The sequence below is a fragment of the Bombus vosnesenskii genome, unplaced genomic scaffold (assembly GCF_011952255.1).
Source record: "Bombus vosnesenskii isolate JDL3184/JDL3185 unplaced genomic scaffold, Bvos_JDL3184-5_v1.1 scf7180000013273, whole genome shotgun sequence".
NCBI classification, from domain to species: Eukaryota; Metazoa; Arthropoda; class Insecta; order Hymenoptera; family Apidae; genus Bombus; species Bombus vosnesenskii.
In genome coordinates this window covers 1,865,365-2,009,543 of record NW_022882931.1, presented here as the reverse complement: position 1 = coordinate 2,009,543, position 144,179 = coordinate 1,865,365, and the positions used below count along the sequence as shown (strand labels likewise).

Sequence of the window (144,179 nt, the reverse complement as noted above, 5' to 3'; positions counted from 1 at the left end):
TACATATTTTGAAAGGGGGTTTCTCCTTTCTCATCTCGAGCCGTGATATACCTTCGCCTCTTGACGTCTGCAACACGAGAACCTTGCAAGCATTGATTTTACGAGATCCACCTGAGTGATTTTGAGAAAAATTACAGAATACAAGATACGTATCGCCAAACCGATAACATTGAAATGGTTACTTGTGAAAGGAAAAACATGTATAACCAATAAACGTGAGTGAAACAGTTGTGAATCTTATAAATAAAGTATTTGCAGTTAGACTGACGACGACATGTACGCACGTTGCAGGATTTTGTATTTTCTTTTACATTATTCCACGCCTAAGATAGGGTTTTTAGTGGTTACTCGACCGGATCGATATCTACAACATGGTAACTTTTGATTTTGGTTGACGTGGGAGGATAATATTGTTATTAGGTTGATGAATAGAACATTAGAAAAACAGATCGATACGAGTTTCGTTGTGGCAACTTGTACATTCTAATTAAGCCGTGAGTGAAATCGACGAAGGAAAATTAGCGATGAAATTTTCATACGTTCCACTTCCACTTACTAACCGTCTATCTCTATGGCGTTACGTGTTTTAATTGTGATCTCGAACACCTGTTAGAGAACCATAGCTGTTCCATGAATACCGCTATTGAACCTCTTGCCAACGTCGTTTCGAAATTGAGCAACGGATTCCCCACATAATAACGACGTTAATTCGTGTATAGTGAGTGAGTCAAGTCACTGATGCAAATTAGTAAATACATACGCCATCCTTGGAATAGCATACTAAAGCGAAACCGCAAATATGCGTATAATTATTTCATTTGTGTTCATCGAGCAGCCTGCCAGGCATGCGCCGAATTTCGATACAAATGGAAACTTTCAACTATTAATAACTGCAAGTTGGTCGAATTGCTTTCACTGTAGGATTCATGAATTAATAAATTCGTGGCATTATAATTAATAAAAGGTCAAAGTAGCATCAGAAAAAGTATGAACTCCAGGGCGAAATCAATAGAGTGATAACCGGAGGCGTTACACAAATCCGATGCAAATAAATTTTGCTAATGAACTGCATGATAAAATTGGAACGTGTACGAAAACTTTCGTTTGCATAACTTCACATTAAATATAAACGGGACTTGAAAAACTTGTTATTTCCGCCCCATTACGTAATTCCACGTAAAATGTTTTATAATTCATAGCCTGTTAGTGCAGGCTGGGAATAACGAGAAAACGAAGCACGTTCGTGTTCAATTTTAAATTTCAGATTCAATAAGTACACGGGATGAGAGCCAACATGTAGACCGAAGAGGGACGCGAGAAAATAACAAAACATGGTGGACAAAGAAGAAATGACGAAGACACCCTCGCCCCTGAATATCAACGAGGCGATCGAAGGGGAAGTGTTGAACCAAAAGACTGCTAGGAGTAAGTATCACAGAAAGGAGAATGCGATATCTTCAAGAAATTTTATTGTTCTCCCTAGTATTAACTCTTCATCCGATCTAAACTTGAAAGCAATAAATTCTCGTCTTTTTTATGTCATCGGTTTGAGTAAACGAACAAATTTCGAGAGATTACGATACAGCGTCTTTCATTGCTCTCGAGTCTGATATGAGAAGTATTTTTTTTAAAAGACAAGATTTTTAGAAATCTCTTTGAAAGAAAGTTTTGGGATGTTCGAAAAGTTCGTAGCATGTTTATTATAATTTTTTATTAAATAATGAAATGTTCAAACGAATACTGCACTTTATTGAATACTAAAAAAGATTAAGGAAAAACCAAAGGCCAAAATTCAAATCAATCAATAAATTCAATAAAACCAATAAATCAATAAATCAATAAAACAGATACGTAAACAAAATATTAAATATTCTATGTAGAAACATGTAAAAGCTGTTGGAAGGAATTCTTTATCGAAGATGATGAAAAATATTTCAAGAGAAGATTCAAAAAGTTATAGATGGCAAAACATCTAATTCTAATGAAATCTTTTTTAATCTTTCGCTATAAATCTTCTGAACAATCTAATACAAAATAAAATGTACATAGAGGGTTTATTGTATCGTGCAAAAAAGATAAAAGGTTAGAAAGGTGAAAGTAGAATATTTAGTAGCGCAGGTTTCTAACTAACATTGTTTTTAATATTTATAATGAAAGAAGCTCATTGAAAATTTCTGTTTACCAGTACTTAAAAACGATCTCCTATTATACGAGGCTGTGATAAAAAATGAAGCGGACACCGTTCGCAAAGTGCTCAAAGAGCCCGTGGACGTCGATTCCAGGAACAATGTAAGTGGGAAAAAACAAGCTACATGATAAATCCAACAAATCTCAAACGGGAGAATATGAAAGCATTGAAAGAAATCCGCTACAATCGAATCACAGTTTACGTCGAATCAACTTCCTACACAAAAATCGAATTTCCCGGAATGGAGTCGAAAAATAGTACGGTTGCAAATAGAATTTTTCGTTTTGCGCTACTTCGTTAACACTAATGCTGTGCAAAACTCACTGCGCTGTCGAAAGCAGATAACATGATACGTTCGTGGTAATGGCGGAGATGTAAGTCGATGTAAGGACGCGCGTCTGACTACATACGAGGCATTACTACTAGAGGCTCCATTAGCGAAGCATTAAGGATTCAATTAAGGAAATTTATCGTTTCCCCAATTTCGTCGTTGCTTTCGAACTATTTCAATCTTCTTGCATTTAATATTAATGCAATGAAATTTGAATTCGAATCAACCGTCTGACTGAGTACGAAATATTTCGCTTTAACGTGTTTACATATTTCTTCCTCGAGAGTTTACGTTGGTATTTGAACAGCACGCGACGAAGGAACGAACATCGCGTTCCCTACATGAAAATTAATTATATTTATCTTATATCGTATTCAACGGAACTATTCGCATGAAAAGTGATCGGAAACGAAAATATTAGATTGTTCCAAAAGTTTCTTTCCTTTTACAAAATGTCGTGCATCTATTATTTTCTTATAAAATGAAATAAACTTTTGTGTCAATCTAATACAAGACGAGTCTCTAGTGACTAATAGCGGTAATTTAATATCGATTGAAACGCTAGAAACACGCACGATACGCGTATGTTTGCACTGGAAAATGATTGTTTAGTATGGTCGGGCGCCAATTCATTGGGCAGCATCCAGGGGGAACACGGAGATCATAGAGATGTTGATACAAGCGAAATGCGACATCGAGGCCAGAGACAAGGTAATATCGCAATGAAAATATTATCATTCAGATATTTGCTTCAAATAAAATTGAACTAAACCAGAATAATTGTCAGAACAAATGAATATATGACGATTCGAACGTTATTACGAATGTTTCTCGTCGTTTCGTTCAAATGTTAATTATTTTACATACATTTCTATATTTGAAGAGAATTTTATCGAATGTCAGAAAACCAGTGACTGGAATCTGAACAAATTTTATATAAAATTGACATAACGTAATTAAATTCCATTTGCCATGTTTCAAGTTCGGCATGCGTCCGTTACACATGGCTGCGCGATATGGACACAGGGACGCTGTTAAAATGTTAATCAACGCCGGAGCGAATGTGTCAGCGGTAAACAAGGTATATCGATAATTATACCGATAAATTGATACTAAATAAAAACATCGGAATCGAATCAATTTGAATCTTTCGAACCGACTGCAACTTCGTAAAAAAAGAAAATTTAAGTTGATATAAGTGTACGTCTACGGTTTCATGCATCGTTCTCGTATAGGATCATAAATCGAGTCACGAACCTTTCTCGTAGAGTATTTCTTACGATAGAAGTTTTGAACGTGACCTTATCTTTTAAAGAAAACCCTTCACTGTTCTCGGAAATTCTTAAAGAAACCGTTCAAGATTATTTCTAAAGGAGCTTTTCTTTTGGAACATGTTTCAGTTCGTTTGGTTCAATAACAATACGATCCGATAAAAGATTTATATGTTGGCGCTGCAACGAGGCCAACATTACGATGACGTTCATTTAGTAAAGTAGTATGCGTAACTACTACTCTGTTACAGAAGCAATATACTCTCTTAATGTGTGCTGCTCGGGGCAACAACGTTCGCGTCGTCGACTACCTTGCTGAAGCAGTGGAATCGTTGAACGGAGATGCAACCGACTGTACCGGTGCGACAGCTCTTCACCATGCAGCCTGTGCCGGTCACCCAAGTATGATAACCGCGCTTACCAATGTGCCAAGAATCGAGCTGAATGCTGTGGATAAAGTAAGAGCTATCGTATTTCGTTATTTTCTTTTGTAACCGAGAAAAATGTGAGTTGAGCTGGAAGAGAAGTCGATGATGCAGGTAATAGGAACTGTGATCTTTCAATAAAGTAATAGATTTAATAGTTAAAAATTTCAAGCGCGTGAAAATTTGAAATTAGAAGATTGCTTCTCGTTACTTCGTGTTCTTTTCATTTTTGTTCTTTCTTGTTTCGTAACTGTACACAGTTACGAAACAAGAGTTCAGCTTGAAAAGAAACCATTGGATTAAGGTGTATTTTTTAATACGCAAACTTTTAAATAAAAAAGTTTAGATTTAAAGTTCCAAATATTTGTAAATGTAAAATCTAAAGTTTCCGTTGCTTTTCGTAACTTTCCGTTATTCTCATTTTGTTACCTTGCATTACTTTAAATTTCATGAGCAAAATGTACTTGCAACTTCTTTCTCAACTTCGTCCCCAGAATGACAGGTTATATACCCAGTTCCTCGAAAGCAGCTTATTCAATGTGTCGTAAGATATTAATCCACCCTAAATTGATAGGAGAATGTAAATATTTGCAGACGAACGGATGCAGAGGAGGCAAGAAACTTCAATTTATACGGAGACTAGTGCCCGTTTTCTCTCTTTACCTCTGTGTCTCTCGATTTAGATACTGCGAAACTAGGTCTCCGACATTAGCTATATTGCCTTCTTATCGCGAAGACAAGTGAAATCCCCGAAGGACAGAGTGCAACGTACAGCAGCATGAATCTAACTACAGTCCTTTGAGGGAATTTTATAGAACTTGCATCGTTTTGCTGGTGCTTCCGGCTTTCCACTTCCAGCTATCGTACATTTGATCATAACGACTCATCCGTGACCTTTCCCTCTATATGTATCTTCTTCTTTGAATGAAAACGTTTGATCTTTTCAGTATTCCGGAAAAATTGGAAAATTTGGACAGAAAACTGCGGGAATATTCAAACTTAAATAAACTCAATAATAATGATAACATTTTTCACAAAATATCATTTAATTCTTTCACAGCTGAATCTTTTCTTATTTGTAGAAAATATGTTTTTCCAGCTATTTGTACTAAAAATAAACTGCCCTCTGAGATGCACTAATTTTTATCCAGAACTAAATCACATAAGAAACTGGAAACTCTTCAAAACATAACAATGCGTGACGAAGTTAACAATTTCGCGTTGATTTACAGAAAGGCCAGACGCCTATACATTGTGCCTGCGCGGAAGAACATCTAGAAGCCGTGGAAGTTTTAATAGGACTGGGAGCTAAGGTGGATGCTCAGGACAATGAAGGCAACACGTGCCTGCATGTGGCCACGAGAACGAGGCACACGGCTATAGCTCAATTGCTATTGAGAGCCGGGGCGAACACTGAATTAACCGACGAAGTAAATAACGTTTTAACTTCGTTATCATCTTACTAATCAACGAACGTACTCGATTGTTCCTTTTATAGATGGGCTTTACTCCGCTTCACGTGGCTGCCAGTCAGGGTTGCAAAGGGATATTAGATTCGATGATTCACCATGGGGCAGCACTCAACAAACAATCCAAGGTATACTTAAGATACGTGTGATCGATATTTAATAATCATCCATCACCGGGAATCGGTTTGCAGCATGGAAACACGCCTTTGCATTTGGCCTGTCAAAACAACGAAGTAGAAACGGTCGAGATACTGATCAATAAAGGCGTCGATCTAAATTGCTTAAATTCGGTGCGTACGACAGTGTTCGTGGATGAAACGCATTTTTACACATTCGCTCGTGACACGATTCGATTCTATCTGTTCCAGAGATTACAATCGCCGATTCACATCGCCGCAGAAATGGGACACACGGATATTTGCGAACTACTGCTAGCAGCAGGTGCGAATATCGAACAAAGGGAACAGGTAAATACCGATACTATTCGCTTTTGGTAGTTTCGTTCTTTATTTGCTTTTCCAAAATGATATAAATAGGTTCATGAAAAGATTCGAAAACTCGTAGATATTTTTTATGAATACATCATGTATGTAGTAGGAAACATTTCAAAATTTTGTTAACGCTGTAATGAGACGCGACTGTCGTGACTATATTGGCATAGTTTAAATCCGATCTAAAAATGTACATTCAGTGTGTTACGACCGTTCGCGGAGAGACGCGGTCGCGAGGAAAACGCCTCAGCGAGAGGCGTAAATTCTCGCTACGATTCGGTTAATCGACGCCACGAAGTAGTCGTTCCCCTGTTTCGGTTAAGATAACAGAGGTGGTTGAATGAATATGACACAGTATAGTAAGTTATATTTCACCGTTTATTCCAACAACTTATAACGAAGGCAGTTACGCTGGTGCGTATGTACGAGATGAATGAGTGACTGATCTGCGGGTGTGTATACCCGGTCGAAGGATGTTGACCGTTCGAAGGATGTAAAATCAGTGCCGTCCGGAGACGATGCTGTGGCGGAGGAAAGCTAAGGATGGGTGTGTCTAGCGCACGGGACCATCGGATTTGTTGGTGCCGATTTTAGTTAAGAGAGTGAGGGAAATAGGCTTCGTTGTTAATTGGTTAAACGAAGGGTCTTAACCGCCCTCGAGAGAAAGTGGTTAGTGGGAGGAAAGTTGCATCGTACGTGACAAAAAGTAACTTTCCCTTGTTAAGCCGTGGTAGACAATAGTCTCTAGAAATTCCTCCGGACCAGATGTTTGTTTCGTTTGAAGGACCTTTTCTAGGAAATCTATGTGATTTATGGAAGGTCCTTTTTTTTTTTTTTTTATTTATTTGTTGAAATTACAATCAATTCTCGCGTTGAGAATTTTCAGTAATTTTTCTGGCGTGGCGCAGTGACATGGCTATTTATTTACAATAAGTTAATACTATTATAGCTAGGTATAATTTATAAGTATTATAAGTAAGTGCATATGCTTAGTTTGGATAATTAAATGAATCTGACGTTTAGATCTAGCGGGTAGTGCCTCTTCAGCCTGCGAGTCTGGTCCGTCGTATCGAGTAGTCCAGTGATTAGGGGGTTTCGGTGTTTGTTGATTCTTTTGCTGTATCTGTTGCTATATTTTGCTATTTCCTCTTTGACGGTGGGTATCTTGAGGTCGCGGTGTATTGTTTCATTGGTTACATACCAAGGTGCGTCAATTAGGGATCTTAGCGTTTTCGATTGAAAGCGTTGGAGTATTTCAATGTTGGAGTTACTTGCTGTTCCCCATAGTTGGATTCCGTAGGTCCAGACAGGTTTTATTACGGTCTTGTAGAGGGTAATTTTATTCTGTATATTTAGTTTGGAGCGTCGGCCCGTGAGCCAATAGAGTTTTTTAGTTTGTCCTTTAGTTGCTTCCTTTTATCTGAGATGTGTGTCTTCCACGTTAGTCTCCTGTCCAGGGTCATGCCCAGGTATCGGACTGTGTCCCTGCTAGGAACTGTTGCATTGTTGATGGTGACCTGGGGGCAGGTTTGTTTTCGGAGCGTGAAGGTTACGTGTGAGGATTTCTTTTCGTTGACTTTGAAGCCCCATTTGTGAAACCACTTTTCCATGGAGTCGAGACTTCGCTGGAGAGTGGATGAGGCTATTACCGGGTCAGCGTGGGAAGCTAATAGCGCTGTGTCGTCTGCAAATGTCGCTATTGTTATATCATTTGATATAGGTAGGTCGGCAGTGTAGATGGAGTACAGTAGGGGTCCGAGGACACTACCTTGGGGTATGCCGGCTTCTATTGGGAATGTTGCGGAAGTGGCGTCTAGGTATTTAACCATGAATTGCCTATTGGTTAGGTAAGATTTTAGGATGGAGTAGTAGGGGTGGGGTAGGATCTTTTTAAGTTTGTATAGTAGCCCTTCATGCCATACTTTATCGAATGCCTGTTGGATGTCTAGGAAGACCGCTGAGCAATATTTTTTCTTTTCGAGTGTTTGGCTGATCGTATGAGTTAGGCGGTGGATTTGCTCTACTGTAGAATGATGTTTTCGGAAGCCGAATTGGTGATTTGGGAGTGTTTTCAAGTTCTCTAGGATTGGAAGGAGTCGGTTCGTGAGCATCTTCTCGAATAGTTTGGACAGGGTAGGTAAAACCTGATAGGAGCAGGTTTCGTATATCGGTTTACCGGGTTTAGGGATGAGGGTAATCAATGAGATTTTCCAAGCCTTAGGATAGTGTTCCAGGCGAAGGATAACATTAAAAATCGATGTGATGAGTGCTATCCCTTTTGTGGGAAGTTCCTTGATTGCTCTATTGCCTATTGGGTCGTGGGTACGCAGTGAGTATCCGACGACATCTGGTTGCCATCTTGCCAGCGGTGTGTGGCCTGGGCTAGATAGAGTGTTACGCGACGTAACACAGTGGAAATATATATTTCCTAGAGAGCACAAAAGTATTTAAACGGACAATTAACCATTCTATTAACAATCTTCAACATTCAGTTACTCCATTTTTTACATGTATTACATGTTTAAGACGTTTGTTTATGGTATGCTAGTTTTTTGCTAAATACATGATTGCAGCGAATATTTCCTCTTTTCTATCTACGTTTTCAGATTTGTTTTAAATTGTACGAATATAACCATAACAGTCGTATCACGTTACAGAGCTGACAAAGTTTCAAAACGTTTTCTATAAACCATGTAATATTACATAAAAGCTTTCCACGGTAACTGTTGAAATATTCGTATATCTGACGTGAAATTACCGAAATAGCTGAAACTGGTACAACTGGCAAAATCAACGTTACGGTGGAAACTTAGTTGCACAAGTGTATCGCGGTTTTACTACCTGCAACCGCGAACGTAGTCCCGGACGTGTCGTAATGTACTCGACGTCCATTTCCATTTCCAAGCATTAAACTTCGTTTGTAAAATAATACCGGGGTTATTCCATCGGGAAAATTTCTCGCAGCGGTGTGGCATGTCGACCCAACACAATCAATGTAGGCGTCTCTTTGTACCGAGTATGTTAACCCCGGTTTAACACGAATGTGACGAGCTAACATAGTCAACAAGGCTACCTTCCTTGAACAAAGTTTACACAGGCAGGGCAGCGTGCATGATATGCTTCAATTCGAGAGTACTCCAACTTGACATCGACACCGCTGTGGCATTTGTGAACTTAATAAAGTTAATAAAGTTAAAACGAAGTTGTCGGATGTTCACAGAGCGGCAGGACACCGCTTTACATCGCAGCAAGAGGCAGTTTCACGGCAATCGTCGACATGATAATTAAAACCGCGAGATTGGACTATCCCACACCGGTAGGTGGCTTAAACGTTCCATTAAGGTGACGTGAAATTTGCAGAATATTATGTTCCCTTGGTTTACAATTATTATTCAGTCGACGACCCGAGACTTTTGTGTTAACTCATTAAGAAGCGGTGTATTAACGTAGCACTTCCTTTGCATATATTTTTCCAATTAATTTGCATCGTTGAATCTCGCTTCCTAATATCAACGAAAAGAGGAAACATTCCGACGATTCGTTTGGTATTTTCTTGCAACAAATTTTTCATTCGAATCTCACGATATTATGAAATTCAAAATGCGAAGTATTTCTATTCTTTTTTAAAATCATGGAAATTCTTATGTGTGATTCTTACAAACAATTCCAAGGATTCATTTAATACTTTTATCGTCGCTATCTCTTCTTCCATCTAGATCTTAGAATTTTATAAAGCTTCAGTCTAAAGTCTTGAAATGTCTCTATACTACTGTAATCTAGAAATTCTTCTTGTGTGTCTGATGTGTATAATAAAACATCTAAAGTATCTACCTTGATAAAACAATGCTACATTTTATCAACGTTCGTCAATAATGTTACGTTTACGTAATTTTTACACTTCAATTTGGTTCATAAAGAATAAACAACCTGTAGAAGGATCAAAGTTTACACGTACAGCAGACAAAGGTGACAGACAGCAATCTTTTTAGGAGGATTCAACATCCGACAAAGAAATTCGTGATCTAACGCCAGCTAGAAGAAGATGGCGAGAAGGATCGAGGGGTGGAAGCATTTCCAGTAACAATGGCGCCTTTTCGGAGCATATTCGATCGATTTTATGGAAGTTGGCATACAAACAATTAGGTCCCGAGGATTGGAAAAAATTGGCGTTGCATTGGGCGTTCACAAACGATCAGATTCGAGCAATCGAGCATCAATACACTGGTAAAATAATTATTTTATACATATTTTATAAGAGAAAATTTCAAATCGAAAACGCGAAGATTGCAAAGAGTCATCGAGGTATAAAGTTCATTTCTTAAAATAAGTAGTTCTCGAATGATAAAGACGATTAGATGATTTAACGATAAATTGTAATTTACAAAAATATTTTGATCCTCGATGTTGCCTCCGTAAACCGAGAACAGCCTTACGAAAAGGACGATAAAGCTCCTCTTATAGGTCCTTCGAGTTACAAGGAACACGGTTTCCGAATGTTGATGATCTGGGCGTCGGGATTGAATCCTGAAATCTCCATAGGGAAAGAGCTTTGCGACGCTTTGTTTGCAGTAGACAAAAAGTCTGTCGCTGGTAAGAGATTTATTACAAAATTACTAATATATTTATTTTGCAATGAAAAAAAAAACTATCGTGAAAATAATTATAGAATCCGTTCGTAAGCACATGGATCAAGAGAAAGACGGGAAAGAGAAAATGAACAAACAGCGATGTCATAAATGCTCGATCACTTAAAGATAATTGATGATCCTGCTTGAATGAGAAGAAAGTTACGAAGGACAGAAATTAGGAGAATTTGAAGGATCTTCGGTAGAAAATTTTAGCGATACTCACTATGTGGCATATCTGTAGAGACGCTGATCTTACCTTTTTTACAGTATGTTTCAATATAGAGGCGTGTATCATAGTGAAATTGTCGTTTAGCATTCGAAGATCAACGAAACGAAAATAAGTTCTGCGAATCAACGAAAGCTTTCGATATATCGCGAAATCTGATTTGAATCTTTCAAATGAAATGGAACAAATTCATATCATCGCGCAAATGTACAAATTTTCGAGTCTAGATATTTTAATGTTGATACTTTATATATATTTTTAGAAAATTCGAACAATTCAGCAGTGTTGTAACTTTCATTTTCATTTGTTAGTTAAAGAAATGATCGACGTCCGAAGCCGTCCTATTTCATTTTATCTTTTATTCGATATATTCATCCAGTTGTTCGAAAATCCTATTCCAAATTTCTACTGTAAATACGTCAGCGTAATACGTAAATACTTCTAGAATAAGTGCGAAAAAACAGAGAAATTATACAGGGCTTTCGATGTGATAAAAGAAATGCATAGAGAGTAGACGAAAGAAACTATCACGAAACTTTCAATCATTGTATAATTCGAGGAAGACAATCTACATATCTGAGTATTACGTACAATTAAATAAATGCCTGATTAATAGTCTATAGTAAACTATTTTTAAACCACTATACCCCGTCCAATTATGAAACAATATTTAGCAGAATTATCCATTAGAAAGGAAGAAAATCTGATTTATATTTCTCAACATTTCTAATATTGAAAACTAGAATTTCAATAATAACTTTAGAATTATAATTGAAATTCTAATTTTAGAAATAATAACTTTAAAAATACAATTTCTTAATAATTTACGAAAGAAACTAAAATCCGTAATTTTATGCGATAGTTTCAGGCATCAATATCTCGGTATAATAAAATTCCGTGAAAATATACTGACAAAATTTCAATATTCCATAAATCTCCAAATAAAATATGTATAAAAATTAAAATATCTTACCTTAAATCGATCCTAATCCTTGAATTGTTGATCTTGAAAATGATAACTTGCAGCGGGGGATGATAAGGATGTTAGGCAGTGTAAGGTGGTTATCAGGAAAATTGGCAGGATACTTATCAGGACAATGGTGTATCTGGAGTAGCCTAAACAGAGTATTCTATTAAAATGTGAATGTTTATTAATCCATACGGAATATTCATTTGTTTCTATACTATAAAAGAATGCATTTCTTGCTGTTTCCATCCTCGCAATATATAACAAAATATTATGAACGATATATCTATCATCATCATCATCATCATCATCATCATCACCATCATCATCATCATCATCATCATCATCATCATCATCATCACCACCATCACCATCACCATCACCACCACCAACATCATCATCATCATCATTATCATCACCATCATCATCATCATCATCATTATCATCATCATCATCATATTATTATTATTATTATTTCATTACTAATTTATAATAGCTATCAGCGGTGATGGTATAAACAAGGCTCGAGTGCCACCAATGGCAATTAATTATCATAATCGTATATCGTACCCAGAATTGTACAAATCGTACATTAAATAGGCATATAAATTCACGCCAGGCTTCCTAACTCTTAACATTACATTTAAGTGTTATCAATAATTAATTATTATTAATACAATGAGAATCACTATAGCTCCGTGGTTCTGTCGATTTTCACTCCTCCGTAGAATGTCAGCCTTTCTGATAACTAATTATTCTTTCTGTTCGAACGCTTACATACGAAAAAAGTGATGATGTATGTCTCATACCATTGCGAAAAAGTACGTGCGTGCCGGTGACCGAGAAGCACAATGGTGTTTAGCATCTTTATTTTCATTCTTTGTCTTTTATTTCTTCCGTCTGGGAAAAGAACACTGACATATCGAGGGAAACGTTCACACGTGTTTCTACGCTTTTTTAACGTCCTTTATCGTAACAACTTCCCGGATGTACGAAAATATACGTTATACTTAGTCTCATAGGCATATACAATTAATAAATACAAATATCCACTGTTAACTGCACTTACGTAAATAATGAGGTCTACTTAGTTTAATATTTTTAAATTACACATTATTCTAAATATGGACGAAGCTATTGGCTCGCACAAAACGCAGATACGTGACACATCTACGCATTTTTTAAATCGTTTCCACTCTTCTGCCGCTTTCGTGCATACTTTCGTTCTCTATATTCTTATTCTCGAACCATGAAAAATATATACTCTTCCTTTACCTCCATTCTCTTTTCATCGTAACGCACGAAACCTTTCTAATCCCAATACATACGAATAATTACCGAGGAATTCGCGAGGATTGGAGTTGCTGCTCTTATTACGATGTACATGAATAATTCGTGTTTCGTTCGTTCGATATATAATAATATATATGCATATTTATATAAGTCTCCGATTCTCGAAGCGGAAGAAAGAAGTGGGTACCAAATTAATACGCAAACAACTATACAACAGACACAACAAGTGGAAGAGTACAAACGTAAAACACAAGAAATAAAAGGAAACATAAAATATATAGGAGATGGAAGATTGAATTTAGGACAAAGGACCAGTTTGATTGTTTAAATTAATATGCAAAACATCCCTTTTAATTCTCGCGGCCCGTTAAGCCCGACCGCGGCTAAACGCGTGTTTCCGGTTCTTTTACCTCAAGTCCACAAGCCTCGCGTCATCCAGTCAGTAAAATGAACAGGACGTCTAGGAAATAAACTTCCTACGGCAGAAATTGAAAAAAACAAAGGATTAGGTTTCTTGTCGAGTTTTGAAACGAATTTATTTTTTGTTTGTTTTAATCGCCGGTCGGAATTATTAAATTTAAAAAATGAACAAAATTGGTATCAGCTTATTCTGTACATGTCTTTTCTCATAAAATGTTCCGTCGCGAGATAATTCAAAGAGATATTATCTACTTTTTGATTTGATCACAGATTCGAGGTAATTTCCTATTTTAACGTCTCTTACAAATTAACCAAATAAAGGGGTGGATATGAAAAAAAGAGAAAGGCAATCAGACAAACTGATAAGTCACGTTTCTAAAGTACTTAATCGCTTCTTGTAGCTAATTCTAGGACGAAGATTTCAATGGATCGATACGTTGAAAATGCTTACATCTAAATCTTACAATACCTATAACCGTTTTGGATGAACCAGTCAACATTAATGCTTCTTAATAAGATTCCAGTTTCCTTACCACATCTTTCTTTGTATTCGCGAAACAAAAATTCTCGACTGATCTGTACGAATTTTCCCATAGAAAATAAGAAGTAAATGATTAATTCGACAGCTTGATCTACACAGCCTGGCCGAAAGTAATTTTATCTCTTTAAAAGCGATCGTAAATAGTTTATAGTACAATGCTGGGAAAAACTTCTTCGCTTTGAGTTCGGAACTGGTGTTTCCTGATCGTGTATAATAATTGGTCCTTGATGCTCTTCCAGAACTGGCAACTCGCCTTTTTCTAATGATCTCTCGTCACATCTTCAGAGGACTTCTATCCTGCAGTCCACGAATACTCTCCAAATGTACAATTTTTCGATGATAGTCCTTGAGATCTTTTTTCGCTCCTCTTCTGACTCAAGTCGTAATGAGAACAGCAAAAGAACGACCATTCTGCGTTCCATTCTTATAAAAAGCGTAACCATCGTTCTTTCATTGCTCTGAAACCGTTATTCGAGAAATGCCTCTCTCGTTGACTTAAAAAAGCTATACAAAAATTATCTTCGTCTCTTTTGCTCTATTATGATTCTCGTTGCCATGCATGCTCACTCATACACGCACACACAAACGAAGATTTACACGTGTGATATGCAAGTGTCGTGTAAGCGCGACATGTATGATGCGGCAGTCGATCGTTGATTAATATGAAAAAAAGAAGCGAAACATCGCGTAATACGGCGAAAAACCGATTTGTTTTTCAGTCCATCTCTAGCGACGATAGGGATGGTAATTGTTGGAGCTGGATGAGGATCCTGTGTGACCCCTTTTGGGTCCACCGCCGCCGTTGTTGCCGTTGGTGGTTCCTGGGGCAGGAGAAACGCTTCCTAGTCTCGGAGGTCCGTATTCGGTGCCTGTTAGAATCGTATAAATGAACGTACGTGTGCCAGGACGCGATCCAGGATTGTAATCAAGGAAAGATCGGTAGAGACAGAGAGCAGTAGCGCGTGTAGTCACGAACGAAAGATGGGACGATTCGAGGACGATCGAAGAGATTGACTATGGATCAAATAAAAAATTTCTCGAATCATCGAGCCCAAAATAAAATAGCATTGATCGAAGCATTGTCAATCTCTTTGATAATCTCGTCGGGCACAGTGGCGGGTTTGAAGGCCACGTCGCGATAAAGAATTTTAGGTCACAGGGAAGAAATGGTGGATTAAAAAAGAGATTGACAGCGTTAATGGAAAGGATCGCCCCCGGAATTACGAATTAATTGAATTGGCTCGAGCAACGCGACGCGCGCGTGAACGTAAAAGTAAATTAAATAGTAATAGCGATTGAAGGATGTTAGGTGGTCGATTCGTGGGCGAGAATCTTCAAGATCTTCTAGAACGTGCTCTGTCAACAAAGCTCCGAGAATACACTTTACATAAGATTTATAAGAAGAAAAAAAATGGTGTATTAATATCGATATATTAGAATTAATTAATAATCTATATGATTAACGTATAATAGAAAAAAGAAGCAGAAAACGATCAGGTCGTGCAACAAAGAAATAAATTCTATCAAAAATGTTTCGTAACGTGCAAGTACGAAAAGCTTATTATATTACGTCCTTGATCATCTTAATCGTATAGTGCTTATCGACTAAACACCGCCGACTTAAATATACGAGGATTAAAACAATGAAGTTATAATATGCTCCTTACTTTTCATCCAATTCTCGCTCTCTCCCTTTCTCTCCCACTCTTTCTCTCTTACAATTTTCAGTACAAAATTTATATTTCTTCCATATCTCTCGCGGCCTTAATAATTAGTATAAAAGGACTTAGTACTATGTATCACGAGCGCCGAGCAACTTCGAAGCAAATAGAGTTTACGATCAAGTTTAATTTGAATCTCCGCTGAGAGCTTCATCTTCCTACACACGAATTTCAACGCGTTTTCCCGATTCGAACAGGACGTTGACGCAAAGGACGCAATTTAGTAGAATTTAGTCGAACTTCGACTTTGCACAGTAAATGAATTAAAATGATCCGATCTTGAAACAAGTTGCTATACTTTCAAGTTCAAGTACAACAAAGGACCCTGCCCTAAATTTCGACTTATATTTCGCAGCCTCTTAAATAAATATACAGACAATCATTAATACCATGATTCCATTTTCTACATTAGATCTATGCGTATAAATTAAAAAAAAGGGAGGGGGGGAAAGAATAGCATAGATATGTCACAAATCTAAAAAGCTCCCGTATGGTAAAATTTAATTAATATACGTAACTTAATAACAGATCTAAATGGTAGGCCTTAAGTAATCTTAATTTTTAAAAGGACGCGTCACTTGCACGTAGCTTATATAAATCCTTAATAGATAAATCATCTTACGGGCTATTTACGAATCATCGTTCGGTACGAAACGATCAAAAAGTGACAACTATAAAAGGAATTTTCCTTAATAATGTATCAAAACGTGGACATGAATTCAGGCATAGGGAAACAAAGAGGATGATGGCCACGTTTGGAAACGTTCTCATCGAAATCTACCACCTTACACCATTTCTTTCTTTTTTTTTTTTTTTTTTCATTCCTCCATTACAGCGCCGCCAACCTCCCTCTTTTCCATTTTCCTAAATTTTGCTGTTTTTTTTCCTTTTTTATATTAAGAACCTAAAGGCTTGATTTGTCTTTGGTAGGCTGTTTTTGCTATTTCTTAGCGCCTATAAGGGTGATAATTCGTGTGCTGGGTCAAGGAAAACCGTTGGGGACCTGGGGCTGCGTCTCCGTTCGGAATGAAGGTCGGACTTCCACTTTCAGTATTTTTGAACTTTGGGATCGGGGTGTTGTCTGCGGGAAATAAAGGAGGAAATTAGGTAGTGCGGGCCGTCCCGAACACGCCCTTCGCTAGGCGTAAAAGTGTAAATTTAAAATGACGTGTCTGCGCGGCGACACCAATGCAAATTTCCATGATTTACACTATGATAGTGAAAAGTACCTCTGTTTTCATATGCTTAGAAAACATGGAATTTAACTTAACTTAAAAGAAACTTATATACTGATACGGATGAGAGATACTAAAGGGGCAAGTTACTTAATTATGAATGAAAAATATTACATAGATATAAAAGTAAAGTAATTCATCGTTAGAGATTGTCAACTAAAATCTGATGAGAAAATAAATAATTGGCCCCTAAAGTATCGACAAAGACAGGATATACCTCGAACCTGAGTATCTTTAAATATCCTGGTTTTGCAGTAAAATATAAGAGAGTATACTTGATATATTTTTAATCTAGTGAATACATTTATTAAGCTCAGTTTCGAGATGTAATGAACTGATACGTTGGGACGCGCATAAAACACTGCACCAATGAAAAGCTCGTCTCCATCGTTTCTTTACTTATGTCAATGATATATAAAAAAAAAAGAAAAGGAATTTAAAAAATATTCTTTAAAATAGTGGACCACCTCTGTAATTCCGTCCTATACAACAAAATCATTTACGTTTGCGTTCGAATCGTACCGGATAAAAAGAAAATTTTAGTTTGTACAAAAAAAAAAAAGTTGAATTAGGACCGAAGAGGAACCAGCAACCGAAATTCGCGTGGAACTTTCACAAACGAAATGATTTCGGAAAACGGAAGTTGTTGCTAAGAGCTAATTGCAAAACAGAAGCGACAAAAAGAAAGTAGAAGGAACTAGTTTAGAATGACAATTCTATTTTAACAACTGTTTGAGCGAATGACGGAAAGGCGTGGCTACCGAAACAATTAGGCGAAAAAGGAACTTTCACGTGCACTCGCATGCTCGCTTTCATTCGCGCGCTCATTCATTCGCAAAATATTTTCTAATTTTATTTATAGTTGCATACATTCCTCTTACGTAATTAATTCACGGTTATTAAAAAACGGGAATAGATAATGTAATGATAACAATATCAAACTGTGCAGTGTTTTAAGTCTCTCAACCTTTTGGATAAAATAAAAGTTCTAAGATTAACCACTTAATAATACGAAAAACAGATGACTTTAAAACGAAGGGAGAGATTGTTTGGATTCGATTGACAAAATTCATTTGTTTTTTTTTCATCAATATCATTTTCTATTTAATCATCCTCATAATCTATACCAGTATGTACTTTACGAATAATGATCCACTCTTTTTCTTCTATATTATTATCATAATAATTATCAGCATATCAACTTATCATCAGTATATCATATATATATATTCATATATTTTTATATATAATTATATATATCATCATTATAATCGTTATATTAATATTATTAATATAATATCTTAAGTATCAATAATCAATTAATCCACTAGAAACACCGTTAAGTATATTAATATATATATAATATATATATATTTATTTATTTATATTTATATATATATGTGTATGTGTGTATTTAATGAATAATAATAATAGTAGTAATAATGACAATAATCAATAATAATTAATAATAATCATAATAATAGTAGTAGTTACAATATAGTAATAGTAGTAGCAGTAGTAGTAATAGTAATAGTACGGTAGCAATAGTAGTGGTACTGTTTTTATGTGTCATTTTGGGAGTGAGGAGAGCAGGTAGAAGTGAAACGTTACACAATTATAAAAGGATATATTCATTGAGTGAAAATAAAGCAGAAATCGGCAATTCACAAATAGAGATTGTGCCCTCCCCAATTGGACCTGCCTGACAACACTTTTGATATCGTAATTTAAACCTTTCTTAATGAATCTCCTTCTATGGTTGACCGTTTCTCGTCTTATTTTGACAGCACACGGAAAATATTAAACACCAAACTCGGAGAATTTTCTTTCTTTCTTCCCTCTTGAATGAAAATATTCATGCACACATGATCATGCATACTTTTCGATGCTCTGATGATTTTCCGCTCTATGTCATTATCAACCATGTTCGTGTTACCTTTTCTATCGTTCGTCTTTCCTCGTTTTATCCGTTCCCTCACTCCACCCCAATCCTATCGGACAAATAGCAAGATTTACGCAGCTGATTTTTTACTTCCTCTCTCATATCGTTGCCAAATCACACACGTGACAAGGGATGTTGTGTTATATATGTGTGTGTTTCTTTGTTTCAGCTTCACGTGTGTGAGATTTGTTCCATCAACATTGTGTGTAACTATCAAATCTATGTACCTCCATCGATCCAAGGACCTACACGCAACATTCGTGCCCTATTCTTTGCCAATCACTCCCTCATTCTTATCAGATTAACTAATGTCGCTAAAATTAGATAACGATCGTTAATCCGCTATTAAGCTACTCTTCGAAATTTTCGTTAGTCTCTGTCCCTTTCTCCTTTCCCTTGGTCACCGTGTGTCGCGTATTTTACATACACTATCATAGAACGAAATTTAGAATTCACGACCAAATCAAGTGACAAACAACCGTACCCTAATAAGAAACGATCCTGATGGGATGAGGAGGAAAACAATCACCTCTGTGTTCAGCTCGTCTTCGATTTATCTGGAAAGTTTCGTAATGCTGGATCTAATTATTGGAAAAAGTTTCTGATGAAAATTTCAGGTGGTTAGGGAGGTTTTTCTTCTCTTGATACGATTTGGAAATATTGCGTCGGCACTTTCATCACATCGTCGCGTTTTAAGCACTAACGGTTTAGCTATGATTCTTTTAATGCGAGTACTTCCTATGCACTATATACGTAATGCAGCTTAATAAACTTTTACATTGTCTCGCGTGTTTTTATCTTTTTATTTTAATGTTTTTTTTTCTTTACTTATCAAAGATTTGGCAAACCTTAAACCTGGTTCGGCACCAAACGGTGCCACTTGTACATCGCGTACAAACTATGTTCTTTGTATTACTAGAAATCTTGGCGGCACTGTGTGTCTCTGTCGTTTGAACGTCGAAAATTTATCTCTACACGCTCTCCTCTCGCCACTTCCACGCTGATCCCATTCGCACCTCTTTGCCTTTCTCTCCCTCTCGTGTCCATGAAACTTTCCAACAATCGTTTCTTCTATGTCACTAGATTCTCTCTTCTGCAGTCACCAGCGATTCATGCTCGTTTTATGATTTTCTTTCTCGTAAACTTAATTTCGTCGGCTCTCGATTCATTCCTCGTACTATATACCGTAATATCCATCCGTCTCTCATTCGTCAACATTCGTCACTCTCTGTTCTTGTAATCATTTTTATTATCTCCCCTCCTCATCCAATTAACCAATTAACCAGCAACTTAACAACGCTCTCAGTCTCTCTCTCCCTGACCTTTCGTACACCCGTTTATTACAATTTGCTTTCTAACAAAAGAATTAAAATTACAACGACTAATTAACGACTTAGATACGCGATTTTTCCTTTTCACTTAAGAGTTACGGAACAATTATGATTCTCACGAGAACACAATGGTTGGCATTTGTTTGTTTCATTAAAAATATCTTCGTTTCGCTCTCTATTTTAATACTTCCCTAAGCAACGGTTTTCTCTTATGTCAAGTTTATACGCTTTAATTAATTAATTAGATAATTAATGGATACCTTAAGTATTGATCCTACGCTTTGCCTCATCCCCATAAAAGCACGGCCTGGAAAAGTATTCGCGACCTCAGCCAAAAAGGCCCAACCGTATAAAAACGGGGGAGGTTTGGGAGAAAATTCTACGTAATATTGTGTGTATGTATGTGTGTTTAAGTCAAAGGTGAGCTTCGTTTTTCTCTCTCGTTTTCTCTCATCTTTCTGCGTTTAAGGTACTCTGAGGATAATCATTAATTTATAATACATTTGTACACAACTTATCCCTTAATCAATAATTATATCGATTTACCTACAACGTTGTCCGGATTCCCTCATGCACTCTCACGTCTATACATATACGCTCGATTCACACAATTCTCACTTTCTCCGCCGAGTGTCGACCTTTCTTCCTTCTCTTTTTCTTTTTTTTTCTTTTATTTTTTACGATTACTAGAATCGTACGACTAACGTACGTTTTTAAGACACGTTCTAAGAGCCTGCCGTTTTATCGAAACGCTACGTAAACGTTCGAAAGCAGCATCAAAGTATAACAAAGCAACAGCAAGATAGCGACAGGATACAAACGTGGCAAACGAAAAATTCTACGACTGAAAAGTGAAGGAAAAGAAAAAAAGAATTAAGGAGAGGAATCGGTAAATGTTCTTGTCCAACGACGGTAAAACGGAAAGATAAAACAAACGTTATCTGTTCTTCTCCCTTAGGACTATAACACGATTCCCTATCGCTCGAATATACCGGTTCCCACTTCCCCTGGTAGCACTTTTGGTGTACTTTCGAGTATTTATTGATCAACCCCCCTCCCCGTAAAATTCTATTTCATTATTTACTTATCTTATTTTCGATTCGCTCTTAACCAGCTACAACTTTTTGTCTTATCGTCATTTTATTTTTCCTTATTTTCTCGTTAAATCGATTCGTACAATCTATCCTTAGGCAGAGGTAAAGTTTTCATGTAATCATTTATCGTGTAAACTAGACCGTTAAACGTTAGATAGCCTTTAACTATTATTTAATATAATAAACATGATAGTCGATAATAACCTTAAAAACGGCGTCCACTTTTAATTAATACTTCGAGGATTTTGTGTCCGCGGGGCCTGATCGTCAGCACCTCGTGCGTTAAATATAATAATTCTCTGTTTAAATTCACTTACTACCCTTATTTATCTAACTACCCGTTTACGTTAGCTGCAGCCTGTTTTCATACTCATCTTATTTTTCACTTTTTCTTTTACATCTTTCTTCCTTTGTCCACACTTTTCCACTTTCTTAAAATGATTCGTTCCCGTTCGTTCATTCACATTCTTTCGCAACACACCAATCAAATTGCGTCTCATTCTCGCTTTAACTCGTTCACCCTGCATCTCGCGATATCTCGTTCTCCACCATTTTTACTCTCCATGCCATACAATCTCACTGTCGAATGATTTAATCAACCGCTCATTCCCTCGTTTTCTCCTCTTCTGATATAAACTTAAGCTACGCTGAAACGCACTCGAGAAGCTGTAGATATAGGCATTTATTCAAGAAAATAGTAAAGCCATTGTAATTTGTGATAATTAATTAATTACAATAGAAAATAATAACAACAACAGTATGGTTCCTTGTTTATGTGTTACTAGTCGTAAATAGTAAATAGTTTCATAAATCGTAGCAGTACTTTGACACTTCTTTTACCTTTAATAGTTTCATCGACGTCCCTCCCCCTTTTGTTTCACGTTTAATAATCCTAAGCCTAAAGTGACACGGCAATATTTCCAAATCGACGTATCGTTCGCAGGAGAAAAAGCAGAGGCGCTTCCTTTCAGTTCGAATAATTAACACTGATTTACAATTTTTTTTTTCATCTTTTCGTTCTTCGTTCTTCCCCTTCTTCCTCTTATCATCTTTTTTCTTTATACGAACCCTCGCCTCCTTTTTCGATATTCATCTCTGAGAATCTCAGATTGAAGAATTTTTCGTTAACCTACGCGAAAAAAGGGTCCTCTCTTTGCTTAAGCTGTTGTCCTTTTAAAGGGCAGTGGTCGTTGGACGTATTTTGCTCAGCGAAAAAGTACCGTAATGATTAAATAAGCAAAGAGTATGGTCTTTTAAACGCGAAAATTAAGACTTACCATAGGAATCGTTTTTTACGATACAACATATCTTTACTTTTACTTTTTACAATTTGTTTCATCTAAGATATTCTTTTATTTATTTTGTTTTTGTTATTTTTTTGTTATTTTTCGTTTTGTCCGAGAGCGTCAGTCTTATTAGGACCGTTTCAGAGGACTCGACATTCTTGGAATGAGCAAAGTCAATTTCATTCGTTTCAGCCTTGCTTATGTTCGAAGCTAGTTGTACTCGGATACTTTTCAGTCGGGACTCAAACGTAATTAGCAACTATCATCGAATAACTAATTTCCATCGTTAAAATCAACATCTTAGCAAATAAAATTATGGAATCTTAAACACGTGCTACGATAGACAGAGTTATCGAAAATTCGTTCCAACCACCAGCCGGCCCTGATTTATTCTCTCGTTAATATTTGTTTGTTTTCCTTAAGTTATAATTATACACGGAAACTTCTATTTATCTTCGCGATTTCTCTTTTTCTACGTACGTACGTACACACGTATATTGATAGATACACATCGAAATATTAAATATTACTCGTTAAAGTACAAACAGTTAATTCTATGGTAAAATGATTAGTGCATGCGCATACAAGACTCGTAAAAACTTCGTGTTTTTCGTGTCGTAAAAACACATTGTGTTTATCGAATCTCGTTTTATACCGTCGTTTATGTCGATTTTATAGTCGAACGGTATACAGGTATATGCATACTTGTCTCTAATAAGGGTAACGTGGTCTTCTAATTAAGTTCAAGCAAAGTACGCTTGTGTGTACAAATTCTTCAACATCCTATTATATTCTGTATCTTTTTCGTGATTTGTTCAAGTTCAGTGAACTATGCCTACGCTTAAAAAACGGAAAAATGTCCTCCGTTGTCGTCACATTTACTGTTTCGAGCACATCGAATATCATAGAAATTCTGGTCGCATGACGGTCACGTTTGTCGCGGCGGCACTCGTCATTACGAATGCTAAATGCAAGGGTGAACTTATTCCGACACGAATTCAGCTGATAGAAAGATACGTATCTGCGTATCCAACTAGAGAACGGTTGCTTGTTTAATTCGACAATAAACCATTACGTTAAATCCCTTAATTAATTAATCAATTAATCGATTAATATCAGTAATAACAATCTAACAAGTTTTGTATCTTTCTGATCTGGACGTACCGTCTAAGTATATTAACCAGTAGATTTCTATACGAAGAGTAAAAGTACCGTTTTTTTTTTTGTTTATCTGCATTTTAAGGCTTCGTTCATGATTCTTTCTTATCGAAAAATTCTACTCTCCACCCCTTCCCCCTAGTCATACATAATCCCCGCATTCTACACCCAACTTTTTAATCCATTCGATTCATTCGTTTTTTTACGTTGTACTTCTGCCCGATCACGATATCCCTAGGAATTAATTACGTATTATAATTAACTAGTACTTAATCGAAAAACGTTTCTTTCGGGTCCCGAATTGCTTAGAGGCTGACTTACTTAAAATTGAACGGTCTAATCGTGAGCTACCATAGCATCTCTCTTCGCCGGTTCTGCAAATAATGCGTGAAAATCAAGGCGAGAGTAATAACTATTCTTAACCGCTTAGAGAGTTTCAGTCTGAAACGTCGAGATTTCTTCTTTTTTTAACCCGTAACATCGATCTCTCGGACTTGGCTGTTATTTTGAGAAAATATAAAGAGAAAATGGGAAAGAAAACTAACCTATCGTTACGATTATATACGCGATCTGAGAGACTGACGTTAAGCGTTAATTTATGGACTGAACAAACGTTCGACTGTACAAAATTTCTACAGGCTACTCGATTATTTCTTTTGATTTATCTAGTAACTCACGATCGCGGAAGTATCATAGAAAGAGGCGTTGAATGAATGCGGACGTGCCTGTCTCTGTGTGTCTGCGTGAATATGCTTAACTATAGTGTGAAAAATCTTGTAACACGTTAAATCCTTAGCGGTTAGTAATTTACATCTTTAGTGGAATAATACCATTTAATTGTATGTAACACGTAACGTAATGGTCGACGAAAATCGACGGCCTGGCTGCCTGCGATATCAGCTAACGAGCGAAGGACTTATTACGAAAGGACCGACACGTTTAGGAACTCCAGGAATAAAAAAGAAGCAGCTGACGCCTCGTTGAAAATCACGGTTCATTAGTTACAATGAGGTATATGTTATTCGACAAATCCTTAAGAACGATTAAAAAACATCTGAGTATCCCTCTTGCGTTCCATTCTCGTTTGTTTCTTTTTTCATTATCTCTAAAAGTATTCTAAAAAGATGATGCCTGCGAGTAAATTGTATCCAAACGGTAGTTAAATTACAGAAATTGCTAGCAGCTTTTATTCTGATACCAAAAAATCTCATTCTCTCACTCTTTCTCTCCCTCTCTCTCTCTCTCTCTCTCCCTTTCTCTCGGTTTGTCCTCTTTTTATCATTTTATTTTCACAAAAAAAAAAAAAAAAAAGAGAAATTTACGGATCATTCCACTGTCTGCTAACAATTCGACCTATTAACATGATTTATAACTACTCTTATCTTTCAACTTATCACGTCGTTTCGGAAAGTAAATGGTACACGTTCAGACGAACGTGACGATCATACGAATCGAACGAGAATGTAAATGTGACGACCAACAAGATGCATATCTGATCTTTATATTTTTATATAGTCGACCTTATGAACTTTTGTTGCTAGATACGACCATTAGTTATTGATATTGTATTGTAGTTTTAACACATAAAATCATGTAACCCTGACGAAAAAGGACAATAGAGCAAGAAAACTAGGAAACAGTTAGATTAAAATATGAAAAGAGGAAAAGCAATATTTGCAAAAGTGAATAGCGATAATCTTAGTTGTGAGGAAAGTAGAAGAGTAATAATAGCATTAGCAACAACTACTACTTAAGTAAATAACTACTATGGAGTGACAGTAATGACAATAATAAAAGTAGCAGCAATTGAAAAATAGCGAATCGTAATAACAAACCCACACACCTCTCTATATATTTATGTAGTATTTACCCAATTTTCTTTGTCGACTTCTGTGCTAAGCATGCGAAATTAATGACTCCCACATGTTTCATAGACAATGTTGCGCATGTATACATACACATATATACGATGTTTTCAAGCACTATACATTTGAATGTGAATTGCTATCGTGTCTCGTTTGCACAACAAAAACAAATCGAATAATACGACTCGGCTGAATAACTCACCACCCAACTTGACATTATCGATCGAACCATGCGTACACCACCGTTAAATATCGTTTAGGAAGATAAAGACTACGTTCAGTCTCCAAGAAATAGTTGAGTTATCGAATTAATTAAAGCTAAAACTATCGTTAACGCGGCAATGCGTAAATCGATTAAATGTATCTGTACAGAAAAAAAAGAAAGATAAGAATATTTGTTTTTATCGAGACGTAATACATGCGTCGAAAAAAATGTGTACGTTTTGAATGCAATTTACTACCCTTTCCTTCCTACTTAATTAAAGACTAATTGATTTACCCTCTGTCTCTCTCTCTCACACACAATCTTACACTTTTCTCACTCTCTCCCTACCGAACACGTTTCTTCTCTTCTTCTCATTCTCTCTCTCTCTCTCTCTCTCTCTCTCTCTCTCCGTCCATTACCTTCCCCTTTCGTTTTCTTTATTCACTACTAATTAAGACTAATAAGGTATTTGCTTATCTCATCCGTTCTTTTTTCGTTCCGTATTGCAATGTCTGAATATCAACCGTTAAATTTCCCTTTTTTTTCAATGAATTTTCCCACCCTCCCTCCATTTCTTTCTTTCTTTTTATACGGCCATTTTCCCTCGAGAGTAGAATCAAAACAAAAAAAGAAAAATAAAGCAGATCGAAGAAGATTGTAGTGTGTACAGAAGTGTATATATGTGGTATACATAGATGTTAATATGTCGACATTACGCGTGCACGAATGGCCGTGCATGCAAAATGTACATAACATTTTTAAAAAAGAAATACGTACGCCCCTATATCGATATATTTTGTCCTGCTTTTTTTAAAGATATACATTTACACGAGCAGACATACGAGTGCGTGTACATACATATATGTTGTAATGAATAATATATATATATATATCATATATATGTATATATACATATATATTTGGAATATATATACATATATATAAAAAATTGTATATATACGTGTATATATACAGAATAGCACGTAAACATGTGTTCTCTCTCAACATCTCCGCTCTCTGTATTATGTGTAATAATAGTAATTAATAATAATAATCAATCATCGTTCATTAAATCGTTATTATCAGTAAACGCGCATAATATTATAATGTTCACCGCGACAAAAAATCTCTCTCTCTCTCGCTCTCTCTCTCTCAATCTGTAATATTTTTACTCCTCCTACATAATTATTCCTTTCCTTCCTCTCTCTCTTTATCCTGTCCTGTTTTCCTTTTTTTTTTTTTTACTTCTTTCGTCTCTCTTTCTTGATTCTACAACTCTAATTTCTTAGACTCTTCCTTAAGAGAATTCTTAAAGGTAGAGACAATGCGCTTTGGCCTGGTGTGTGTATATATATATATATATATGTATGTATATATATATTTTTTTTACTGCTACTGTGCTGATAATGGAGTGTTCGACTTCGTCTGGATTATGAATACACATATCCCGAAAAAAGAAATTCACGTGCAATTTTTTCTAGCTAAGGAAACTTTTATTTAAAATTCTTGACAACGTGTTATTTGTTTAACACGATTGAAAAGTCGGACACTCCATTCGGTACAGAGAGTTTTCTAGCCTAGGTCACTGGGAATGAGATGGACAGAAAGCGTGCGAGCGTAAAGATCCTTAAATGTATCCTTAAATCTGAGGTAAAACATGATGAACATGGATACGTATTACTTTTTCGCCGTTTCATAGTCACATCGGCTAGGCCGTTTACTTTTCTCGACTGGCAGCCGATGCGACCGTAATCTTAATAACATATATCATTTTCATTTAATCATATTTCCTTATTTTTCTTCGTCGTCGTTTCACATTTATCTATCGTTCCACTATAAATATTCTAATCGTTTGTCTCGTACAGGGGGGCACGATCTTACCAATATAATGCTAAAAGTTACAAGTATACAGGTCATGTTATTACAGTTAACAATTTCATTTATTATCGTTACAATCGTCATCGTCGACTTTATTTCATTTCTTTACGTTTATTTTATCTTATACTTCACACTAAAATATGATAAAAGTAGATCGATCGATTCTCGTTCGTTCAATGCGAGACAAAGCATTCCAAACTGTAGGAATTCCATTCATTAAAGCGGATAATCGTTTGTTTCATTTTTCTCCAGCGAAATAAAGATATATCAATTTCATTTTTCTCCCGTTTTCTTTATTGTTTAATTGTGTGTCTGCTTTTGTTTGTTGCTTTTTCTACTTTTCGTTTATGCTGAATTTTTCTTTTGCGGTTAGTGGCTCTCGAGTAACATTTCAGGAAGAAACAAGCCTTATTATTATTTAGTCGTTCCTATTCGATCGTTTCTCCAATCCGCTAATGCACTCACGGTTTCGTTAAGAATCTTTAGAAATGTTTTCCTCCCCCTTTTTCTTTCTTTTTCAAATTCTCTCCCTCCCAAAGCCCTTAGTCTCAGAATGTGAAGCATTTTAATGTAGTAGTGTGGAGTGGTGTGTGAACATGTGTGTCGATGAGTGTGTGTACACGTGTCGATTTTTCTTGCGCACACAACGTGTCGTTAAACGGTTCGCCTATACACCATCTATACGTCGATATAAAGTTTCTTTCTTTCACGCTTATAGCAGGGTACTTAACATAAACGTAGTACATTTAGAATTTTTCTCTCTATCTGTCTCTCTCTTATTGTAAAACTTGAAGTGTTCTCAATTTTTTTGTTTTTCCTTTAATTTTCTATGTTTTCCCTTCGCTACTATACAGGTTTCTCTTTTTTATTATTATTATTATTATTATTAATTAGTTTCTTTTTTCGACAACAATTACGTCGTCCTAACAGGCGCGCAGAAAATCACTTTGCAGAATTAGAATTTAATACCTTAACTGCATCTACTGTAAACGTAATTTAGAATATTCACGGTGTGTACCAGTGTACTCGCGTGTCTCTAACAGTGTATGTACGTCTATATATGCATATACATATATGACACACATTCCGTTCCTTATTATTTAATTTTGTTCTATTTCGTGTTTTCCTTCCTCTCTGAAATCGCGTGTATTCTGCCTACGTTTTCGTGTAATACCGAAATCATTGCACTACCTGAACGCTACATCAATGACAACTTCCCCATTCTTCCCTTTCCTAGCTTTCTCTTATCGTTTCATTCGAACGCGATCAACTGAGTGTTAAACAAGTTTCAACTTTAATCGACGTTTCATTTGTTCTGTTCTCTGTTGCTTTTCTTTGTGCCTCACAATGATTAAGATACAATTGGCAACAGCTCGAAAAGTTACAAAATTCTGGGGCCGTTAACTGATCATGCAACGAAACCGATGATAGACAAGGAACAAGCTCAGGCAGTGGTTAACTTTCTTTTTGGTTATTACCTATCATCGATGGAATTTGTGCTTTGAATGATAGTTAAAAATGATTTCAACGTGAAAGTTAAAAATACATCGTCGTACGACCAACAGATCTTTCCCGAACGTTATTCCTTACAACTTGGAAAAATGCCCACGTAGTTTCGTGCCGTTTTGATTCGTGGCAAATATATGTACTCTATTATCGAATTTCGACGTTGTTCTTTCTCGCCTACTAAGCCAACAAACAAGAGGGGGAAAAATGCGAATGTGTTAGAAGAATCAATTGAAATACAATAATAAGCGTGTAGAAATGCAATAGCCAATACGTCGTTGTGATACCAACTAATTACATTAATATCCATTAAAAGTACAAGATAAACTCATCGATAAAAACTGTTTCTTGTATAAATTACAATATGAATAGTAAGTTATTTAAGTATAACATTTAATTATAATGACCAGTCTTCAGTGAGCGGGACGTCAAGTATGTGTTAACGTTAAAAACAGACATGTAACGCCCCCGGAATTACAATATATTTATCGTATCTCATCTTTAAATATTGAATGCTTAACTCTTTTTCTTTTTTATTATTTAATTACCTTGCAAACTAAGTTCGTTACATTAAAAATATTGAATGCGTGCACTATCTAATTAAATTAAGGCAAACGGTGAATTAACTAAATATATTATATATCTTTAAGAAATTCCTCGCAAAAACAAAACAAGAAAAAAAATACATAGAAGAGACAATGATTAAACGAATTTATGAAATGCATGAACAAATGAATAAACATTATTTTATTATTTCAATACGCGAAAAAGACAGCAAGATTATTTAAATAGTAAATGATTCGGTAAAGTAGAGGGAAAATACTAAAACATGCAAAAGTGTAAAAATTGTAAAAATTACACATCTAACATTGTTTATAAAGTTGAATTGTTTGTTTCTTTTACTCTCTCTGTTGGTAATGTCTTAAAAGTAACGAAGAATTAAATCTAGCTGTATGTGATCTTCTCCCCCCTCCCATTACTTAAACCTTAATGTACAATTATTACTTCTCTATATGAAATAAAAAGTGTTTCAGTCCTACGAATCAACAATAAATATTTTACAGCAAAAACCATGCTTTTCCGCATGACACCGCTCATAAAATGATTTAAAAAAAAAACATTTGAGAATGCTTCCTTCAAATACTGAGTTCAGTGCCTATTTATTTAACAAAAAAAGAATTAACAAAAAAAAAGAAAAAAAGGAAAGAACAAGAAGAGAAATGAGATACCAACCTAAAAAATATAAATACAATCATTTTCAAAGATTCTAATAGGAAGTGAAATCTTAGACAGGGAGAATATAAAAAAAAGTGATTGAAAAAGGTAGAAAATTAAAAGATAAAAGAGGAAAAAAGACAGTAACAACCCTGAGAGCAAGTCGTAATTCGTAAAAACGACGAAATTACGACAGATAGTAACAACAGCTAGAATCAAAGTATTTTTCCCTATTTGCTACCTATTACATTAATTAGATGCATTATTTCTGTATTGAAAAATACTAATAATATCGCGTTAAATATAAATATATTATCTGTTATAATTATTAATTGTCAATTATTCGAATAGTCCCGCTTTCTCGTCATCATTTTGTGTGTATTTTTTCAAATCCATTGCTACCACTTTCGCTTATTATCTCGATATTATACTTTTCCAGCGTACCCTAAAATATATGTATATACAAGTGCGGCAAGGCAGCCATTTAACTTTGTGTCATTATTTACTTTTTTTTCTCCCTCACATTTCCCATCCCTTCGTACTAGAGTAATTTAATCATCCCTCTGAGACTCGTTAATTATAATATAAATTAATTTACCTGGCTTACCGATTCCAGCAAACACATTAATTATATCCTTAATACATCTATAAATCAAATGTTATTATGATCACTTTCTCCTAACGCTTTGCATACACTTAAAAATCCTTTAAATTTATACGCTTTAACTTTATTTTAAAAATCGATAATAGTAAGAAATACAATAGTTAGTAGTAATAATTATAATCATAATCGATATACTAGTGGCTTTTTCATTTACGTTTCTTTATTATATTACTTTATAAAATAAGTTCTGAAAAAACAGCCGTAAAGATAAAAGCTTTCTCTCTCTCTCTCTCTCGCTATTTAAATTTGCTGCTCTCACAGTCTCTCTCTCATCTTTCTCTCCCTCTCTCGCTCTCTGCCTCTCAAGTAGGTATTAAATAACGTATTATTTAGTACAACCACAAAGTCATCGCCCTTTCAATTTAACTTCTTTTTCATTATCTACTTTTAGCATCTTATTAATTTACTATTATTTGGATGTTCAATAACTTGTGGCCTCTGTTTAATTAGTTTACTTCTTTATGCGCGTAGAAGTGTACGTGTTACATGTGTATCTGTTGAGAGTACGGTTATGTTTTACGTGTTTCGTGTAATTACCATAATAATTAGTGTAAAAGGTGGTTTTCCTTTGATTGAGCTCCCTACTCGTCTTTTCTTGTCTTTAGTTTAGTCAGTAAATGTGTTATTGCGTTGATCCCAGAAGTTTCCACGAGTCGCGTTTGTTAATGCTTTCTCATCATCCCATCGACTTTTACATATCTGTTACTACGATGCTACGCGATACTGTTAATTAAACGTATCGAATCCGAAAATGGTAACGAGCACTTTAAATAGACAATGCGGAGGATAAGTACAGGAGTTAATTGATTTGAAAGTCGATCAATGACATACACAAAAAAAAAAATTCGCACCGCTTATTACGAATTTGTGTATTACGAGAAATATGGCAAGGAGAAATAATAAAGAAAACAATGTAGAAACGAAGAAAAAGTGGTTAAAGTTACAACAATTTGACGAGAGAAAGAACAGATGCCATAAAGGGAAAGAAAAAGCTAAATCGTATTGAGATCAATAGTGAGGAAGCTTACGCAAATTGTTGATCCGTTATTAATTGTAACCTACTGATTATAGTGTGACCTCGTAAAAAATTTAAAATTACATTAGCGCAATACTTGCAATTCTTATTGACAAAGTAAGACACAACGCGACTCGCTCAGTAATAAACATGAGCATTTGAGAGCATTCTTCCGAAATATTCCTTGTTTAGAACTATGGTAAATCCTACAGAGTAAATACAATTAAGTCATATATTTAATCAGGTAGACTTTTCAGATCGACGCCCCCCGCCGAGTACACCGCACATATTACAAATACCCCTCCCTCCATCCAGTAGATATCATGATCTCTTTCATATCTAATCATCTAAAATTTAAACACTTATAAGCATCATCGTACAATATTTGTTAATTATCATAGACAGTAATAATAGCGTGTATAGTAGTGCAATCATAATGGTTGCAGTAAGAGCAGTCGCAACAGTAAATAGTGATAAATAGCTGTAAATAGTTCATAATGATAATAGTAGTATAATAGTAATAATTATCATAGAAGTAATAATAATAGTAACAATAATTGTAGTCTTAAAGGTGCCTAATAATTAACTATTATAAATCCGAGATAAAAAATAAACTAGTTTCCATGTTTGATGCAATATGACAGTACAGAAACGTGTCTAACGATTCAAAAGTTCTTATTATACAAATTTTCTTTTTTTTTAATCTTCATTAAAAAATTCGATATCTTTTTTTTTCGTTTCCTTTCTCGTCCTCTTCCCTCCAAAAACAATCAACTTTTTTCAGATACATGGAAACGGAAAAGGACCAGATTTAGATTAAGAAAAGTCATAAGTGAAGAAGAATAAAAGAAAAAGGAACTAAACATCAATATGCCTAAGAGATACAATATGAAAATAACAAAACACACAAAAAAAAAAAAAAAGGAAAAGAGAAAAAACATGCTTAAGGAAACTGCAGCCTGCTGTCAATAAAGTTATAGATATACATACATCATATTAAAAGGATCTATTTATTTTACACTATCTCTGTAGTTTAGATTATAAGTCAGCCTGTGTGAACACCTTACTTAATTATTTCATTAATTACTCCTTACGTTTTCGTTTTCCTTCATTCCAGCATATCTGTTTTAATAAATACGAGATCGTGGAGGGACGGGTGTCTCAAATGTGTCAGTCATTCGATGACCTTGCACTGGAGACCGTAATATAGTATTTCTTTTATTTAATTATTCTTATTTTCAAATTACCGAAGTGTTCACTAAAAGTATCAAAAAGGTGAACGAGCATCGAAATTTGTGCCATCCACTGAGAAGAAATTTCTCAAAACGAAATTTCATCCATCCCCCGCTCAAATGCTGGTAAGTAATTAATGTTCAGCATTCCCTTATTCTTTACACTCGCTTTCGTTTTATTTGCTTTATTTTACTTATTCCATTCAATCTAACTCTTATAATACTTCTATGTTCCGCTTCCTACCCTCTATCCCAGTGCCATACAAAAATTTACTTGCACCATGGGTGTCCATTTACTCTTTGTCCTGGCATTTTGTTCGTCTTGCTTTTTTTGCTACTTATTCCTCTCTGTTTATCTGTTTTAAGTATGTGGTTTCAATTGTTTCCACAGTACCTTTGAAACCCAATAAGATCATGGGCCGTTGTCGCGAGCGATCAATGAAATCAATATTTCTAGAACCTAATACCCTCTTTTCCTTGGCGGTTCCATTTTATTAAGTCGGGCAGATGTATTCTCCACTTTCCTTTATACGAATACCAGAAAAAGATATGTCAGAAAATTACTATCTTCCATCAAAATTATCGAGGGGACTGGAAAATACGACCGCTCGCGAACGACATACTGGCTTGATCGAGACATTCTTTGAATTAAACGATTTCTCGTAAATTCTCGAAAGAGTTTAAACAAGCGATAAATAAAACATTTCGCGTACGATATTTCGATAGAAAACATGATCGTGTAATTCGCAATAAATTCTAGAAAAAATAGTATAAAAGTCTCGAAAACTTTTTAAAATAATCCAACACCGTGACGCTCAAAATAAAATCTGTTGTTCGTATACCCATGAAATATAAATAGATCCAAAGAATGTCCCAAAATTCGAGCACAGATTCTCACGATCAATGCGCAATATTGTATGTTTTCGTGTTTCTCTAAAAATGTAATATGAAATAACCCACGAGCAAGGCCAAGCCATTCAGCGCATCTCTCCATCACGGATCAATTAAAATGGTCATGAGGTGGGCCACTCTTTGAAATCAAAGCCTTGCTGGGGTTTAGGAGCGCTGGCGGCATACCCACCTTGGTTGCTTTCTCCTCCTTGGTACGAACGCTGAGGATAACTGGTGTCAGCGTAATTACCATATGCAGAGTACCCAGTATAATCCGGAGTTTTAGCTGAACTGCTACTGGACCCAGGTGCACCTGAACCAGTGGTCTGTCGCGAATACATGTCACCTGGAACATTGATTTTCACCGTATTATCCAACTTCCCCACTTACCTCGTTTCGTTTATTCATAAGCTGTGAGACAGTTTTCCCCACGACAAAGATACATTTTGGATACTTCCCATGGAATAACCGAGGCACCGATACATAATTCGATTACTTTACGACAGAGAATTTATTATGAGAGTGTTCGTGAATTACAAACGATCGGATGAAAGTATCGAAAATATATCTCTCTCATTTCATTTCGCTTTCTTTTATGAACAATTTTAAATAAAAAAGCAAATTTAACATAAAGGGATTATTATTGTATTAAATAAATTAAGATCAGTACGTGTAGAGAATAGACATAAATACGTGCAATTAAAAAGCATCGTGGACAATTACGAATAAATGTAAATGCATTTGGACGTGTTGACTTTGTAAAAGACTGATTATGCAAAACAAGCAGAGAATTGTACTGATCTCGACAGATTAAAAAACGAATCGATGTCTATTACTATCGGAAACGTAAATTGTTATTATGTTATAAAATTCTAGAAATTCTATGCAATGTAAATTTTAATAGGAAATAAAATCGAAGACAAATTCGACACAAATTCTACTAAACTCTAGAGGAACTGGAAGGAGCGAGAATAGGATTGCACTATACTACATTACAGCAAGATATTTTTTTTTTATAAAATTCCACATTTTTATATTCCTTTTTACAATGACAATTACAATAGCTCAGAAAAAACAACGTGAATACACTTAAAAAATTATTTCCAGATACCTAATCTACTCTAAAAATACCAATACTAAAAGAGCACTGACCAATTACTAGTCGTGGGAGGTATTAAAAAACAACCAATGAAAATAGAAAGAAAATACTTGTATTGAATTACATAGGACAAAGAATAACCCATTTGGGAAATAAAAATACACAATTAAGAGTGATGTAGTGAATGAGTAAGTGCGAGATGCCGATGATTACATTACTACGATTATCCAGCGGACCTTGTCTAACGATTATAAGCATAACAAATATTCTAAGCATAGCTCTCTCTACCTTTAAGTATACACACTAATAAAATAGACATATATAAAATAACGATTTACAATTTTCGTAATCCTAAGTCGATCTGTATAAAAACTACGCATATTTATAGTTTGTACAAACGAAAGTACATGCTCTCGAACAATTCTGGACGCAAAAAAGGGAAACAAGCGCTGATACTAGAATTTCCGGATAATTAGGCAAACTAACGAAATGTGCAATTACATGGGAATCGGGGATCTGTAGAGGATCTTACAAATAGGAGAAAAATTTTATTCAATAAAAATAAACTTCTTCACTTTCGTTTTACAACATAATTAAATTCTTCGGTTTCTCGTTCCTCCAACCCCAATGCATGAAAAGCTCATCTCTTGTCGAACTCCGAAAGCCAATTTACAATTAATGAATTGTAGGTTAACAGACAAAAGACATTATAACAAAACGGGTGTTACATTCTTGGATGATCCAAGGGGACACTTAACTATAGAATAAATTTTCGCAGTAAAAAAAATGCTGTTAATAAGCGAAACGTGATATCTCTCTCGATACCACGCTAAATTACAATCATGCGGTATCTCTCTTCGCCGCGTGCTTATTCGTTATTAGAACATCATTCTGGATACAAACACACCCGGATATGATCAATAATAAAGATTTTCTAATGAGCTATTTATTAAAAAAAGAAAAATAATGTGTTTTTAGTTGAAATAGTAAGAAAGGCAGACAGGGACACAGAGAAAGACAATGAAGGATAAAAGAAATACGAAATAATAGATAACTTATAGCCAGGCTCGACTATGTGAAAATGGAACTGTATGCGAAAGGGTGGTAAGAGGACAGAGTTTGTTTGACTGAGCTTGAAGACTCACCCTGCGGGCCAGAGGGGTTCGAGTTGGAGTTGGGCTGCGAGGAGTTAGGCTGAGGGGGCTGAGGTGGTGGCTGGGTCCCAGGAGGAGGACCGTTTTGTGCCATGTTCCAGGAGTTCCAAGAACCCCCGGGCCCGCCCCCCGCAGCCCCGCCAGTACCCGCCGTGGGCCCATAGCCCCCTGAAGCGGCGGCCGCCGGCCCACCTGCGATTATCAATCACACAAAACACGTCACTGACCACCGTTCTCTCTAAAGCGTTTTCTTATTAATTTCATCGATCACTTTAGTGCCAAGTACTAATAAATGTACTAATAAACGACGTTTAAATCCTTACCAAATTAATATTACCACCATTAACGGTTTTTAAAAATATTCGAAGATTATTACTAAAAAAACTGAGCACCAAATGTACTTGGTTTATTATTGAAAGGGTTACTATTACTTGGAAGAGTAATGAACACTCCGTATCAACCATCAATCGAGAAGTTTTGCAATTGTTCTTGGTATAGTAAGAGTTGAAAAGGATAAGAGTCCTGCTTACAAATCTTGTTGCGCAAAAGCAGGTAAATTACTTTATTGTAACAAATAAGAAAGTATGTAATTTAGAGACAGGTTGTATTCGCTGTTCTTAACTGGTCTTGGCACTCAAATGTTCGGTTTTATATATGGAATGTCTTTTAGTGTCCTTAACATTCAATGTTACCTGACCTAAAAATGTCCATGCTTGATTTTCTCGGTAGATAATCCTGCGATAAGAATGTATTTAAAATATATAAGCATAGTAAATGTTTCATCTCTTTTGCTTGACTATCGTAAACTTCGGTTTCTCCGGATCTGAATTATTTTATAAGAAATGCAAGCACAGACATAGTAGATAACACATCATGAGGTTCAATATCTCGGAAGTGTTCATTATCGAGAAAATGTATTGATTCAGACTCGACAAAGAAAACATTGTATGTTTTAATTCCAAATTACTCTGCAAAAATAAAATGTAATTACTGGTCTCACGATATGGTCAAACAGAAATTTGTAGCAACACTGATAAACATATGATATTAAGTATGTTAAAGAATAAGTAAGAAATGAGTCTGAATTGACATAATTTCGATATACACTTAATATTTATGATGTCCTATTGTATTCTCTTTCCATAATAACCTCCAAAGAGTATCAAAGAAATGATAATTAATTGTATATTAAAAATATTTGCTTTCTCATCTTTATTTTTTCCTAACATCTCCAAAAAGGATGGAAGGGGTAAGGATAGGATCAAAGTTACTGTTAACCTTTATAACTATGACCTTATAGTATACTATCCTTCCGAAAAATATATAAATAAAATTATCAGATGGTTTTTAAATTACGAACTGAATTTTAAGAAAAAACTTTCCAATTATCATTTATAATGAATTACAATTAAAACTGTTTCAAAACAATTATACAGAACGTGACGAGAAATGAAATCATATTGGTACATTTTTAATGTACTTATAACCAAACTTATCAAATATTTTGTTATTTTTAAGAACAAATTGAATAGTCAATTTAGTAGAACTTACCATAGCTTCCATATCCTTGAGTAGCCGCCGCAGGCTGGACATTATAACTATTTCCCCACTGATGATGGGGAGGCGGCGGTATTTGTTGTTGTTGTGGAGGACCAGGAGGTGCACCCCAACCTTGCGAATTATATTGAGTAGTGTATCCAGCAGCATATCCTCCAGTCTGAGGACTGGTACCCCAACCTTGATACTGCTGCATCATGTTTCCTGGTGGGCCCATTGGACCCCCCATCATAGGTCCACCCATCTGACCATTTGGACCGCCCATAGGTCCCATATTCCCAGCCATACCCATTGGAGGCCCACCTTGTTGAGGTGGTCCCCATTGACCTTGATGGCTATCATTCATTTTGCTAGAAGAATCTCGTGGTTCTGCACGTTTGATTTCAACCTGTAATCAAAAAATCGGGACGATATGTATGAAACACAACACTCTTATTATCCATCCTCTATGATTGAAATTAATTTGAGATAAATAGGATTTCAACCTCGATTGAATATAAATAATCCTATTTATATCTTAATTTTTATTTTTCTTACTTTTTTGTGAGAATATGATTAAACCTTTGGAACTCGCCGAGTCTTACATCGATTCTAAAGTATATTCTAATTTTTGACTTGCCATATAACGCATATATATACGATATTCTAGACCTTTCACTCTTTTAAATTGATACTTATATATTAAGGACTAAACATACAATAGTTAAGAGTAACATAGTATGAGAAAATTGTGTAAAATAAAATAAGTACTATAACTAACATGATTATGTAAAACTATGCGGTACATAACAGTAAATTATCGTTAACACATACATTCGTACTTATTATTATTTTACATTACAATAATCTAATGATATATAATATATACTAGTGTGTAGGTATGCTATACCTGTTTTCCATTTAAGTTGACGAAATGCTCCGCTACGCATCGGTCCACTGCGTCTTCATCCTCAAAACTGAGAAAGCCAAATCCTATCGTCCAAACGTGAGAGTATATCAAAAGGTGCCCCATACATTTATACAACAAATACATTTCCTTTATATATAATCCCAACCTTCTGAATTTTTGTCATCATACCATTAGCATTACATTTTATTCTTTTCTGCATATTTTATTTGTACAAATTGATCGTTACATCAATTATCCTTTATGATATTAATGATAATGATTACGAGTATGACTTGGAAAAACATATTTTTATAGTATTTTACATGTAATTTTTTGGTATCAATTGGAACATGCATCTTTCAAAATTTTGTAAATATTTATTGTACAGAACAAGTTCATATAGTATTTATTTTGAATAGTCATAAACTTAAAATACTTAATCTAGTAAATTTATGATGGCTGATTTAAAGAAGCTTCTTAGATTCCTATTTAATGCTACAAAAAATATTCACATATTTTGAATGATTATAACGATGCTAATTTTCTTTTTCATTATTAGGAAAAAATTTTGCTTACAGAATAAGCTGTCACCACATAAGATTATCTACTAATCTAGTTAAATAAACGCATATCATCTCAATTGTAAAGGAATATATCTTGTTAGAAAGATATTATGCATAAAAAAAGGTTTATTTGTTGTCCTCGCTAAATTTATTAACTTCTTGAATGCAGCCACCAAAAATGAATATATAAAGAATAAAGAAGTAATATACCTATATCTGAGTATTGAACAGTTAATACATATTAAAATATAAAGATATCAGTATTAAGATAAAAAATTTCAAGTAAAAAGACTACTGAAATAAATAATATTCTACTTTATGTAAATATATAATTGTTATAAACTGTAAGCTATACGTAATTTTTTATACACATATGATATTAAGAATAAATATAACTAACTCATTTATTATTTAATGAAGAACAAGTGGGTAATAGTAATAAAAAATCAAATTACAGCGTATCTTACTAGTAGCTTAACTTGACGTAAGTTATGTACATTTTAGCTTATGTACTTAATAATCTGATAGTCTTAAGCTATCCTTAATAGAACTTAGCCAAAATCACAATATATATTTAATGTAATTTAATATAACATAAAGTATCTTAACGTTTTTTAAGGTAAGACAAGGCGAATTATTAAGAGTAGCAAAGTAGGATAAGAATACTATGTAAATAACTATGCATAATGCATTGAGTTTTATATATAAGTACTTAAAATATTTTATAAATATGTATTGAAAACAAATAATATTAATTAAAAAGACTGTGAGTCAGGATGTATTAATCATAATTATTAAAGGAAGCAAGAGCAGGGTCTTTAAAAAAGGGTAATCAAGCAGAGGAAGTTTAATGACCACAAATTATTAACTGACTTTAGGCACAAAATCATATTACTCAAATTTATATTAATTAATTATTCTTTAAAGTTTACGCTTATTTTCTTTCGTCTTTTTATATGTTAAAACTAGATAAAACTTTAATGTTGTACTTTAAGTAATGGGTGTGCTGCATTCAAGTCAGAATTTTTGATTCCTTATAAAATATACTCATATGCACATATTTATTTTGTTATGTTACTATAATGTGTATATCAAATTACATCAAAAATATGTTAGTGAAAAAAACTTATTTCAAGAATTCTGACTGTACTTTCGGACACATAATAAACAAGATGATGATATCCAAATATTTATAAAGCACATTGTTGACCATGGTTCCCATTATATTAAAAAAGGAAATACTCTTATAAATGCAAAACATCATTGGATAAAGTGATATCTTGGATATCATTAATGTAATAAATGGAAACCATTTCAAACAATGCCAATTTAGATATATACATATAATTATCACATCGTACTCACCTCTTGACTTCTTCTTTTCTTGATCATACATTATGACAACCTCCATAACTTTACCAAAACGGGTAAAGAATGACCTCAAATCTGTTTCAGTCACGTTACTTGGTAAGCCACCAAGGAAAACTTTTGGAAAGCCTCCACTGCGTTTCGGCTTTTGCTGAGTGCGTGGATTACAAGGCTTCGGGTCAATCTGTAATAGACACATAAACAATATGCATAAATAAATTTGTTATATTAAATTATATCAACTCTAGAAACATTTATATTATTTTTATTTTATTAAATAAACTAATACTAACTGTGCGCCCATCAAGTTGATGCGGTCCATTCTGAAGAACTAATGGAACATTAGCGGGATCACTAAATGTTACAAATCCAAAACCACGACTGCGTCCAGATTCACTGTTTTTCATAACAACACAATCAATTACTTCGCCATAACGGCCAAAGTAACGTTGCAGGTTTTCTTGTGTTGTCTCCCATGACAAACCACCAACAAACAGCTTTCTGTAGCAAAAAATTAAAAAAGAGTTATTAATATAACCATATAATTAATACAATCTAAAAAAAGTGTTTTCAAGACAAATTACAATTAACAAGAATAAACAAATATTTCGAATAAAATAACTACTGGAATACAATTTTTATAACAGGTTATATAACGAAAAAAATTTCGAGGGAGATATTGTACGAAATATATCTAGGTTATTTAATATAATAAATAATGAAAAACAAAAAATGATATCTGCATTTCATACATATTCATTTCATATTTTATATTTATATATATAAATAATAATATATATATATTATAATATATATATAAAAGTACATAATATGTATTACAAAACCATTTGTCAATAACTTATTCATTCCGATAATAATTCATAACATTAACGTATCCCACGATACAATTTTTCTCAATAATAAAAATTCTCGGAAAAATCGGTATATAATACACGGATTAGCACGTATCTAACAATAATCGTAATTAGTGAAGCATGCACGAAGAAAGTCATGTAGCGAGGGAGTATTGAAATACTTCGATCTTTCAGGATATAGAGCATAAAAATAGAGAATCTAGAGCTAAAGGATGTAATGAGCGACGATGCAGTAGCATACTTTCACACCGAAATAATATATAGAAAATATACGATATCCCTTAGCTATCATACTCATGATCAACGATATCTCCAAAACGGTACTATCTAAATGACTAAGAATGCCGGGTCGTGCACGAGAAGAACACTAGACAAGACCGGCATCGGCGAATTATTCCTCTCTCACGAAATGCTACATATCCCAGTCGCTTATTGCTATGGGGAAAAAGGTTGGTCTCGCGTATCGTAGAAATCATATACAAGTAGCAAAAGCTAATGACGTTTTACGTTGTGCGGATAAGAAATTGAGCTCGAGATCAAGAAAAGATTGTAAGGAAATATGAAATACGAAGTAACTGCAATACGCAAATGGAGATCCCACGCAATAAACCCGACAGCCCGTGAACGCGTCGATCGAAAATTCTCGCATAAAAAATAGCTTCAAACGGCTGCTAATACACAATTCAAACTTACCCCTTTTCGTCGTCGTCCATTTCGGTTTTCACTCTCATAATATTTCACTTAAAACTACGAGAATGTTGTTAGTATTAGGGCGCGAATGGGAATATGGCACGATGCTTAACGCGGACGAGGCTAATGGCTCCCTACGATGAACGCGACGTCGAGAACAGAATGTAAACGTAACGAAGCGACTCGCGTCACTTCCGTTAATGAACTAGTCAAATCAGCAATCGTATTCATTGGCGCCTCAGGGGTGTGCGCAGTAGAGCAATACTCCCTCTACAATACAAGTCTTACAGCTACATTTTATGTTCGTTAAATAATTCACGTTTTGACTAACAGTATCTTTTTCCTAAATAAATGACACGCATTTATGAAAATTAATGGATATTTCTCTTATTAAGGAAATAAATTATAGTTGCAAGTTTGTACCGATTAAAGTCTCATTGCAAGGATTTGGTTATTACAATCCTGAAGAAAATATTATACAAGTTCAATGAATTCAATATGCAAGTAAACAATTAATGGAATGATCAATAAAATTTTTTTTTATATTGGTATTAGATAAATAAGAAATATGTCGGAATAAATATACCAGTTGAATGCAGTAGTGCTTCTGGGTTCAACGATCTGTCGTCACATAGCTCCCGCCATTTTGTCCTCCAACTGGCGGGAAATTTTAAATCGGCTGCAATTTATCAGCGCATTGAAGATACGCTTCGTATACAGAGAAAATTGAACCCTCTTTCTTTAATCGTGAGAACGTGTCCTCCCGCATGAAAAAAATGTATCTACATCACAAACTATCGTATATCTATCGCAAATTCACAGTTTTATCAGATAAAATATACTAATTTCCTTCCTACATAAAATGCAATCTTCTAGTTATTGCATAATGTATAAGAAACCGTGCATTGTGCAACGCATTAGTGTCTATACTAATATTAATTTCATGAAGAACTCAGGCAAAACGATGGTTTTATTAAAATCTGTGTAATCTCCTGCGTTAGTACGTGAAATCTAATTAAACACATTTTGCTTGAATTTAAAGTCAAACATCATGTTCGAGATGCATACCAGAAACAACAAATTAAATATATAAATCACACCTACATATGATGCAATGCAAAAATAATTTTATGCATTTTTTCCTTTTTTCCCGGACGAATTATTTGCATTGCATCATGTCGAATCTCTTATCTGATAAACTGCGATAATGTAAAACAAGCAGAACCGAACGATCATCAAAGCAATCGTTAGCCTCTGGATATTTTTAAAAATGTATATCTCAACTTTGAATTTTTGTTTAAGTATTTAGTGTTACGTCACTACGAAAAAAGAACACGTGTTCATTCGAAAGGAGCTGATCAAATAAATTTCACTAGAGGATAGAAGTAACAGATTCTAAACATCCGAGACATGAACAGTTAAAGACTTATGCCGATACTGTTACTTTTTCAAATGTGTGCCTAGATACGTTTTCACCCTCTTTTCCGTCCTACACGTCGTTAAAGATCACGCATTTCTCCAAACGCAATAAAGCATATTCGTCGACCAAAAACCATAACGAAGATGGCCTAAACTAGAGGTTATCACATGTGTAGAATTCGAGGGATTGGTTCCTCTTTCTCCACTGCTTTCCGGCCCGGAGGATATCCACGAAGCGGCTAAAAATAAAATTATTTAACCCGTCTCGTCACGAGCAAACTTTCCTCTTTCGACTGATTCATCCGGTCTAGACTTCACTGTAATCATTTGAATCATCATAGAACTAGCGTTATCCAATCGCTTCATAGTTCGTCTTGATCAACGATCGTGAAATAAGCAGCTATCAAAATTAAACGAATAGAAGTACATATTAAAATACCATATCAAGATATGGATAACCAAATGTCGCTGTAAATAATCGCGTGTCGCTAGTCGATCTTTTTGAAATTCTCATAGTACACCTACGTCTACGGTTTGCGTCTTAATCCGATCGTTCCGCTCGAGCAAAGCTCGAGCATGGCGAATGGAAGATAATATAAAATTCACGAAGCGTAAAGGTAGTTCAATTCGCTTCTATTTCGACGGAAGTTCCTGCTTTACGGACACGATGCTATAGTGTGTCAGCTTCGACTGTTCTTACTAGTCGGCGCTTAGTACTGTTCGTTGTGTGCTACTTTCTAGCACGCGACGACCGCGTAGGCGTTGGCTACATACATAATTTATTTTACGCATCTAGTTACACAATACGTTAACCAGATATACTCATATACACATGTCCTCTCTTGGCGCTCATCGAGAGTAAACAAACGTCCCGTTTGCCGACAATCGAAGGCGCGTGGTACAGAATGTATCGTATTTACATGGCAATAGATACACGAGCAATCGGTTTTAATTTCGTATTTAGAATCACTCTGACGATACCAAGAACGATAAGACTACTTTATCTTTGATAAAGTTATTCCTATATGTTTGCTATAGTGTACGCTATAGACAGCGATATAGACAGTACGCTCTATATGAAAAAAGATGCAAGTTGACAGTGTATCTCTTAGCTGTCACGATTCCTGTGAAAAATTTTGTTCATTTTTCTTCTAAAGATGTCACCGTCTCAAGGTGTATAACGTGCTACAGATAAGAGTACTTTTAGAGGGTCACGAGTTCTAAATTTAGACCCTGTATGTGTTCGACCGTACCGTTTGCTCCAAAATTTAATTAATCACGTCTATATCGACAACCGACCATCCATTAAAAATAGAAGCTACCTCGACGAGATTAAACAATTCAATGTCTGTTCTATATAGAAATAAAACAATTTTACAGTTCACTTCTTGTCACGGAACCCGCGCACGAACCTCGCCACGAATACTTTGGCAACATAATATCTCGCAAGTTTCTGGTCGTATTAAAAAATATTTAGCAGGAAACTCGTTTAAGCAATGCCTACCACAGGTTCTTACATAATTTTTCACATCCCCACTTTAAGAGTCGCGCACATGCCTCTAAAAATGTTAAAGAATTCAGCTAGCATCGATGATCATACGCGTCATAGTCAGAAAAGGAGAAGCAAAAGAATCCTCCGAATCGGAAGCTGTCGAAAGTAGCCGAGGTCAGGAGCAGAGAGTGAAGCCTGCGTATCGACTCATTTCCATCGTATCTGAACGAAAAGTTTCTGCCTCGTCGCTTGAAAAGCTTTAGTATACCCCGGCAAGCCGATCAGGCTGGTTCTAGCTTGACTGCTTGTTGCCCGACAACTGCTTGCCCGACTGTCTGACTGCTACTAGCCAGCTCGTCTCGTTCAGTCGCTGCTCCGACATCCTGCTCGCAACACGACCGCGGTCGGTGCCAGTGCGGTGTATTCCGTGGGCCTTTCCACGTTTCTGTCGTCATCTTACGGGTTACGGTTTCTGTCATGCCGTGGCGGATGCTGCGAGGCCGTAACATGGCTTTTTTCGGCGTCAGATAGACCCACGTGTACACGCTCAACGTGAATCCCATCAGCCGGGTAGACGACCAGCACGAAGAAGAGTAAGTTGCCTCGGGAGACAAGATACATGTATCCGCGAGCGATGATCAGTGATTTGCTTGTTACTTCTCTTAATAGCAATACGCGAACACCATTGGTAAATTGAATGGTGAAATGTCGAAGAAGATATAGTGTAGAACAATCCAAGTTTTTTCGGTGAAATAGTGATCGTGAGAAAGTCTCGTCGGCGGACGAAAAAAAATATTTAACCGAAGGTGAAATTTTAATTCCCGGATGAAATTTGAAATTTCATTTGCCGGCTGACTTACGTAAGTGCTTCCGCGTTTAACAAATTACGATGCCAGGAGGACAAAGGATATTTGTTTAGAAGATCGAGTTGTCGTTTAACGAGATTGTTCAGCCGTGAACTAGAATCGTTCCTTTCGTTATTATCGTGCTCTCGGACTCGAAAAGTCGATGACTCTTGGAGACTTCCACCGGTTGATCGGACAGGCTCAGATTGTCTTCGATTCGAGTCACGATCACGTTGAACCTAGTCGTCTAACGTGTCTTTGTTGCTCCGGTGATTCTGTGTCTTGAACGCGGCTCGATGTCTGTGGGAACAATTAGCGGAGGTCTCGTTCCAGTAACAGCTTTTAATGGATGGGTCAGGTCAGTCTTTCGAAAATACCATCGTCCCGAAGTTCATGAACGTCGGCGGTCACGAGAATCTTTGATCGCAACGTGTTTTTACTCAGCCGACCACTTTGTTCTGACTCACTAAGAAATGTATGCAAATCTATCATGCAGAGGCGATTAAAATTAACATGGGGATTTCCTCGTTCTTTAACGAACGTTCGATAAACGGAATAGAATTTCATGACAATTTTTCATTCGGTAATCTTTGAATTGTTCATCCTGCATCGTCTAATAAAAATAATCGTATTCTGCTGCATCAACTTCAAATTAGATTTTCTTCGCGTCAAAGATAAAGGAGATGAAAGTGCATTGACATTTTCTTTTATGGTATTGATGACTGTGGAGATTCTTGTTCCAAGCGACTCATCCGCGCTAGTTCATCCTTATCTCCCCTATATAGAACTAGAAGTCGTATTCTACCGTAGGAACTAGAGGAGATCTGGAGCTGACTTTCGGCTTAAACCGGTTCTCCCGCCTTTCGTTCGTCCTCGTTCGTGCACGTCACTTCGAATCGCATCCTTTAACGGGATGAACACCGGGATTTCGTGGATTCACCGATTCGACCGTGTAATCACGATTGTCAACACCTTTCACGACCCTCGCGTATCGTTTCTCGGAAACTTCTAACGGTATCAAGCTGAATTTTTCTAGAAATTTTCGTTTCCCCGTTTCTCCGTGAAATTATAGATTCGTAGAAAAAAAATGTAACAAATGTAATCGCAACGATTTTTTCGCACCGATACTTCAAAATTATCTTCAAACTGTTATTATTCCGAACAATCTTTCCTTGAAAGCGATAAGATTAAAATATCACGAACGGATATTGAATTTATGTGTCACTTGCTATCGGATATTTTTGTACAAATCGAGACAATTTACATTAATCACGGATTTTAACGGGAATTTGTTTCTTCTTAGTTCCTGGTGAGAATAAACGCGAGAAGATTGTGAGAACGGAAACACGGGTGTGCGAATAACCATTGGGAACAATCGACGATGACCATCAGCGACCTTTCATTTAACGAATAATTAATTTACAGTTAACGCGAAAGTACTTTCTTCTTGATTAAATCCCACTATCCTATGAGTATCTCGTGAACATTTAGATTCGTCTCTTACAATCGAATTAGTCTGTCGAAAGACAAACTAATTAATTCCACTGTTCGTGTAGTTTTCAATTTATGAACCAGGTGCAGAACTAATATTCAATGCCTTAAAAAAACGGGGGACTTTTTTAAATGAATCTACTTATTACAAGGAGATGACATAAATAATTAGAAATTTCAAGATGATTTTTAGGAAATAGTATCTCTGGTTCTTACCTCTCTCTCTCTCTCTCTCTCTCTCTCTATTTCAATCTGTGGAGTTGATCAGCGTGATCGAAAGATTCGGAATCAAAATTCTGTTTTATTATCGCGTACGGACTTTGGAAAGGCGATTCAATCATTGGTGGTAATATATTATTTACGATTATGAAGAACGAAATAGTCGCACATTAATTTATTCGCAAATGTATAATTAAAACATATCTTGACCCAAATAATTAAGTTTCGAATCGGCGATGTACTACATACGTTTTGTCTCGTTAGCTCCGCGCGAACAAAAGGACGTCATGCATCGAAATTCAATGACTGCCCGCATTCAGATATGCAGGATCGTGCCTGGAACCGGTTTCCTCAAGGGACGATTCTTTGTCTACGCCGATTTAGGGAATAAATCTCCACTAACCATTTAGGAGACGACTCAACAAACGTGGTCGTTTCTCGCATTATCCATTACTGAGATGAACATCGCGACACGCTTAAGTAGGATGCTTACGATCTCCACGTATGTAATTTGAAACACGCGGAAAAAATATTTAACGGTACTTCTAAAGAAATTAAAAAATATATGTGAAGAATTCGAGTCACAGACTAACTTGACGATGTAGGAAATTCTTCCATATTTGCTAAAACAGTGACTGAACTAGCGGGTTAATTGATCGACGATTTCTTCTAACGGCGCCAGGTTCTCATTTCTAGACGCTATTATATTCTGTATCCTGCGGCTGTTCGGACTCACACAGTGCCAGGTCTGTTCATTTTCTTATCACCGTTCTTACGACGTTGCAGGAAATTGTACGAAAACGGAATCGTTAAACTCCTGACCCCTATTCGAGAAATAATCTTCAAGTACAACAGATGTCTGATCATCTTTATCGAAAGGTTACGATCGAGTTTATTACAATGAATATTATCAAGGGACATCTTGATCGGCCGTCGTCGACTATAAATTGTCTCAGACCATAGGCGTTCGAACGACGAATGAATACGAATTATCGTATCAATCTATCGGAATTTACGACCGGACAATTACGAAATATTTAATGTGTCAAAGAGTAACCGCGATGAAAGAAGATCAGTCATTAATTGCCGACTCGAAGGTTCCAGTCCAAGTATTATTTAGCACGTGTGCGACCTCGATTGGCCGTATTAATATATTGACCGTATTAATCTTTATTTTATCCGCGTATTGTTTGCTCTGTATCTAGCAACAGTGTTTTGCGTATCTTTCAGATTAACATGAACGACCGATTCGCGTTGAAAACTGCTGCACCATGGAATTCGGAGAAATGCAGTGGAAGGAATCGAGGTGGTAGAACATGTTGAACGTAAGTAGTCGTGGTTTACTTGTGGTAACTGTGAACGGAGAGACCAGTTGATTACGTCATATTTAAAGATACCATATCGTTGACAAAGATTATAGATTTCGGTGGACTCATCAGCCGCGAGGTTAACGTAAAAATAAATGGCTAGTTAAACAACGAACGCTTTTGTAGTCTCGCCGGGTGCGGTGAAAAATACACAGGCAAAGTTTGTTCTTTAAATGGCAAACAAACGTGAGCCAAAGTCCAGTGAATGCCTTTTAACGAACCGAATTGCCAATTCAGAGGGGTGTCTTCGTTTCTCTTTCGACTTCTGTTTTTTCTGACGATTACAAAGCGATATTTGTTCACTGGATTTTAAATGCCAAACCGTCGTGGATCAGATTCTAAAGAAGAATTATGAACGGTTGTTCAACAGGTCTGAGCAGAACTCGCGCTCAGTGTCGAGAAAGAGGAGCAATGGGATCGTACGAGGAATTCCCAGCAATTACGCTAATTAGCACATTGAAATCATTAAAGAAGAGGATCGCGACGGTTAGAAAGATGACGATGAACCTAGCCGGAGGTCCAGGCACCCCGGAAGAGTATCAATGGAAGAGGTGACGTTTCACCCAGTGATGCGTAAACGGCGTGGATTGGCCAGTGCCATTCTAGGCCTGATACTGGGCCTTGTCCTAGGTTTTCTCATTCAAAGCTACAAGATACTCTCGTCGAGCCATCACCAGCGATTAAATGTTTACTCGTCTTCGATGCCTGGACCACGAATGTTGATCAGATCGTCGGCACGAAACGTTCCCAAATTGGACGACGATGAACAGATAAACAGTTCGTCGACCAGCTTGGTCTTCGTGGGCGTAATGACTGCTGGCAAATATCTAGACTCGAGAGCTAAAGCGGTTTACGAGACTTGGGGTAAAGAGCTTCCAGGCAAAATTGCCTTCTTTTCGTCCGAAAACTCCGTCGTCCCAGGTAATTGTCCAGACCTACCTTTGGTACCTTTGCCACGGGTCGACGACACTTATCCACCGCAGAAGAAGTCATTTATGATGCTACAATACATGTGGAACAATTATGGGGATCGTTTCGAGTGGTTCCTCAGAGCCGACGACGACGTCTACGTGAGAACGGATCGTCTGGAGAAATTGCTACGATCCGTCAACTCCAAGAGGGCCATGTACATTGGCCAAGCAGGCAGAGGCAACTCCGAGGAATTCGGTCTGCTATCGTTGGAGTACGACGAGAACTTTTGTATGGGTGGGCCAGGTGTTATTCTGTCCAGGGAGACCTTAAGGAGGATCGTGCCGCACATCAAGTATTGTCTGAGACATTTGTACACTACGCATGAAGACGTCGAATTGGGAAGGTGCGTGCAGAAGTACGCCGGTATACCTTGTACCTGGAGTTACGAGGTAATTTTCTTTCTTTCCAAACTTTTGCTCGCTCGCGACAAGTTGTTGGCGTTCTTTCTTTTTCTTTTTCCTTCTATCGCTTAATTGTCGTGTAAGTTCCGCGCAGAATGATTGTCGTAAAGTTTATTTTCGTAGTTCTTCTATGTAATGTTCCTCCGCTTCGTTCGACCACTTTATGAATCTCATCGTCGGTCATATAACTATTAAATCTATTTTCGGTCGTTCAGTTTACTACTCTCTCCTGATACAACATAGTTACTGGGGACGTACGTATCACGTGTAATTTGTTGATCGACACAGGCTCACGGTTCATTAAAACAACGTGCTATCCCACAGAACGTAATACGTACTTAGATATACCTTGATAATAGGCTGGACGTTAATGGAATCTTGCTTGAGGTAACGGTCATTTCCCCAAGAATTCGCAATTTCTTTGAAACCCTTGAAAAAATTCATGTCCTGTGTCGTTGATAATTGATTATTTCTAGAAGCAGTTTAATAACTGTTGTTTAGTAGGATGTAATAGAATTTTCGCACGGTCTAAACAGGGCCCACACGATACGTATTATCGGTTTAAATACATAAGCTACGCATCTGCATCATATACAGGGTACGCTATCATTGAGTTAACTCGGAAGGTACAATGTACAGATGAGGATGTTAGTCGTTAAGTACAAGCGAATAGTACCCTGGTAACCCAGTGGCCAGATCGAGTCATTCTCCTCCATCTTGACACTCAACATTAGGTCGAGGTGCTTAAGTAACAATTTGCAGCACTCAGCGCTTGAATCTCTTATCGCACTCCTTGCAATAATTTAATCGAACTGCACGGTTACGTTCATGGTTGCACGATGTTGCAATGCGAATTATTATGTCACGCTGCATCTGCTGACGACCACATCGACAGAATCATGGTTCGATAAAATAATTCTTTTTCTACCGTTTTATATCGTGTTAGGAAAAGCGGTCACGCTAGATCGAGGAACTTCCAATATGAAAGAAAGAAGAGAAAAGATAGATCCTTCTTTATTTTCCCTTCTTTGTCTCTTCTTGTTTAAATACAAAATTTGAATAGGTAAAAAAAGAAAAGAAAAAGAAATATACATGTTAGACATTTTTATCGGGGAACACATTTAACTCCTAAATCCAACATTCTCTTCTTGGAAAATGTAAATGCCTGGAAATATTGACTTATGGGGAGACGTGGATTGAAATAATGGAATAACTCATTCGGGACGCAAAATACAGAGATGAGGATGTTAGTCGTTAGATTCGAACAAATCGTAGCCTGCTAACCTACTGTATGTTCCCGTCTTGACGTTCGTCGTAAGGTCGAAACACTTAATAGCTATTCATACTACATGCAATAAGTACGAAGTGTTTGTTTTAACGTTTTTCCCCTGTCAATCGATTGATTGCTCCACGTATTAAGCTTGCAGTAACAGCACTACGATTTAAATATCAAGTAATAAGATAACAAATGACATCTTTTTTGACATTTCAATCACCAGATTGGTCCATATGAAATGTATTTGCAGATGAAGCTCAAATTTCATTTCTTCTTCGAAACATCCTAAGATGATTAGCAAATTCATATTTTCAATAACATAATTTGTAAATTGCTCAAAGGAACACTGAAAACAGACAATACTAGAACATGGACGAGTTAACTTGAGCGATGTAATACTAGAATAATACCCTGTAATAAGACACCACCACACCCAGTCTCGCAGCTTGATTAACACTTGTTCTGCAGTCTCGGTAAGATGCAGTTTCATGTTGCTGATAATATTTATCATCAGACATTAAATCAGTAAAAATTGTATACGTCAAGCCTGCTTTTACTTCGAATTATAAAAATTCGTCTCAATAATATTTACCAAGGAATCTCCAAATCTTTATTGTCTAAAAATCAATAAATTTCATCGACAGAAAAATGATCAAATAGATAGTAATTTCAATTTTGAAATATCGTTTGCAATATAAAAATAATTATCGCGATACTAAATTATAGACTATGTAACAAAATAAACGACGACGGTTGTCATTTATTTCTGTCCCTTTAATGGCAATTGCAGCTAACGATACTCGATGCTTTCGTTGTTACAGATGCAGTCCATTCTATATCACAACAGTAGTGGAGCACAGGCGTTCACCGGAAACTTGAAGAAAAAAGAAGTTCACCGTGCTATTACTTTGCATCCTGTTAAAAGTCCACCTCACATGTACAGGTTGCACAATTACATGAGGGTTGGTATCGACTGGCGTAATATTACTTGCTAGTTTCCTCTGCAAGTTGCAAAACCTTCTCTATTTCCGTTTTAGGGGCTACAGATTCAAGATTTGCAACAGGAGAGACTCAATCTTCACAGGGATATTTACACGATGGCGAAACAGTTAGGAATTAGCGTGGAAAATCTCAAGAATTTCGAAATAGCCGATGGTGTTCCACTATTTCCAGTTAATCGCTACTCGAAAGAATATCCCGATGACACAGAAATATTAGGTAAATGAATATTTCCCAGGAATTCCGAGGTCGTAAAATTTCCACGAGGAACGTGGGCGGTTAAGCGACGTCGTTAAGATAAATTCGATGTCGCAAGAAGGTTTCCGTGCTCGGAAATATTTTACGGGTTTCGAATCGTTCATTTGAAGAACAATCGCGTTTCCCTGGATGTGCGTTATTAATAGAACCATTTAGGCCGATTAGCCCGTGCGAATTGATCGTCGGACAGACGTGGCGTTGCAGAAACGAGCTACGACACGATTCGTTTGAGCCCATCAGACGAAACGATCAGCACTTCGATCATTTTCAATGATTCTATTCATTTCCATTTTCTGCACTTACAGACGTATTCACGTCTAATACGCGAGCAAGCACTCACCAACTGCTCCTGCTTTACATCCGCGTTCGTATCATGCTAATAAAATTTTCAATACGCTAATGGAACCAGAGAGTCATACTTTTCCATCGTATACATAATTATCGTATCTTGTACGAATCAGTTCTATGCATCTATGTAAGTCTTTCATGACCAAATATTCTTCGGGCTGTGTGAAAAAATAATTTCCTGTCAGCTATCGACGATGTTGATAATAAAAATAAAATACATTTCTTTCGATCTTCTTGTAAGGAAAACTTAATGCATTAAAATTGGGAGCAGTTTCACTGAAAACAAATACATTTATCGTTTAATTGATTAACAAAATTTTCTAATACAGTGTTGTTCAAACGAGAGGGATAGTAGTAACATGCTGTATCTGTTCATATAAAGTCCATGGATATCTTTTGTCATTAATAAAATTTAAGTATTTAATGTAAATTACAGACCTTAAGTCGCATCAATTTTATAATAAAATTAAAAATATGTTAATACTTCGTACTTTCGTTGTTATATAAAATATCAAGCTAAGTAATCTCTTAATAAATACGTAACATTTCCTAGTTTTCAAGGAAATATAATGTACTCGAATTTTCAAGCGGAGGTGTAAATTTCTCACAAGATAAGAATGTGTTAATAAAAATCCTCTTTTTTCTGTTTTAACCAGGTGTTCCAGCAGGACTTCGTTCGTTTAAACCGACAAGTAGCGACGAAGTAATTCCTTGGGATTTTTTGTCAAGATCCGAGTACAGTTTAGGCGATTCCAATCCCAGGAGAAGAATTCACAGTGACATAAAGGAAGGTCTGGAGGACATCACGAGGGAAGTAATGGCCTCTATAAATGCCTGTTCACGGCAGCGTGGCCGAGTCGTCGAGGAAAGGTCAACTCTATACGGATACAGGCGAGTGGATTCTTACGGCGCTGACACTATATTGGATCTTCTTTTGGTGTACCGAAAGTACAGAGGCAGAAAGGTTACGTTGCCCGTTAGGAGGCACGTGTACCTTCACCAACACTTCACAGGTATCCTTCATATCTCATCTGACAGATTTTCCACCGTTTCGTAAAAAGCGACGTAGTAAAATGCGAGACGAATAGGAAACGGCGATTCGAAAGATGCGTTGGTTTTTTGCTCACAGGCCTAGAAATACGAGAGACCGTGAACGGTGAGGAAGTCGACGAGACGCGAAGAAGTCAGCAAAACGACAAATCTCTGCAAAACATATTCCGTGGTGGATTTCTAAACCTGAATTTCAACTTCGAGGAAGAGGATCCAGTCAAGAGCAAGATTATTCACTTCATCCTACCTTTATCCGGAAGGTACGAGGTTTTCCGAAGGTTCCTACAAAACTACGAAGAGATCTGTTTGACGAGCGGAGAAAAAACGGCACTTTTAGTTATTCTGTATCGTCGCGAAACAGAAGATTCGTTCAATCGAACGATAGACTTGATAGAACAATTAAAATACAAGTATCGTAGCGTCAGCATCGATATAATTCCTGTCTCTGGTACATTTTCTCGAGCCAAAGCTCTGAATTTCGGTGTGTCAAGATTGAAGGACGACGATTTGATGTTCTTCGTTGACGTCGATATCGTATTTACCGAGTCGGCTCTCTACAGAATTCGCGCAAACAGCCTTCTAGGTAGACAAATATATTTCCCGGTGGTGTTCAGTCAGTATGATCCAAAGGTCGTTTACAAAGGTAACAGAAAACAAGATACGTTCGCCATAAACGAAATATCGGGATATTGGAGGCAGTTTGGATTCGGTATCGTCTCCTTGTACAAACAGGATTACAAAAGCGTGGGTGGTTTCAATTTGTCTATCCAAGGATGGGGCAAAGAGGACGTGGATTTCTACGAGAAAGTGGTGAAATCCAATATTAAGATATTTAGGGCGGCTGACAAGGATTTGATTCACATTTATCATGACGTTGAGTGCAGCAAGGATCTTTCAGAGACACAGTGGTCCATGTGCATGGGAACCAAGACTGACACAATCGCTGGGATAGAGACTCTGGCTAAAATGATCTACGAAAATCCGGAGATACTGCAATTTGCCAAAGCCAGAAGAGAGAACTTGACGCGTGCAGCGGGTTGAACGACTTTCTAAAGGCTGAAGATATCTACTGTATCTCGGTTGTTAAGGTAGAAATTATGTTTGCAACCATGATGGTGCCAGAATGTTTCGTAGATAGGACATTTTGTAAATACGGGGTGTGACAACGAATCTTACATCGAAGTTCGCACCGAATGATAATTAATAATTGTTCGCGAATTCACCAAAGTCTTTGTCCTAATTGGACTACCATAATGGTCACGTTTGCAACTGTGACTTGCTCGCTGCATCGATAAAACAGATTCTAAACTTCAAATTTAATTTAATGAAAATAATTTAATGGAAATATTTATGTAATGAAAAGGTATTAAATGTTCTATTCGTATGTGTAGGTTGATTATCATATTTTCGTATACGTTACATATAGAAATCGCCATTGATATGCAGAGTATTAAGAAATATCAAAGAGCAAAACTTTACGATAATCGATATTAATACATATTTTGCATATTAGCTATTAATTAATACAAATTTCCATGTTGTTTGCGTTACGAACGTGATATATCGCTTTCGGTTGCTATTAGTGTGTAACGCGTACCGAATACTATTCATTTCGACCATAAGAGTAAATTAATACCACATCGTATTATAACAAATTTGTTTCTTTTATGATATAAAAAGGATGAAGAATTTATTATAGAAATCTCCGCTAGTTTCGTATAAACAGAAATAATTTTGTGAATAAGTAACTTAAGACGATTTAAGATGCCAATACTCTTTAAGAATACAGTGTAACATTACCCTTGAACGAATGTTGTAAGTACATGTGATATTATTGTGCCTTCTGTATAGATTTTTATTCATGAACAATTTAAATACTGCCTATTTTATTTTATTTTTACCTTAATCACGATCGGCTATAAAAGAATGTCTAGCAATACAAGTTTTGCAACTTGCATAATCATTTATGCAAGTGGTTAAGATACTGGACTTGCTTCATCGGATTGCAAATAAAATTTATCTATTAAATAATCGTGTTGCGTTAATCGTTGTACCTCGATAAAAAAATTTCCTATCGCTCTTCAATTACATCTTGAAGATACTAGATTTTTTTTCTCCTGTCAATTCGATTTTATATTTATATCCATCGAGGCAATCGTTTCCGATATTATCTATATTTTTCTCCATTAGAAAGTGTCTACAGCTTATAAGGCTTCACTCAAGGTCCCTTTAAAGAACGAAACCTTCCAATTAACCGATATCCCGTGAATCTTTCCTCAACATCTCCCGTTTCTGATCATTCTAACTATACACCCATTTTAGGTAGTTCCTCAGCAATCCTTCCAATAGATTCACTTCAAATCCCTAAAAGATATACGATGTACGTACGTTATATGCAGTTGAATTCTACAAATATTTAAGCAGTATGGGAAATATCAAAATAGAGGATATTTAATGAGAGGAGTTCATTATATTAATAATTCATAATATTTCTAATATCAAATAAAATTATATATGTGTGAAGAATCCATCTATTTAATCGCGTTCGTAGAAACACATATTTGCATGAACATCCACATAAACAGCTGCAAGTAATAAAGTATTTAAAGAATACCACACACAACATTGCGATCTTAAAGTTGTTTATTTGTTGGCAAAGCGTGTACATATTCTTATCAATTCTGCGTAATATCAATTAAGAACTTCGTACGATATAAATCAATTAAAAAGGGAGATACGATTATCATTAAGAAATAAAATAAAATGAAAGAAACGTGTACGGAAAAGAACATCGAATCAATCGTAAGATTAACGAAACAACCTGTCTACGACGAGTGACGCCAAAGTAGAATCGTAGAAAGAAGAACAAAGACACCGGTCGCCAGACATTCTTTCCGGCCGCGCGGGGCTTAGGAAATTACAATTTATCGCTCAAGCTCAGGGTCGTCTCATATCATTCGTCGCAGCGCGGCACAAGCGGTGAAACAAGTGGTCTGATATTTAAGCGTGAATTCTCGTCGAAGTAGTGTTCGAACAGTCTACTGGCTATCGGTTCACCCTTCGATCTGATCGATAACAATCGTCAGACAAATGAAGCGAAAGACGAAGCTCTGCTTGATCCTGTCCCTTCTGGCTGTTCTGATAGACAGCCAGGTGGAAGGAAGGATTTTGACGCAGTGTGAAGCCGTGCAGGAGCTTCAACGAGCTAAAGTCCAAAGAAGCTTAATCAGCAATTGGGTCTGCTTGATGGAGAGCGAAAGTGGATTGAACACACAATTGATCACTGGTCCGAAGACTGCCTCCAGCTACAGTTATGGAATCTTTCAGATAAATAGCGCCAAATGGTGTTCCAGAGGACACAGCGGAGGCATTTGTAACAAACGTTGCGAGGATTTCGCCAATGACGATATCACAGATGACATCGAGTGCGCCAAAAAGATTCAAAGTATGGAAGGATTCAAGGCGTGGGATGGCTGGATGAAGAAATGCAAGAACAAACCTCTGCCTAATATTGGGAACTGCAAACGACGTCGACGAAGACGACGCGTGACAGTATGATTGAATATTTTTTTTTTGAATCAGTATGTACTGTGATAAAACGATTGTCATAGTATCGCGTCACTGGGGTTCATGAACTATTAGGTGTTGGTTGCTATAAACATATATCATGTATAGTCTGTCTGACGTAAGGCTGTTGTTACTATCAGCACCACCATTCATCGCGACCGATTGTGTATACCATATAGAACGATGAAGTTTTATAATAACTGCAAGTCGTGATTTGTGAATGGGATCACAGGTCACTCTAGTGCGACGTATATTGGTGCTTATAAGTATGTGGACAGTTTGATTGATTTAGAATAACGATATGTTACTCTAGATTTTTAGCAAAATGCATAAATTAACGATGAACTGGAATTTAGGAACATTGCTCGCTACATTTTTATGACATCGCCAAGCTATAAATTTGAATTGCCTATTGAGAAACAACAATAATATATTTTACTACTTATTGTTGGAATATATACTGCTACATAAATTTGCCTTTTAAGTAACGGTAGGTATGTTAGCTTCAGGGCTCTCCTGCACAATAATTTATCAACGAATAGCATTTTGCAAATTGACAAATCACAAGTTGTATGCCGTAGACTTTTCTTAAGGATTTTCTAATTTTTCATCAGAAAGAAGAATCGAACGACCTATAATCTCTAAAACTGTCGGGCAAGATATCATTCAGCTTATCATTAAACTCGTTGTTATCAAAAGCGGATGTTTGGTAATATTGTATTGTCACTTGTGACTTGTAAACTTAATATAATAGTTCGATTATGCAGGAGGGGCAAGGACTTTATCTATCGATTTAGAACACTCCTCTTAATCTGTTTTATAATTTCAAGATTAAGGAAGCAAGTGGAGATTATCATCCGAAGATGAGTTTAAGAAACAATAAAATAATTCTATAAGGTTGGACAACCACGATGTAAATTTTATTATGCTATCTTTCAAAAATCAATCTAATCGGTTCAAGATAGATATGGTGGTTATAAATATTAGAATCGTTTAAGTTCGATTTGTTCGAGATTTTTCAATCAAATCAAATGCCTGGATACTTCTAAGCGGTTATCAATATAGTCTACTGCACATTTCACTGATAACAGCGAAGAAATTATACATCTATGTATCTGCTTTGATATGTGTATCTGTGAATTTATGGTGGATGAAGAAATATACGTGTCTATAATCGTAAATTAAATTTGTTTTGTGCGTCTCTGTTATGGAGTAGATTAAGCATCTATCAATGCTTAATTGTTTGGATAATTTTCTAATTACAGGAAAACGATTCGTTAATTCTGCGAATGTTGTGATGCGTTTAGTCGCCTCAGGATGAAGAATAATTATTGTTGCTTGGAATTTATCAAACATTTAGTAAACATTGTATTAAGTGGATTCGAACAAGTACTGCTAAGTGAATACAACTTAAGAGTCGCTGTTCTGTCCTAATAGAATTATCGTGGTGATCACAAAACAGACAGACAATGCTCACCAAACTTCAGATTTAATTTAATGAAATAGAGACACGCAGAAGGTTAATTTATTTAACGAAAAGGATATTAAACGTTCGATTCGTATGTATAAATTAATTACGTTATTTTCGTATGTATACAGAGTGGTACAAGCGGAAAGGGGGTGATTCTACGCGAAAAAAGAAATCGAAAATATAGAATAAAAATTTTTCGTTTGAGGCTTTGTTTTCGAGAAAATCGACTTTGAATTTTCGCTTGATACGCGTGCACTTTATCGCGTCTTGTTATAACGGATCTCACTGTAGATCGTTGTCTCGTAACAGAAACGGAAAATTAGGAATACATAATGAAATAATATGAAGTAATCATAAAGTTTATTATTACAAAAATTGCTGAAAATGATGCCCATTCTGCCGAACACATACTTCTGCTCTTCTAATTAAATTTCTATGAACACTTTCTAACATATTTGATTGTTTTAAAGTATGAAAGGTTACAATAATCTTTTCTTTCAATTGCTCTCAATTTGCGATTTTTTCAGAATAGACAATTGATTTAATATGGCTCCATAAATAAAAGTCAAGCGGCGTTAAGTCAGGAGAGCGTGGTGGCCAAGCTACTGTTCCAGCACGACCAATCCAGCCTTGGTAATGTTGGTTTAAAAAATCTCTCACATGACGACTAAAATGTGGCGCTGCATCGTCTTGTTGAAAAATTAAACTTCCTCTAGTTCTCAGCGGCACATCTTCTAATAATTCCGGTAGTTTGTTTTGTAAGAAATCGAAATATGCTGCTGACGTTACATTTCCTTCGAAAAAATATGACCCAATAATTAGATGTCCGATTATGCCAGCCCAGACGTTTACGTTCCATCTTACTTGAAAATGTGTTTCAAGAATAGAGTGAGGATTCTCATTTTGCCAATTATGCATGTTATGGACATTGAACATGCCGTCCCTTGTAAATTTCGCTTCATCGGTTCATAAAATTTTTAACAGCAATTCTGCATCGTTGGCATGCTGTTGAAGCAACCAATGACAAAATGCCTTTCGCGAAATCTTATTATGAGGCATGAGTCCTTGTACTCTGGTGATATGATAAGCATGTAAGTTGTTTTCGTGTAGAATTCGAAGAATCGTGAAGCAATTAAGATTATACCGCAAAGAAAGGTTTCTTGCACTTATGTCAGGATGTTCCAAAATGTCCTTTAGTATTTGCTCTTCAACATTTACACTAACGCGTCGTCGACGACCACCATGTCGTCTAAGTTTTTCAAAAGAACCATATTCGCCGAGGGTTCGTTCTGCTCTTTGAATAACACGTCTGTCAGGATGTCGACGATTGGGATACCGGTGTCTGTAATGATCAGCTGCGGCTGATGCTGTATGTAGACATGATGGTAGACTAATAGGTACTGATAGTGGATAGCGGCAAAAGTCGGATAGTAAGTTAATAGGTAGGAAAACACTTCGGTCACATTGGAAGTGTTTATCAACATAACGTCAATCGAGACAACGATCTGCAGTGATAACGAGACGTGATAAAGTGCACGCGTACCGAGCGAAAATTCAAAGTCGATTTTCTCGAAAACAAAGCCTCAAACGAAAAATTTTTATTCTATATTTTCGACTTCCTTTTTCGCGTAGAATCACCCCCTTTCCGCTTGTACCACCGGTTGCCAACCACCCTGTATATTACGTATAGAAATTACTCCATCGATACGCAGAGTATTGAGAAATATCGAAGAACAAGACTTTGCGATAATCGATATTGATACATATCATATATATTAACTATTAATTAATTGAAATTTTGTTATTATTTACGTTATGAATATGATGCGTCTCTCTTGGCTGCTATTAGCGTGTAACACGTGTGGAATGAATTTCATTTCACCAGGAGAGTAAACTGGTACTTTTGCCACATCGTACTATAACAAATATTATAATATGAGAAAGACGAAGAATCTATATGAAAATCGTTGCTAGTTTAGTACAAAAAGCAATATTTTTATAAATAAGCATCTTAAAACGACTCAAGTACCAATGCTCACCAAGTACGGAGCGTAACGTTACTCTTGAACAAAGTTTGTAACTATATGTGACATTATTCCGTTTTATGTATAGACTTTTATTTGCGAACACTTTACATACTGTCTATTAGACATTACTTGTACTTAAATAACGATGTACTATAAAAGATATCTAACAATGCAAATTTTCCAACTTGCATAATCGATTATGCAATTGGTTAAGACGCTGGAATTGTTTCATCAAACTTTAAATAAAACTTCTTTATTAAATAATCGCGTTGCGTCAGTGCCAAATGTACCTTGATAAGAAATTTCCTATCACATTTGAATTACGTCTTGAAGATAACAAATCCTTTCTCTCCTATCAGTTCGACTCTATATATATTTCCATATATCGAGGGAATTGTTTCCGACATCGTCCATATTTTCCACCATTAGAACGTGTCTTTAGCTTTAAAGATTCCACTCAAGGTCCATTTAAAGAGCGTGACGAAACCTTCCAATTAGTCGACGGCCGCAATTAAGCGATATCCTGTGAATCTTTCCTCAACTCTCTCGTTTCTGACTATTCTAACTAAACGCCCATGCTAGACAGCTCTTCGTCAATAGCACCAAAAAAAAAAAAAAAAAAAGAAAGGAATTCACTATAATATTTATAACATAAAATAAAATTCTATATGTACGAAGAATCCATTTATTTAATGTGTTCATAAACATTTCGGTGCAAACATTTACAAATAATGAAGAATATAAAAAACCTATACAAAATATTCCGATCTTGAAGTTGTTTATTTATTAGCGAAGCATGTATATATTCTTATCAATTCTCCGTAATATCAATTAGGAATTTCTTACGGCACAATTCGATAAAAACGGAAGATACAATTGTCGTTAAGAGATAAAAGAAAATAAAACGAACATGTATGAAGGAAAATTTTGGACCAATCGTAAGATCATCGAAGCAACCTGTCCACGACGCGTGGCAGCAAAGTAGGCGAAAACGAAATGCGAAAACGAAATGCAAAAATACACCTATCGTCGGACATTCTTGGCACACGTGCATTAAGAAATCACAATTTATCGTTCAAGCTTGGGGCATCGCATATCGCTCGTCACTGCGCAACACATACGGTGAAGCAAGTCGCGTGATATTTGAATCCTTGTGGAGGACGATTAAACGTGTTGTAGATTAATGACTAGACTAGTTGATACTTAGTGTAGCCAAATGTATTTAAAATTATTTAGTCGTCGTTCGCTCAGTGTTGCTCGATATGCGCATACAAGGTAATGCTTACGTTTGCTCAATACTAATCGCTATAAGAATGCTCGATACTGATTGTCCTCAAGGATCGTGTTTGTTTATTTATACTGGTCGGGGGAGTACCGCAAAGTTAAAATTCGACTTCGGTTGTATATTGTTTTGTCCGGAGTTTGTTTATTATTACATTTCGTGTATCATAACGATGTAAATACTCCGAGGCAAAACAATAACATGAGTCATCCTCGATTGGAATCATCCTGTAAGTCATGTGCCGCTACATCCTCCACGGGATAGTATATTTGCATCCAACATTTTGATGATTACTGATTCACTTTCTTCGTCCAATTTCGTCAATAACAAAATTATAACGGCAGGACAAATAAACCGAGAGACGAAACTCCGCTTGATCCTGCCTCATCTGGCTGTTCGGATGGAGAGTCAGGTGGATCAGCAACTGAGCTCGCTTTATGGAGAGCAAGAGTGGATCGAACACACAGTTGGTCACTAGTCCGAAGACTGGTACACTTATGGAGACTTTCAGATAAACAGCGCCAAATGGTGCTCCAGAAGACATTGGAAGTATTTGAAGGATTTCGCGAACGATGACATCGAAGAAGATATCGAGTGCGTGAAACAGATCCAAAGTGTAGAAGGATTCAAGGTGTGGAATGGTTGGATGAAGAAATGCAAGAAGCTCCTTGCCTAATATTGAAAACCACGTCAAAGACGACGATAAATGAGAGTACGATTGGATTTCTTTGCTTGAGTCATTATGTATTATGATAAAATGACTGTCATAACATCGGGTCACTGAGATTATTCAACTATTCGGTGTTGGTTGTTATAAATATATATCATGTATAGTCTGTACGATGTGAGATTGTTATTTTTACTGACACCACCATTAATCGCGAATGATTGCGTAGATAGAACAATGAAGTTCCGTAATGACTGCATGTTGACTGTCTCGATGTTTGCGAATGGGATCATAGGTCAGACTAGTGTGACGTATATTACTGCTGACATATATCTGGACAGTTTGAGTGATTTAGAGTAACAGTATGCTATTCTAGGTTTTTAATAAAATGTATAAATTATCGATGAATTGGAAGTTAGGAACATTGCTCGCTACTTTTTTATCGTCGAGCTATAAATTCAAATCGCTTATTGAGGAACAACAATAGTACATTTTGCTACTTATTGTAGGTATATGTACTACTACATACATTTTGAAACACCGGTGGGTGTATTAACATCAGAGTCCTCTTGCACCATAATTTACTAACTAATTAACCAACTAATTCTATTAATAAATTAACAAGTCACAAGTTGTATTCCGTAGAGTTTTCTTAAGGATTTTGTTAGTTTTCATCAAAAAGAAAATCGGATAATCTGTAATCTAACTCGTTGCTATCAGAAGTGGATATTTAGTGATATCAGTAGCTTGTCACTTGTGATTTGTAAAATTAATAATAGTTTAATTGCGTAATGATTCGTAATCTGTTTTATAACTTCAAGATTAAGGAAGGAAGTAAAGATCATCATCCGAAGATAAAGAGTTTGTCAAACAATAAAATAATTCTACAAGGTCTGACAATTACAATGTAAATTTTATTGTTGTTACGCTATCTTTCGAAAATCAATTTAATCGATTAAAGAGAGATATGATGGTTATAAATATCAGAATCGTTTATGTTCGATTTGTTCGTGATTTTTCAATCAAATCAAACGTCTGGATACTTCTAAGCGATTATCAATATAGTCTAATGAACATTTTATTGATAAGAGTGAAGAAATTATACATCCGTGTATCTGCTTTGATATGTGTATCTGTGAATTTATGATGGATGAAATATAGTAAATGAAGTTTATTTTGTACGCCTTTATTATGAAGTAGATTGGGCATTTATTATTTCTTAATTATTTCGATAATTTCCTATTAATTACATAAAAACGATGCTTTAACTCTGCAAATGTTATGACGCGTTTTATCTCCTCAAGGGGGAAAATAATAATTTTTGGCTGGAATATTTTTATCAGTGATTTCTTGGAACGCAATATAATCAGATAATGCAATGGAAGTTTCCAGGAACTTGTTGGAGGATTTATCAAGCGTAATTATGTAAGAAACTACAATATCAAACACAAGTTAGCGAACACTCTATTAAGTAGATACAGACAAGCACAGTTTAATTGAATACAACTTGAGGACTATACTTTTGGTATTCATCCGGCGATAGTTAAAAAGTTGCACAATCTACGAAAGGATGTTTCCCAAATATGAATACAAATTCAAATGGAATTAGGCCAATAATGATGCAAGAAATCGATTAAACGCGCCGCTCCACTTGGCAGGCCGAATCAGACAAAATAAAATGGTTTAGAAATTCTGACTATTAGAATTACAAAGCGCATCGTGACGCGACTGTACAAAGTTCTTCCTCGATTTCATTTTCTGTTCAGGAAAAAGTATCACGATATTCCCTCTTTCAAAAATGATTTTCATTCTAACCCGATTGTAGGAGCGAAACATTTCCATTTGGTAACTGACCTAACATATCTTCACGTTGGAGGATATACAAGAGGAAATATAAAAGAGGAAATTCTTGGTCATTTTAAACCTATATACATAAAATGATCCATATGAATATAAAAATATTGATTGAAGCAAAAATGGTTTAGAAAATTGTTACGGCGACATTTGACATTTAATATGCAACGATCTAATAGAGAACAGTAATAATGATGCAGATAAGTCATGTAGATACAAGTCAAAGTATAAAATATAATTATAGACTTCGTAGAATCGGAGATATTTTGTCTAAAAGCTAATGCAAGTAAATGATGATTGTTCAGAACGATCGAGTTTCGGATACTATATCAATGAAGTTGCAATCACCGAGGTTACTCGCTAAAATCGCAAGATTACCTGATTAACGATTCGACATTTTTTCAAAATGTTAAGTACACGTTGGTTGCGATACTCGAGGAAACGCATTTTCATACGATAAAAAGTACCGAGAAGGAACGCTCTCTTGGAGGATCTCGTTCGTCTTTCCGCGTTTCTCTTTTTCTCCTTTAAATCGATCGTTGCCTCCTGTTCGAGTGTTTATACGATACGCCTAAGAAAAACGATAGCCAACCGTGTAAATGATTATGCAACAAATTCCCAGACTCCTTGTGACTAAAAAATCATTGCCGGTTAGACATATGAAGTAGTTAACAACTTCCATCTCTGAACTCCTTCTATTTCATTCTTCCAGCAGATTGAATGTTACCAGCAAAGAGGAAAAGAAAGTGTGAATTTAATCGTAATCTCAACTTTATATCTAATTTTAACAAACCAGATTTAAGGAAATATTTGAAATTGAAACGAGAATGAAATATTAATAAGAATTTGTTCATATTTCGATCGAAGATAGTTGATATATTGTTCGATGCTAGAAAATTATAATGGAGCAGCGACGTTAAAACATAATCCGATGGTGCCGCGATTAAAATTCTCTTCTTATGGAAATAAGAAAATTCTCTTTTCAATGTACAGAAGTCTTCAGTTTGAAATTGCCGCCAAATAACTTTACATCGTCATTCGAATCTCCTTATTTGCCATCATCGAAGAAAGATAAATATGATTTCGATTCGAAGAATCTTCAACGCGAATCACAACCAAACATGTATATATCTCCTTCTCGTTAGCATTAAAATTACATGTCGTGCCAAAAGAGAAAATTTCGATTTCGATCGCAAAAATCCTCAACACGCGAATCGCAACGAAATGTCTTCATACCTCTGGACGTCTAACGTTCTAATGTAACATGTCCAACGAAATTGATTTCGCTTGTAGGGGTTAAACGACAGGACGAGCGCGCTTAGAGAAATCTGCTGGTTCGTCGCGGGACGCCCGTTAGAATTTCAATCAGAATGATGCTACGATCTAAGGCTGCCTTTCCAGGCAAACATCGCCGGTTACTGATAGACGAAGTGTACTTGGATAGTCTGATGCGCACACGAGAATGCACGTAGGTGTACGTAAGCGCATTTTACCGTATACACCGAGGTGAGTGTGCATGCACCTTTCACTAGCGGAAGTGAACAACTGAGACAAACGCGTGAGAGCGACCCGGGTCATCGTTACTTTTTTACTGCCGGCAGCCTGTTATCAGAGGTCGATCTATGTTGGTTCGCGGTACACGCTGATCAATCACGAGCAATTTATCCATATAATCGCGAATAATTATCGACTCTTTGATGAAATCGAGAGAAGCTTGTCTTGCCTTCGTTCGAATTTCTATAGAATTTCTTGCATTCACAAGAGTTTGATGAATGTTCTCTGGGAACCAGACGAAGAAAGCAGCATAATTTCGATGCATAGTTCGATACGTAATTATTAGTTAGAAGCATGCTGGAATCTCGTGGTGTTATATAATTCATCGATACTGGCGTCTCTGCTTTATCAATAAATACGAGTCGAGACGTTGATAATAATTGCTGACAATTACGCTTATTGATACGCTATTAAGAAAAACTAGAATCTGACATCTACGAGAGTGTAACCGTGAGAAGTAGCAAGCATAATCGCGAAGCGGTAAATCATGTAACGCATTTGTACGAGAGACGTCACACGCGCAATAAGCCTCTTGCACATGTCGCATTTCTCGTAGAACCACTGTTGAATAACGGTACATGTTTAACAAATATTAACAAGCTTTTTGTTGGAAATTTAATGCACAGTATTCTTCAATGAGACGTACTCGTTTATAAACTAGACGAAGAGAATCGAAGTCGCAGGTAAACAGCTGATCTTCGGTTTAATAGCATGGTGAAATGGAAGCTTCGCGAAAAATTCTGCAACGATATTTTTTGCCACTTCAATGCTTCTTCTCTTATCACGACTTTCTACATAATTTACGCGGGGCTGTAAGCCATTTCCCAGAACAATCTACCATTTCGCCCACTAGTAGGTAGAAGTACAGTCAATAATCGTAAAAGCTACATATAGTATATTAACGAGAGGATCCAACATTGTTTCCTTTGAAAGCGATCTATCATTCGACTAGTAAAGAGACATTGTGGACTCGCATTAATATTCAAGAAACCATAGTGCGAGGAACATTATTGTCGCATACATTTTTTTTATCATAGTTAATCATATGATTACTTTCGATATAATTAAAAGAAAAAAAAGAAATTGAAAATATTTGGCACAAACGTATCCATATTTTACTTATTTAACGCATATACATACTTTCTAAATCAATTTTCTAAATAATTTCAGAAAATGTTCTGATGTTGATACGAATCATTGTACATTAAAGAGACAATCAGCCGTAGTCTTCTTAAAACGATCTACTATTCGATTAGTAAATAGAGGCATTGTGAATAACCATAAAAGCTATTGAGACAATCTACCTAATAGCCGTGTTCGAAACACTGCCAATTACAAAAATGCGCCTTTCTCTCTCAAAGGCGTTCCAATTGCCATGTCAATTGATTCCCAATTGATTAACAGGTATGGGTCTCGTATTTCCGCCAAGCTAACAATTTTCGATGTTTCGCGCGGATCACGAAGTCGAGCGTGTGTTCTCAGGGCGCTTCGTGATCTGCTACGTCTTAGTCACAGGAAGAAGGAAGTGCGCGAATCGATCGCAAAGTAAACGAGCCCGAATAACGGTGAACCAAAGCACAAGATGAGCGTGCTGGTGAAACTCAAGCGTTGTTTAAGCGACCTCTGTAAAGGTCGCTGCTCTAATGATTCTCCGAAGAAAGTGATCCGACGAAGAGCGAGCAGGAGCGGCCTGGTAGTCGCGTTAGATCTCTGCCAACATTTTTTTATTTTTATTTTTTTTTTTTGGTGATTATTATTATATATTTTCCTTGTGATCATTTCCTTGTTCGTAGTAGAATACTTGGCGCAATCGTTTCGTTTTGATTGATTATTATTCAACACTTCAAGCTGTTTCTTCCCCATGTTCGCTTTAGTACGCTAATTAATAACTGAGAAGTTTTCGTGTTTTATGTTTTGGACATAAGACAAAATGGTGATTTGAATACATTGCGTTCTACCTCCTTAATATTAGTTTTGACATTTGAATTGATGATGGCACTTAAAAGATTTGATTCTTTTTATGCTTATGAAATAAATAGTTTTATTATTATGTCTTTATGTAAAAAATCAATAAAATTCCCATCATTTACCGTCGCTGTCGAACTGTTCAGTTATCAATTAATTCGAGTATTTGATTGAAAACTCGATGATACTTTTCATTGTTTCTATTTTCTAGCTATTTCATTGTTATTTTATTCGCACCATATATACTTCGTAACTAAACATTTATTACTTGCTTCCGCTAAATGTAACAATTACATGTCCTGGTATACCTATAGATCCTCTGTTCACAAAGCTCTTCAACTGTTCATCGGGTAGTTTGGTAATGAGAATGGTTACATAAAAGGTAGGAAAATGAATAATTAAGGTGACTGCAAATTACGTGACACAAAGGTGGTAAAAGCATAGCGGGTGGAGAGAGAGAAGAAGATGGCAGAGGAAGCATTTTAATGGACGTTACGCGCCGTGCCAAATAAGTATTTTGAGCCGGAAAGGAAAGCGGCGAGATTAAAACGGTGCCAAGCTGATTAGAAAGAAGCGAAAGGAACGAAACAACTCCATACGTATTTAACACTTTACAATCATGTTACGACTGCAATAATGGATTATTTAAATTCGCAAAACAGTGTCAGAAACATCATGAAATTAGCGATACCGTACGATTCACGCGTTAAATATTAAGATTCTCGCGATGAAGAATGAAATTCTTGAATAAATTAGTGCCGCCTCGAAAGGCAAAACTTACACTTTTTATTTAACGTTTAACAGGACCGTGACGAGATCTAAAATATGACGAAACGTGATCGTTTCGTGAAAAGAATAGAACTTCTTCGAGATCAGATTCGATCCATCTTACGTTGTCGTGTAATTACTAAGCGTAAAAACAATCCAAATAATTAGCGGCTTGTCTCTAAACGTTTCTAACGAAGCATTCGTGTCTGTACAAGAATTGGCTGGATTTCTTTCTCCTCTTTCGACTTCGATCCTTAATTGCTAGAAAAAATTGCCAATTAAACGTTTCGTAACCGAATAACTTTTTAAGTAACTGTTTAGTAATAAAATTGAGGAAACTTCGGCTCGAAGAAAGTGAGTTATACCTAACTCCGGTAATTGCCGCCATTCTCCCGGTTACTAATCAAGCGATTAAAAAGGGGAGAAAGAAGGCGAACTTCTGGAAAGATTGCGCGGATGTTATTAAAAGGCAATGAGATGGGTGCTCAAAAAGAAGAAAAAAATGGATGAGCTCGGTTTTTATTGCGACCCGTTTCGTCCGGTATAAGCCAACCGGAAGCGTTTCTCCAGTTTTCACATACCACAGTGATAATTACGTACATGGGAAGATGTTCATGACGCTTTTCTAGGACGTCTGGTCGTAGGCATTACCGGTCTTTGCCGTGGAATACACGCATATGACGTAGCACTGGTATGTTTTCTATACGAATACAATCACCATTGTATAGATTCGGTATAAATCATTCGTAATTTTGACACGACATAGATAAATACGTATAGAAAAACATTTTTCTAACTTATGAACAAAAGTCGTTCAGGAACTCATTAATTACCAGTCAGCTGACTGCATGTAAATCCTAATGACATTCACATGCTAATAACCGTGAGGAATTAGTTCCTTCGTTGCGTTAGAAGGTAGCCTCATCGGTGTTCATTTTTCACCAAGGCAAAAGCTGTATTATTCGGTAAAATATGGCTTATTGTTGAAATATGTATACGTCGTACGTTGGCCTTCCGTGGTTGGCTCCTGCAACAGGGACAAGGAACGTTTCGTTCTTATTTTGATAAACATCGCACGATGTAATAGCCAAGATACGCCAGGAAGATTTCTCATTAACGCTGTTGCCGGTTCAACAGGGCTCCCTGCTCTCACAATGATACTACCTGCCTGTACCAATTTCTCAGCGATGAGGTCATTTTATATCCTTGCCACGTTTCACCATACCTGATCAGCCTAGAACGAATCAAATTCGTCCACCATCCACCACTTTCATCACAAATTTCCTTAATCGCCGCAGGCAAAATAATCTAACAGTCTTCAAACTTTCAAACATATTTGTATACGTCATATGAATATTTTAAACGAGTTTCGACGAAGGATCAAAGCATAATTTTGAACTTTTCATTTATACGTTAACGTTCGTACGTATATTATTGTAAATATGATTCGAGGTAATTCATGTTTTATAAATAATCTGTTGTTTAGATGTTGATGTGTAAGGAAGCGTCCTCTCTTGTGCAATAGCTAAACGCAGGCTTGCTCCGTTTCCCGTAAGCAATTTTGCGTAATCGTACTACCTGTTTCAGTTACTTGCACATCGTTAACGAGTACTCCAGTTGCCACAGATCTTTCCTTCACAGCCGCTCCCTGCGACGTTGATAATCGTCCGACTCACTAAAAATTTCCCCTCATTCTCTAATCCAGATTATCGTAAAAACTATATCTGATTTATCATGTAAATAGTACAAAAAGTCTAATGAGACGTATTTATGAATTTCATAGATCATTAGATATACTCTCGGAGCGTCCTTGCGGCTGTTTATTGCAGCCTCCACTCGTAAAGTAGAATATTATCGACCAATAACACACATACGAGCAAATATTTAAGTGACTCAAATATTCTTATTAGTATGCTAATGTGCCAAGTGACCCACTGACGTCCGCTTTATTGTTTACTTAGTTTATAGCCTCTTACTATGCAAACGTGATGCTAATGATTCCACAGCAAATGGATGTCATGCTGACCGCTACCGAATCGGATTAAAGACGAATCTCAGCGACGTCGTGTTCTTAACAAGTACCGAATTTTCTCGTGTGCCACACAAAAATATTTTCCCTTCACCTTTCACTTTGAATTCAGCCTTTCACCTCACGGGGATTACACACGATTCTGTTGCGATGTTAGACTTTTTTTTCGCAGGATTCCCATCACATCCTCGATCATACGATATTTCTCAAAGATACAGCATCGAGGAAGTATCGGGTACGGACGCGAAACCGCGTTCCATTCTTTATATAGAAAATAAGGGTCAGCCTCATGAAAAATGTATGCGAACGAAATTCTTCAACTATGTGGGCATTAAAAAAGACCCGGTTATATAAGTTACAAAATTCATGAATTTCTTTAAGGTTAAGACGAGATCGAAGGCTAGACGAAAGCTTTCCTTTCTTCGTTGCTCAAGCAATTCGACTATTTTTACTGTGAATTTCACTTGGAAAAGGAAAAAAGGACCGTGAAAGTTTACAATGTGATTCTTACGCCACGGATACTTGCTAATTGTCTAAATAAACGACTAATCAAGTCACCGGTTAAAATTCTTAATTACACCGGCGGCGCTTACATCTTGTATGTGGGAAGAAAGTTTGTGCGAGCGATGCACTACAAAACTTGAAAGCCAAACAGCGAAACCATGGATACAATGTTCGAAGAGCATATAATACGCGGATGACAAACGTCGCCGACGTTCTTCTCTCGTTCCTAACTTGTTACCACCTACTGGTCATCTACTACCCACATTGCTCAATAGATTGATTAGAATTTAAGATAAATTTCATGGATTAACAAATTTTCAACAAAGTGTGGACGATCTAGTTAACATTGTCGGAAAAATGCGCAAACGCAATGTAATATTTTTTACGAAAATTAAGTGTCAAAATTCATGTAGCAGCCGACGTGTTGAAGATCAGTGGCGATTGATTTGGACGATCATGATCAAAGTGATCCATTGGAGATAGAAGAAGAACGAGACGGACTAAACAGCATCGAAAAGGGAGAGGACCAATCTTGGGAGAAGCTGTAACGGACAAGCGAAAGTCAAGCCCCAGGCTTACGGATTCCCCTTCTTTCCCGCGACCCTGCAACATTAATATCCGAGAAACTCGGATGCAGTACACGACGAGACGTGACTCGAGGGCTCAAGAATATCACGAGTCATCGGGATCGACGAGTCGAGATGAATCGCGGCAGGCATCAAGGAAATCGAAATTTTTCACAAGCGCCTCTTCAACTAATCTGCAGTTAATTCTCCATTTATTTTACGCACGTGTATTTGAATTGCTTCAAGGGATACGTGGTATTTTTACGCACAACAAACTTGATTTACTTGTTATTCATTTTCCTCTTGTTTAGGCGTGTTCAACTTCCGATCCATTCCTAAATTTTTGTATACATCAACAGATAGTTTATTTTGGAATATTCAAGATTTCAGATACTAGGATCCTCTTGCACTGATACACGTACAGTAACACGTAAAAGTAGCCAGCCATAAATTACTGGTACTAATAAATTGTCTTGTATAATAGGAATAAGTTAGATAATAAATCAAGGTATATCAAATATAAATCAAATAAAATCTTACAATCAGAGTTTACAAATTGCAAGTCATCTCGTTATTCTGCTCAACGTAGAGTCGTGAAATTATAGAGAAGAAGAAGATTTCTTCCTCTTTCTAAGTAGTTTATATTAGAATACAGTTTTTTAGCCATTAAGTAACATCAGAGTTACAAAACCAACGACATCCTAGTTATTATTAATCTGCGAATTTCTATGCAAGTTCATATTTTTGAGCATGTAATTAAAAAGAACCTCGAACCTATATTCCATGTAATTTTGTACTTTGAAAATTCCTATAAATACATAAAAATCCGCCCTCTACCTATCATATTTATTCCTCCTAAATAATCTGCGTTACTTGTTATTCACTGATTCTTCATTTCAAGTGTCTTCTCTAAATTGAACTTGATCTTGTAAGCTCATGCTAGTAGCGTGTCGTTCAGGAAAGGTGTAGGATCGAATCGCAGCAGGAATTTATTGGACGAACTAATACTGCGACACTGCCTTCGATATTTCACCACTTAATCCGCAGAGTAGGTCAACGTCTTTTTACTTTTTTCTCTTTCTTCTGGTTTTTGGTCGTCGTAAAAGAGAACGTGTCCCCTTTTTGAAAAATATTTTAACAATTTCACTCTTCGATATCGGCATTGATGATTCATACAAAACGTATAATTACGAGAAGTTGAATATAATTTAAAGAATCTTGCAAGTTGTCGAAAGAATACCGCGTATGTACCGTACGATCCATTTAATTTTATAATGAAAAGCAGGATTCGCGCGCTCCACCTCCGCAGCTTTGGCTTTCTCTTGCTCGATTCGTTTAAATGCACCGGGATAAATTACCCCGCGATGCACGGTATTATCGTGGACCATACATTATACCAGTCGTTGTCGTTAATGATTCCGAAGATTTAATGTTCATCGAAGCTTCCGTTCTTCTCAACGTACATCGGCGCGTTTAACAAAAGTGGAATTACGAGAATATATCCCCGGTACATTCTAGAATGATTAGAAAAAAATTTCAGGTCAAATGCGATTCGAATAAAAATCACTTTCACTCGAGGCGAATTACCATAAGGATGAATCCCAGCATAAAATTACTTATGCGTTTAGAATGTGACTTTTTTTCCAAAGAAACAGCATTGCAATGAGTCTTGAGCACGTACACTTCCACTCAGAAGTCTTAAGACCTCTTGTTTTCGGTATAATTTCAATATTCCATGTAAATTATAAATTTACAATTCCATACGTTTCTCAATAATGTTATTAATACATCAGCGCCTAGTAGATTTAGCTACTTTTATCATCGTACAAAATACATTTTATATTAAACGACATTCTTTCTCGACTACTTAGCTTTTTCAGCTTTCAGACACGGATGTAATAACTATCCTAAGACTTCTCGGCATCAGTGTACGTAGATATTTCGTAACACTGCAACTTTACCACGACTCTCCCCCTGTTATCGAGCAAAAATCAACAGAAACGATATATCTGCCGGTGCACTAAACGTCTAATTTCCTGTTTCCTTTATCGATAACCAACGAACGGTTTCCGAAGCGAGCATCGAAATCCATCTTACTTCCCGCTTTTCCAACGAGCGACACGAACTCGCCTCGACGATCAGCGAGAAAAAGCTTCGCAGCAACGACTGACCGCGCACACGCGCTCGTGGGACGCGCAAATCTGGCCGGAAATAAGGCGAACCCGGTGAACAGAGGCAAAGAAAGAGGCGAAGGATGACAGAAACATTGGATCGGAATCGTGTCGAAAAGTGGGTCAAGAGTTCACGAGCCGGATAATTAAATTCCTCAACGAAGAAAGCGTTTTCCCTCTCATTTCGTGGTACCATCGCCAACGTGCTGACCAACCAGCTGAACAACCGTTCGATATCGTCTAATATTTCTCCGTGAACGTACGCGTCTGTGTTTGCAAATAGATGGACGTAAATGTATACAAACGTATTAGTCGAAGACGAATAAAGGCGCGTACTCACCGCGAACGATATTAGCAAATAGTAGTTGCAAGACGATTGCACAAATTCTCCTACTGTTTGACTGCGGATTTGTACGCATTCGCAGGAAACTTAGAGATGTAAAATTACGTAGAACGTGCCAGAAATATAAAATGTATAAGATACTTTGATTACTTGCTATAGTATAGTAACAGGCGGTGAGCTGATCACGAGATCTTGATGAATACCGGTAAGGATGCACCTTAAGATGAACACGCTGTTAGGAGAGCCGACGATGATTGCTCGAGACGCAAGGAAATTCTACAAGGATGATACGACAGTTGATCGCGCACTTTTCTTCCTGATACTCTCCCTCTGGAGATCAGGGATCAACGATCTAACGGGTGGCTGTAGGATACGCTCGATGACTGCGACATATTCGTACGACATGTTCGTACGACATGTTTCGCTCAGGCTAAGACTACGTAACCAGGTTACATAAAATCAACACAAAGAACTGTGCAAACTTCTGGATCGAATCTTCTCGTTAGTGAACGATGTTCCATAAGCTTGTCACATGATGAGATTAGTCATTAGCAAGATGTGAAAAACATCTAGAAATCGTTAATGGTAATTGGATTATTTGAAGAATATCGCTTTCAGAGAATTGTCAGGTTGAAAAGTAGAAAGATGGATGTATTTAACGGATTAAATATGAAAATAAAATATCGTCTCGCTTCCTGCGATCTAAAAACAAAACGGGTTCGACGAGAACACGGAAATCGGTTATGAGATTTCCGTTCGCGGCATAAATCGCTTGGTCGTATTATTGCATTCGATACTAGAGTGAAATTTCCTTGGGTAAAAACGGATTTCTCAGTAAGGTGAAGAATAGAGACGTTGTAAGGTACTAGAATAAATATATTAAAGTATCATGAAAAAAAAAAAAAAAACGAAGAATCCGTTGGTTTACTTGCGATGTTACTTAGATAGATGGGTCTACGTGCCTCCTGCAAACACGCAGGTGGAATATAAATGACGGGAATTTTAGCAAGATTTGGAAGCGCATTTATTAACCAACGTACGAATCAATCGATATCGAGTTAGAACTTGAACGATTACGCCAGAACGTTGGCGACATCGCACTTCTTCGCAATCTTTTCGCAATGAATTTGTAGACGCTTTATACATTTAAAAAATATTCCAATTCTGGTCTGAATAAATCGATATTCCATATCTGCGCTTATATTTAAATAATTATTCCAATCATATAGAATTTACACTTCACCTATTTGAGAAATATTCTGATTCCAATATAAATAAATAAATATCCTATATCTATGTTCGTATCTTGATAAATATTCAAATAATCTGTAATTTTCAGATATTACATCCATTCGAAAAGATATTCTTATTCCAATTTAAAAAATACATTGCGGTCTTTTAGATCTCTTACAGAAGAAAAACCAAAAAATGGCGAAGTGGAGCGTAAAATTATCGAACACCTGTTCGTTAAATTTCTTCGAAACGTTATTGCGCCATGTAATTGTAAAAGAAACCCGGACCAAGATCGAGCATCGCCATACGATCGGCTCGAAACCTACATTTGTGAAATCATCCAAAGGCTCGATGTTTCAAGTGTGTACCAAGAGTCTAGGTCTAGGACGCAACTTGAGGCCCGTTGGCCGTGTGGATGCCAGAGAGAGAAAAAGAGAGAAAGAAAGACAGAGTGAGAGAGAGAGACATTTTGCAACACGAGGATCGTCCAAAATCGGTTATTTCTGAGGGCAGAGGGTCGAGGGATTGTGGATGGACGGGCAACGAGGACGTGGTAGGTGTAACGTCCACCGGAGAAAGAGAGAAACAAACACAATCGAAAGGACAGAGGAGAGGCATGGAGGGAGAGGGGAGGAGAGAATCGTCTCACAGCTGAATTACTCTCACTTGAGAGGCCCCCGTCTCTTCTTCTTTGTGGGGGCTTCAAGTATCCCCCTGCTTCTCGTGGGGTATAAAGGACCCTGGTCTACCTTGCTCAGAGTCACAGAACAGAGCGGCATCGCAGAAGCCGACATGAATCCTCTGATCGCGGTAAGCACGCTGAAATCTTTTAAACATTATTCTTAAATTGAATCAAACGAAAGAGAAAAAGAAGGAAAGAGAGAGAAAGAGAGAGAGAGAGCGAATGCGAGTGTGCATGGACAAAGTGTAGACATCTTTTTAAAAAAGTGAGATCCACGGGATATTTGAAAAGTGATTCGTGTCCCCGATTCTTGTTAAAACTTTGTGTCCCTGTATCGATTTTCGAACCGGAAACTCCGTTATGTTCCGCTGGGATTACCTTCTATCTATTCAGTTACTTCGATGCATGTATTTATCGAGTTTCCCTGTTAACGATATCTTGCACTCCTGCTTTCCCTCTCGGTCGTGTGATTTCTATTTAACTTCAACTACGCTTCAACGATCGTGGCGATTTCGCGTCTTCTTTTTCCCTATGGTTGATTGAACTTTGTACATCCGAATCTCCTCTTTCAAACAGCACTTTCTCGAAGGTATCGCGCTTCTAACTGCTTTCTATATCTTATAATGATAATAATTTCAGAATGATAATCTTGAATACAACAGACACTAACGTGGTTGATGTCTTTCGTTTTTCCAGTGTATGATAGTCGGTCTAGCAGGGTTCGCCCTGGCTGAACCACCGATCTCGTCCGGCTACAGCTACAGCAGGCCATCTGGAGGGGGTGGTTACTCCATAGGTGGTGGCGGTGGTGGCGGTGGTGGATACACCGCTGTATCAACCGGCTACCAAACCAGCGAGGGAGCATCCGTCGATGGCGCGTTGCTCGAACAAATCCGTCAGATTTTGCTGAGGGAAGAACAGAGCAGTGGATTCATAGGTGGTGGTGGTGGTTACGCCCCTAGCTCGAGCTATGGCGCTCCATCCAGTCAATACGGTGTACCAAGCTCGTCCTACGGTGTACCAAGTTACCAGACACGCGTTGTAGGCATCGATCTCGAAGGAATCAGGCAGGCCATCCAAGTGGCACAGTTCAACCAAGTGACCCATGGGTCTGGTGGCTATCCAAGCGGACCAAGCGGAAGCTACGGAGTACCAAGCAGGCCAAGCGGTAGCTACGGTGCACCGTACTAAAACGGTCATACATCAGATTAAACTACAGATTGGATGATGGGAGAGCAAGAGAGGGAGAGAAAGAGTGAGAGCGAGTGAAGACACCAGTCGACCACCGCGACTATCTTCCGAGCTGAAACTCCTAACGAACGAGAGAAACGAAGGTTAAGGTTGAATCGAGAAAAACCAAAAATAGATTAATCGATAGTAAAACACAGGACAATCCAGGTTTCTATAACCGGACAGAGGAATTTCTTTCAAGCGAAACCTATCCTCTTCTAAAGTCCGCTCGGAAGGTCGTCGTAAAATTGACGGATCGTTGAAAAGAATACTATAATAGAAAATAGAAAGATGGTGCTATTTTCAAAGCACGAGGGTCGTCGTCGTTCGACGAATCAGGATTCTCAGGGGTAAAGGACGAGGATGAAATCAAAGGTGTACGTATAAGCTAACATCGAGCAGGGATTCCAGAGGCTTCTGTTTCGTTGAAATCAAATCGTCGTCGTTTCAACGGGCCACGATCCTCCGAGGAATCGCGGGCGTACGTACTAAAAGATAACAGAAACTCCTGGCTACTGGCTCGTTGGAGAATAAAAGGTCGTCGCTTCAACGGGTCAGGGTTCGAGGAGTGAACTTGAACGTTCGAACGAACCGGCCATATAGATCTAACGATCTGAGCGTCGACGAGGTGTCAATCTTCTTATCGTACCAAAATCGTCGTCGTCGCGGTCGGATCCACGAGGGATCCAAAATCGTAACCAGTGATAGAAACATACGAGTCGAAAACACGAAAAGAAACAAATCGTTATCGAGAACGATCTCATAGGAGATTCAACGTAAGTTACATTCGTTATGACTTCGAGATGGCATAGCCGTGGAGCCGGAGCCGAAGTCGAAGCCGTGATCGGCGCGAGAACGCGCCTTGTAAATACAATTTACACACGCTTTCCACAGCGTTCGCTGCGTCATCCGACAGTACGAGGAGGAACTGAACGCGTACATCATCGAACCTGGTCTAACAGTTACTTCAAGGAAGATCGAACAACTTATCTAAAAAGAAAAAAGAAAAAAGTAATGAAAAACGAGGAATAAAAGATAAAAATGAGTTCGAGGAACGGAGCGAACGCTGACACGAAATACATACGTACATACAAGAAACACAACACAAATACATTATATTTTTTATATGTCTTAAACGCTATTCCTTAACTACGCATCTTTTTTTATACTTGTATAAAGGCTTTTTTGTAGAAAAAAATAAAAAAAAACGTCGCCACCGTTGAAACAGCCGCCTGTGTTCTATTTCGACGTGTCTTTTCACCAACGACGACTCTTTGGTCGCTTTTCCATCCTTTGCTGTTCCTCTTCCTTGTCCTTAATTTCTCTTTTCCTTATCGATTTGGTCTCTTCCTCAATTACAACCACCAAGTTCTTACTCTAGGTCCCATGCCATTCGTGACCTCTGGGCGTTCGCTCGCAGCTACGTGAATATTCCTCCTCCTTTAAAGACGACCAATTTTTTTTCTTCTCGTTCAACAGACGCCTTTCTCCTTTCACTGTACCGATCAGAACCGACTGCGATGGTTCGTTCGCAGACCGCCTCTGGGCTCACGGGCTTCTCCAGCTTGGACATGACGTAAATTCTCACGAGCTGCGTTTAACAGATGCTCGTAAAGCGGATCGAAGAAGCCTGGACACCGGTCAGGGATTCGAAAGTAGCTTCACTTCGCTATTCTACTCGCTTCAACGTGAGCGAGACTCTACTACGTGCGCATGTTGTGTACTCTTGATTTTGAATTATTACCGAATAATGTCGTACTTTCGAGAAGCAAATAATAATCGATCAGAAGATTTCTAACGAACGTCATTAGAATTTTACAGACGATTCGACGAAATAGTATCTTGTGTAGACAGAAATTTTGTCTCGAGGTTTCAATTTTATCTCGGATAATGTATTTTTGAGAAGCAAATAATAACCGATCAGAAGATTTCTACTATTAACGTCATTTGAATTTTATAAATCAATTCGACGAGATAGTATTCCGTGTTATCAGAAATTTACAGGAAATTTTTCAACTGTGATTCGACGTACGTAAGTCCGTAACCAATGGAAACGTTTAGACGCTAAGCAATACGCCGCGATACGCCTCGTGAAATCGCTTACGCGTGTTTAGATTTCGTTGTTTGTGCAATCGGTACACGTAACAGATTTATTGAAGTCAAGCGCTAGAATTTCCTCCATTAGAAGAGCTGATGTGCCTGCCTTATGAAATCCATAATGTTCAATGGGAATGTCTGTCTTTTATGATGATCTTATTGCACTGTTTGAAAGCGATGTGATTAAATCGATAATATAGAAATTCTCACGAAATAGGAAATTCTTGTGGCTTTCGAAACAATTTCGATTTAGGATCACCAGGAGTTCCGCGGCTCGGGTAATTAGAAATTGTGTAACGTATGCTAGAATTAAGTAATCAGCCAGCGTCTCGGACACAATGCGAGCCTGGTGCAATTAAACACGCCGTGATGAAGAATAAGTCGCGAACGCTATACTACAGCTAAATTAAATCATCAGGCTGGATATTTCTCCGTATTCCTGGTAACGTCGTTGTGTTTTATCGGGCTGATTTTGCGCAAGAGAGCGTGTAACACATTACAGAAAAAAAATAAATATTTGATGTCGGCGAGATATCGTGGACAATAAAAAAAAAAATACTATCGAGAGAGCGGAAGGCGTTAATAGTAAAAACGTGGAGGAGATATTGCGTGAAAAGGCTTGGAGCCTTTCATAGGATGTTCTTCGTTGCTCAAACACTACCAAACAACTTCTTTATACACTGTGAAACTATCATCTTCTATATTCATCTGATTGTTCAAAGGAAAAATATGAGATAGCTAAACAAATGACGAAATTTATGGAGTACTATTTTTCATGTATATACAAATATCGTTCTAGTCCTTGGAATTAACAAAGGAATAATAGCGATTGAGAAAATGTTATTTCTATGAACAACGAGAAAATCGGAATGTCAATTCTGATTCGGCCATTTTAAAAGGACTTACGTATGTACGACGTCCAGCAGGGAAAGTGCCGCGACTCTTCGCCAGGGATGGCGAGGTCGAGAAAGGGGAAAGGAGAGAAGAGGAACTGTGAGACTCTCTGTGGAATTTTGTAAGAGCCGTACATAATCCATAAACGTGCCTGCCAGGCAGAAGCCGTGCGAAAGGAGGAAAAACGCTCACGCAATGAGGTCCATCCGTGCTCCAGTTCTGGATGAAATTGCAAAGTGGAATTCCATGTCCCAAAAAGGATTCTTTTAAAAAGTCAATCGCACGGAGATTTTCATCCAATAAACCAATATCTAACCTCCTTTTCATGTACTTTTCCAAAAGAAATGAATACTTTAACGCGAACATAAAAAGCTCTTTGTCTTCGCATTGAAATGATAAAAATATTCCAAGTAATTTAATATTGAAAATGTATATGTCAATTCTAAATAATGTAAGATTAGGATTTAATACGATAATAATTCCCGATAATTTTAATACAACAATTTTAAACAACGTAGAATTCGAATTCCTTTTTCAACTTTTTCAGTCTCGAAGCTCATAACGAACTTTTTTCCACGAGAAACACGTAATCGGACGATCTATCAGATCCGGAGAAGTCGCAGCGTGTGAAAGGAGAGAAAAACGCGGGCACGATGACGCACAATGCGATCTGCTCGGCCAATTATGGGAAGAAGATTTGTCGAGCAGCCGGCTCGTAAAATGTGCGCGTTTACAATGGCCCTGTCTGCTTTACTTTCGCTAATCCTGTTTCTGCGCCACAAGCTTTTGAGCCTAATGCCGATTGCCCAACATATGGCTGATGTCTTCATTAACGCGACAACGGATGCGTTTTTTAACGAGCTTCTTAAAGCAAGATACGTCGCCTTCTATAATTATGGGACCTGGTAACAATACTACTACCGACAATTGTATCGACACTTTCCGTTGCTTTCATCCGTTGCATGTAACTCGATTTTTCTTGTGATATTTTTTAAAATACTGCCATTTTTCTTAGACAGAGACGTTAATTAATTTTAATGCGTTAATTAAATTTTTACACTGATGAAAAAACTGAAAAAATAACCGTGTATTACAAACGATAAAAATCATAAAATATAACAGAATTACTTTCCAATCATCCTTTTGAAAGAATGACCATAACCAATTGGCATCGTGGATCGTTATCCTCACTTTTCCTAATGGAAGGTGCGAACAGCGAATCCGCGTTGTTAATTAAAAAGGGCGCACCCACACCGAGCTTTCCTCCGTAATGAGACGAGAACACCTGAGGAAAAATAGACAAAACCATTGAACAGTGAACATCTCTCCGATCTGTGTAAACCTATGCTGTAAAATAAAGTTGTGTTACGACTCAGCTATTTTTATTTCATCAACCAACCCCTAAGTTTACGTGACACTGTCGCAGAGGAAAACTATTGCTGAGTGTTTCCTGCCCTTCTGAGTGAGACCTTCCCATTTTTACCTAATGGAGCAATTAGCATAAGGAATGTATCGACTTGTATATATTTTATAACAATTAAGGGCCCTAACGGTAAAATATAAATGTTTAGTTTTATAACAATTCCTTAGGATTATTGCGATCCAGTTAATTATATTTGCATAGCAAATTGGTCGAGGGATGGATTCTGGGTCATCGGACGTAACAATAGATAAATATAGAAAATATCTAAAATACAGTAATCATAATATAGTATTTGATAAGCGAAGCAAATCTCTACTTTTTTATTCAAGTCTATTTATTGAATTGCGTTGATAAACATGTGGATGAGTTTGCATAAACAACCGTGGTCGATAGATAACAAACTTGCACAACATTCTCTCACAGATTTTGAAAAGAAAAACAAAGAAGAACGGAGGAATTCATTCGCCAGAATGTCAAGAAAGTTCCACGAATATCTCTTTCCTCTTCCTCTTTTCTTCAAATTATATCTTTAGCGGTTCTAATGATTTCTGGTATCTTGTGAACACACATATACATTCCGCGTTGTTCAGCATGCACGTGCGCGTACAAAGTCGGAAAGGTTACGCAACAGGTTTGTATTCCGCGAAAAATGGAATAGGCACTGCCGTGGATCGGCGCAGCTAATCGAGCAGCTTCAGCCATTCGCAAGAAAAAATTAAAAAAGAAGGAAAGAGAGATTCTCTGATGAGGGTCGGTTATGTAACTTGAACAAGCATTACACGAAAGAGTCCAGGGAATGCAGGTTGCACTTGCAACTGTGGAACTTGCACGAGAGAAAAAAGCGGTGCAATTTTGATGGACCCATACGTGCTCAGAAATTGTGTAAATCGCAGGGATTCGATTGCACAAACGTGTTTATCACTTCTATGACTATTACGGTGAAGGAGATCAGCCAGAAGTGATCCAGTCGTTATATTGCCTCACGATTTCCGTTCGAATCGACCACGAAGGCGTCCAAGATTAATGGACACTATAAATTAAATCTAACGGAGGAAATTGAAATAGTTAAATCATTCTATTTATCGTTTTGAATATATGATTAAGCGGACGTAAACAAATGTGCGTTTCAGTGGCGATTTTCCGTGTTTAGTGAGTCTATTTTAGACGTAAGATATGTATCTATATTTCAAGGTATAACTCGAGGAAAATAAATTGATCCTTTAAAGATAGAAATAAGAAACGAAAGATTTTAAAGTTGGCAATAAGAAGTTAAGAAATTAGGAAATTTGTTGAACGTTGCTGAAATGTGACAAAAATTGAGTTATTGATAGCTAATGACAGAATGCAAAGTCGACATGACACTTGTTTATTGACTGCACGGAGATGCGTATGTATATATGTTACTTCCAGCCCGAGAAAACGAAGAAGGGGAGAAAGTTACGAGAAAATCATTGGCTTCCCGCGTGCGTCATCACGTCGTCTATGAAAATACGAAGACAAACAGGCATAAGCATCCTGTCCTACTACTTACATCTCACACCAAGTCGAACATAATTTACAGTACGTTCGTCTGTTGATTTATGATTTAAATTACCCGTGAGAGAGTACATTCGAAGACACTTAACGGAAAGAGATGTCCTGTAGCGGAAGTTCGCCATAGTTGCATCTCTTCACCATGAAATTTCCCCGTACTTTCAGAAATAAAATGTAAATGACTAATTAAGAAAATGAAACAAGTTCTAAACACATGTCTTGAGTAAATAGAATTTCGAAGTAAAATAAAAGTAAAAAAATATTCAATTCTTTGACGATTCTCCTAACGAACTATGAGATTTTCAATTGTTGGCGTCGATAAAAAGAAATGGAACTAAATTGCAACTTACAGTTACATGTTGAAGGCGCATGACAAACTTCCTTTTATAGAGTTGATGTAATATGAAATTCGACGGTTGTTTCAAGTTTATTTGTAGCCATTGGCAAAATGAAGTAAGTAGATGCTGTTTAGTGTAGGAAAAAGCAGATGTTTAATGCAGATGGAACAGGAACTGCTGGGTAACGTGGAAAGAAATATTCTAAAAAGTTCGAAAAATTGAATGATATTTTAGATAAATATTTAAGTATATATGGAAATATATGTATTTTGATATGATAAAAGGTTTGTTGTGAATTACCGCATTATTGCATAAGGAATTTTTTTGTCTTCACTACAGTGATTGGAAAATATGTAAAATATATCCAACATAATTAAACAATTGAAGTTTACAAAATAATATAAAAATAAATAAGAAGTGATGTAGATAGAAACAACATGTATAAATACTGCTATCTTTTAAAGTACTTGCAGTACAAAAATACGCCGAAACATGATATAATAAAAAATACTTTACTCTTCGATACAAAGGTAAAAATAAAAGAATGTAATTTTGCGTTTATGTACATCACTTTTCACAGCTCATTGTCCTTTTATTTACACCATCAATCGTTTCTTTCACCCAAGCACCAGTTTCACAATTATTGTTACGATATTTAGGAATATCAATGGAACTGCAACAAACAACATATTTGTGTTAAATTTAAATTAATTATCAAACGAATTAAAATATTTTGTTCGTAATTACTTCGTGCCACCGTACGTATGGACCTAATAAGGTTTAAAATTTGTGACTTTGCTGTAGGAGGTTCTCCGAAGCCTTGAACATTTTGCCACGACGCCCAACCAACTGTAACAATGTTTAAACAAAAACTAAGTAATATATTCCAATATACAAGTAAAAACATATACATATGATTTATATATTTATCATACATACGATATATGTAAATACAATAGATAACATAACCTACAAATTCTTCATTTCTATGCAGGGAAAAAGTTCAGTATAAAAGAATAATACAAACAAAAATATGACGATATTGTGTACCTTTTGCAAGAAATCTTTCTTCGTTCAAAACGCAGATCGCATTCAAACACAACATAGTCGCTTCAAAAAGTGTCCAAAGTGTAAACGCCATATTATATCGATATGATGAATGATAACATTGAGAATATCACGCAGCGCCACGAGTGTAGGGAAAGGTAAAACAGCTTCATACGCATCAACCAATCAATTTGTATCGATTAGGAACCGTCCTGCCATCTTCTATGTTCCGCTGGAAACTAGCAATTAAAACGATGGCGTTATGCGGGAAATTTGAATTAAAATTTATTTCTACTATGTCAAAATACATTTAGAGTAATCTCGAGATTTAAACATCGCTCAAGATTCCAAAAATAAGATAATCTTGGATTTCATCGATAACGTTCTACAAATGCTTGCAGAAATAGTACGATATGTAAACTAAGAGCCTTAAAACGATACTCGAAAGAATCGGTAGACTTTACAAGTAACTTAACAACGCGATAATACAACGGATGGTTAGGAGCATTATTCTATTTATAATAATTGAACGACAAAGCGCACCTTCTTGGCACTAACGCTTTTGGAACAGGAGTACGAGTGTTTCTAGACGATTCGACGCTCTCTTCTCAATTGAGTTACGTTAACAATTCATGTGTGCCGATTTAGTTATAGAACTTAGAGTTCATTTCATGCTACCCTCGATCGTTCATGACCTCTATCATCATTTTATCATGCGGCGTTCGAGGCACACGTTTATCACGTGTAAGGAAATTCGTGGATTTTAATATTCTGATATCGTTTTGCGTATGCAAAGAAAAGTCGGAATCTTCCATATCGTGATGAAAGTCACGAACGTATTTGACGTGTGCAAAAATTTTTCTTGTTTGTAGACGATAAGTATTCAGCAAAAGCTATGCTAACTCGCAGCCTCGAACAAGTGTTGTATTACTGCAAAAAATTGCAACACAGACTAAACTCGCGTCGGCGGAAAGTACGCGTGAATCACGTGTTCCAAATGTCACATTTATGCAACTGTAGAAAATATTGCATTATGCTAGGATTAAAAAAAGTTTCAGACAAAACTATCATTAATTTCAGGAAAAGTTTCCAACGTATACAATGTACGTCTTATTTGGCAACAGGACAATATAGAAAAATTGTTCCAAAGCCAATGTTTCCTCGACTAATTTAGATCTTCCACGAATTCGTTCAAGTCATTCATCATCCCCTAACAGATAATAATATTTTTCATATACAACGATAACGATTGTCTTAATTTTAGCTTTCTATATAAATCACAAGGTACTCTGATTCATTTCCCCAGTAATTACGCAAATTACAGATTACAGATCTTCTGTCACATAAAAATGTATATTTTTCAAAAAGCTAGACGCAGCAATAGACTACATTATAATCAAACTTATAGAATCAATTCCAAGAAATCTTATGATTCAAATCCACATCAGTGTGCGAACTATTTCCATAATTTATGCCGTATTAGATTGTACCTACTGCAATTTCACAGGGTAATAACGCGTTACCATTCACCGACTGAATTTAATGACGCTGAATGTGAAGTACACGAGTCTGACCGCTCGTGTTCGCTAAATATCATCGGAGAAATAGAAGAAACAAACGTGGACTTTGGTCGGTTAACAGATGAAGAAAAATAGGAAGGTCGATTCGTGAACGTTAGATACCAATCAAAGCAAATATTATTTTAATCGTCGCATAATTGCAAAAGAAATGATATTCAAAGCTTGCAACTTTTCATCCAAGTAGATTTTAAATAATTATCATTTGTTATTGCAATCTTGTTTTCAGTCCGAATCGCGTATTATCTAATCTATTGCCTGCAATAAATAATACTTGGGTGACGTCGAAACTGTTACCCAGGAAGCAAGAGTAAAATGCTTAAGCCATGCAATTAGGAATTACGTGACACGTTACGGTAACAATTTATGAGGCATGAAGTCCAATGATGGAACGAGACGAAAGAATGATTCTGGTATCAGTTCGTGTGAACTGAAGGCGCGTACAATTGAACTCTTAAGAACGAAATTCTATGTTGTCATCGTTTCAAGAATTAATACGTTAATGGTCCAAATTAGACTCGTTTCTATAATGCAATGTCTAAGTAACGTCTATAATAATGTCTAAGTAACGTCTATAATAATGTCTAAGTAAAGCGATTATAGTTAATCGACCAAAATAAACCTACCTAAAAAGCACTATAACGGCCATTCAAATTTGGTGGAACGTAGCTCGCGTCTGTCGAAATTATAGTTGAGACATTGTACGATCGTTATATAATAAAAATTCTACCAAATTCCTCCATGCCCGCTGTTGATATTTTCACGCAGATTTGTAAATTATTATGTAAAAAGTCGCATTGTCTAAGGTTGCAGTGGCCCAGTAAATATCAACGTTTTGTTCTCAAACGTAAATACATTCGACGTGTTCCCAACACAATTGCTGTATACTAGTAGTGGGGTGAGCGTATCGTTGATTGGCCAGTTTCAACAGAGGGCGCCTACCAGGTCCGGGTCGATGTTGCTAAAAGCTGCAGCAAATGAAGGAACATCAGTCGCTAGTACCTCCTCGATCTGACTACAGGCAGCTGTTTTCACTTCACAACGACACATTTCTACTTCGTTTTCACTTTGACTTTTAAACACTTTCGTGCATCCACAGTTACAGAACGTTAGGCGGATTTGCACGTAACATACAGTGAACAAAACATCAACAAACGCAGAGATTAGAAACAGACAATAGAGAGTCGACAGTTATATTCGAAGGTCTTTGGTGGATAAAATTAATCTGGCAAACCGGTTGTACGAGAACTGATTCTGCAGAGGCGACTCTACAGATTGTCCGAGTGAAACCACGTTGTCGTGGGCGGTAAAGGGAGAGAAAAGGAGCCAAAAAGGGTAAGGAATACCTTACATATAAATATACATAACTAAAGCAGAGTTGAAGTGGCGGCGAGAAGGGAACACCGGTGTGCTGGAAAACGGTGAGGCAGCACCGTGACTATGTAAACTACTAGCATATACTTGTGGCAGCGCGTGCGCAGAGTCGGACAACGTTTGTACCGACAATATTTATAAAGGTACATCGTAACGTGATAGATAGATCGTCGACGATCAAACAATCAAGTAAATCGAGGGTAAAAGAAGATTTAACCAAAGAAGAGGACAAAATCGGAGAACTGGGCTTTTCTTCGAGCATAGGCAAAGAAGCACGCAAACTGGCTCCAGAGGTGAGGATCAAGCAAATTGGAATGAGGGAGGACTTGTTGTCCATAATACGGCACACAAGCAGCGATCATTTTTCGGAAGAACTCTAGCCGAAGATTGGCCAACAAAACGGGTAAAAAGGAGACTAGCAATAGACCACTGTTTCCGAGTATTTTATACGAATAGAGGGCTCTTGTTTGCTGGATATTTCAAGCAAAAGCGTTACCAGGATCGCTTTCATTCTCTTCCTGTAATTATCGATTTCTCAACTGGTCTACCTGTTGGCTTGTGTTTTCCTGAAGGGAAATCAAAGACCCCAATTTAAATAGTTTATCGTCGGGTTATGCCCTGGGTTGCCGCCTGTCTCGACCTGTTGGCGGCACCGATTCTGGGTTACTGTCTGGCCGTGAGGAAACTTGCACTGCAAGCCGGCTTTTTCCAAGAAGAAACCAACAAACCGATCATAACACAAACGGTGAACGCAACCAATACGTCGACTATACAAAAGGAGACTTCATCGTGCGCTGATACGATGGCACCAAGCGTCGAGGAACAGCGCCAAGGTAAAACGATTAAATGGAACACTAGTAATATGAGTTTCATCTAATTGATATTATTTACTCGTACAGTCACACCATGTTCGATATATTCGATAGGTAACGATGTTATTGAATAGCAATTCAATCGGTAATCAGGTTGCGAAACATTCGATGGGGAACGTTATTTATTTCTTATCTATCGAAAACGAAAGCATCGGATTACTGTGCGTTATGCAATGCAACAGTCATCGTAAAAAGTTGCACGGAAATGCAATATGCAAACGAAATTAAAAAATACCACCTGCGGGAATACCGGATGAAATAATGGCTTTTTTCATCGTTTGTTTTTCTCATTCAAACGTATTACGCTTTTTCGCTCGTTCTCTTTGAATTTCTCGATTCGTGTCAGACAGATCTTTAGCTATTGCACCGAAATTCCCACGAAACCAGGCCACGGTTTCACGAATCTGTGATCGCCACTCGTAATCGGAGTGGTGACTATAAATAAAACGCGATTTAAATAGATATCCGTGTCGTGTGTTCGAAACGCGTGCGACGAACGAAAATTCAACGCGTAACAAATAACTTAAAATTGATAAACTTGTTGTTTTCATTGAACTCGCATGGAAAATGAAAACAATAAACAAAGAAAGATTCACAGCATAAAAACGGAGAATCTGTACATAGATTTGCACTTGTCACGCTATCTGAGAGATAAATTTATCGCGAGAGGTAAGTTTACGGCTTCTAATAACGGAGGTCTGTCGTCTAAAAAGTTAGTATGCATTGATAAAAAATATTTTGTCCTTTTCCATTTATCATCAGTCCAGTCGGACCAATTAACGTGCACCTTTCAAAGAGGCGTTTCTGTCGCCTAAGGTTGTCCCCGGTTTTCTTTTAACGACGATAAATTGCGTGTCAATGAAAAACGCGACGGGTACAGTCACACAGTTCGCAAAAGCAGAAAAGATCACGAAGGTCAGCAGGAGTCAGAGATGTAAACGAGAAAATTATGGTAATGACATGGATTATCATGATCTCTGCGATTATCGTAATCTCGTCGCAGGGGAAAATCGTTTCTCAACCTCCTGCGTTGCTACTTTTTTTTATAACTATACATAATTAGCTATCCGCGATTAAAAGATTCAATTATGGGAACTTCGCATTGGGTTCTTTTTGTATTCCTTTCATTTACAATTAAAGTCTCTGTATTCACAAGTGTGTCTGAATATTAGAAGATAAGGGGTTAATCAACACTGGAGAAGGAATTGCGTGGTCCACGTTTCTTCTAAACGTGGCCTCGAACACAAAAGCTGTTATTCGCGAATGAATGGAGATTATTCAGTACCAGTCACCGAAGGACGTCGAAATATCGTATGACAAATTCATCTTATTGCTATTTGTGGTAACATAAATTAAGCACAACAAAATTCTCGATGAGATAAATTAAACCTTCCAGGTATCCTCGATCTTTGAATATTGACACGTGTCTGATATTTTTAAATCGGCAATCGGCATCGTACCACATAGAACCTTCACTGATATATTCTAAAACGCGCTATTAATATCGTTATTTAATTGAACTTAAACATAGAATCATTTGAGACAACGATGTTTTTTTGACAACGTGGATATTGCTGGTAAGAATTCGTCACTCGTTCCAATGTTTACCTCGCGATAAACCGTGAAAGAATTTAATGAGACAGAGGAAGAGGGAGAGGAAAAAACGAGAGAAGCGAAAGGTAAAATTTCTTCAAGGATATCCCATGAGGGATATTATCTTAGCTCGTGAAACGGCAATGTGCACATTGCACACCGTACAAGTTATGTACGCCAATAAGACAGAAAACTCCACGATGGAGGGTGTGTCTCTTGTGTTTCTTTCAACTGCTACTTTCGTGATCAGCCGTGCATGTAGTCGTTACACGTGCATTACCATCAACACACACCAATTATTTGTATTGTCCTTGTAGATACGCACAGCTTATAAATATAGAGTGACAAAATAGTAGCTGTTGTCAGCTGTGAGAGAGTTGTATCTTATATCGTAATACGTTCTACACTCAGTTGACGCAAATGCTCCTTATCTCAGAGCACGGTGGTTTCTTATCAAAGGTTTCGTTTCTTTTTTCTATATCTCAGTAACTAAACGATCGTACCAGGTCCCACGAGTATCTCATCTTATCAAACTCAAGTGCTTTCGAATTTTATAAAGCTTCAATAATTTAAGCTCCTCTCTATCGTATAATTCTGACAAGAGTTTTCGAGTACGATGAGTTCCAGAAATTACCTTGTTTTATCTAGTTCAAGTAGCTGTCAATTCAATTTTTCTTTTTCCTTTTACCGAAATACTGGAGGGAAATTTGGTGAAATGCGATGTAATGGTAGCCGACGTTGCAACGCTGTTCCGATGCAACGAAAGTGGTTTTCTCCACAAGACCGATTATCGATTTTCTGCCACTGACCTTGTTCTTATCCTGCGCATGAAAGCATATGGAAATGGCCGTGATCCATCTTCGCGAAGACGTAACGACGAGACGAGAAACTTAATTTCATAATTAATTACTGTATTCCGTCGACACAAATTTCATTGCCATTTGTTCGTAGATAAATAAATATTATCGACACGATATTCCATGGAATAATTTAGTATTCACGCATACCTTGGTAGCCGTAGCGTGGCGAGAGCACGTGCGTTGTTACAATCCAACGCTTGAATAATGAATCGAATGACGACACGTTTCAGGTCAACGTACCAACTGTTAAAGCTGGTTTCATGGGGATTCTCGATAGGTGATAGTACATTGTTCGGTATACGCGAATGATCGGTATTGATCCGTGTATCGCGTGTAACAGCTTGGTAAAGACGACACTCGAAGCTGCACTTCGAATTATAAAACAATATACATACATCGGTATATCATCCGATTGTTTGAGTTGAAAAACTTCCGTTTTCAATACGTTTTATTTTTCAAAGCGAAACGTGCGAATCACTTGTATAATCTATAAACGTGCATCGAAGTTCTTTTATCCACGGATCAAGGGGCCTAATTCGTAATTATTTTGTTGACACGCGTTAAGTCGAGAAAAACAGACACGCAAATAAAAATGAAGACAGATATCGCGAATTACGAAATCGTTTCGTGGCGTACGTGCTTCTGCTTATGGTAAAAAATCCACTTGGAGATTCGTTAAATTAGTCCAAATGTAATGACCTTTATCGCTTTTCGAACTTCGATTATTACGTACGAGAACATGTCGATTTGAAACAACACGCGATAACGCATATTTCTATCGCCATGTCGAATTTCGTGAACCCAGATAATTCGATAATTCTTACTCCATTTGAATTTTTTATATTGTAAACAACGAGTTAATTATAACGTTACAGACAGGTCGTCGTACGTATTTTCGTACTTGAACTTTAATCCTGCTTTGAACTTTCATTCTATACACCGCAATATCTTGCGTACGATTACATATCGATTACGAACGATTACACGATATATTATATAAATTATCACATGACATATAGAGTTTTGGAAAATATAGCAATCAAATACGTAGATCGCGGTTATTTATACGATTCTGAGAAATATAGAAAAATCCAAATAATTACACAATTATATAAAATATATATAAAAATATTAAGCTGTTTGAAAAGTTCGCAACATTTCTGAGAATTGATATGCTCTGTAATCGACTGCGATAAAATTGAAAGGGGTTAATTTATATTCTTTATAGGGGTTTCATAAATTTAATTTATATGAAACAATATTGTATTTTACATTCGATAGAATGTCAATTCGATGAAAATACATTTTCTTTGAACTTCACTACGAACTTTTCAACTAATATAAATATAGATAAATATATGAATTATAAAATTACTATGTTCAGCGAGTGAAACAAATATTTCGCATGAATGTCCGTATTCCAAAAATGAGAATAGAATGAGTCAGAATATCGACCAAACAAAAAACGAAGTTTGTTGTTGAGATTAATACCGCGAAAGAAACGACAGTCGCAAAAGTGCAGCCAAAAGCTCTCGTGCATGAGAAGAGAATTCTAAATATAAAGTTCACCAACGCTCGGTTTTTAACGTGGAACCCAATAGGAAGGCATCAGTACTCAGTTGAAATTCGCACTCTGAAGCTCGCGAGTTTGTCTAGCCGGTTGTGCCATTGAAACGCATTCGTTATTATTGATTCGTCATTAGTTGATGGTCGAACAGTGTTGTTAACGGTACATTGTAAAGAACATGTGTGTGATCGGTAAGGATTATTCTTCCATCGATCAATAGTGAAAAAGATTTTAATCTAAATGTACGGGTAAAAACCAGAACGCAATATAATACTCGCGTTTATCGAATCTTTTATTTTCACTTTTACGTTCATTGTTTCGTAGAAATCTAAATATTTCGTTCGACGAAAACAAAACAAAAATTTAAAACATCTTGTTTATAGCGCGCGAGAAAGAGTTCTTTTGTGAATCGAAGATGCGTCGGAGGGAAACGATAATTTTCTCACTAATTTCATTCTTACTACTATACAATCACATTGTTCGATTTTCTATCGAATTACGTCACATACGTTCACATTGTTAACGATCATTCGACTGTTGGCTGGCTTAAAAAACTAGCTTGGCACCGAGTCAAATCTATCATAGTCGTTTGGGTGCATCTTCTAAAATTGATCGTTATTATTATATTATTATACAGATAAAAATAACCGGATGCTACAATGAAATGCCTTAGAAAATATCTGACTTCTATTGTAATCGTGTATTGGCGTTATTAAATTTGTTCATCATCTGTACATTTATACTTGCGTCTTTGTTGCACAATCCTTTGTCTCCTTGAGGTTTATCAATGGCCATGCGTCTACACATCAGGCAAATGAAAATGCAATTAATTACACGAGTATATTCTCTTGCTTTCAGAACCCAAGGATAAAATCACAGTAAGGACGTCGGGGATAATGAAGTCTCCCCGAAAATTTTCAGGGGTTGTAATCGCGATGTGCGGTTTACCAGGTCGTGGAAAAAGCCAAGTGGCACAATGCCTTTCGCGCAGACTCAACTGGAACGGTGAATCCACTAAAGGTTGGGAATTTTGCTTTGTTTACTGCCGATTGCTACGCTCGAAGACGAAACCTGTTCATTAAATCATATTAGTCATCTTAAATAAGCGGTTTCGTAATATTATTTCCACTCGACCATCAATTATCTGTGTTCCTTTTCTTTTTTTTTCATTTTTAACTTCCTATTTCGCGGTTATATTATGTGTACAAGTTACGTGTCTGATCATTAATTCGTTAGTTTTTCATTTTTCCCATTTTTGTTTTTAACACGGTCATTAAGAGGATTTATTATATACGCTCAACAGACTTGTTACGTAAATCAACATTTACGGCGCTTCAAACAAATTTTAATTTCTATTTTGTAATGTATTACATTGTGCACTTTCTAGTTTAAAAGTAGTCTATAAAATACTACAGATATATATATTCTCTACATACGCATATACGTATACAAGATGGAGACTATATAACATGGTCGAAAAAAACATTATCTCATATTGTTTTTTTGTGAAATGCTAAATAATTGTTCTATGTTATTACGTCCCGGAACCTACCTATATTTCATGTATAAATAAAACTATATGTTTTATACTGCATTAATTTCGTCACACCATTGTAGTAACGATGGTAATAATAAAACATTTATAACTATTGATAAATAGTTATAATTAATTGTTAATTAAAAGTAATTATTCAAATTATGTATTGCTGCTAATCTTGGGACGCCGGTCACCGGTGACCTCGACGACGCCACGTCCAAGTTGAGTGCCGGTCACCGGTGACCTCGACAACGCCACGTCCAAGTTGAGTGCCGGTCACCGGTGACCTCGACGACGCCACGTCTAAGTTGAGTGCCGGTCACCGGTGACCCCCATGGCATTTAACGCGTTAAATAATGACTGAATGTTTCGCGAATTGAATCGATGAAAAACGAGAATCACAGGAAAAGTAGTGTAATTTCAATTTTCTCGAATGCTTCAAAATGACAAATGAGACATTGACAAAGAAGGGTAGTTTAGCTCACTACATTTTATGCCGTACTATTATATTGTTTCCATTTAACGATACGAACCTAAATCAAAAAATATCCAATTATTTAACCTCTCTTAGATCCTTCCAACAACTAATGAATTACATTTAATTATTACTTTAGTGATGAGGGTTAGCGACTACCGCAGGAAAAGGCTGGAACCATATGGAGAGGCCGTATCGCACGAGCTGTTTCTTCCAGATCATACGACGAACGCAGCGTTGAGAGCTCTGGCCCAACGAGACGCGATGCACGAGTGCGCTACATGGCTCGCAGGCGGGAATTCCGTAGCTGTAAGCATCAATTAGACGCATGACAAACGTTTAGTAAAGATGTGAAATTGAATAGAATCTGGAGATAAATTCAATATCGAAACGAGAACGCGTGCCGTTGCATTCGATCGAAAATAATCGCGAAAGTTCAAGAGATTTCAGTATCGAATCGAGAACAACAACACACGCGATTGTATTTGATTGAAAATAATTGAAAATAGTTGAGAAAGATCCGGTATCAACACGAGAACGAGAATACGCTCGGTTATACTTGATTGAAAATAATCGAAAAAAGTTGAGAAAGATTCAATGTCGAAACGAATGGAAGCACGTGGGATTGCATTTGATCGAAAATAATAGAACAGAATTAAGAAAGAATTTTAATCGTTGCGCATTTAAAGAATCCGAAGAAGAAACACGTGTTTTTTTTTTATTATTATATAACCGAGGCTGCAAGAATAGATTAGAATATTAGACCGGTCAAGGGTCGTATTTATACATAGATCGCGCTAACGGTGGACGACGCGATTAACCCGAGGCTAGTCAAGCCGGTCTACCTTTCTCCGACCGAACCGAATCTCGTCGTACGAGTTTTACCTGGCTTAATATTTTTAACAACATGTACCAACGTTTCATGATAGAAACCGCGATAGTTCATGGTGTTGAAAGTAGCTTAAGATCGGCTCGTTATTTTCTCGATATTATACGCTTTAGAAATAGTCGAGAATTGAACAAATATGACACGCTTTCTATATGAAGATTACAACGGTAAAACGTGTTTGTGGAAACTATGTGGAAACGCATCTCAGATATTATAGGAAACTAATTATTTAATTCTGGAATTAACGGTGCATCTTTCTTTCCAAATTATAACATATTGAAATATTCCTATTTATTCTAATTTATCGTATTCTTCCTGTGTGGTCTTGATATATAAGTTAACAATAAGAGAAACGAACATGTAAATTCATATATAGGTTACTCGCCATAATTATTAGGACATCTACACGTTATAAGCATCGATTGGAACACTTTGACACTTTTCTTTATCTGCTATATCTTACATTATAAGGTACATATGACGCGAATGAAACAACAGATTTATAACGAAATAACTAGAAACGAAAAGCACTCCATTCATATTAAATATCAATATGTGCCCTAATATTTATGGCCGGTGTTCTTAATTGAATAAAGCGATAATTAATTTTGACGAAGGACTTGCAGCAGCATGAAGACGCTTTCAGTATTTAAGTTGCATTTATTGGAAGAGAAAAACATAGGTATAGGTTTTATATTCAAATGTGTTTAAATAATACAAATATTAGTTTAGATCATGAATTTATAGCGCGCGTCAAAATATGATATAGTTTTGGTTAATTTTAACTTGCATTCTGCTGGTTTACACAAATTATTGGAAAGCTACCTCCTTGTTGCAGCAATCTCTTCAAATATACAATACAAAGAAAGATAACTGAAAATCGATATAGTATAATGTCTATTTAAATAAAACGCGTAGGAAGAAATATACTGAAATTTGAATTTGCGAGTCGTCACAGTTAGTTGCAAAGAGTTTTCCTGTTTGAAGATTCTGGACGCCACGCTGGTGATGCGAGCGCAGCGCGCCGAGGTCTTTGACTATTTCTCCGGGCAGCTCGGTTATCGCGTCCTCTTCATCGAGTGCGTTTGCAACGATCCGGTTGTACTGGAGCGAAATTACAAGGAGATATTGCGGTACAGCGCTGACTATGTTGGCATGGATTCAATAACAGCCGAAGAAGATCTACGATTGAAGATAGCTCATTACATTCGATCTTACGAGCCAATGGATGAGAAGACGTATCCACGAATCCGTATCGACACCGGCAGCATGGACATCGAGTCCTGCAATGTGTCAGGCCACGTGGAGACAAATGTCCTTGGATATCTTGGAAGCGTCACTGTTGAGTCGCATACTCTTTATTTCTCTCGGGTTGGTAATCCATCAAATTTCACATTTGTCATCGTTTAATCCTCATCTCAAATGTTCTAATCCTAGAAGCCCAGTCTTAGCGTCTTTAGTCTTAATTAAAAGAATTTTTCGACAAGTGATAATGATAACGATAATGAAGAAACGTGTTTGTTCTTAGATTACGAGCTGAGTCAAGGACAATTGAGCCAGGTCGTGGCGCTTGCAATTATTGAAAAGATTAACGTACATAACTGAGCACGTCATTTAGCATGACGAGCCCTCAATTGTTTACATACAACGTGTTTTAAAAACATACGTATATGTATACGTAAAAACATACATATTGTATTTTTAAAATCTTGTTATCTTATCAGGGCTTGGTTCCAAAAGTAATTTCTTTTCATCTGATTGTAATCTTATCATTACTACGCCTCTCTTCTTGAATGTAACCAGAATATTCTACGATTTGGTAAAATTAAAGCTCTCTCTCTCTCTTGATTACAGCACGGCGAAAGCGAGTACAACGTATTGGGTAAGGTTGGTGGTGACGCAGTTTTAAGCGCACGTGGCGAGAGATATGCACAAGCGTTGGCCACCAAGTTCAACGCAATGCGTATTCCCGACCTGCGCGTGCTAACTAGTCGCCTTCGAAGGACTATCGCGACTGCTCGTGGCGTGGAAGCGCCCCAAGAACACGTGGCAGCACTCAACGAACTCCACGCCGGTATCTGTGAGGGTTTGTCTTATGAAGAGATGCAGGAACATTATCCGCAGGTAATTTCAAATCAAATACTTTCCTCCTCGAAATTTCGTCACTGCTTGCATTGAATTCCGTTTCAAGTGTTGTTGACCAAAGGATTACTCAGACACGGCCAGTAGATTAGCGAAATAGCGAGTGAAGATAATTTATACTTTGAAGAATTACTACGGATGATTAATCGAAAAACGTGTAAATTCGGCTTCACTCGCTACTTGCCTAAACTTCTGGCCATATTTAAACGAGCCTTCACTCGGTTGGATTTATCAGTCCCTAGCTCTAAGAGCTTTAATTTATTTGTGTAGTAAATGATAGATAGCTGTAACAGCTATCATTGTAAGTTTTAGGATATCAAATATAAGCTTTTTGAACTAATCTAATCATATCAGTATTATGTTAGAAACATTGTACTATAATTGATACATTAAGATTGATATTTGATAAAAATTTCCCCAGTGGTCGATTAGTTATTGCAGTTATAATTTGTATTTCGATAAGTTTGTGATCCTAGATATGAAATATTTATTATCTATTAGGTTTGTTAATTTACTGCTCTAAGCGAACAACTTTCAATCGTAACTTGGAAAGTGAATAATAATATAAACTTTGCGGATGACCCAGGCATTGAATACTTGGCCACTGGGGAAAAGTATCGAGTGACTTAACGTCTGCGTTAACAGTCTGTAACTGATTAAAACTCAGTTGTATGCAAATTTATCCACTTACGTCCACGAAATATTTGCTTGACTAATGAGTGTTGACTTTGGAGTTTAAAGAAATATCCCAGTCAAGTAAATAGCACATTCACGATGATCAAAATGTTTCACGTTGCCAGATCGAATTCAATCAGTCTGATTAATCTGGACGAAGTTTTAGAATACGCATAAATGAATATTATAATTACAATACAAAGTTGACGTGTACTTATTAACCGTGTATTATAACGAAACTTAAAATCATACCATGATTTGAATATTATATCGCAGGTCTACTTTATTAAAGTTTATATTTAAAACTAGCCATTGTCCTTGACTTTGCATAAGCTAGGTTTTAATGCTTTAGGGACCTCGATGTACGAACTATTCCATGACTTACAAGCAAAACTATATACTTTAGTATATAGCACATAGATAGCGTATATACCTTCTATATCTCTAAACCAATGCTTCTGCGTAGGAATTTGCATGGCGCGATCAAGATAAGCTGCGCTATCGTTATCCATGGGGAGAAAGCTACATCGACGCCATGCACCGCGTGGAACCGGTTATTGCTGAATTACAGAGATCCAACAACATCTTGGTCGTGTCTCATCAAGCTATTCTGCGCTGCATCATCGGCTTCTTCACAGATAAAAAACCGGAAGAGGTGCCTTACGCTGAGGTGCCACTGCATACCATCATCCGAGTCAGCAGCCAGGGTTACAATTACAAGGTGGACTTCTTCAAGCTACCTATCGAGTGCGTGAACACGACTCGCGTGAAGCCCAATAATTGCAGCGCGGACAGAACCGCGGACGATGCTCTGCTCACAGTCCCAGCACATTTCGACATACCAGATCCTTGGCGAAATCTTGGCAGCGGACCCACTCTCGTGCAACAACACTGAGGAACCGCTCGGGGATCCACGATCATGTCGAAAATTCGATGTCTGTTTGTTTGTAACCCCTGGAGCTTTCAGCAGTGATGTCTTCTTGGAATATTTTTGCTTTTGAATTCAGGCAGGGGATGAAGATTTGAAATATCATGCAAGTGATGGATTGAATATATTTTTAGTATGTATATAAGTATAAGTAGATCGCTTTAAGGTATCTTTAAGAATTACAGATTCGATGAGACGGAAGATGATGATATTGGAGTCAATTCAGAATATATTTTTCGATAAATAGATTGGATAGATCGCGTGAAAGAAACAACATGTAGGATCGAATAATTGTTATCGAGGCTAGAAATTTATTTCTGAAATTTTCGTTTTCTCATAAACCCTGAGAAACTTTGGTCGTTTCAACTTTGACTTGTTTATCGTCGAGTTCCGTTACCTTCGCGGGATGTACTCCGATTGTCGCGTTTTTCCTCGTTGATTCTGTTCCCATTGGCAATAATTTAGTATCCTGCTGCTGGAGCCCTCTATACGTTATGTTTAAGCAGTTTAATTTTAATAATCACATACAAGTCAAATGTTATATTAGCTGTGTAATATGTCACAGACGACTATCGCAACAAATATCTTAATTGTACATTGTGAAACGCAGAAAGACAGGCAATCTTGCGAAACATGTCTCTCGTATTAAATTCTATTTCAAAATATTGACATAAAATATACAACGAACATACGAAAGACAGCCTTTTTAGTATTGTACTATTTATAGGTGATAGAATTTTAGATTTATGTATTTTCGTTTGCTTAGTTCCTAGCACAACGATCGTAAGCCTTGAGATTTGGACGATATTAGGATTTTTATTACTGTAAAGTACAATTGAAGGATACTGTATCGTAGCGTTATATAAAGTTTGACTATAAAACGGACCTGATATCATTGTTAACAAGGAAATAACGAATATTGTATTTTTCGAGTGTGTATGAGTGTTCGAACGATAAATGTATATTTTTACGCACAGAATCAGCGATATACTGTGCTACGCTCTCGTTTAAGAAATGTCAAAGTAGCATTCGAGCAAAGTATTTTTCTCTACGAAGGAAAGCGCGAGAAATAATCAACAGAGGTTCAGATCAACAGAGATTAAGAAAGAAAAGAATCGATATCGAATGGCGCCTTCTTCCGTCGATACACTGTTACGTTTCACTTAGGGTTAGATTCTATCTCGTAGACCGCATAAATGTGCATAATATTTTATTAGGCATCACGTGGAAATCTTCGAGCAATCTATTTATCCAAGACAAGTTCGAGGATTCGCAAAATGTGAATAGAATAAAAAATAAATAAGCCTTACGAAATTAATTTATTCTGAGATGAATTAAGTACGACAGAGAGCAAATTAATTTTTTATACAAGTCAAGCAAGCGATTATTTGTCTTTGATTCGCGCGTAACAAATGGCACAAGTTATCTAGTCCATTCATTGCTGAACATTCTGGCGTTCTTTCTTTTCTCTTTTGCTATGCGGGCGTCGAAATAAAAAATTATAGAGCGTTCTAAATGTTAAGTCGTATTAATACCTTTTAAACTCCTTTGTTTGTTTGTTTTTTAATTGTATATTAAGAATAAACGTTTTTTACAAAATATCGTGGTACCTCTACATTCCTCGATCAATCTTCGTATGACTCATCGTAAATTATCATCTATGCGATAATCAATTTTAGCATAATTAAATACCAGTTAATTTATAATGCAAATACATTTACGGGTACATATAGTTAATATATGAAAATAATTCACATCGTGATTTCCCTAACATAACTTCCGCAATTAACATTCGATGACTCGTGTGTATGACTAGAATGATTCAATAGAAACAGGTACAGCTTTGAATAAGTTTGACTAGATAAAAAGTGGTTATGAAGTAAACTGCGAACATGCATTTATGAGAAACTTATGAACGTACGTAATATGCAGAGATATATAAAGTATGTAAAATAGAGTAGTCGTTAGAATATTTAGTAAAGCAAGTTTCTGCTTAGGTTGCATTTCTTTACCGGCATCCATAAAAATATGAATTTGTATAAATATTCGCAGTTTACTATTCAAGACCCTGATGGAAGCTTAGACAAAGTCTTAACCATAGATCTTAAAACATCAGCAAAAATACAAATATTCCAAAAAGTTTCACCATCGTTTCAATGAGAAACGACGAGAATCAATAAAATCCCGTCAGTATCCATTTTAAACGCCCGACCTCATCAATTTGGCAGTATAATCTCTTTGTTTACTCGCTAAATGCAGGTCCAAGCTTCTCAGCATTCTGTCTTGAATCTCCTGGTCGTGAGACGACGTACTTTTCCATAAACCAGTTCTACAATGCGCCACTCTCGGCTCGTTTCTCGAATAAATCCCCAATCGAAAGCCAGAGTAATTCGATTGAGACGACTTCGAGTTTACATCCCATTTTGTCTCGCGAAGAACATTCTTCATGAACCCCACTGTAGCTCTGCGACAGGTGTCATAACCCAACAGTTGAATCCTTTTACCGTGAATCGCGTCTAATTGAGGCTTATTTAATTTGCTGTTAGTCACTCTGTTCATGATTGTTTCAACAGAGTCGGGTGTCCCGGGAAGATTCTCGAACACTTTGCGAAGAACTTCATTTGTCAGGTCTTCCTCGCTGCTGGACACACCTGGCGAAAAAATTCCAGGTGTTAACTTTGTGTCTGGTTCAATTAACTGTAGAAACGTAAGAAGGCAGAACGAGACACGAAAACTGTTACATATCGATTCCGGTTTGTAAACCAATCTTAAAGAAATATTATTTTCCATGATAGTAACGAAAAATCAAAATCAGTAAATATATCGATTTCTATGTCCATTATATTTTGATTCTATACCTTGTATAATTCTGCCTTCTTTACATTCCAAGAATAATATTTAAAAAATTATTTGCTAATATCATAACTACATCACAAGATATTTGTTTGTTGTATTATTTTCTTTTACTTGTACTTAATATTAAAATTCTTCTGGATATCACTTTTATAACATGGAGCGAAAAATGTATCTGATCGGAAACTTTTCCTAAGAATAAAATTTTTTTATGATGTTTTTCAAAACACGAGAGAAAAATGGATTGAATCATTATAAATTCAATGCTTTACGTTATAAATTAGCTTGCAGGGAAACTAAATAGAATATCAAGACAGTTTTCAAAGAACAGATACGAGATACTTGGGTTCCGGAGAGGTTTCAAATTTCTGAGGAGCATAGGAAATTAATGATCATGGCAAAGAGGCCTCATAAAGAGACCAGAGAAGATGCTGGAAAAGTCGAATAATAAATTTATAAATTAATGTTACCGAGATCGCTGGTATAGTCCGTTGTGTACGTTCCATCTTTGATCTCTCGTTGCAGTTCCAAGATTCTGGCCAGCGCCAACTGCAGATACTCTTTGGCATTCGGCTCCTGTATAAACACCACATAAGTATACACGCTCTTAAATACTTAGTTTATATCTTACAATTTCCAGAATCGATAATTCACTCATAATCGACATTCACGCTGCACTCATGGAATTTACCTTCATCGGTTTGGCCTTCTTGCTATCGTTGTTTCTATCTGCCAAACACGGAGCCTGTATCGTACCAATAGAACACAATTAAAAACTGAACGTGTAAACAAAAAGCCTTTTTCTCCAACCACTTACCGACGAATATCTTTTCATTCTTACTGAGACACAACGAAACCACGAAACAACTTCACCATCGATCCACTAACGACCTTTCACGAACGACTTCACGCGATAACACTTTCTTTGTGGCACAGAATTAACGGTAGTCAAAAATAAATTCCTGCTCTCGGTCTTAAGCTTCTGCTGCTTTTCTCTTCCTCCCTAGATCAGAGATGTTTCCCCTTCGAGCTAATGGTCCTTTTGTCCATCCAGATTCTTCTCCTTCCCCCAAAAGACGATTCTTTCCTCGTTTCAGAGTACGGTAGTTAGAAATGTAGGAAGACCGTTGACTGGCGTCGATGGGTATCGACTAACCACGTCCAAATCGTAGCAGTCCCTTGTTGCAGTAGAGACTGCTGCGAGGGTGACGGTTTGCCATGGCTTCACCCTCTCTCCGCTCCCCTTTCAAAACCCCTAGAAACGTGCCCCTTGCACTGGGCCACCCCTGCAGATGCGAACCATTGTATCGGGAACCCCTGTTTGTTCGACGCGTGCCCTGTGCCCGATAAAAACGGTTGGCACGCGCCCCTTACTCGAAACTCACAGCGAATACGTTACAGACATCCCGGAACAGCGGCCATAGAATTGGTGTTTGTTACCCGTTTCACCGAAGATTGCGGGGATAAGACTCTGATAAATCTTGCCCCACTGGTTACTATCGATTCTTACGCAAAATGGAAACAAAACTGTACAATGGAATAAAGAATGGTTTATTCGTGGAAGTAAGGTTGAAAAGACGTGGAAATACTGTGTTAACTGGGCAAGGTTTTGGTTTGTTAATGTCATGGTAATTGGTCGTTGGCATCTGCACCAGATTTTTAAGTTTTTTGTATTACGTATACATCTGTTCATAAGTATTAGGATACTTGATATAACCTAACCTCAATTCTAAGATGAGTTATTTAGAAAATTCTTCAGTTTTATAAAACACATATTTATTGCACACTTTTTGCTGCTAGTGCATACCTGGTATTCGTATCCTTGCAGCCAACGCGGAAAGGAGATATTTGAAATTTCTTAGAAAAATACCTTTCTCGATAATTTTTTACGTAAAGTTCCAACACGTGGCTTACCGTGCTTTTTTCAGGATTACGCATCATTATCGATCACAGCATCGTTTCATTTCCATTTTGCACGTTGTACAGAAATTTTTCTCGAGTTCTTCCCATGTTTGCCTTTAACCAGCCTTCGCCTGTTCAAAACACGAGCTCTCGAAACGACTGGCACGTTCATTTTCTTCGTAAGGTCAGGGCTACACGAGCGTTGCAACGACGTCCGTTGCAGAAATATATTGTCGTATATTGAAGCGTACAGGCTGAGAATGTGAGTCGCTCCAACATACAACAATGTACTTCTACAACGGACGTCGTTGCAACGTTAGTGTGATCCCGGCCCGAAATGACGTCGTAGTGGAGAACAGTACACCGCACAGTCTGTTAAAGTGGCTGTCTCTGACCGGGAAAAATCATAACTTTAACAATACAAGTCAGACGCTACTTTTCGCCTGTAATAAATTTTTCAAATTCACGGACACTGTCAACACTCTACATGTTAACATGATTTAATTATACCCAGTTACTAGTAGGTTGTTCAGAAAGTTTTGTAATTCTGTTATTATGAACTTCTATCGAATAATGAACAAATACTGTTCCAAGTTGGCTACTAAAGAGAATCGAAGAGAAACATAGAAAACTCGTTAATAAAACAATTTCCTTTTCCCAGCGAGACGAGCTCTATATCTTTCACTTACTGGATATAGTATATACAATAGTCTGGTCATTTATTCATTGTGATCTTTACGAAACCTATAAGAAAGAGACACACAAAAAATTAGATACCCAAGAATCTTGTAAGAACTATTTACGCTGACCTTACCAAAAAAGACGAATAGTTTTTGAGGACAATATTCATGAAGTTACAGATGACAAAAAGTCATGGAAAGAGACGGTGCATATATTATTAAAAAATGCTAATTTTACGAGAATACATTCCTTTTAAATCTTTCCTAACCTTCGTTATGAATTTTCAGAACAACCTAATATAAGTATCGTATCTGCAAACTATTTACGGACCGTGTTCCGTAATAAACTAAATCTACTTAAAAAAGTAAATATAGTAACTCGAATAGCTAAGCATTAGGCGATATTTGGCACAGTCCGCGCAGTGTCCGGTCACTTTTTCGAACGATCCAGAAAGCCAACTTAACACACAGCACGCTACGTCTAGTGGGAATAACAAACCCGAGTCCTGTCCGTAGATATGAATTTTTATTCTCGCCACACAGAAAGATTAGGGTCGTATGGTACAAGTCAGTTGGTTATGTCCAGGTATTTACATATTCCAACCTTGTATCGATTCACTTGGAAACGCTTCCGTCGTTGCGTGGCCTAATTACAGTTATAATAGGGGTATCGAGAAGACGTCCAGACGTTATCTGAACGACGAGAACGTCTATAACGTACGGAAACGCGACGGCCAATAGACGTGCGATGCTAAATCCTGTTAACAGGGGTGCACGTCAAACAGGAATTCTCGATTAACAAGCGAAGGGGGCAAGGTCGTCAGACAGAACACAATTAATGCACACAGTCCCTTCTAACGCCCTCTCTAATTAAATTTCACCACGCGATTCAATAACGTCGGGATCCTCTCTTCTCTTACGTGCGTTGTTCAGTTTGCCGCGATACAATCCGTCGAATGGTTTCATTCAAGGATCGACGCGATGCAACGCGGTAAGTATCGTAATAAGGAAAGGATCGGAGAAATGGCGGGAACCAGAATTTGGAAAGGATGGGGAGAGGCTGGGAAGAGGGAAGAGGGAAGAGTTGCAACTGGCTAAGGCTATCGACAGGCCGCAATGAATTAATTCGTTTCCATCGGCTCGAGAAAGGGATAATTGAGATTCGATAAAGGAGGACTATTTTTTTAATCTGGAAATTGACTTAGCGATCAATCGATATTGCCAAAGGTAAGCTTAAAAATAGTTCAGGTTTGTTATCGACAATTAGTCAAACGATCGAAAGATAATTGTTCAAAGCGATTGGAATATTAGTTACCGCTTGTCTCGAGAATGTCCTATTATTCGTGTTATGTGCTCGCGTACCTATACCGATGTACAGAGGCATGAACGAGGCAATTGGTCGAAAGTGTTCTTTGTATCAATGGCTTTGTTTCGAGAGCCGGTCCCTCCTGATACCGAAATGCGGTAATCAATTATATTACACTATCATTTTACGTCGAAGTCAATTAATGACGTTGAAAATCCTTAAGCTAAAAGCTGAAGCTGCACTTCGTCGATCAAATAAAAAATTATCGCGATTGCACGTGCAGATTTACGTATATTTATAGTTACAACGAAGAATTCGACTCATGTATTCATTGTCTCTCGTAATTCAATCATAATCGATCATTAATCATAATTGAAACATTCAACGTAGATCTACCTTACTTGCGAATGGTCCTCTATTTTTAACAACGTTTAACGTTAGTCTTCATCGTGCTGACATCTCGAGATCGTTTTGAAAAATGCATTACGATCTAGAGTTTCAAGTCGGTCTCGTGGTTCCGTCACTTGTTAACTCGTAAAGAGCGGTCGAGTTCAGTTCCTGAGTGTTTCTACGGAATATCGAGCCGAAGCTGGTTTCGTTGAAGTTGTCTCGTCCAACCATTCGTTTCCTTTGTGAAAATTTCGTTCTTCGATTGCCATTCCTGTCTGAACTGTTCGTTTCTGTTCGACAGACGCTTAACCTCCTTCTCCTCAGGCAACAACAAAGATATCTGTTGAATCTATAAGCAAAACCTTGTTCATGGGTCAGTACGAAACTTTATATTCAGATATGAAAAGCTTTCTGTTTGTTTTTGAATTGTTTGTTTCCTTTTTTGGGTTTTCGCTTTACAAACGTGTTTGTTTACAGGTGTGTACTCGTTTATACTGCTTGGTTGTTTGTTTAGTCAGTTATGATGTAGAGATAGTGAAATGAGTATGGATATGTTATCATCTCATGCAACATGTAGTATAGAATGTAATATAATAATTAGAATGCTGATATTTATGCATTTCAAAATATTTAAGCAACATGGAAAAAGGTAGAAGGGGAGTGGAACAAAATTCTGTTTAGGTTCCATTTTTCTAATCGTGTTCGTAAGAACATAAATTTGCATAAACATCTCCAGTTTATATATAATATTTTAAGGAGAATGTGTGCCTCGACTTGTTATTTCTATTTACAATGTTTTAGGTTTAATGACTGACATTTGATAGGATGCTTATCTTGTCATACTCGCCTCTTGCGAAATGTTCCGCTGACAAAATATAGAGCGATGGGATTGACACAGCTGTTGATGAAGCTCAGACAGAAACCAACGATCCTGAAGGCATGCCAATAGTCATCGTAGTCTTGCTCGGATGATGGACAAAAGTGGAACCACATCATAAACGTGTGGTACGGTAGGAAACAGATGAAGAAGATAACTACAAAGGCGATCACCATCTTTCCAACCTGTTGATCACAGCGGACGAAAGATACGTATTAAACTGGGACAACTAACCTGATATTTGGCCTAATTAGTTAAAATTTAATTATTAGAAACCTAGATTAGAATATTTTTTAGTAAGATAGTAAAAAATCTGAGATAAATAGTTAAATATGGATTACGCATTACAATATTACTTTTTAAATTCTGAAATAAGCAGAAGATTTTCTCTATCGCGTTCTTATTTTTCTCTTCCGTCATTTTCTTCTCTATGATCCATTTCCTACTCTCTCGCTTCGTTTCCTTCCTTGCTTCTCTCCATTTTCGTCTTTTGTTTTTCTTCCTTTCCTTCTCTACTTTTAGCTTCGCTTTTCTTTTTTCCCTTAGTTGCCTTCTTTTCCTGTCGTTGCCTTCGCTTCACCCCCTTTTCTTCCATTTTCTTTCTATTTTCTTTTCTTCCTCCCTCTTTTCTATCATCTTACGCGATGAACAGATAAAGATTTGACATGACAACTAGCGCTTGTCAGCAAGTTTTACGATATGTCCGTTTAAAAATATCTATAATAAGATTTCGCAGGTATCTGCCTCAGATCGATCGCGACCTTAGCAGGTTTAGTCATCGTTCAATCGATCCTGTAAATATGCTTTCAACGTCTCAACACCGATGTCGTTAGATAATACGCCTTTGCCTCAACTTTTGAAATATTACGTCAAATAAATTCTCAAGTTCGATATTTAACTTCTTTCACAGAAGCCTTTTTTATCTGAAAGATAAATAGAGATTAGCTGGAAGAAAACGTCGCCAAGAGAAATAGTCTTTTCACAGCCGAGGAACAAATCTGGGAAGAGTGCAGGCGTTCTAGCATCTACGAAAAATAAAGAGGCGATAACTCGTAGTCGTTCGAGCGAATGGATCATTTTGATTCGCATGCAGCGTGTCTTGGTATGGATCGCCAGCGGATAGCAGTTAAATCGAATCTCTCGTCCAGGCGTAATTCTCAGCCGTTATCTAGAGGTGATTTGTCATCACTGTATTTATAGGCCAATCGATTACATTATTTGTCCGAATTGTTCCATGAAATTGTATTAATCTCGAAACTCTATTTTCACGAAACATAGCTACCGTTATTACAACTACGAAATGGCTTTTTGTTATCAAAATGGATTAGAGAACGGTTGAATGCATTTGACGGACGAGAACATTGGAAAAGTAGAAGTAAGAACCGTGGTTATTGAAGGTTGCGTCGTATCTTCGCTAGACACGCTTCGATGCCACCTTCTATCGAATCAGTCGAAGTGAATCAGAATATCGAGCCGCCTGTGAAGTGATTTTTAAATCAGACAACAATGACTTTCTGTTATCGAGTATTTTAATACATTGACTTGGTGTATTTGATCAAGCCATTGCACCCACGTTGCATAAAAAGAAATAAATTTCTATTGAAATAACAATTGGTCGAAAGTGTTGATCAAATATGCGAACGATAGTCATCTTAAATTGTGTACGAAGTTTTCAAATAAATTATTATTTTATATGCAACAGAAACGAGGAAGACGAAGAGTTGGCTCGTTGAAGAAACTTCATTGGTCGATACGTCGATATACTTTAAGATGATCGACCGTCACTTTTCATTCAAACACAATACGAAAAGTGAAATTGGATTACATGTTAAAGATATTGCCAGAGAATATCCCGATTTATAGTTTTATAATTAGCGTTATAATTAGTTTATAGATTTATAATTAGCGTTCTATCCCGGAAGTTATGGAACGCCTTCTTCGAGTTGTTGGACTAGACTTGTTTCATCGATGCTTAACTGTATATTGGCTTAAGGTTGTATTACACAATCTTATTATTGATCGTATCGAAGATTGCGTAAGTAAAGTATAGTTTATAACAATTGCACCATCGACTCGAGATTTGCGCTAAATTAATTCCGCTTCTTCTTGCACCTTGTTACTCGGGTACATGATGAGCGTGACATTTTTTCAAAATAAATAATTCACGTTTATAACTCGATTTACATCACAGTTTAAGTAACAATTTATTACAATTTAAATTTATTTACAAGTTGACTGCATATATAAGCAGTGTAATTTCATAAAAATATCATGCAAGTAGCAATTTCAATTACTCTTTTCTACACTGGTATACCTGTATACCTTTTGTGTCAAAATTAGATTTTACTTGAAAATTATATAATTTCATAATAATATCGATTTACTCTACCTTTTTCCGTGCTCGAATTTGCTCCAGCCGATGACATCCGGTGGATAATTCGCCGGGCATGTTCCTGGTGGATAGTTCGAGGTGTCGTGCCATTCCTAGATAGAATCCTGTTATAACGAGAAACGGTATCGCGTAGTAGGCCAGGAACTTGAATAACACCATCCCTTTCTTATAGCTCTTCCCTGCGTTTCAGAACGAGAAATAAATTATAGGACTTCGTGGATGTGACACACGGAGAAATGTCCAAGCGGAGATCGTAAACGAGCAGCTATTTCGCTTTCTGTGTGTTCAGTTTAGGCGAAGAATACTTGCTCTTATAATTCGTTCCCGGATTGAGTAGAATAGTTTTTTAATCCGGATAGAAATATTTCAGCGTGTGAGATACTCACCGAATTCCACGGGGAAAGGACTACAGATCTGGATGCTGTAGTTAGTCTTTATATCTACGATCAGCACATGAGAGAAAACAGCACCTGGCATCGCCAGAACAATCGCCAGCACCCAAATAAGGCAGGCTATTAGTATCGTTAATGGTTTTGCACTCAATCCGGCTACATGGCGACGAATGGGATTTACGATCGCACAGTACCTACGATGCAACACGAGCATATCTTTCTTTTATTTGTAAATCAATTTTTATTGGAACTTTAACCCTGAAATACTACAGAACGGAGTAATTTATACTCCACTTAAATGTTTCTTTTAGAGATGTCTGTTGTGCGTGTATTTTTATTACTGTTAAGAAATGGTTGCTATTTATACGTTCCGAGCTGTCCCATGCAACAAATATACCAACTGTAATATCAATATGTTGGTAAGATAGAAATCTTAGATTATATATAGATTTCTGTTTTACAATTTATTTATTATTTTACTATTTATTATATTATTTTATTTGCTTTATTATTAAATTTATCACTATTTGGCAAGGATGTTTAACGTCTTCTGTTTTATTAAACTTCACTAACGATACTAATTCAAATGTGCAAATAGATCCTGATAATTATTTGACATGGAAGAAATCAAAATTATTTAGCAACGTATCGTTTGTTCGAAATGAGCGTCGTGTTAATAAAATGATATGTAATTTTCAATATAACGTTAAATTGGATTGTGTATAAATGTAGTATTGCAGGGTTAAGATCATCTTGTCTGATCAAATGAATTCTTTAGTTATACTTTATTTTAACGTTGTATTTTCTTATTAATGTAAATTAATTGATTTTCTTAACAGCGCAAAGGAAATTGGACGTTTAAGATTTCGTTTCGATTACTGATTAAACGCACGAACAACCAGTCGGTCGATTGGTCCATTAATGGGGCGGAACTTCACTAAAGTTAGGACGGCCAGCCTATCCCTGAGACAACAATTTCCTCAACCGTAACTGGGTTTGACAACTTACCTCTCGGCTGATAACGCGGTCAGAGTGAAAACTGAGACACCGATCGAAATATCCTTGGCGCACTCCGATAATTTGCAAACTGCCAGGCCCCACGGCCATGACTCGATTGTGTATAGAAGAGACGTGAACGGTACACTCGTTATGATCACCTGAAATACACGAAAGTTAAAAAGAGAAGGTACACGTGTATTGTATTGTATTGTATTTCCACGGTCAATTGTACTCGTGTTATTCAATCTACCCTTTATCGAAATTTTATTCGAGTATTTTTCTGTACTTTTGCGAAATTTGATTGAATACTACGAATATGTGGGAAACGTTTGAAAATCTGTTTCGTTGAAAACGATGCCTTTGAAATTTCGATAGGTGAGAGCAATAAAATAAACAATACTCAATATTATATTTGTACGGCATCGGGCATATAGTAAAATTATTAGAGAAACATTTATCAGGATTCATTGTTATCGAGAAAATTAAAATAAAAAGGAATCCGCGATAATGATACAGGAAAGTCTATTAAAAATATTCGTGATGAATTCACGTTCCACGTCCTTTTAACATACCGTGTAACGTTCACTCAATTTGCGAAAAAAAGATTCCTTCATTAACTCGCTAAATTTCACCTGAAATACGGACATCTCTGGTGAATTTCGAGATAAAAGGGGAATATTAACAGGAACGTTTTGTATTGAATATTATAATAAAAAATGTAGATTAAGCGAATTTTCTGCAATTTTATGCGGGATGTACAAATTTCGTCGTATGATCTAACACTCAATTATGCTGTTGCTCTCTTTTCTCAGTGGTAATCGTGAAATACACATTTTCTTCGTGTTTGAGTATGATCGTTCGAACACTATAATCGAGAAAATTTTTATTTATGATTTTCACACATGATATCGTATGGACCGCATTAATCTTTGATTATTCTCCATCCGGCTATAAATTGTCCATGGATCAGGATGTATAGCTACATATATCATAAAGTAAGCTCGATATCCACGAAAATAAGCGCGTTTATAATCGAACTCGCTATTGGTCCACGATTACGTGTCCAGAACGACGGAATTTTAACGGCTGATTGAAGGTGTCATATAACATGTGCTTCTTTTAGACGCGTATCATTTAGTAAATAATACGGTGATTTATGAAAATATTTGAATATTTTTAAAAATTTGGAAATTTCGTTACTAGACTATCATGATTATATTGGTAATATATGTAACAAACTAAAGAACACGTATAGAAGTTACAAGATATTTATTTCAAGCATACAATTCGCAGAAATCGCTATATCATATAAAAATATATTGTATTATACAAGAATAATTATGAATTTCTAAGAGACTTAAATTCTTCTATATTATATGTGATAATAAAGAGTAATGTCTGCGTTTCCCATGTATTTGTACGATATAATCAATTTTATCAATATAACCACGACAATCGACAATGACAATAAAACTGTCATAATATATATTCAGAAAAATTTTCTGTGATGGGTCTTCAGATGCTTTCGTGCGTTATCGTACCTACTTACATTCTACGCGAAATCGATGACGGAGAAAGTACCGGATGTTCTGAACTCGCTCGCGACAGATTTATACGCGCGATCCGACAGTCTGAATAAATTCGATATATCGCCAGGATACAAATGACATGGGATCCTAGCAACATTTTCCGATTGACGGGAAATCGAAATGTAAAGAGGATCCCGACGAAGGAAGGAAAGATTTTTCTCATCTATATTCGGAATATTCATGGATTGTTAGTTTCCACCATTTCAGCTTTGTCGCAATTTATTTCCAACTTATTGGACATTCATTTTGATTTATTATATATATTTATACGCAGAATACAATGGGTAGCAGAGGGCTTTTTCAAGATATATGAATCATAACCACAAGAAGTACAATTAAATATTTATCCCTTCCGTGTTAGTAAGCTGATGAATCTTTTGATTGTGGCTTGCAAGAATAATAATAGATTAGTTTAATTCTACCCAGTTAATTATTCATATAGAAATATGTTTTTACAAAATTTATGCTATGAATTTTTGAACACATTTTATATTTTATGGGAGGAAACTCTCGACATGTTTTGTCCATCTGAACGTTTCTCAAACGTGCATGAAATCTTTCTCCATTTTATTCGACGTCAGAGATACCTTTTTTTAACGTCGGTCTTGAATGATACATTAGAGATAATATATACACATCCTGTCCTTCCTTACCAAAAGATCGCCCAAAGCCAACGAAAGCACGTAAATGTTGGGCACATTTCTCATGCTGGCGTCGCTCAACAAAGTAAACACCATGATTCCGTTTCCAATTACACCCACCACCAAGATTAATAAGAATATCACAGGTACTATGTACGTTTCCGGGCGCTGATCGTATGGAACGTAATTATTGTCCTCCTTGTTGGGGATCGTTGCATTCAGATTCACAGCCATCTGTAAAAGAATAAATCCACGTCTTTTCCATTCTTGAATATTCAACCTCAGTCACTGCAATTTACTCCCTTTTACCACGTTAAGGACAACTTGAAATTCTTCAACATTTTTCCAGCAAATTTATTTATTTTTCCGCGGAATAACAAAGCAAACTATGCGTTATGTATTTTATTTCCATTTTCAAACGTCGAACGCGCGTACTAACTCTATTCGTTACACGTATACATTTTTATAGAGAGGCAAGATTTTATTTGTCAATCAAATTAAACATGAATTTCATCAATCAGATATTTCTATTTATTTTAATTCGATCGATTGCCCTTCGACAAATTGCGCCGGTTGTCGATCGTTATTTCCTCACGCTGCTTCTACGTCTAACTATCGAATGATTGGATAACAATTTCTCATCGAACCGGAGAATCGGTTAGATTTCGACGATCAACTACTAGTTCAAAAATTGAAACGATACCAATAAACGTGCCTTTCTCCCTCGTAAAACTAGTCACTCAACTATACAGTCATTTGAATGTATTGTAAACGTTCTACTTTCCGTGTATTTCCATCGAGGTTAGCTAAATTGGTATGTGGGCGAATGTGAATTTACGTGTGTGTTTATTCACTAAAAATAAAACGAGAAACGTTCCCGTCGATGGTAGGTAGGCAAAGAAATTGTCCATTTCTTTTGATATTTCAAGAAAACTACCTCGGCACCTGTGTGCGCGTTTTAAACAAATTATTTGCCCAATGGCACGTGGTAATAACCTATAATCGGAAGCTTTGTAGTTTTCAGCTATAAGGAGACTGTACGAATATTTAAATTGTATTTCGACTATGTAGTTATTGGAAAAATTGGAATATTTATAGAAAACTTTTATAAATATATTGTGTTTTATATGAAATTATTATAGTTACATCGGTAGAGTTTGTAAGAAATCTGTAAACGTATATAGAAACTACAAGATATACACTTATATTGTCACGTGCCACTAATATTTCATAGAGATCGTAATATTGATTTAAATAGCTCATCATGCTGTTAAGCCTAGATATTCAGTCAGACTATTTTTAATATTTATTATATGTTTAGAATAATTGCTTATACTATATACTAATTTTTGTATTAAGTGTTTTAGTATTTTTCAAGCAATCTTTTATTATTAAGTAATTTTTATATTATGTATACATAATAGTATCCCATTAATAGTTCTAATTAAATTCCAAACTGTTTTATATAACACAGACAATATATGCGTAAAAGTTTTCTACGATAAATATTCAAATATATGCAGCGTAGCGAACCACTGTAGGTAAAAGAAGCAAAGAGAAAAGATGTATCATTCGACACCAGATGGATTTCTTTTCACGCGAGAGAAAAAAGGTCCCTTTTACCAGTCGAGTGCGATTTCCTTCAGTTATTGACTAAATTTTGTCTCGACGTTTTAATATCATTCCCCAACAATGGCGCAAAAATCCAATGTGTATTCTTTAAAATAGAAAAACAGGTAGAGGGACGAGGAAAACGAAGCTCGCACGCCCAACAAGCGATATTTCATTGAAATATAAGTTTTTTATTTTTCGTGAAAAATGTTTCTATAAATAACATTTATGCATCCCTATAAATTCCATTAGTATTTAAAATATATCGCTTGTTTGTTCGTGGTCCGTGTTTTCTTTATTTAAACACGACAAGAGAGTAATGAAAACGAAAATAACATCATGTAAGCGAATCTGACGGAACGTTCAAATACTTTGGCGTCTGCATATTTTCCACGATACTTTTTTCAAGCGAGCGAACATCTTGTGTATTCACTTTTGCATCGTCTGTTTGTTATTTCCAGCAAGTTGTACAGACGAAGTTGCAATATCACGGTTCCATCGCTTCAGCATCCTGTTTTCGAATTAATGTAGTTGAACCACCCGCGTCAGATGGATATATATCCGTGTACCTTCTTTTCTAAAATATTTTTCCAACGTCCGCTTTTTAAATTTCGATCACATATATGCTTTTGTAAAGCACAAATTTGTTTGAACTTTCGAGTTATTTCCTCGCTCGGTGAATAGTTAATCTACAGTAGTAATAGCGCTGTATGTTGAAACAAGTATATCTTAAATATATAATTAATGGTAAACAGGTTTCTACAATACTAACAATATTGTAGTTCATTAATATAATGAATAATTGCAACTGTAAATACTATATTACAATGAATAATTTTAGCTATTGAATATTAATACCTGTTTAAGGTAACTGTTAATTGCAATAGATAGCTTCTAGCCTGTTCTAAGTTTTACCAATCTGATCACGATAATCGAGTCTCATTACTCAAAGCGAAATTTCCAAATGTTTCATAGGGTATAATACTCAACGATAAATTAGCATGAAGACATTTTGAACGTAGTTTTTTCATGGCTTACCACGCGGCGTGTTTCATTAAAATTTGTTAATTGCTCACAATTTTCAGACGTTTTCAATTTCAAGCTCTCTTGCAATCAGCTGAAAGTTGGATAGGCACAAAGGGAACGTAACTATGATATTTTCTCTCAGAGTATACACGAGGTACAAGAGTTCTTGGGGATCAAGCATGAAGATTAGGGGAAACTATAGTTAACGGTAAACGTTGTACGCGATTGTAAAGATAAGACACGAACGTAAGCGAAAATGCTTACTAACGAAGTATAATATACGTTGAAGATTGCACGTTAGAATTGCAAATTGCGACGTTGTTTCTTACTGATCTGAAAACGCCAACATCCTAGAAAACCCTTTAAAAGAGAAGAGAACATTCGTGCTGGTGAAACGATTCAAGAATGCAATATAATGGAATGATATTCGTGTAATTGTCTTTTAACTCCGCTTTTCATCCTGTTTTTTTATTCCTTTTGATCTTCCCAAGTCTTTAAATAAGTCTCTTCTATATTTATCATTGAAAATATTTTAGTTGGAAATGGAAAGGAATAAACCTTGCGCTATAGTGTCATTTTTCATTTTCCGATACGCCGTTCCTTTTGTCCCATGCAAAACCCACGCGTCCATATCTGGATGCTCGATAACGAATCGCGGCACAATAAAAACTAATCAGATCGATCACGTTGCTATATGACCTTTCTACCATTTTAAATTGATATAAACTCAACGACAGCGACAGCGTCGAATGCTTCACGGTACGGCATTTGGATGGGGATTTAGGACAAAAATCAGAATTTGCTGGCCGCGTTCGCACGTTTGCGGGCCACGTTTGCACGTTTGCAGGCCACATTCTCAGGTTCTACAGTGCGGCGTTTGAATGAGGATTCGGGACAAAAATTTTAAAAAGACATATAATATGCAGTTTTCCAGAAACTTGATATCAGGGAATTCGATGTCAATAACATGTTGTTTACCAAATCTCCCTTAGTATTTTCCCTACTTCCTGGCTCAGTTTAAATAGCTCCTTTTTGTAAATTAAAGAAAAACAAGATTTTTGTCAGATGTTATAGACACCTAGTAAAGAACAGAGTTTTCATGTAAAAATTTTTTTCGGACAAGTGTGGTAAAAAATCAACCTGCGTGGCGCTGTTGAGAACTGTTCGACTCGAAAATGCTCGTCGATGCTATTTCGAAACTTCATATTCTGACGAGAAATCAATACAAAAGTAACTAACCGTAGAACCTACAAATTTTTTAGAAAGTCAATTTTCCATGGAAAAAAGTTACTATTGTTGATATTTATAGCATCAGTCTCCAACTAGCTAATGGTAAAATGAACGAATGGTTCAATATAAAAATTTACAGTTAGAAAGATAATTCCAAATTGACTATCGTAACGTACGGGTTTATAATGTAAAGTAGCAGCATTCAAAAGACCAAATAATTCTGAAGGCAAACTGAATACGTAATTCCAATTTCTAAAAGTTTCTTCAGTTTCGTACCAATATAGACGATCGTTACCGAAAAATTTTTCAGAAGTCAAACAATAAAAGTTGATAGAGTTGGTCAGTTTAATTTCCATGTGATTCAAATGTGTAATAGATGTCCTCATATTAATCGAATACTAACGATATCGCTTTAACGATACTTGAAAAGGAGTTCTAGCTCTTCTAATGAAGTAAAACGCAGATACACATGAATTAATGAAATCTCGTTCTACATCGTTTGATTTCAAAAGGAATTTCTTATCTTCTTAGAAAACAGTGTTTTATACGTAGTAACGATACCATCGATGAACGTATGTGTAAATTTCACGAGCTGAGTCGCGTATCTTGCACGATCGTATTCTTCGAAACTTTATGGCTTCCCATAACGATTCTCCCGTCTGTGAAACTACGTATTGTCTCGCTTCGTTACCGGCGAAGTTAAACGTGGTGTCTCCCGAAGTGATATTTCACGGAGTTGATAAATAAGAGAAATGGAACGAAATCGACCGCGTTTGAAAGAAATTGCACCATCTGAGTTTAATTTATCCACGTCGCAGAATCGCTGAAACTTCGTTATTTCACGAACATTTCCAACGATTTCGTCACACTTTCGTGATTTCATGACTGGTAATATATTCCTTTCGATTCCCTGTTTGTAGAATTTTACGAAGACCTCTGCAGCTTCAGCGCGATGTTCCATGTCCCATGAATCAGACTAGATTTACGCCTGAACTTCGTGAACGAGTTTGAAGCGAACACAACGTGTGACGAGTTTCGTGCCACGCGTTAAAAGAGTCCAACTTAGTTTTCAAACAGTCAGTGAAACGTAAAGCAACCGTGGCCATGGTATAAAATGATATACAAGGTGTTAAAGCTGTGGACGATATTTATAGAATTTTATATATTACATGTCAGATTAATTTTTAATCCTGCAAGTATTTTCGGTTTATAACTGGTATTTAAAACAGTCCTTCGGTTTGTTGCACGTCCTTACAAATTACGGAAAAAGCGGATGGGTGTCTAACGGAAAAGCCGGTTTTTCCCATGCACAAGGTCACCCCCAAGCCACGTCGGTAGGAGGCTTCCTCCTCCAATCTTCACTTATTAATATTGGCTATAACCAATGGGCATCGCGGATCGTTGCCCTCACTGTTCTAACGAAAAGTGTGAACAACGAATCCACGTCCTTAGTTCAAAGCTTCACTTATTCTTCATCGTTAGAATAGTCAACATGTGATTACCGAGTTACTATCCTTAAAACAATCATTTACTTAACTTATACATACGCCTTAGTGTAAGTCTTAAGTGTTGGAAATATAAACTTTATAACCCTGTTAATCGCAGCGTTATACCAACTCAAGCACCCCTATTATCTCAACGGAAATCAGGGGATCGATCTATTCGCGGTGTCGATTATTATAATCGTAACGGGAATTTACGACTCCCTTTGACGTGTTTCCTCGCGATTGGTCGAAAATACAGTTGGTTACACGAATTATTTTCGAAATAAATATTTATCCAAGGTAGTCATTCGAAAATCATTTTAAATTCACCGATAGCTGCATAGATCGATGAATCAGCTGATGAAACTTTCTCTTCATTCTACTCACATCTCGCGTTTCTCATTTTGAGTCAAATAGAAATGAAATATATAACAATGGAAATTCTATTGTCGTTTGTTTTCTTAGGAACGAAGAACGCAAAGTTCGAGCAAAATAAAGAGAAAAATCCGCAATTCATACATTTTTACCGCAAAATTAAATTGTCTATGAATTGAAAAATAAGCTTTAAATCTTCTTGTGTATGAATATTTTGACCTGTTGAATGATACACTGTAAATGTCGCCCACGTCTTCTCATCATCCTGTTACAAGTATCGTGTTAAAGGTGTAGTCCTCAAAGTGTTTTTGTAATCGTCTACGATCCCAGATGAAAGGGGAACTATCGTATTACGTTCTCTTAGAGCAATTGAAAAATAACTCTCGTACTTGCGATCGAAACATTCAATCTGCTAGTTTCAGATTCGTTAATGGCACCAGTACCATGCCTTCGACGTTCGGAATAAGATGTATCTGTTCTCAACATCGTAGACACCCAAGCTATCTATTTTCACTCTTCTTATGGTAGGGTGAAATTGAATTGCGGTTTTGGAATTTCTCCTTGTATCAGACTATCAGTCGAAGTAAATTCACGGAAAACAGAATGCCACGGAAATGTGTCAAGCTTGACATAATTCAATCACAGAAGTCATAGAAATTGAAATATTATAATTATTAAAAATGTAACTCCCTCCGATAATGCACTAGTAAAATCATCTTATTCCGGTATGAAAGTGATACACAATTCTATGGATTATATTATTATTATTATACTATACTATTCTTTCCATAAGTAAAATACACAAAATTTGGCAAAGATTCTTTCACTGGAATATCGACACGCATTTAGAAATCGCCCTACTATCATAGCTCACACATGGAATTAAAAGGATTGTCATTGCATTCATAGTTGCAGTAGTATTTGTAATAATTGATATTAATGACGTTATGCAAATATTATTCGCCCTGTCGCTGAAAGTGATTATTCGAAATTGCTTCGGACTGAAATGCCGTGAATTCGTTGCGACAGAGGGTAACAGGTGTCATGTTGTAAATATAACGCAGCGGGACGCGACTAAATGTAATTTTTTAATAACGATAATCCTGGTTGTATTCGCAACGAGGGAAATGGCGATTGCGGTGCACAGATTTAACGTTGTAAAAATACGTCTGTCATATACATATCCTATGGTGTGCCACGATCAACGGACTGAAACCGATTGCCGACGAAGTGTGGCCGAAAAATGGACGATGTATGTGTAACGACGTTTCAACGATCCATTCTAATGGGCCACGCATATTCATTCTCGTTCAAATTCGACCAGTCGTGTGAAAAACGCGATTTTATTCTTTTATTCTTAAACGCGATAATCTGGTTTGATGTATAGAATCAGTATACAATAAAAGCAGCTGATATTACGATATTGATTTATCGTTTTCACGAGTGTTGGATTCTCTGTACCTGTTATTATACACGGATATACGATACAGAAAAATTAATAAACTAACTCGATAGTATTTCAGTCTTACGTGTATTGAATGGTGAATTTGTTTTCTAGCCGATCTGGAACGAATACCTGAATCAGGTTCTAAAACCAATTATATTCGTACTAACATACTCCACTGTAATTCTGTTTTAGAATAGTACAAAATTAGTTCGAATATGAGAGATGTGCTTATTTTAGAGATTCTCTGTGTACAAACATTAGAACATTTTCCAGATGAAAACCTTATAGAAACTAATGGACAAAAACCTGATGTTATTTCTTAGAACGAGTTAAATCCGAGAGATAACAACTGTATTAAAACATATCGATTAATATCAAGTATATTCTATGAGTTAAATAATGACGTCGATTCCTGCTGATACAATTGTTACGTTCCTGTTTTTATTCATTTTAACGAGACAATGGATAATGCGTTGGAATAAATATTTTTATATTTAATACGAAGGGAAAACATTTCTAATGAAAAAATATGTACAATTCCAAATAAGATAATCGTATCGACGCAACGTGTACGTGTAATGGCAATAACTATATTAAGAGAAATCACAAATGAAATATCTTCAAGATTGTTTTTACGCACCAGCGTATGGGAAATCTATTTTTCTCACGAACTACGCTTCCCGCTAGAAACTTTCCCTCAAGGGCGGCTAGCATCCCTCTCTAACCACCAACATGGAAATTGACCAATTAACAGCAACATCAATTTCCCTCACTTTCCGAACGAAGACATCTCTCGACGAGTCCGATGATCTCGTGTCCTTAGACACACCCTATCATAGCATCCTCGGTCTCATTAGAGAGTGACTTATCGTCTTTACGCTCGGTGGATATTCCACGTTTTAACAAAGAGTTAGTTTAGTAATACTTGCACCGTAGCCAAGCAAGTCGATTACGACTTGGGCTTTGGAAGAAAGCGCATTCTGTTACCCCGTTGATCGCGGATTCGTTGTTGGACCCAGGATCATTGTCATTAGCTTCTCGAGTGTCTGATTACCGCGGTTACTTGTCAAATTCTGTGATAGTCGTATTTCCACTAGTCAATGTCTTCTCCATTGCATAGCAACAATGTGTAGTCCAAATGAGGATTCGTTTCGCGCCCCTAACCCTAATCATAATGTGAACCCGACATGTATGTAGAAACCAATACCTGTATAGAAGCTCCAAGACATTCATAGCGTTCTGTACTGCAAATGATATTGCAATGGAAACCGAATGGTGGCTCATTAATTTCGGGATAACCAGAAATTGGTATTCGGAGAGTACAAGCTATGGTTTAGGTTCCATTAATTATTTACTAGTCGGAACTTGAGTTTGAAGCGTGCCCTTTTAGAAGAAAGTTCCTGATGTATTGTCTATGTCGTGTTTACGGATGAACTAGCATTAAGTATCGATAGATGAACATACTATTTCCACGTTTGCGATGCGGTGATATTCCACAGCTTGTGTAACTTTAATCAATGTCTCAGCTTCCCTTAAACTTTAAACCGTTTTGAATGGAATATTCATGCGAGTTCGCAAATGTTGTGTCGAATTATAATGATTTGTAGAACCATGCATAGTGTCGCGAGACGTCGTCCTAACGAAGAAGATGATGAACGATACATCGCCTCGTCGAAGAAAATGGACGACTGTTAAGAGTTAACCATTACAGAGAAGATCCGACCCGAAATTCACTTTACGTATATTTATCGACCATATTCTCTGTTATATTCTTTTACGAGCTATGGGATGGGTTCAACTTCTCCCTAACGATCGTCTCTGTGTCGCAGAAATTGCATCGGTGGATCGTTTCCTTAGTGTGTAAAAGCTGAAAATTTTCTGATATGAAAGAGATATTCTCAATACACGTTCGTAATACGTTCGTAATACGCTCGTAGATAAAATACTACGATGCGTTCAAGCTATTTGAGGCGAGGAAATGCACGATACACTATAGAAACGTAATGGCGCTGGTTTCGTAATTTTTTAAGGCAGGCTGCTTTCTTTGGTGTGTAATTTATGGAATGTTCGCGCGACGCTTCACAAAGCGGGACTCTAAGGCAGAGTTCGCGTGGCTAAAGGGTTTTTCAAGATGTAAATATCGCTTCCTGGAAGTAGAAGAACATGCGAAACCACTTAGTACACGAGGTAATCTTTTGGGTATAAATTATTAATCCTTAAATGCATAGTGGTGTCGTCATTTGATAATATAACTTTTTTCTTAACATAGCAAATATATGCGAGGCATTGTCAGCAGAGTTAGACTAAAACATATTTCTTCTAAATGTGAGTTTATGAATAAAATTATTATATTACACATAGTTCGATACAAGTAACATAAAAATACTATCAAATTAGTTTATTTCATTTGTACGTTTGATTATCCTATTGTCTCCGTCTCTTGTTACAGTAAAATGTTTTAAGAATTGTGTTATGCAATCAACGAGATAAATAGCTGATTACATCTTCGCGATAATCGACCTGCAATTTGCTTATATCTTTCAGACACGTTATAGCCATCTTTGATAGCAAAGTATTTTCCCCAGTAAAAAATTTAAAAAAATAAATGGCGTGAATTCAATAATTTTTCTATGATTTTGTGGTTTGATTATATCTAGGGAGAAGAATCAGGGTTTGACAAATATATTGCAACCATTTCTGTAACTCTTTAGCTACAGAAGTGTTTCACTTCGCATTCTTCCTTCTGGCAACGCGAAAACTCATCACGACGGATATCTTGAGGTACGAAGTTAACGAGAAACTTTATCCACTTTGTGACAATCTCCAGAATGTAACTTTTTCAATTAGGTACAGAATTTGAACTTTCAAATCGAAATCTCCGTTCATTAGTTCGTGTGCAAATGAACCGAACGGGAAGGAACAAGTACCGTGCTGATGTTGAAGTTCAGCGTCCTACGAAAGTAATTCGTGAAAGTTGCGAACTGCCGAAGAAGTCGAAAAAGTTCTTAAAGGTTCGTGGGTAATTTTAATTTAGTTCCAAAGTGCAAGAAACATTTGGATACGATTAAAATTTCCGCGTGAATATAAAGGGTGATCGTTAGGAATTGATTTCTGCACGATGTCATAGCGAAATTTAGAGAACATATAGAACCAAACCGAGCAAATACACCATTAAAATTGGCAAGCACCTGTCGCGTCGATATCGCGACACGGTTTTATAGGCTTTCCACTTTCATTAGCTTCCCAAATTGCAATATTCGCGAGATTGGAATCAAACCAGAATTATATCTTCGACGATTATTGGAACGAGCGAAAATTTCTACGGATAGTGATCACAGAATTTGTCAGTCAGCTGATAAACGTATTGAGCTAACATGATTTGCAAGGGAAACCTTCCGTTTCCATATCAATTTCAAATCTATTTGGCTATGATCGCGCATCCCTCGATTGCCACATTTTTATGGAAAACTCTGCTTATTAAATGTACACAAGCGGGTCGAACGATGGACGGACTGTTCCATTATTCTTTCTAATAAAAAATTATTATTTTACTTTTGGAATGGACCATGGAATCCATTTCTGAATAAAATTTGTGATCGTGATTGTTTGTACACTTTGGAAAATTGTATGTTGACTTCCAACATGTTAAATAGCATTCAAGTTTTGTTAATGAAATGTTCTCCTCTCGGATCGTATTCTGGAGGGTGGTTTCACCCCTTGAACTCGAGTTATCGCGATTAAAAAAGATGTGCAATTATAAATGTGACTGTTCTTCAAGTTTCATCCAAGTTTTGTTATTGGGATCAAATGCAAATTTCGAGTCTGTCAGATTTTTCTCTGTAAATCAGCTAAAATGTCCGAAGCTATTCTCTCAAGTAACTTGTAATAACTAACCCTTACTCGAATCTCTGCCCTGGGCAATGTTCACTCCATTGATCAGCAACTTCAGTTACCGGTCACCTTCACTAAAATCGTTCCATGGCTCAATGCCTCGAGGGTGCACTTCCAGCTCCAACTGTTTTCTTGGACAGTGTCCTCTACCTACATCGATGGCGGAGAATAATCTGTCGTCTCGCGAGCAATCTCTCTGCAGACGCTGCCGTGTAAACTTGCAACTATTTCCTTGACAAATCATCTTCTGTGGACGATGTCCATTTCGTGGTTATTTAGTGGTTACTTTCACCAAAATTGTCGACCACTTGATCACTGTGAAACTTTCCGGGGGATTCTTAGTAGTTTCACCTACTTTCACAGACAGTGTCTATCCCAGGTTAGTAAAATAAACAGGCTATCGGGACCTTATTTGGAACGTAGAACGATTTTCGCTATCAGAGATGCAGATCCTATCAAGCAAAGGGGAGAAACTCCGGAGAAAGGAAATTGACGCTAAAACATAGTTACACAATCTAAACGAAGAATGTCGAAAAAGGAATATGCTAGGACTATAAAAAAATGTTAAGGACATTAAGAGAAATTCCAGTAATAAAAAACAAAACTGACACGAAGTTCGAAGAATAAGTACAGATCAAGAATATCACCGAAGAAAATACAAAAAAAAAGGTAGAAGAAAAGACTGGACGAGAAGACTAAACTGTAGTTTTACTGATAAAGAAACAGGAACACCAAAGAGAGTAGTTCATTGAATAAAAAATAGTCTGACGATGCTAAAAATCAGCAATAAAAAAAGGTATACAACCATTATACTACCATTATACCGGTATGATAGCCCTGATATATTGGAAACTTTTAACCTTGCTTTCGATTTAATAAAATTTGCAATCCCACTGAAAACTTTTAATTTCAGTTCATCCCTTAACTCGAATTACTCCGAGATTCTCTCGTTGATGGCTGTATATAGTTAAAGGAGGGGAAAAATTAACCATTGGCAGAGGTTTATTCTTCGACAGAAAAAGTCTCGTTGAGACTATTCTTTCTAATCACTGGAACGCTGAGATTTCCAACGTCATTTTCTGGTAATAAATCCAGCTGATATCAACTACCGGAAGCACCTACGCGCACTAACACGTTCGTGATATTCATTTCAAAATAACGCGCGTGTGTTTTATATTTCGTGTTTCCCTGAGCATCTCATACTTCTTCATAACATCGTTGAACATTCGTCTGTTTACCGATGGAAGCAGGAAAACGAGGGAAAAATATGTAGACGAAAAGAAGGAATCTGTTTTAATAACGAACTATGAATATCTATGCAAAATTTTACGAACATGATATCATGAACGACCTATATCTTCATTTGTTGTTGAATAGAAATTAACGGTGCTGTAAACACGGTTATCATAAGATCTACAACTTCACGATCTTATTAAATATATTTTTTCTGCAATATAATCGCAGAGACACTTATCGGGATTATGTATTATAATGAATATTGTGTAAATAAGAAAATTGAAATGTATCGAACACAAATTGAAGATACTGAAGTATAAGAGTCATGTACCGTAATGAATATTTTGTTTAAGTACGTTCAAATGTATCAAACAGAAATTAAAGATGCCGCAGGATAAGAATTATTTATTACAACGAGTATTTCATTTTACAAAATTGGAGTGTTTCAAACAATAATTAAATATGGCTGGAAAAGAAACATTTATAAGAATTAGGTTTGGGTTAGATTTCTCTTACTTATCTCTCTGTGTGTCCGTCCGTCTCTCTCTTTTTCTTGTGTTTATCTTAGGGGTCCTTTAATTTGTAAATACGGAACCTTCCTTCTACATCTATCTTTTTCCCAATTAGCAATTTCATATTTCAGGTAAATAATTTCACGTCCGCGAAAGAATAGAGTTACTAAACTAACGAATTACATTACTGTCTCGGCAAAGGCGTTAAATTCTGTCGATTCATCGTCTACAAGGTACAAGCGGCTGAATGACAGCTACTTTATCGAGGGAATTGCGTTATAATGTTGTCGGCGACCGGCAAAGAGCTTTAATCTATTGATTGTCATTCGAGTAACTGAATTCGGAAACAAGCTCGCGGTAATTAAAAAGAATGCATCGCTAATGTATTTAAGATGCGATAAAAAAGAAATTTCATTTATCCTCGCCGATAAGGATAAAGGTAAATATCAAAAAGGGAACGCGTTTCAGACGACAAACTCGATTTTGATCGACCGGTCATTGAATTTTCCTGTCACGTTCTTGTTACTAGAGTTGACTTTTCGCCCATTTAGCGCCGTTTTAGTGCTTTCGTCGTATTATTCTATGTTACTAATTAAATCTTCTGGAAAAAGCAATTATTGATACGAAAAGCTACCAGTTAACCGCCGTATTCGATTTTCTCATTAACGAGCTAATTATCGATCATGTAACAAATATCTCTTAGCAATATCGCTTTGACACAGCTGCTGATCTATCCTATGCACCGTGTGTAGGATTTAGCGTAATTAGCATAGTGCTTTATATGTCTCTACATAGAATCGATTTGCATTTCACACGCGCGATACCACCAGAAACGCATGTTTCGTACGAACAATTGTTTTTCATTATCTTTATCAACAAGAGGAAACAATCTACACATTTTAAGATTTCGTTGAAACCACAATGAAACACATTTACAGCGATCGTATCGATGAAGTCTTAAAAGAATTTGTAAATGTACGTAGAAGTTGGAAAATATTTATTGCAAGCATACGCTTCATAACCATGCTCGAAGTATGCGATTAGTTATCGAATCATGATAATAGTGTTTCATTACATCTCATTGCATTTCAACAAGTTTCGTATAACACGCGTAATATATTTATCAAAGTATATTCTACGAGCCACTGTAGTATATTCGAAATAACTCTCCACGAATGTTCGATTAATACTTTCGTGAGCCAGTATACGTTTGATGCGAGACACGTATCACGAAGAAATTAAAATCTTAGCCGTTTCTTCACAATCTTTATCCGTATAATCTTTATCCACTAGCTACACGCCATGATTTTGATATTAGTGGATATAGACTGTGGATCGTTCATCACACAAACGATGAAAGATCTTCTCCCCTATCTACGAAGAGAATTTCTCGATGAGCCTCTGCTACGTGATGCTCGTTCTTTTGGATGGCGCGACTGGTCCACAGAAAAATTATACGGTTCCGGTAGAAACCGACGAAAGCAGCTGACGCGCGAGGGAGAGAGCAGAGGGAATGAAATATCACGGAGAAGAACCTTGATTCTTCTGCTTAGTGGGAAGGTTATCGATCGAGAGCAGGATCAGAGGTCTTCGTCTCACGATTAATTACTCCACGAAAATATGTCAAAAGGAAAGGCGGGTCTTTAGAAGTTGGTCAAAAGTCAGGGCAATCAATAAAAAGTATTGATTTGCTCATTAGAGTTGCATACAATAATAAATTTTAATATTGCACGTATGTTTGCGCTAATTGTTTTCCGCGACGAGGGAATATGTTGATTAGTTCGAATTAACATCATTAATCAGTATGCCGCGTGTGTACAAACGCGGTCAGATATTTCAGATTCCTATCAAAGGTTGGAATAAAATCCGCTATCTTTCAAGTTTATTGAACTCGTGTGTTGAACTCCAGTTTTATTTACTCGATGTAGAAAGGTGGAGGATGTGTACACTATCAGAGAAAGAACTCATATGCTCGGGCATATCATTCGCTATAATTGTAGCTTGACGCACCGTAGAGAAAGAAAACATTGCACTTGGAGGAAAAATAACAGTCTGGTAGAGAAAAGAAGAGAGAGAAAGAGAGGGAGAGAGAGAAAGAGTAAGTGAGCGAGGAAGGAATCTAATCGACGTTAAATTAATCGCATGTTTCTTTTGAATCTTTCCTTCAGATTTAATAATGTTTAATATTTCCATTAAATACATTTCTTCGTCGATACTCGGGAGCATTTTTCCGACAAGGAGGACAAAGGTAAACTAGAAAATCTTTATTCGCTACCCGGCACACAATTATGAAATGACTCTGATTCCTTCCTTTCTGGCATTCCGATCGTAATGAATCGTATTTAATTAAAACTGATCGTTTTCATTTGCGAAGGTACTGTACAGTAAACGTTGCATTTAATCCAAGCGAGTTACCTTCTATCGACGATTTCGCAGCCTTTAATACCGGATCGAATTAAATGCTTTGAACCTCTTTGTAAACTGAAAATCGCCTGTTTCTTTTCTCTAATTATCGGTTGTTCCATTACAATTCATTTCGTTTTCAATTGTGTAAAACAAACAGACGTCCTATGATTGCTTCCTCTATAAAATTCCTCAGAAAGTAGACGCCTCGATGTAGTTCGAATTTAGACATTACATTTTGCAATTATTAAAAAAGCATTTGTTATTTAAAAAAAAATAGTCGTAAACTTTATTTGTTCTTGAACATCGCGAAGCTACTTAATGTTCTCGAAAAAGACCTGAACTTTTCGTTTTGTAATTACCTGCGTGAAAAAAATATTATAAAATTCTACCGATCTTTTCAGACGCCATAAAATGATGCATCATCTTAGAGGATAATTAACAGGTTAAAGTACGTAACTTTTAATGAATTTTTTTCCGCCTTCGCAAGATATGCTAATATTCCGTTTCATCTCGAAAACGTCCTCGTGGTATTAACTAATTAAAGAAGCCCAGTGACGAGTTTGCTCCAGTGTAAAGCTTCTTCCGTATCCTTTTTCTTCGTTTCAAAATTACACAGATACCGTTGCTTGCTTGTAAAGTTCGAAAGAACTTATCCCCTTTCATTCAACCGCAAAGCCTGTCGATTAAAGTAATTTGATGCAGATACGCGTGAGTCTGTGGGAATCCTCTAAGGAACTCGATTTACCCAGTTTCCTTATTTCGTTTCGCCGGAAGCTGTGCCATTCCACCCTCGTGAACAGACCTCTCCCCCCTTCCCGGAATTGAAAGCCGATAAATAGCAAACTGTAGCTAAAACCGTCAAAATAACAATGAAAAAATACTTTTCCCAGCTCCTAGTGTTTATCACGGCATTTTCTACGGTGTAAATCTGCTCGTATCGATGGTTCTATCGCCGATATTCCCCGGGGATGATGTTCGTCATGTGAAATGGAAATTTCGCAAGTTTCGTGAACGAAGAGATAGCGATTGGAGGTTTATCGCGGAACATTTTGTGTTAGGAAATGAACTTGAATTCTTTGCTAGGTCACTGAAATAAATTTCGTTCGAAATTTCATCTCCACAAGTGTGTGCTTCTCGAGAAGAAGCGCGCGGTTTTAATGGAATAGCGTTAGATCGAAGAATCGGTGCCTTTTTATGGAAGTAATCTTGTACATGCTCAAAAGTATCGTAATATTAGATTGTCTGAAAAGTGTCTTTCTTTTATAGACACGTCTTTTACAACGATGCATCTTTATACAAACATGAAACCTAATCTGTCGAACGTTGAGATCTTTATTTTGATAGAACAAAATGGATCACACGTAATTCGATAAAATAATATAAAACAGAAAATGTTGTGCATCCATTATTTCCTTCTAAAACGAAAGAAACTTTTCGGACGACCTAATGCATGCTTATTCCTGATATAATATTGTTACAGAATTGTAGAGAGAAATTGTGTTCGTTTATTACAAGTAAAAATTGTTATTTCGACGTGATAAAATTCGTCTTAAATAATTAATCGATATGCAACCATATATATTGGCGTTTGCAAGAATGAAACAAGTTACAGTACAATTTTTCAATAAAATCTATAACGAAACTGTCTGGAAAAGTTATTCATTCCCGGACTATCTACAATCTACGTGGTCTCTGAAATACGAATCAGATAAGAAAGGTTCTTTTGTATCGTGGTTAATTCAACCAGTAGATATATCGATGAATCGCATTTTAAATTTTAATATAATGTCAACTTTCAAACGAATAACTAAAATATATTATTTGTTAATTCTATAAAGAGACAATAGCTATTGTTATGGGATATTAGTTTTTGATTAAATGCAAATCGCTTAAGATAATCGGATTCGTAAGAATTATTATTTCCTTTGAAACGTATGTAAAAATATGTAGAGATAAAATGTTATGATAAAAATCTTATTAATTTTACTATTAAATTTGTTCTTATTTAATTTCAATATTCAATTTAGATTTTACGGGTGTTTCAGGGCATATTATTAATTTCTTAACTTGTCTAATTTTCTTACGCTATTTAAATTCGATTAAACGTCCGTCTTTCTCGCCCTCTTGTAATTGTAATTTTAATCTAGATTCGCGACAAGTTGTTTTCGCCGAGATAAATTCGCGAAATTGCTTTCTTTGAAACTTCATAGTTATCCTCAGTGCTGACCCAATATTAATCTCATTCGCTTCGTGCCACGGTAATTAGCCTTCGCGTCTGGTTGCTCGTTTCGAGGATCGGGACACAGTTTCTCACCTTTAACGGTCACTTTGCGTGGTCAATTCACGTGTGCCACTTCTTCTAGACGTGACCGATTCTTCACCAGACTTCTACTTCCATCTTTCTGGTACCATCATGGCCAATGTGTTTCTTATTCTTCTCCAAAGACTTTCCACGTCGTCGTCATGAATTCCACGTTCGATCGATACTCGAGATCTCACGCTATTTTCCTTCCGTATACCTCTCTAAATATCAGACACCTGACCACCATTCGAAGAGACATGAACATTTCCATGCGGCAATTTCGACGCGAAATTTCAGTCAGCCAGAGCAATTTCATTGGCCAGAAGCATAAAACCAATTTGTCTAAATTTTTCACATTGTTTATTCGAAAATTATACCACCGACTATTGCTTAATGTTCACATCGGATATCAGCCGCCTGCATTATGCAATCAGTTTAACGTTACAACGCGCTTGTTAGTTCACGTTTGTAACAACTGTGGTCACATTTGCATACGATACGAGATTCCTCCTGGAAACTCTGGCTTTAGATCATTAAAGTTAACTCGATACATACGAAGCAGATAGAATGTTCCTTTGCCTTCAAACGAAATCAGACTTTCAATTCGTTTCATATAACAGTTTGTTGCGATATGAAGCTCTGCTTTCGTCGAAACAGAAGTGGATGGGATACGTTCAAGTCAGACACGTACACTCGGTGACGGAGACGAGCGAACAAATGAAAGTAAATATTAATGAAGTTTAATTGAATTACAGTTATTGTTACATACTTAACGCATCTTTGACCGGTCACGAGTTAACTCGTGTTTTCATGGTCAAACGTTGCCGACCGCAAAAACTGTTGCGCACCATTACACGTAGGTGATCGTTACGCTGTTTATCATACGAAAAAGAAATATTAAAAGTTGAAATAAAAATAAAAATATATAAAATTTATTAAAGTTTATTTATATTGTTTTACTTTCACATCCAATTATGAAATAATAGTCGGTGACATGAGATAAATTCTCAGTAAAATTGCCGGTCAACAATGTGTTAAGTTTTATTTATTATATATCCTTGCAGTACAACAAATTATTTACCTGATTATTATAATTACACGTTTACATTTTTGTGTAAACAAGCCGCGTTTTCTAGTCGCTTATTTATTAGATCGATTAATCCCACAAAACAAAAAGTAGACAAAATTGATGAAATTATGTAAAATAAGCGTCAATCGAAAAGTGCTTCGGCACTAGAATCTCAACAATTTCAAAAACTCCTGCTAACCATTGCGGCCTAGTTTAACGATGTTTCAGCGATAACTATTTCCACCATCTGTTCATTTATTTCTGTCCGAAATTGTAGTCGGTCGAAGAATATGGAACATTTGATAGAACTCGACATTATGGTCAAGAGCTACCAGGCTACAGACTGGTGCTTTAATTCTCAAATACAAGAAAAGGGATGGAATAATTCATAAGGGGGTTGTCGTTTCCTCGGCGTTTTGTGCGTCCGGAGCTTCCACGCGGAATAGGTCCTTTTCAAGCGGATTATTCCACAAGCTACCAAGCTAATGCAGCTTCCAAGCAGCTCGTACCTTCGTCTAGCAGTTCCTGCTGCGCCTGGCCTGTAATCCGCCACTTGGGAAATACTGATCCGCCATCGAACGTAAAAGGGACAAAAAGAAAAACGCGGAGAGAAGATCACAGATTTTCCTGCGGCGCGACGAAGAGATCCAAGTCGCCTTCCGCTAGACACAACCCACCAGTTTCTGCTGGTTCGACGAACATGATTAAGGAGAATTAATTATCTCCAGTCGACCATATGAAACATTTGTTTATCCTTGTCGAGTTAGCTTTCGTGGACTTCGATAATTAACTAGCGACATCCTCGAAGACATTACAGTCGACTAATCGGGATAATTGAGTAACTCGACTTTCCTCGTATCATTATCTACCATTTTGGAATCCTTTCTATTCCACACAACTAGTATTTGCTTCAGCTCTACTTCAATTTCCTTACTCTCGTCTCGATTTATCGTCCCGAATTTCCGTCTACGCTTGCCAATTTCCGTGTGGCTTTTGATTCAAGATGATCTCACGATCCTTTGCTTCGTATTAATTAAATTGACCACGATAATCGGTACAGCGTACGTGATATAAAGTTTTCATAGAATGGCTCGCGATAGTGTTTTGACATTTTCAATAGGAAACTTGTATGTCCATATTGTACGTGCTACATGAAACATTTCGAAATTTCATTTCATTAGCACTGCAACGTGACGTGGCTGATTAGTTTTGTTCTTTTTTGACAAGTTGGAAGGATTAAATTTATTAATCAAGTGCAAAAAGATTTCGGAGAAATTGTAATTCGTCGGAATCGCGAAGAAAATAGCAAAGATCGTCTTTTACAATTTTTTTATTGGTATCTGGTATGAAAATTTCAAGAATACATTTTGAAGATTTATGCCAGTTACATACATGCTGTGAATTTCATGGGAACCGGCTGACGTTAGTATGAGCTACAAACGGTTAAAAATGGTGAAAATCACAGTTTTTGCGAATTTCGGCCTAAAATCTACAGACTCATATCTTTCGATGTCTGTTACTTGATTCCATTGATCAACAGATTTCGATAAAATGTTCAGCATATATGTAACTGGACTACGGATTTTCACGCATTTAGAGGAAATTTAAAAGTGCAAAATTGCACAAAATATATACACATATATAGTAATATCAAAAATACTTAAAATATTCAAAGTACTATGATTTCTCTAATACTTGTTAGGTCAAACAATTTTCTACCGAGGTTCTTCTCTCTTAATTGTATTCTTAAAAATATGAATTTACATAAAAATCCGTAGTCTAATCTAACTGACATAATGTGTTGTTTAAATTTTATTACAAGCCCAGATAAAAAAGATGTGGAAAGTGACCTTTACTTCCTATTTCACAATTCCAATCATATTGCTATTTCTTCAAATTATCTTTACACGTCATCCAGTAATCTAATCTTTCTAACTTTTCAAAAAAGGTCAAGTCGCATGGCTGAATTTTAATAAAGTTATTCCGTTTCAACGAACGTGTGCTGATATTTATTGATTATCGTCATCAGGGAAGCCGTGCTTCGCTATAATATTCATGAATCATCGTATATTTATACTTGGGCAAACGTTAAATGAAGATAATATATAGGATAAAGTGGAAGATAATATTTCGACTGATGTCGCAGAAATATAGTAGGATACGATGATTATGATAACATGGACATGATACAATGTCTGAATGGATTTAATATGATTCTTTTAATTAATCATGACACTAGGCTTATCTCCGCATTGAATAATCAATTGGAACGTGGATATAACGATAAGAAAAGGCACAAGAGGAATGTAACTTTGCAAAATTAAATCTGCTAAATAAGATGTGCAATTTAACAGATAAAATAATTTGCGAGACCTAAATCCTTAACCGAATCATAATTAATTTCATTATCTTGAAAATGTTTTTTAAAATTAGTCACGTACCAGAAATTTTATAATACACGTAACATGTTTATAAAATTTTTTCTATGAGACGTATTCAGATATAATACTTTCGTAAGCCCCTGTTTATTTGGCAAGGTCTATGGCGTATTCAGTGTTCTACTTTTTTCGCTAGATGCCGAGGATACTCGATAATCGAGTGACTTTCGTGACTTCGAGTGATTTCGTTCAACGTCCAACGAACAGCTCGAAACCGAATACCAGGAATAGTAAGAAAGTATTTACCAATCATTTTAAAATCCTGAATAAATCACGTACATTTGTTAAAGATAAACAAGAAAACAGAATTAAATATTCCAGAGCTACAAGAGACTTCCCCCCCCCCTTTTTTTTTAAACAAGCTCCTTACTATTCGTCATGAGAATTTAATATCAACAATTTGTGTCTCGCGTGACTTACAAAATTTTAGTAATAAGATTAGTCCAATTGTCTAAGAGAGCTCTGGAATAATTTATTTCGGGTTTATTTGCATCTTATTTAAAGGGACAAAGTCCAAAGAGGGACTGGTACTCTCTTTTTTTCGAGTTTCTTCTACACAGAAGGGAGAAGCAAGCTTACCCTTCGTACAATAAATAGAAGGAGCTACATACGTTCTTTAATCGTGAAGATAGCGGTAAACTTAGGAAATTTGGAAACGTCAAGGGTATCGTAAGGTTTCTGCAAATCTTTTTTATGGATTCCCGTGATTCTCGATTTACTGCCGCTTTTCGTATTTCTTGTGCGTATTAAAGGACCTTGCACGACGCAATCTCAGCGGGAAATCTTTGCAATAAAACGTCCAGCTGTTAACCACAGCTGCTATCGTTGATAGAAAAATTTGGAAATGTCGTAAAAGCCCAGATTGTCGAAGTAACATGCGCACGTTGGTGAAGTAACATTATGAAAAACAATTTAGAGGAGACAATTATTACAATAGAATTTCTCGAATAATTAGTATGACGTGGGCTATAGGAATAAATAGTCGTGTTTGATGTGGCATTATCAGTTTTCCATTAAATTTAGCTGTTCTTTTGGCAATCTCCGTAAGAGATTCAAAGCAAACAAATCCATCGACTGTAGGTATTTATTAAACATTTCTGAATTCAAAATTAAAGAGAGAAAGAGAGAGAGAGAGACAGTAATAAATTCACCACTTTTTATTTCGCTAATCTAAAATAAATTTATTAAGCAAATTTGTCAATACGTTTACCAAGACCCACCTTTACCTAGTTTGATGCAAATGAGAAACGATAAGTGTTAGCAACACCATTTCCAAGAAACTTGAGGTACTATGTCAAACTTAGTTGACACGAGAAGCAACCACTGTACGCCCAACTGACGGTCACGGAATACATTACTTCTTGATACAATCTCCCTGCTTGATTTCCCTTTACCTTTGATTTTCTCCTACCTCTGGAAACCACTCTGGTATTTAATATTAACACAGTTCTTTAGATGGAACAACTAGCTCTCTCGATAAACTTAAATATAAATAGAGAACTTTGTCACGAATTTAATTTTAGAACAATTACTGGAATGTTTGTCAATCTCCATTCAAAGTGAATAAAATTCGCGCTATGAAATTCCTTTCATGAATAAGAGAGTGGCTACCGACTCAGATAAATTGAAAAATTAGTTGCGAAGAAGTAGAAAATGTTTTTTTATTCCCGTAGTTTTCTTACGCCAGGCGAATTAAAATTAGCAGACTTTTCTTATCATACAGATTTCTGCATGTTCATCTAATAAATTGTAAATTCCTTACGGCAAGCCACGCCGATTCTCCACGAAGCTCTTATCGAACAAGATAACTAGAAACTTCTTCCCTCGCTCTACTTTCCGTACATGCGCTAGTTTCTCTATACATATTCGTTTTTCCATTTTTGCTGCAAACGCTTCTTCGCCTCGATGATCATCGGTTGATAAATCAAAGCCTTTATTCGAGCTTATTCTAGTCGAATTTTTTCCCTAGTTTTAACCAAAATTCCCTTCCCTTCCACCCGTATTAATTTTGTCACGCGTAAACAGCTGCGTTTAATTTCGCCCTTCATGCACGAACTACAATTCGTGAAATACAATTTATATGACCACCAACTCGTCGGTTCGCATTTACACGAATTTTTCGACCGTATTTTAAATGCAATGAAATATCGGACCTAGTCAGAATATAATTTCTATCAAATTATTCGCGTACATTGCAATATTACTCCATAAATTATTCGTTGTATTTCTATGCAAACTATACGTAGTGTCGGGTAAAATACGGTGGTTCATGAAAGTGTTTGAACAATTATCAAACCGCTTGTACGTGTGTCGTATAAAACATTTCGAAACTTTATTAGCATTGTAATGAGACTGTAATATTGGCAAAATTTTAAATGAATATCAAACCTACTCACAATCGTTTTGAGGGGTAGTTTCGTGCATATGAATTTTCTGTTTGAAGAAACAAAGGATGGTTTCTAATATAACGAACAAACGACTGTTCAAATACCTCGCTGCCTTTTATGAAGCTCGTAATCTCTTGCAACTCCTATACACATTTTCAGATTTCTGTCAAATTTTCCCAATATAATCGCCATAATCTTTCTCTTGGTACAGGGTTAATCAAGTTTTAATATGTTTCGTACAACACTCATACCATATTCAGAAAACTCGTTAGTGGATAATTTACACAAGAATATTGCCTCGAAAGCGCGACGCAAAGAAAAGACAGTGGTTCGATGATAATTCAATAGGAATTACTCGTGAAAATGGATGCACGTTGCAAATGACCACGTTGTCAATTTAAGGCGACGTTAACAGCATCGTGATCACACGTTGTCAGACCCAAGGCATTAATGTTTAAAATTAGAAAACCACTTGTAAGTCTGGCTATATATCCGCGTGTTAGAACACTCTGGCCGAGCAAGAAATGTTTGCCTATCAATTATTCGCCACTTCTTCTGCTGCACGTATTTACGTACATATATGTTGCACTCTATCTTTTACTCCGCACCGCAAGATCTTTTTCGTATGGCTCATGAAAATTCACACTTCTTGTGAACTCGCAATTGGCAGATTTCTCGATCAAGTTGATCCACAAACACATATTTCTTAAAAATACGGATACAACGATTAAATATAAACAGAGATTTGTTTCATCTTCTGAACACTATAAATCACCTTAATCTGAAAATTATCATAAATATTGGAAAGAATACTCTACTTTGGTTGTTTCACATATTTTTCAATATTGTCTGCATTTTTGTATCTTTAAATTTTTCACAAGTTTGATAATTCGTCATAAACGAAATATTTAATTGTCAAATCTTTTTGTATCCTTCGATTATCAAATTATTTTCAAAATTCCGCACTACTTTTTATTTTATATATTAATTATCGTCAAATCTAAAAGCTATTGTCGAGAATTATTTCGCAGTTTTTATTTCGGACCGATTTTCCGTTAAAAATTATTAAAGTAACTCCTCTGTAAGCTGCAAATGTGCCTGCAATTATTTCTAATGATATTAGAATTTTACGAACACTTTCGTGTTTGGTTATCTTGTAAAGTAAAGTCGAACAGACTTAACTCGATGTGTCCTGTTTATCGGTAACTCGATTCGCCAGAGACTTCGTAAATGATTTACCTTTCACGTTGCCTTCCCCTTTCCACCACTGTAGAACTTTGGCCTTCTTAAATCCGCTCCGCTTAAATTCGCCGCGTTTCACACGCGTTTAGTTTTGCGACTGTCTGGTAATCATACAATGCACACTTATGCGCCATTCACTCGTGACGTTGTCGCAACTCGGTGCTTCGTCGTTTCACGTTCCTTCGACCTTCAAGCCGACGAGATACTCTTCTTTGACATTCAAACAAGAATCTACGGAACCAGGATGTAAGAAATTATAACGAAAATTAGCCGGCCGTAAAGAAATTCAGATTTCCACGAAGAAGTTCGAATTCGTTTCTTCATTTACCACTGTGATAAAATGGTGGAGATTAGAAGGAAATCACTTGGCGGAAACATTATAAAATATGAAATGTCAAAGCTTGTTAATCTACGTATTATTTTTGTAACGTTTCTATCTATTATCGTGATTGCTTTCGTACGTTTAATATTTGTTATTATTGCTATTATTATTACTACTGGTAACTTTTTCAAATAGGGTGTTTAGAGTAGGTCGTAAACATTTATTATTGCAAGGAGAAAATCCACCGATGGATATGTTCACTACGAGATATCAATTCGGCGAAATCGACAGCGCGCCGTAAACTGAAGCGAAACTTGGATTCGCTGAGGATCCACGCTCTCTCGACGCAGTCGCAAAACACGATGCATCGTTTTGTCTACTCTTTCTCCTCTTTCGACGCCTGACACTCTGGCTGAAGGGTGCGCCTCCTCGAACCACCCGTTTTTTTTTTTCAAATCGTAATCGAAAACACACCTATTCGATCTAGGAAGAATGTTCATGTTAACCTATTTCTCTCTTCAACCTTTTTCTACCATATACTAAAACCAACCACCCAATATTCCAATTCTATTTTTGTCAAATCAACAAATTCGATAAGCAGATGAATCTGCCTGTATATTGAACGATGCAATTTAATCGGAGTTAATTAGAAATTCATGATAGATAATCACGTTGGATTGTGGATAAATTATAACTGAAATTTCTAATTATACAGTCGGTTTAATTACATTATCATGGATGCAACATTCGTGTAAATGATATAATGAATTAAGAGTACACATAAATCGCGCGAGGATAAATATTCCGCGCCAACTTGGAATCGCCGAAGAGAGCTCGCGTTCATAAGTGGCAAAGATTTCCCGTAGGAATGCATCTGTTGCACTTGGTCGATCCGGATTAAATCAATACGACGCAACAGTAGCCAAACAGGGGCGTTATTTATTTTGCATTCTCCACTGTGCACTATGTTTTTCTTTCAACATCGTCACCGATGGTCGCTCTGGCGGATTAACCACGCCAGGAATTTCTAGAATCGACCAGATTACGACTACGCAGCGCCGCGTTCCTTGTTGCGTTTGCGAATCCACTTGGAATTCAATTAGAATTCCTATGGTAAGTGACAACAACCAACAGATACACATCGAACCGTGACGCATACAGTTGTAGAATTTCAAGTTCCTCGCGTCGAAACGATTGGTAACCGTGTTCAGAAGAAAGAAAAGCACGCTAATTTTTCAGTCTACAAGATTCGATAGTTACGATCGCCAACTATATACTGTTATACTGTGAATTATGTACGAACACGTGACGAAGATTTCAAGTATTTTGTGCTGAAATAATTGCTAATCGTACTGCACGAAAAAAAAAAAAGAAATACGCAAATTTTAAAATATTTGAGTTTCGATAGTTGTGGATGGCGAAACGTTTGTAGATTCGATAACACGTGGCAAGGATTTCAAGTTTCTCCTGTCAAAACGATTGACGACTGTGTTTCACGCAAAAGGAAGGAAACAAAATTTCGGCTCTGAGTTTCGTTAGTCGCGAAACGTTCGTAGATTCGTTAACACGTGACGAAGGTTTTCAGTTTCTCGCGTAGAAATAATTGGCAAATGTGCCAAAAACATAAAGCTTCGCTAATTTTTTAGTCTTCGAATTTCGTTAGTTGCGATCTTGGGACGTTCGTGAACGCTTCGTTAATATGTAACGAGGATTTTAAGTTTGCCACGTCGAAACGAGTAACAACTGTGCTCCACGAAAAAATAAAATTCCGCTAATTTCTTAATTTTCGAGTTTCGTTAGTTGCGATCGTTCGTACACGATTCGTATTATTGTGGGATAGGAAATTGCGTTAGTTTATACATTTAGTTAATTTATGCTCTCGTTGGATATTTCGTACCCTTTGCTCGTGATTAATCGACGAATTACTCTAATATGCTTCGCTTCTAAATTGCTGTAAAAATTTCGCCGCATATACCAATGTAATTTCGGTCTATCGGGAGTGTCGATCAATTTTCCAGCGTGAATATAATTCTGCAAGTGTCGAATCATCTACCGCGCAGAAATGGATCCTGTCGGTATACAGCTGCTACTGGCGGTCCGTTTGATCGATTACGATAAAAAGACGGACTTTTAATAAAATTACAGAGCCAGGAACAAGGTCCATTGAAAGGAGATCTTCGTTCAACAAGCTTCGAGGTAAGCAGAGATATTGACTCGCCGTTGTAACAATTAATCCTATTAATTCTCGATTTGCTCGATGGTCCCTTTTCCTCACTGATTTGTCCTTTGTATGGCGTTTACAATCGTTTCATTAGAGTCCTGATGAATTTCAGCGTATTTAAATTCAACTTTCAACCGTTCAATTCTAAACGAAATATAAATAGAAATTTCGTCGTTTTTATATATTCAATTCGTTTGCTAGATATTTATTTTATCCTTTTTGTCTCGGTTTAAAACGTTGATATTTTCGTCGTCGGATTAACTAGATCAATTGACTGTGATACGCATGTTCGCGGATTCGTGTTTCGTCATTTCCTGTTCGCTATCTATTTTTCCCTTTTTGCGTTTCATTTATTTTTCTTTCCAATTACATCGTCTCTACTAAACAAGCAAACAGAAAGAGAGAGAGAGAGAGAGATGATTTTGTGGTATTTTTGGAATACCATCTTCTTCAGGTCATCCGAAATTTTACCACCCTTCCTTCTATCATCAAGTTATGATCGACCCTGTTCCATCCGAACGAATAAAACGAGCGTCCCGCAATCACTGTCATCTTCATAACCCACATGCTTCAACTACAGAACGATAGTGGGTTGTCCAGATTCGCCGTTTATTTACCAATCGTTATACCATTCTGTCTGGTTTGGTTAAGTAGGAAGCAAACAGGGATACCCTAAGCCGGTTAGGCGTTTCGTTGAAATTGTTATAAAGGTATACATGGTACAGTCTGGTCCCCGTGCCAACAGAAACGCAGAAGGAAAATACAGCATGAAAGGAAAATACAATGGTCGATGAATGTCCCGAGGGAAGAAGAATAAGACCCGTCGACGCAAAATCTTAATGGATTTCGTGTCTATCTCAAAGAAAGCTTCTGATAATCGAATATACTATATACCACTAACATTAGGAGATATCTGAACGTGTTTTAGCGTTTATAAAAAAAGAAAACATTTGATACGTTATTTTATGGACTCAGCAGTTCAAAAGTATATAGACACTTGGTTATTTCTAACAAAATGTATTTTAATCGAAGAATTACTTAAATGAACCTGTGAGCATTTTATTCTTTATAATTGCCATAACTGCGTATAATAGAATATTACGATACAATTACATTGACATTTAGAAATCAATATGGAATAATTAATATAAATTATTAATAATTAATGATTGATGGAATAATTAATTGTATATCTGTTACTATTTTGTAATTCCGTATCTTTAGATTTTCCAATTTGCGATATAAATTAGATTCAAGAGCAAACTGGGTTATGTATGTCCAAGCTTAATTTTCCCTTCTGTTTAAATTTTTTAAATATTTGAAAGAATTCTAATTATCGATGTCTTTCGTTTACACTATACAATTCATTATACTATACGCTCATGAAACGAAACGTTTGAAGTTTTCTCAATAGAAATAAATGTTTGAGGAAGTACAATTGCATGGAACGTTAAGGATCGAGGATCTAAAGAGACCATCTAAATGTATAAGTATTTGTTAATTCTACAAGAAACATAGTTAGTGCCGCCTCCAATTTTTAATTTATTATTGCGCACATTTCTATAAAATTCACGTATTCTTAATTCTAGTTGACCAAAAGCGTCCAGATACTTGTGTAAGGTAGTATATGTACTCTAGTAACGAAAAAAAAAAAAGAATAAAGGAAGCTAACAAGGAACGAGGGAAAAATGAATCAACATTTATTTTAAATTCTGTATGGTAACTTTTCAGTGCAGCCGCTCGAAGTTTGCCGCGATTAATTTACACGACGTCGAGTTAGCAGAACTTCGCCGCTGGTTCAAATCCATAACTTTCGGTATGACGGCAGTGGTTTTATCGCACTCGACGCGGCAGTAGTTTGTACGTAGCCTATCTGTTGGAAATTATTGAAGAGGAATTAAAGCAATCCCGATGCGTGCAATGATTGAAACCTATTTTGTTATTGAAATTAAAATGTCTTGATAATAGTATTATGCTATTTTTCTCTAACATTCTGAGGAGACGTCTTGTTGTGTTTCATAGAGGTTGCGTGTACGAAAGAGAAACCAGAAACATAGGAGTTAATTGAAACGAAGTGAAGCTGGCAAGCGTATCAAAGAAACCAAAATCTCGGTGTATTTTTAATTATGTTAATTGAAGCTCCTTAATTCTATTATGAGCTCCGAATGTTTATGTACATTCATATTTTCGATATAATTAAAGACAGCAAGCTTAATTACAGTTTAATTAAAGATTTCGCTCATTGAACATTATAACGGGTACTATATTTTGAATATTTTATATTATACTATTGTCTGTTGTGTTTTCTTTACATACTAATTTTTACATACTAATAATTTATAATAATAATAATAACTTATAATGTTACTAGTAAGTTTAATCATACAAGGAGACTTTGTAACTGC

General features: G+C 36.6%; 9 protein-coding genes across 17 annotated transcripts in view; 5 read left to right on the top strand and 4 right to left on the bottom strand.

The window, feature by feature from the left end:
- LOC117231663 (ankyrin repeat and death domain-containing protein 1A-like) overlaps window positions 1-11,649 on the top strand; it is a 20,801-nt gene extending 9,152 nt beyond the window's left edge. The window contains exons 2-14 of one of the 2 annotated variants that reach the window (XM_033490311.1): window positions 1,265-1,425; window positions 2,186-2,289; window positions 3,132-3,230; window positions 3,502-3,600; window positions 4,042-4,248; window positions 5,448-5,645; window positions 5,714-5,812; window positions 5,876-5,974; window positions 6,053-6,151; window positions 9,396-9,491; window positions 10,165-10,399; window positions 10,637-10,765; window positions 10,842-11,649. In XM_033490311.1, coding sequence (XP_033346202.1) covers window positions 1,332-1,425; window positions 2,186-2,289; window positions 3,132-3,230; window positions 3,502-3,600; window positions 4,042-4,248; window positions 5,448-5,645; window positions 5,714-5,812; window positions 5,876-5,974; window positions 6,053-6,151; window positions 9,396-9,491; window positions 10,165-10,399; window positions 10,637-10,765; window positions 10,842-10,927 — 1,644 coding nt within the window. In that variant the 5' untranslated portion in view covers window positions 1,265-1,331 and the 3' untranslated portion in view covers window positions 10,928-11,649. Of the gene's footprint in view, window positions 1-1,264; window positions 1,426-2,185; window positions 2,290-3,131; window positions 3,231-3,501; window positions 3,601-4,041; window positions 4,249-5,447; window positions 5,646-5,713; window positions 5,813-5,875; window positions 5,975-6,052; window positions 6,152-9,395; window positions 9,492-10,164; window positions 10,400-10,624; window positions 10,766-10,841 lie in introns of both variants that reach the window. The other variant, XM_033490310.1, reaches the window with a different exon arrangement.
- An 804-nt stretch (window positions 11,650-12,453) lies between these two features.
- LOC117231665 (heterogeneous nuclear ribonucleoprotein 27C-like) lies at window positions 12,454-42,865 on the bottom strand. Of its 4 annotated transcripts, none has more exons than XM_033490316.1 (8): window positions 42,687-42,864; window positions 41,412-41,619; window positions 41,116-41,302; window positions 39,188-39,270; window positions 38,293-38,686; window positions 36,733-36,933; window positions 34,679-34,834; window positions 12,454-13,765 (listed from the first exon to the last, which is right to left on the bottom strand). In XM_033490316.1, the coding sequence occupies exons 1-8, from the start codon at window positions 42,722-42,724 to the stop codon at window positions 13,701-13,703; spliced, it is 1,332 nt and encodes a 443-aa protein (XP_033346207.1). In that variant the 5' UTR covers window positions 42,725-42,864; the 3' UTR covers window positions 12,454-13,700. The 4 variants fall into 4 exon arrangements, with proteins under 4 accessions (XP_033346207.1, XP_033346203.1, XP_033346204.1 ...); XM_033490312.1 differs by lacking the exon at window positions 12,454-13,765 and adding an exon at window positions 14,452-15,119 and having other exon boundaries at window positions 42,687-42,865; XM_033490313.1 differs by lacking the exon at window positions 12,454-13,765 and adding an exon at window positions 15,781-17,052 and having other exon boundaries at window positions 42,687-42,865.
- Window positions 42,866-45,851: 2,986 nt separating this feature from the next.
- LOC117231585 (chondroitin sulfate synthase 1) lies at window positions 45,852-56,851 on the top strand. Of its 3 annotated transcripts, none has more exons than XM_033490155.1 (7): window positions 45,852-46,187; window positions 49,380-49,474; window positions 49,887-50,877; window positions 52,987-53,127; window positions 53,203-53,383; window positions 54,427-54,783; window positions 54,900-56,851. In XM_033490155.1, exons 3-7 carry the CDS (start codon window positions 50,059-50,061, stop codon window positions 55,859-55,861), a joined length of 2,460 nt encoding a protein of 819 aa, XP_033346046.1. In that variant the 5' UTR covers window positions 45,852-46,187; window positions 49,380-49,474; window positions 49,887-50,058; the 3' UTR covers window positions 55,862-56,851. The 3 variants fall into 3 exon arrangements, with proteins under 3 accessions (XP_033346046.1, XP_033346048.1, XP_033346047.1); XM_033490157.1 differs by lacking the exon at window positions 45,852-46,187 and adding an exon at window positions 46,376-46,400; XM_033490156.1 differs by lacking the exon at window positions 45,852-46,187 and adding an exon at window positions 46,414-46,797.
- A 987-nt stretch (window positions 56,852-57,838) lies between these two features.
- Window positions 57,839-59,573, top strand: LOC117231586 (lysozyme). Its single transcript, XM_033490158.1, has one exon. The coding sequence runs from the start codon at window positions 57,911-57,913 to the stop codon at window positions 58,376-58,378; it is 468 nt and encodes a 155-aa protein (XP_033346049.1). The 5' UTR covers window positions 57,839-57,910; the 3' UTR covers window positions 58,379-59,573.
- Window positions 59,574-77,289: 17,716 nt separating this feature from the next.
- Window positions 77,290-79,944, top strand: LOC117231672 (pro-resilin-like). The gene is made up of 2 exons (XM_033490325.1): window positions 77,290-77,631; window positions 78,200-79,944. The coding sequence occupies exons 1-2, from the start codon at window positions 77,353-77,355 to the stop codon at window positions 78,692-78,694; spliced, it is 774 nt and encodes a 257-aa protein (XP_033346216.1). The 5' UTR covers window positions 77,290-77,352; the 3' UTR covers window positions 78,695-79,944.
- A 5,516-nt stretch (window positions 79,945-85,460) lies between these two features.
- Window positions 85,461-86,273, bottom strand: LOC117231673 (immediate early response 3-interacting protein 1). Its single transcript, XM_033490326.1, has 3 exons — window positions 86,069-86,273; window positions 85,766-85,867; window positions 85,461-85,691 (listed from the first exon to the last, which is right to left on the bottom strand). Exons 1-3 carry the CDS (start codon window positions 86,157-86,159, stop codon window positions 85,636-85,638), a joined length of 249 nt encoding a protein of 82 aa, XP_033346217.1. The 5' UTR covers window positions 86,160-86,273; the 3' UTR covers window positions 85,461-85,635.
- A 2,346-nt stretch (window positions 86,274-88,619) lies between these two features.
- On the top strand, window positions 88,620-102,076 carry LOC117231671 (6-phosphofructo-2-kinase/fructose-2,6-bisphosphatase 1-like). 3 transcript variants are annotated; one of them, XM_033490321.1, is made up of 6 exons: window positions 88,621-89,849; window positions 94,767-94,928; window positions 96,060-96,229; window positions 97,797-98,180; window positions 98,664-98,933; window positions 100,093-102,076. In XM_033490321.1, exons 1-6 carry the CDS (start codon window positions 89,630-89,632, stop codon window positions 100,519-100,521), a joined length of 1,635 nt encoding a protein of 544 aa, XP_033346212.1. In that variant the 5' UTR covers window positions 88,621-89,629; the 3' UTR covers window positions 100,522-102,076. The 3 variants fall into 3 exon arrangements, with proteins under 3 accessions (XP_033346213.1, XP_033346212.1, XP_033346215.1); XM_033490324.1 differs by lacking the exon at window positions 88,621-89,849 and adding an exon at window positions 93,937-94,099; XM_033490322.1 differs by lacking the exon at window positions 94,767-94,928 and having other exon boundaries at window positions 88,620-89,849.
- A 611-nt stretch (window positions 102,077-102,687) lies between these two features.
- LOC117231736 lies at window positions 102,688-104,242 on the bottom strand. Its single transcript, XM_033490438.1, has 4 exons — window positions 104,225-104,242; window positions 104,099-104,152; window positions 103,878-103,983; window positions 102,688-103,205 (listed from the first exon to the last, which is right to left on the bottom strand). The coding sequence occupies exons 1-4, from the start codon at window positions 104,240-104,242 to the stop codon at window positions 102,754-102,756; spliced, it is 630 nt and encodes a 209-aa protein (XP_033346329.1). The 3' UTR covers window positions 102,688-102,753.
- A 2,259-nt stretch (window positions 104,243-106,501) lies between these two features.
- On the bottom strand, window positions 106,502-139,842 carry LOC117231674 (neuropeptide CCHamide-2 receptor-like). Its single transcript, XM_033490327.1, has 8 exons — window positions 139,560-139,842; window positions 139,229-139,462; window positions 114,588-114,809; window positions 112,355-112,503; window positions 111,341-111,540; window positions 110,952-111,133; window positions 108,533-108,747; window positions 106,502-108,034 (listed from the first exon to the last, which is right to left on the bottom strand). Exons 3-8 carry the CDS (start codon window positions 114,807-114,809, stop codon window positions 107,794-107,796), a joined length of 1,209 nt encoding a protein of 402 aa, XP_033346218.1. The 5' UTR covers window positions 139,229-139,462; window positions 139,560-139,842; the 3' UTR covers window positions 106,502-107,793.
- Between the last annotated feature and the right edge of the window lie 4,337 nt (window positions 139,843-144,179).

Coding starts and splice junctions, on each gene's coding strand:
- LOC117231671 (XM_033490321.1), top strand. CDS start 89,630: ATGCCCTGGGTTGCCGCCTGTCTCGACCTGTTGGCGGCACCGATTCTG. Junction 94,929..96,059: donor GAACGGTGAATCCACTAAAG/GTTGGGAATTTT, acceptor TTATTACTTTAG/TGATGAGGGTTAGCGACTAC. Junction 98,934..100,092: donor TGCAGGAACATTATCCGCAG/GTAATTTCAAAT, acceptor GCTTCTGCGTAG/GAATTTGCATGGCGCGATCA.
- LOC117231665 (XM_033490312.1), bottom strand. CDS start 42,724: ATGAGAGTGAAAACCGAAATGGACGACGACGAAAAGGG. Junction 41,620..42,686: donor ATGGACGACGACGAAAAGGG/GTAAGTTTGAAT, acceptor TTTTTGCTACAG/AAAGCTGTTTGTTGGTGGTT. Junction 38,687..39,187: donor TCAACTTAAATGGAAAACAG/GTATAGCATACC, acceptor TTTTGATTACAG/GTTGAAATCAAACGTGCAGA.
- LOC117231585 (XM_033490155.1), top strand. CDS start 50,059: ATGGAAGAGGTGACGTTTCACCCAGTGATGCGTAAACGGCGTGGATTG. Junction 50,878..52,986: donor CTTGTACCTGGAGTTACGAG/GTAATTTTCTTT, acceptor TCGTTGTTACAG/ATGCAGTCCATTCTATATCA. Junction 53,384..54,426: donor CGATGACACAGAAATATTAG/GTAAATGAATAT, acceptor TGTTTTAACCAG/GTGTTCCAGCAGGACTTCGT.
- LOC117231673 (XM_033490326.1), bottom strand. CDS start 86,159: ATGGCGTTTACACTTTGGACACTTTTTGAAGCGACTATGTTGTGTTTG. Junction 85,868..86,068: donor AGAAAGATTTCTTGCAAAAG/GTACACAATATC, acceptor ACATTGTTACAG/TTGGTTGGGCGTCGTGGCAA. Junction 85,692..85,765: donor CATACGTACGGTGGCACGAA/GTAATTACGAAC, acceptor TGTTTGTTGCAG/TTCCATTGATATTCCTAAAT.
- LOC117231674 (XM_033490327.1), bottom strand. CDS start 114,809: ATGGCTGTGAATCTGAATGCAACGATCCCCAACAAGGAGGACAATAAT. Junction 112,504..114,587: donor TGGCTTTGGGCGATCTTTTG/GTAAGGAAGGAC, acceptor CGTGTATTTCAG/GTGATCATAACGAGTGTACC. Junction 111,134..111,340: donor TCCTTTCCCCGTGGAATTCG/GTGAGTATCTCA, acceptor TCTGAAACGCAG/GGAAGAGCTATAAGAAAGGG.
- LOC117231672 (XM_033490325.1), top strand. CDS start 77,353: ATGGACGGGCAACGAGGACGTGGTAGGTGTAACGTCCACCGGAGAAAG. Junction 77,632..78,199: donor ACATGAATCCTCTGATCGCG/GTAAGCACGCTG, acceptor TCGTTTTTCCAG/TGTATGATAGTCGGTCTAGC.
- LOC117231586 (XM_033490158.1), top strand. CDS start 57,911: ATGAAGCGAAAGACGAAGCTCTGCTTGATCCTGTCCCTTCTGGCTGTT.
- LOC117231736 (XM_033490438.1), bottom strand. Junction 103,984..104,098: donor AGAAGGCCAAACCGATGAAG/GTAAATTCCATG, acceptor GTGTTTATACAG/GAGCCGAATGCCAAAGAGTA. Junction 103,206..103,877: donor GGACTATACCAGCGATCTCG/GTAACATTAATT, acceptor TTTTTTCGCCAG/GTGTGTCCAGCAGCGAGGAA.